Source organism: Mytilus trossulus, chromosome 9 (genome assembly GCF_036588685.1).
Source record: "Mytilus trossulus isolate FHL-02 chromosome 9, PNRI_Mtr1.1.1.hap1, whole genome shotgun sequence".
In the NCBI taxonomy this organism is placed as follows: domain Eukaryota; kingdom Metazoa; phylum Mollusca; class Bivalvia; order Mytilida; family Mytilidae; genus Mytilus; species Mytilus trossulus.
The window spans coordinates 64,074,129-64,214,826 of record NC_086381.1 but is presented as its reverse complement, the minus strand read 5'-3'; the positions used below and the strand labels follow the sequence as shown (position 1 = coordinate 64,214,826).

The following is a 140,698-nucleotide window of genomic DNA, read 5'->3' as shown; positions in this document are numbered from 1 at the left end:
GCCTAAAAGCAAAATCAAATGATACAAACTTTAATTTTAAATTTTAAAGTTAAGGTAAAACTCCATATGATATCATGCATATGGAGGTGCTCCTAATTCAAGAGGCTTATACTAAGAAGAATCATTTACATTTGGTTTCCTTCCCCTTACTTATTTTCCCCTAGTCAATGGCTGCCAGCATGTTCAAATACGTTCAATCAGAGACATAATATACAAGTTTATATGTCTCTGATTCAATCAATGAATATTTATTTCATTTTGTATGATCAATAAAACAATCATTCATATTTTTAGGAATGTATAAGTCTTGAATTTGATCTGACATCGATTTTTTCACTTGTCCCATCGGACAAGTAGTATGATGAATCTACTTGCCCGACACCTATTTCCACTTGTCCCGGACAATCGGACAAACGGTAATGTCGAGCCCTGCCGATGAACGCAGGCAGATTTAAGATCAACAACATTAATGCAGCAGATATAGGTAGCGTCGTTGTCATACAATTAAATCGGCCTGCATGTTCAATAAACTGAGAGGCAACTTTGAGATAAAAGATTCTTCAAAAAGCTTTAACTAGGACAGAACTCCATGAATCAGTTTAAAAAACTGTTTTGTAGACATACAAAGGTGGTTAAACCAATGAAAAATATTTGACACCATAAAATTCTTAAGGTTTTATATCTTCTGCAAACAACCCAGTGAAATTTAAAAAAAATAGAATGGATACTTTTAGTCGGAAAAGCATTAGTTAAGGAACAAAATGAGCTATTAAAAACAAAGTTTATGGAGCTTCGAAATATTTATTTTTTCTAAAACTAGGACTTTTACCTTATATTTGCATTGGTATTATTTGGGGTCTCAAATCGGAAGAAAAAAACCCTAGAATCTGCTCAAATTTTGGTAAATGACCTTTTATGAGCTATTGAAGTCTACTATGAAAATAGAATTGGGCGGCGTAGAGCAATTGTTTTATTCTGTATCGCAGGAAAAAAAACCTAAGGAGTCCGAACATCTGACACAAATTCCTAAACCTGACCTAAGTTCTTCCTTAATTGCATAAAGATATACAGAACAGACTTGGGGTCAATTACATTAATTGGAATGTAATTAATTAAATTACACATTACAATGCTAAAATGATCAATTACACTAATTACACATTACACAGTTTTTGAAATGTAATTAATTAAATTACAATTACTTCAGTAAAGTAATTAATTAAATTACACATTACATTTCATCATAATATTTTTAAAAAATACATAATTACATTCAATTACATGGAAAATTGTAATGCATTACACTTAATTACCATTACATTTTCAATTACCCTATCCCTGATACAGAATGTTCAATGCACCATGGTTGATATATTGATTCAAATGAACTCGCACGTTTTGATTAAGTTTTGCGAGATTTATGAATCAATCTACATTTACTTTTTCTTTTTTTATATCCTACTGAAGACAACTTTGGATTATTCTGAATAGATTGTAATCTTTGAAATTTGCGGACATCTCTTTCTTCAATATGGCGTTGTGCTGCTTCATAATCGGACAGGTTGTAGTTGAGATTTTTTGGTTTATTAAGTAACTTCTGACATGTTCCTACGAACGATTCCCGTTCTTGGTCTCTTTCAGGAGCTCTAGAATCAGTTGGGAAATGAAAAGTTATGTTATTTATTTCTTTAAGAAATTGTTTGAGCATTTCTGGCATATCTATTGTAGGCATCTTGCCAGTAAATACAACAATCACATTTTGTAGCACATGAGTACCAAAGTTTCCTTTTATCCTATCTAGAACTGATTCGTCTTCTTTCGTAAATCGAACTCCATCTTGAATACAAAGGACTAAAATCAGAGGGAATAAGTGCCTATTCGTTTTCAGATATTCTGTAATCATTTCTTGGACCTTACAATTGTTTATTTCTAGATTAAACAATCCCGGAGTGTCGACTATGTTAATCAGAACATTCTTAATGCTAACCTTTGCTTCCTGACATTTTGTTGTAACCAGTTGTGCAGTTGGAGCTACTTTAAAGTTTACTCCTCCAGAAATTATATTCCCTACTGTGCTTTTTCCACTTCCAGCTTTTCCAATAAGAAGGATATTTATACACCCTGCAATGCTGCCATAAAAAAATTGGCATTAGTACAACATATCATAGCTTATCCAAATACCTGTTATAAAAGTTTATAAAATACGAACCATAAATCATTGGGGCAAGTAAGGACATAACATTTGAAGCAGGATCTGCTTACCCTTCCAGAACACCTGAGATCACCCCTAGGTTTTGGTGGGGTTCATGTTGCTCAGTCTTCAGTTTTCTATGTTGTTTCTATGTTGTTTCTTTTGTACTATTATTTGTCTGTTTTTTCATTTTTAGGTATGGCGTTGTCAGTTTATTTTCGATATATGAGTTTGACTGTTCTTCTGCATGGTATCTTTTGCCTCTCTTTCGAGCTTCATATATACATCCCTTAATTTGAATTGTGATTAAATATTTGACACAGCATAAGTGTCTGACACATAATGAATCAAAATACATGTTTCGATCACAGAACCCCAAAAATTTAATTTTTCATGAAATCAAACAGAGTTCAGTTTGGACCCCGATAAAAAGACTGGACAAAAATGTTTGAACACAAAGTCTTATTTAAACATGCAGCAGAATGTGCTGACTTAAAACAAAATCATTCATAAAGTAAACCTTTCTCCAATGCAAACCAGACGTCGTCCTTACCTCAAAATGCAATCTGTAATTGGTGTATAAGTTCCATTGGATTGATTTATAACTTCTGCATTTTCATCACAATATGCATTTTGACTGCAAAATAAATATAAATTTAAAATAAAAAGAAATGGCGAACATATACTGAAGAAAGATGTTTGGAGTGGTTAACTTAAATATGCAAAACTTCAACAAGAGGCTGTCACAACGACAGCAAACCGGATTTATTAAAATTTATTTGTGTCCTGGCAATATCACAAGAACCATTACTGATGATTGGTGAAAATGAAAATCGTCAATATCAAATTTGACCTCTATTTTGTCATCAGTATCAACATATTAAAATTTGAAAAGCTTAGATTGAATGGTTCATGAGTAATTGCACGGACACGACTGGAAACACCATTTTTCAATCTTTCAAGAACCATAACTCCTGAACGGTAAAAGTCAAAATCATCATTATTGAACTTGACCTCCATTTAGTCATCAGTAACAACATATTAAAATTTGGGAAGCTTTGGTAGAACAGTTCATGCATAAATGCACGGACACGACTGGAAACGCCATTTTACGATCTTTCAAGAACCATAACTACTGAACAGTAAAAGTCAAAATCATCATTATTGAACTTGACCTCCATTTTGTCATCAGTAACAACATATTAGAATTTGAAAAGCTTTGGTTGAATGGTTCATGAGAAAATGCACGGACAAGACTGGAAACACCATTTTTCAATCTTTCAAGAACCATAACTCCTGAACAGTAAAAGTCAAAATTGTCATTATTGAACTTGACCTCCATTTTGTCACCAGTAACAATATATTAAAATTTGGGAAGCTTTGGTAGAACAGTTCATGCGTAAATGCACGGACATGACTGGAAACGCCATTTTTCAAATGGTTTATACTTCAACTTCAACAATAGTTTACCTTTTTTTACCTTGTTTATGACATTAAAAATTCATTTTCGTAATATCAAGAGGTTGAATCATGATTATATTGGAATTCTTCATCTTAGCAACTTCTTGCCTCTAACAATGAACTGCAAAAGCATTTGCAAGTACTGTACTGTTTAAAGAGTCACTCACAGAAGACTGAATCGTTTACCCGAAATTATAGTAAAATTTTTGTGAAATTGTCATGTATTTTACAATTTTATCTAAGTTTCCACTATAATATTTAAAGACGAATTTTATCAATTCTTAGTATGTTCACAATCCATGGTTCATGGGTTCTTGATGAAAGGTCAATCCTCAAAAGTGTTTCGGACGCATATATATAACTTTTAAAGAATTACTTTCATTAGCAACAGCTAGTTAAAATAACGATATCTAGGCGTTTTCAGATTAATCTGCTGTGAATAATTATGTCAAACATACATTTCAAAATACTTTCTAAAATATAATACAGAGAAACAAAGTCATTGTATTACTCAATGATAACTCAATTTTCTTTTAATTTCACCTTTCGGTATATTAATGATGTACTCTCTCTTAATATAAATAATATATTCAGTGATCACTTACATTTAATATAGCCAAGTGAACTTGAAATTAAAGATACTACCGACACAGAGAAATCTGCTTCATATTTAGACCTTTTTCTCGAAATGACTACTGATGGTAGATCGAATACCAAAATTTATGACAAACGCGATGATTTTAATTTTCCTATAGTCAACTTTCCATTTCTGTGTAGCAACATCCCAGCAGCACCAGCATATGGAGTATATGTGTCTCAATTGATATGTTACTCTAGAGCTAGCTCAAAGTACGTTGATTTTGTTGAAAGAGGAATACTGTTTTCTCGAAAGTTGCTAAGACAGGGCTATGAATCTATCAAATTAGGCCAATTTAAGGTCATCACTCAAGCAATTTTACGGTCGCCATCATGAGCTGATTGGTCATTATGACATAAGTGTGTCAGAAATCATATCTGATGTTCTTCCTCAGTCATAATAACCTTCCATCATTACCGAACTGAACAAAGAAATAACACGAAGGGTGTTGTATACCCTGCAGGAAATGCTTACTTTTCCGGAGCACCTGATTTCACTTCCGGAATTTTAGTGGAGTTCATGTTGTTTCTTAACTATTATTCATAACTGTTGATGTAAATGTCCTTTGGTTTTGTGAGTCTTTGTTTACTACTTGGTTTTGATTGTTATTGTCTTGAATGTAATAAAATAATGTCGGTTTATACCAGATTCAGTATTATGAAGCCTTAATGAAATAAGCTGGAGACAATGTAGTGATTTATAAAAAATTCTTTAGGAAGTGAGTTTGTAAACCAATTTTTCAATAATCTCAAGACCGAGTAGTATCGAAGCCGTTGTACTAATCTGATATTTTCATGCATATTTCGTCTTGTCGGTCCCGGTTTGGTTTGTACAAAAGAATCACTTGGCAGATTTTCATCTTCAGGTTTTACAGCGTAACTGACAAGTCCTAAGTAGACACAACGCGCGTCTGACATATTTTAAAAAGGATAAGCCTGGTACCTTTGATAACTATATACACTTAAAACTAAATTTTGATTGAAATGGATCATGTGAGAATATTTTGTATATAGGCCCGGTATTAACCAGTGTTTTTCACCATTAATTACCTGCTCGGACAATAAAAAAGAGGTCTATACTGGCAAATACTGGTCGATTAAAAATTGTGATGGTTATTTTTACTACTCATTGAAGTAAGAACTTGTTGAAAAGTCAAATATTTTTGATTTGGTATAATTACAAAAAAAATAAAAAAATAGAGTTGAGTATGGTAAAGGAATAGAAACAGAGACTAGGAATATACAAATATAGCCTTTGTATGAGGTCGATAAAAGAATATATTGACATGAAAGATGTATATTGACTGAGGACGTAGTCTGAGGTCCATATACTTCTTTGGGTCGATATATACTGTTTTGACCTCATACAAAGGCTTAGATTTTGTTATATTACTAATCTGACCATATTTGTATCATATTGCCTCCTTGACAATAACAAAATATTAGTTGTTATTTCAATTGCTTTTATTTGTTTGTTTGTCATCTTATGTATTTTTTGAAGATTGTTTTCGTCAAATAATCGATCACAGATATCATTTGTTTCAAAACGTTTAAGATCCAATATCCTGAAATTCATTACATAACGTCATATCAGATTATTACATGGCATTTTTCATATCCCATGTATCATCAGCCCAAGGTTCAATATCAGCCCAAGAGCCGCATGGCTCAAGGGCTGATATTGAATGAGGGCTGATGATACATGCGATATGAAAAATGACATGTTATGATCTTTTTATCATATGCTTCAACAGTGGAGAAAAATAACAGATTCAGATATTTATCCTTTTATGTGGTTCCCGAAAAGAAGTTCAAAAAGTAAAAAGTCCACGGATGTCGGACCCAAAATTTGATACATTCAATATGAAATTTTTGTATCATATGCCTCAAGCGAGAAAAAAAAACAACATTTTAATATGGACGAATCGACAAAAAAATAATTCAACAATATACATAATGAACATAGTTTGGAAAAGTCAACTTTTTAAAAGTAACTTTCTAAATTATGTTTCAGAAAAACTTTTAAAAAATGCATTTATTTAATAATTTGTTTGTGTTTTTTTTTTAATTTTATTATTTTACACAATTTACTTTCCAGTATTCAGATAATTGTTTTGTACACTACTTTGTAATGTTTTCACTAAAAACGTAGCATTGAGGTGTATTTTCCGGAATTTGCAGAGTATCACCGGAATGCCATGTGATAACATTACGGAAAGGCATGTGATAACAATCGAAGCATGTGATAAACTTTTCATATCAGCCCGCTAAGCACTCATTCAAAAAATATGGAATATACTTTAATTTAACGCTATTGTCATACAGTAAAAATCATATGTTATTTAGTCTTAGTATATGATAATAAAGTATATCGGTCTTCAGATATTAGAGATATTAGATATTCTAAAAATAACTGTGCAATATGCTTTTTGCTGTGCAATATACTTTTTGCTATCTGTCGTTTTTTCTCTACCTTCCAAAATAAAGTTTAACATGTGACTATCCCTAAATGAATCAAATTTGTTACAATATACGAATTAACAATATTAAGTTATTAAACCCAAATGTAAAGCACTGCGCAAATTCAAACTATATCTTTTCATTTATCCCTACAAGAACTTCGCAGTAACCTAAAACATCTGGGCCACAAAAGAAAAGACATCAATAAAGGTTTCTCTCGCGCTAGCAACATCAGCCGAGTTGTACTTTTATAATATGGAGACAAAAGGGTGCCTTTTGTGTTGACTTACCATTCAGAATTTGACAACTTATCACACCTAATCTGTGAGTATTGGAAAGAAATCGAAAAACATTCTAAACTATCCAAGATTTTCCCTGAGTCACCTGTACTGGCTTTTTGTAGGCCCAAAAGCCTTAAAGACTTACTGGTGAGATATGATTTATCCTTTAAAGCAGGCTTTTCGGCTGTGGGCTCTTGTAAGAATTGCGGAAACAAACGATGTCTTACTTGCAAACAAATATTAAATACCCATGAGTCTTTAAACAGAATACACCATATTTTGCAATGTTAATTGCAAGACAACAAATGCTGTGTATCTTATAGGTTGCACTTTATAAATACAGCTGTTTCTCAAACCACGCCTCTTTTGGGGAGATACATCTATATTCATAGATAATTTGATTTGTTGACATGCTGGTTCCTAGATATGATCCCTATTATGTTTCATCTAATAGAGACATAAATTGGGACTGCATGTTACCAGTATTAAAACATATTATTGCGGTGAAAAATTAATTCTGAAGTAGGGAAATAGTAGAAAAAGATAGGAGTATTATATAATTGTATGCTTAGTTTAAACTCTAACAAGTTCAGGGCATATAAAATTTGAAAATATGCCACACAGCCCTGTGATTTGACCTTTGAATAAAATAGAAGTGCATATCAACTTTCCATTCTAGGATATAATTTTTCACCAAACGTCATAATTAAAGTATGGGAAATTGCATTGTCTATATTTACTGAAATGCCATCTTAGCAACTACCTGCAACCAATACAAGCCAGACCTCCCTCTCAGTCGACTTTTGAGATCCCCTGCTCACACTAAGGCAGATCTCAATCGACTGTCCATTACAATTTTTGACCACAACACTGCTTGGTCTACAGAGGATAAACTCAATCTTGAAAGATTTTGGATAAGAAAATTAAAAACTTTGGCACCACATTGGACATATGAAAAGATGTAGTTCATATTGCGCAATATTTTAGGTCATATGACAGTTTTTGTTTCTATTTCTTTACCTTATTAATTTTTTTTGGTTATTATACCAGTTTAAATTGCTTTGTTCAATTCATTTAGAGGGATGTAAAGTACAAAGTCACGTTCAACTACTTAACAGTAGTCAAAATTTATTATTATATTTTTTAAAGGGGACCTTTAAATACACAACCTCTGTTGTAATTACTATACCGTCGTCAGGGCTGTTTTTTGTATAATGAAGCAATCTTTCTTGGACATCGTAACTGTCCTTACCTTTTAAATTTTAGATTTGTGCCAGTTCATATCGCACATTACTATTTTTGTTTGAAGCATATCTTTGCAGTCTCTGTTGTAAATAGCTATATAACCTATGCCATGTTTAAAAATTTTGAACTGTACAATTGTCTTAACTATGGATGTTCGGTTTTAACTATTTATTGTATAAATTTCAAGATTGTTATAGTTTAATCAAATTAGATTGATATGATTCATTTTACATCATAGTCATACTGATGAAGGATATCGGTTATCCGAAATATTTATAAATAATTTAATTTATAGTTTTCTTTTTTGTTATTGGTGTTGTATTGTAAACACCTGGCCACCGAAAGCTTTATAATTGTGAAGCCTAGGTGGTCGTCTGGTATTGAGCGTCGGATATGGTGCAAGGCAATTTGGTGTCACGATATCTCAGTATCCCTGCGAGGGAGGAACAAAAATTTACCTGCATGTTTAATAAAACGATTGTTTTAATTACAAACGAAAGTGAACCAACGCCTGGTAAGTCTGTAGTGAGTTAGAGTCCCTGAAGTGGATACCTCGGGTATGCAGGGTCGTTATGATAAAACACAAAAATGTAGAAAGTCTTATAACAACAACACTTGAGGGACTGCTGCATAAAATTTATTGATCGACATGTTTCGGTGCCTAGGACACCGTCATCAGGATACAAATAATACATTGAACATGCTTAAGTATACAATCGGGTTGTCTTTTGACTACTATAACAACTACTATACTATGACGTTGTCAAAAGACAACCCGATTGTATACTTAAGCATGTTCAATGTATTATTTGTATCCTGATTGTTTTAATTGTATACACACATATCGATGAGCTTTCTTTTTGTGTCTGTGCATCTTCAGGGATGTACATATGTTACACATTGAGGAGGCCCCTCATGGGGGGGGGTCCTAGTAATCACATAATCACCATTTTTTTGCCAATATAATCACATAGTCATTAAATATTTGCTTATTTTTAGTAATCAAATAATCATAAACTAAAAATACAGTCCTAGGTAATCAAATAATCATGAAATATTTGGCTTAATAATCAAATAATCATTAAAAAAACGGCCAAGTAATCACATAATCAAAAACCCCATGAGGGCCCTCATTGAGGTATTTGAAAGCTTGAAATGTGTTGCTTGCAATATGGGTACATACTTACGCAATATTAGGATCTTGAGATTCATACAACAACCTGTCGTCTTCACTTACAACATCACTATATTTGCTGAAAAAAAAAGATTTATTTTTTAATTAAGGAATGACTGTAATATTTTTTCTGTCTATGAAGAAATAACATAAAAAATGTGGTACACACTGAATAACCCGCGTAGCACCACATTTTTTTATGTCATTTCGAATTCCGAAGACAGAAAAAATATTACAGTAATTTCTTAAAATTTAAAAATTAATTCAAAATTCCATTTTAAAACGTGGTAAACCATGATATAATAACTGATATGTGACGAAAAATACGATTGGAAGCAGTATAAATATAGTCCCTGAATGTGCATATGATGAATCAATCGACCGACGTTTAACTTGCTTTTACAAAAAGGCTCTAGCTTCAAATACTGATAAACATGATATATGAGGCAAAAAAGAAAAAAGAAAAAAAAAGAAAACTAATCACCAAAATGCATAGAGCTCCGTCAAATCAAACGCAACTTATTGTGAATACTTACTCTTCGTCCGAAACTGGTTTCAACAATTCTTCTTCCTCGCTGTCGCTAATGACTGGCAAACTGAAATTTTATCAATAGACTTAGAGCTTATTTATTTTGGAAGCAATGTTCTTCTTTTACCTATTCAATAAAAGGATTATGCAAAATCATACCCCCATACTTCAATCATTGAAAACAGTCTTTCGAACAAAAGAGCTATTAAACAACATTGAAACACATATTCATAAAACAAAATGTTAAGCTCTATTAATTTTTGTGGTAAACAGTTTTGACACAATCTCACAAATTGTACATGCTTTATAAAATTCGTAAGTTGATCCTGTTTCATTTAATTTATGCATGACAATCTCTACAAATTATAGACATTGAAAAAGTGTAACATCTGAATGAATCATTGTGTGTGAATTGTATTATGTAAGGCCACGTGCAGAGGTGGATCCAGCCATTCGAAAAAAGGAGAGGGGGGGGGGGTCCCAACCCAGAGTAAAGGGGGGTTCCAACTATATGCTCTCAATTAAATGCATTAATGATCGGCCAAACAAAAGGGGGTTCTGACCGCCGGAACCCCCCTGGATCCGCCAATGACGCGTCTTTCAAAAATTTCAAGCTTCTCCCAATTTTTTCTTTTTTGTGTCTTAATTCTGAACTAGTATTTGTCTGTTTGTCTTTTTATTTTTAGCCATTGCGTTGTCAGTTTATTTTCAATCTATAAGTTTGACTGTCCCTCTAATATCTATCGTCTTCCTTTCATTACATATAACCTTTCTTTTAAGGTAAATAGTCATGTTTGATTTTAAAACTATAATTTAATGGAGAACATTCCCTTGAAAAATAAAGACAATGTACCTGTTTTCCATATTTTCAGTGAGAGTTGTGTCAGGTGCTAATGGAATCTCCGTTTCGTCATACCACGTCGTTTTATTTTGATGCAGATGCAGTCGCTGAAATAAAGCAGCCTTTAATTCAGTTGTTGTCTTTTGTCATTGTGTTTTTCGTTCATTATTTTGTACATAAGTTAGGTCGTTAGTTTTCTGTTTGAATATTTTTACATTTGTCATTAATAACATAATATGTGGTTGTTGAAGGCCATACGGTGATATATAGTTAATTTCGTGTCATTTGATCTCTTGTGGAGGGTTGTCTCATTGGCATCCTATACCACATCTTCTTGTTTTTATATATTAAAAGCCACACTAAATCGGCAATAAAACTAAACTGAAAAATAATATATATATGTAGGAATCTAAAGTACGATAAGGATGCTAAAGTACGATGGTCATGCTAAAGTGCGATGGTCTACGCTAAAGTCAGATGCCTCCATACGCTAAAGTGAGATGGTCCGCAAAAGTATAGGCGTATGAAACGTAGTTGGATTATGAAGTTAACAGTAGTTTATACAAACCAAAAATGAACATGCCAGAAGATGAAATAAATAATGGAAGCGAACAGATTAATGATAAATGTTTACGTTTACGTTAAAATATTGTCGATTTTATTGCAGAGTATAAGGCCAAAATAAATAAATAGTGTGTTTCCTATTTCACCCTGAAAAAAATTAGGTAGGGTAGGTAGGTAAAACATTTTATTTTATGAAAACTTTTTATTTTTTTCTGTCGATGATAGCAGATAAAGATTCAAATTAAATCATTTGATGAGCCTGCATGCGTCTTTGATATTCATAATAGTACTTAATTAAATCTGTATATATTTTCATTAATAATAAAAATTTCCTTTCAATTTAATGTTTTTGTATCTGCAGAAGCTAAACAGAACTTAAAGTTAAGGTAGACATGTGGGAACAGATTCCTACCCTTCCCTACCCCCCTTTTGTTTTAGTAGTAGAAACACTGTAAATTGGTGCTAAGCAGCAGCCTGTGATTTTTTGAGGGGCAATGCTCTTGCACCCCCTTTATTCAATAAACAGATGTTTTTTTTATGTTTGACAGAATTTAATCTTTAGGAGTGGGGTTCTGACAATATTTAAATTTCAGGTTTTGAGAAAAGTGAGAATCTTTTGTCTTTATATTAAATATATGGAAAAATAATGTAGATTTATTTTCCATCTCTGGTCATGCTGGTATAAACTGTTCTGGGACCAGCCAGAGAAAATTTAAAAGAATAAAAGTAGACATGGTGCAGGGGCAGATTCATTTATAAATTAACATGAATCATCCACCATGTCTGCCTACTGGGGAAAGCTTTCTATTTCTTGTTACACATTGAGCATATTTTACAACAAAAGCTGGATTGATTTTAGCAGTAAATTGATCTCATTTTACTCTTAAAATTATTTGTCAATTATGGTCTTGTCAAAAGTTTTCGTATGTCATAAAACTTTTTTTTTTGCCCATCATGTTATTCTTAAAAAAGATTCATCATATTGTAATAATCAAGAATTGATGCCATTATATTTTGCAAACATGTGATCACGTTTTGCATATTTGACAGCTAATAAATAGCTGCAGCCATGCTTGTTTATTTAAAATCTTGGTCTATGAAATGCTTGACATATTTATATTGGTCATTGCTATCAAACGTTTTGAAGATTTATAGTTTTCTAAACAAAAAGTCGGATCCGGACAGACCAAAAAATCCGGATTTTTTTTTTTTTTTTTTATTTTTGTCAATAAAATGTTTAGGGTCGGCGTCAGAAAGGAGGTAGGGTCGGGAAACCGGAAACACACTATTAATTTATTTTGGCCCAAACATCGGTAAAATAAAGGAACACGTTTTCAAGCGTAAATCATAAATTGTCCATTAAAACCCCAGTCAGGGGATGTGTTTACATTAATAGGCTGTTACATCAATTACCCAATATGCCCCTTGTCCTGAACATTCATGAAATATTTGCCACTGGACGTTCAGCAACCAACAAGCAATTCAATAGGCCTGAATTGTTAAAAATGCACTTAAAGGAAATATAGTATATTGTGACCCCTAAATAACCTTTTTAGCAGTTATTACCAGGTCAGTCTTTTAAATTTAGAAACAGTAACAGTAATATAATTAACCGGTAAAGTAAAAGCCTATGGCATTATAGTTTATATCATAGTAAACTAGATTTTGCAAAGAGACTTTTTTTTAACATAAACCAGCAACCATTTATGGTCACACTAAAGTATGATTGTGTGTATCGCTAAAGTACGATGGATCTTTGTTTGCTAAAGTGCGATGGTATATAGCACTCTAAAGTGCAAAGGAACAAAAGAGAAAGGTTTAAGGGCACTTAGGCAGCAACCATTTGATTTTCTGGGGAGGGCTATGGGGTTTTTTTCTGGACAAATTTTTTTTTCCGCCTGCGTCGAAAAAAAATCTATTTTTTTCGCGACAAGTCGCAAACATTTTTTTTCTTTCAATTTTAGCATTATTACATATAGTAGCAGCTGAGGGTGAAACAAACATTTTTTTTTCTTCTCAGAATCAAAAACAAATTATTTTTTTCTCCAAAAACTGGAAACAAACTTTTTTTTCCAAAAAAAACCATAGCCCCCCCCCCCAGAAAATCAAATGGTTGCTGCCTAAGTGCCCTTAAACCTTTCTCTTTTGTTCCATTGCACTTTAGAGTGCTATACCATTGCACTTTAGCAAACAAAGATCCATCGTACTTTAGCGTTACACACAATCGTACTTTAGTGTGACCATCGCACTTTAGAGTACCATCGCACTTTAGAGTCCTACATATATATATACAGTATATATATAAACGAGTCTAAATTGAAAACTACGTTCAAACCTATGATGTCGTTGGATAAAAACCGCAATTTTTATACGTGTGCAGGTAAAACAAATTATCGTAATGTGAATTTTCACTCAAAAATAAGAGAAAACAAACGACACAACGTTATATTGTAATACACACAGAAACGAACTATAATATAACAATGGCCATATTCCTGACTTGGTACAGGGCATTTTTAAAGGAAAACATGGTGGGTTGAACCTGGTTTTGTGGCATGCCAAACCTCGCACTTTTATGGCCATGTGAAATATAACATCAAAATGACAGCACAGTACTACAATATAAATAAATTGGAGAACACAATTGACAAAGAATCACACGAACAACAGCCAACAAAAGGCAACAAGTTCAAAATTTTAATACGCCAGATTGAGAAGTGCATTTTGTCCACACAAGACCATATGTGTGACGCCCAGATACAAAAGTTTGAAAGCCGAAACGAGTACAAAGTTGAACAGCATCGAGGACCAAAAGATCAAAAAAGTTGTGCCAAAAACGGCAAGGGTTTTCTGTTAGTTACCAGACAGGGGTTTATCTGGGTATTTGGGGAAAAAGGACCCTGGCCAGTTTTGGGAATTTTTTAACATGGTTTTCAATGAGATTGGGAAAAACAACCAATATACCAGATGTTAGTTTGAGTGTGTTTAATTCACTAAACAATTTTTTGTTGGTGAAAATAAAGTAAAGACTACACCTTTGTTTTTAAATATAACAACATGACATTTGAGTATCAAAATAATGAGTTCTAACTTCTTGAGGATTGTTACATTTTTTTGATTTTGACATGAAAATTTGTGAACTGAAATATTTTGAGTTCTGTAAAATATATCCTGTTTCAATTTTCTTTTTTTATATATCTTTTAGTTTTCAATTTTAGTGTTGCTAAGTTAGCTGTCACATGTTTGGTTTTTTTAATTTTTTTATTTACTGTTTTTGATTGACAAACCCGGAATTATATACTTGTCCGTTTCTGGATTTGATCTGGTTTTAGTATTTTCCCACACTTCCTGTTTATTTATGGCAGCCATTGTTTGTCAATGTTGTTTGTCTAAAAATGTTCAATATGTTTCAACTTGGATTTACACATTACTTGTTGGCGATTTTTGACATAAAGCTAGCGGTTGAATAAAATAAACATCTCTGTCATTAATAATAAAGATGGAAATGAATTTTGTGATCATTTGGGAATTTTGATCCCAAAATTGGAAAAATGTAGGGTTTTTGCAGTTGGGAATGGGTCCGAAAACCTGACCCTGTGGAATGCTAGAAAAATCCATGCGGCAGAACATCCCTATTATTTAGAATAATTTATACTTTTGCAAACAGTAAATTTTATAAAATGAATATTCAAAAGATGTATACATGATAAAACTGAAGTATTAACTAATTACAGGAAACAACTGAAAAACATTTACATAGCCAGACATTCAGACATTTGAAACACAAAAGTAGACACATCCGAATAAGTTTAAACCTCAACGCCAAGTGACGTCCTATTTGAAACTGAAAAATGACAAAAAAATGACGTCATTTGAATTTGTAAAACAGATCATCAAAAAATGAAAAATGACGTCACATAAGAATAAATAAGATAGAATTAGGATTGATTTAAGATTATATATTTGAACTAAATACTCATGATATTGCATTTAATAACAAAGCACATTTTAATACTTATTAATATCAAACTAAGGTAGCAATTAACTATATTATAAAACTATGTCCGGTTTGTTTTGAATCAAACTTCAAACGTAAAATATCGTACTGATTATGTTGAACGAAATCAAATCTAATAAATGAAGGCGGTGATTAATTTTCTTTACCATAACACATAAATATAATAAAAAAGACGTCAACATATTTGACAAAATCCGATGAGAATTACAAATATAACATTAAACATTCAAACTAAATACATGAATTTGGGATAGACAAGTACCGTACCACGTCTTATAGTAATGCGAGTTCACACTCGGCAAAACATACGATTGCAAATGTTTAGTTTGTGTTAAGTTAATATCATTTTTCCAGTGGTAAGAAATGTTGGTTTAGTTGTGTCAATAACAGATGCAAAATAGCCAGATATGATATTTGAATATATAGAAACATGGAGTTGTTGACACAGTTAGTAAAAATTATTAAAAAATTATTAAAAAAATATGTCATATGAACATTAGTTAGAAAATATAAAAAAAATTATGAATGAATAAGTTAATTGAAGATATACATTTAACAAATTACAGATCAGGAACTGATTAAGTAATATAAATTTTACTGTTCACCGCACCGCCAAATATGTGACGAATAATAACAGCCTATATTTAGATCACCGTTAACGTTACAAAAAAAAGATTAAAAAAGAAACAAGTATTTACTCTTGATCTTCTTTATACTACTGATACATTTTGATTTAGACATACCTGTTAAAATGCTGCATCACTTCTGTTTGTTATTTCTAAAGGCATCCATTTTTGTGTCAACAAACCAGGAAGAAAATTATCGAATCCGGGTCCGTCCGCCCTGATTCTGGTTCGCCCTAGTTTCTGTTCGCCCTAACACCTGTTCGCCCAGAGTCCGTTCGCCCTGATTTTATTTTTAAGTATAGTGTTGCGTTGAGTGTTGAAGTCAGTCTACAATTTCGCCGAATATTTACGATGTATCATGTTACCTTATCTAAAGCTAGCTGCTACTAGGTTATAAGTTTCTGTGAATTTCAGCACTACACATTCTCATTAAAATCCGATGTTCTGATACGCTTAGCTACGCTCCACAACAGATTTTAATGAGATTGAGCACAGTCTACATTGTATTTTTAAATGTAAAACAACTAAAGACTAAGGTATTATGACGTCTTGCTGCCACGACAGTCAATCAACAGTAATTAAAAGTAATTCATAAAATAAAGTGTAACAATGTAGCCATAATTTTATTTAATTACTTAATATAAATTTGGCAAATATTCTGTACAAATGTATTTAACTTTAAGTTTTAATAGATAAACAAGCATTTTAATATTATATTTATATATATTTCGTTCATTGATGTAACATATATACCTATCATAAATGAATATAGGGCGAACGAACCCAGGGCGAACGGACTATCAGGGCGAACAAACTCAGTGCGAATGAACCTAGGGCGAACATGTAATCAGGGCGAACCACCCCGATACCAAAATTATCGGTCTCACTAATTAGCGACAACAAGCGTCAACAAGCGACAACAAAAATTATTTTAGCGACAACAAGCGACAAGAAACTATTTTAGCGACAAGAAAACATATTTTTTTTTAATTAAAATTATTTATTGCAATAAATATTAAAAGAATATGCAAAAGAAAATAATTTTAGCGACAAGAAAGTTAAAATTGATAGAAAAAAATGAAACATTATTTACATATTTATTTTATCATCTATAATGTATAACAGCCAGTATTACGTTTAATTATTGTATTATGATATTACGTGTTTTTAAGCCCGGGATTTCGGGATGAGGACCCCTCCTAATCTCTTTCTTCTTCACAAATGTTAATTTCTTCATCTAACAATATACTAATATAAACTTCACAATATCTTTCTTCCTCACAAATGTTTCATTTCTTCGTCTATCTATATAATAAAACATTTTAATAAGACATATCTGCTCTTAAATTAAATAAAAACAACATTACATTCAAATTTCTTTATATCTAATAAAAAAAAAATGTTTTCTTGTCGCTAAATAGTCTTCTTGTCGCTTGTTGTCGCTAAAATAAGTCTTGTTGTCGCTTGTTGTCGCTAAAATAAGTCTTGTTGTCGCTTGTTGTCGCTTCTTGACGCTTGTTGTTGCTTCTTGACGCTTGTTGTCGCTAATTAGTGAGACCCAAAATTATTATTTGATAGTGAGTTATCGTTCCTTAAAAATGTCAAACGAAAAGATAACATAATGTGTTACACACAGGACATCAAAACAATTAAATTATTCATAGTAAGATAAAATTGATTTACATTATATCTATGATATTGCACTTTTACTAAATATCACACCTCAAGCAAAGGTAGTTTATGAAATGTTATCAGGTAGTTTATGAAATGTTAACCGGAAGTGGGTTGATGTTGTTAAAAAAAGTTTGTGGACATGGAAGAATTAATCTTAGCTAGTTTGCGTCTAGCATCGGTATGAGCTTTATGAATCTGAGTCAACAAACTGTGCAATAGAAACATTTCCCACTTTCATTTTCACTTCTTCAAAGCACCTGTGTTTTACATCCTGGTCAAGCGGCCAGTGGTTTTTCACTTTTGTCATTTTTATAATTTGAAACAAATGGGCTGGGGCCGATGTGACTGTACAGTAATTTAACCAGTTAACAGTTAGCTAATATAATGAACTCAGTTCTTATATTACTCTAAAGTACTCTTACATATGGAATTTCAGAGACGTTTTGGGTTTAATTTATTTAATTTGAAGCTTGCTGAATTTGACTTTGTCCAATTTGGTTACATGTACATCATGTACATGCAAGTTTAACTAAAGTGTTTGCACTCCAGTTAAAGATTTTTAAAGAAAATTGCAATATACTATTTGTACATTATAACAAACACTTTATCTTTCCATGTTTTATGAAAGTGTCTGTGCAAACATTATTGCTGTCTCATTGACACACCTCCTTTAAATTTTTAACGCTTTGCATGACCATTTGTAGACTTGGTACAAAAATTTCTGAGGAACTCCCTAATAATTATATGAACCAGAGAATCAATATATACATGTATTAATCAAAAACTCAACATTTTTGGTGAAAATTGTAATACTGCTTTTATTGATATTTAAAAAATTGTGACTATTAAATTTGAGATTTGTCATATTTACTTAATAAAAGTACAATCTTAGTTTAGGAATTAGCTATGTGTGTCTTATAAGCAAGTTCCTTGTAGGAAAATATGGCTGACATGCATGATATGGTTCATGTAGAAAATAATTAGCTAACTTTTGAAAAATTATGATAATTTTTCAAAAGTTAGCTAATTATTTTCTACATGAACCATATCATGCATGTTGTGAATTGATATGAACTCTAAATAATAATTTGAATAATGTTATATTTGTTATAATTAGAATAGTTTAAAACTACAAAGGTGGCCTTCTGAGGTACGGGCATACCTTTAATATGAAGTCTGCGTTCAAGTTTGGATAATTAAATCTGCCAATGCATAAAATATACACACAAAACAAATTTAGAATGTTAAAATATTTGTATTGCAGATATTTAATTATGTGTACTGTTATCAGGTTATTCTTTTGATTGAGAAAAAATCAGATTCTAATTTATAAGAAAGAAATGATGACTTCTGGAATTAGTTCATAGAATCTTGATGCAACCCAGAATTCATGTTTAAAAATCATTTTGAGGAATTACTAAACCGTTTCATTGACATGACTGATAGCCACCCTGCTGAGAAGATGGCTTCCTTGCAATTGGCTATTATGACACAAGTGAGAGATTTTCATATTAGATCCTATTTTTCTAACCTGTAACGGCAAAAGTTTGAAAACTTAAATGACACTGAACAGTGTTCATTCCAGGTGTTATTGTACATATTATAACAGCATGAACCGACTTTTTTTATGAAAAAAAGTACTAGTCTGGCTTCAATTCTTCCAAATTCTTTGAATCAAATTACCCTGGTTTACAACAATCAGAAACTTCATTTTCACACTTTCATCTGGGTATTAAACATATAAAAAGTTATTTTGTGTTTGCAATATTTTTCAGCACCAAATTTTAAAGAGGTAATTTTATCGGGTTAAGATGGACTCATCATCAGCTGTCCTAAGTGTGAATCCGTGTAAACAAGGATTTGTGGGCAAAAGAGTTTTACATTGAAAAAAAAGGGAAAGCTGAAAGATACAGCAGTAATAATCATGATATTCGTTGTCATATCATGCTATTGATTTATGAAAAGTTTTAAATGTTTTATGATATTTTTTTTTATTACAGACAGATGAAAAAGATTAGATGATAAGATCTTGAAAAATGGCATTTACAAGTTCCCAAGGGATGGACGGAAAATCCCTCAACTACCAACAGAGGGGTACAAATAATTCCCCAGTGCCACAATTAAACCCTCCACCACCAATACCTCAAAGATCGCGAAGGTCAGATCCGCCTTCAATGGGATGGAATATTCCCGATTCTACAGTGAATCAAAATTTCATGAATCCAGCATCAGACCCATTTGGAGATTCATTCCAAAATAATTTTACAGGAAATTTTTCAATGCAAAATAATACAAGTTCCTCAGGAACTAGCATACCTAGAAACAATAGCCCGTTACAATTGACGATGCCTAATCCAAATCCTAATCCTTCTTCAAAAGACAGAGACTCTTTGATAGCTCTGTCACCTGACCAACCCACAGTTACACATCAAAAGGACTTTAGTCATACTAAATACAGCATGGATTTACAAGGGCTATCTTTTGACAATTCAGGAAGTAACGAAAATGTTAATAAGATATCATCAAGTTCGTCATCTGAAAATTTGTCTTCCAATCCAAACAACCCGGCATATCCTGATATTAGTCATGCATTTAGAGAAGTGAGAAGAGAACCATCAAGAAACGATTTTGGTGCTAGATTACCAACCCCCTGGCAGACATCTGGACAAACTGGAAATTATGGTTGGAACCAAGAACTTTTTAATCCAAACTTTAATAATGCATCTAATGATCCTTGGGCTGTGAGTAGTGCTACAAATGTGACTGCTTCTGGACCCCCATTACCTCCTAGAAAAAGTCTTTCAAATGCTCCAAACATTTATCCTACAAATTTACAAATTGGACATGGACTGGTTCAGGTGCTTCCTATGCATCCACCAGCTCCAAATTTACAACAAACTGGAAATCAGGCTGTCATGGCTGGTAAATTTCAACATCAGTTTTCTCAACCACATCCTTATAATCCTACACCAAACATTAGTTCTACAATTAATGCCAACAGGCCGTCTAGTATGCATGGTACTGATGCATGGTTGACACACAGACTTAATGTGCCTCAAGTAGGTATTCATAGAACTTCTAGTGCTAGTGAATTTGACAACATAAGGGGAAATAAAAAACAAACAGATTCTGAAGTTTTTCAGGACAATTTTCATAATCGTGATTTTGTGGATGACACGCTACCACGAAGTCGTAAAGGAAGTGATTTGATTGAATTGTCTGATGAAGAAAGGGATGAGGTTGAAAAAGAATATTTATCTTTAGAATCATTTGATCCATTGTATAGACGGCAAAGAAGCGAGTCTGTCTGTTCAAGAGAAGGTGTTTTGGCGGGATCACCAAAAGGTGGATTTCCCTCTTTTGTGTTCGCAGAGGCAACAGATGTGCAACCTGTTCACAGAGGTAATAAGGACAGTGGATATAGTTCATCATTATATCCACAAATTCCAGATGAGGATGATGAGCAGGGAGTTTGTCCAATGGCCAACCATGATGAGCTTGAGATGTTTCTGAAGAGTGCAATACCAGTTGATGAACCTGAACAAGCAGCACCACCTCGTCCACCCCCTCCTAAATCACAGGTATGACTAAAATTATGTGAGTTTAAAACTTACATGAAAGTTTTTTTTTCATCAGATCACAGATCATTAAACATTTTGCATTTTGTTCCCAAGGTCATGAAAGTATTTTTTATCCTTAAGAACATGATGCATACAAGGAGAGAATGGATATAAGTTCACATTAATGAGGCAGCAATCACAGAACCAAAAGACTTCTTGAGGTCAATTTACAGTCTATAACAATAAGACTGTTTACATGGTTGACACAAGCTACACAAGTTCAAATCTTTAAAATACCAAAGAAAATAAGCTGTAAGCTGTGAAACATCAGTTTAGTTTAGTAAGATTTTCAGTTTATACAGTGGTTGCAGCACGTTCAGATAATTATGAAAGATTATGTAATTGAAAAGTCTTTTTTTTCAGAATTGATTTTAAAATATGTTTTTGTTACATATAAAACTTTTTAATGACATGGCAATAGATAATCATATGTTTCCAAATCTATCTGATACACAAAAACTAGTAATCCTACTAAATCCTTCTAATATAAACCAAGTGAAAAAAACAGGTTCCTTTATAAAACAGTCTTTAGAGCTGAGGACAGGGGACTCTTAGTTAGATTTACTTGTATATATATAGACATGTGTGTGTTCCACTCAGTTATTTTATTGTTGTTGTTACTTTTGTTTATGTCACAAGTATAATGTTACTTATATGACAAATAAAGATTATTAATATATTATTAAATCATGTATTATATTAGATATTTATGCTTGTTAAATGTCAATTTCAGGATAAATCGTTTGAGAGGCTGAGGCAGCACATGTTTGTTGATGATGAGTCCAATGCATTCTGTCAGATGGTAGTGGAGTATGTGTTAATCCTTAGTTGTGAAATAATTAGAACTTGTGAATTTAATAGCGTTTAAATATATATAGATTCTACCACTTCTTCGAGTGTAATAGGATATTTATCCACTCTTGACAGTTAGATTTTGAATGGCAAAAAGATGTGTTCTTTCTATGTGACATCATCAGGCATGGTCGCCTTTTTATACGACCGCAAATTTTGAAAAAATTTTCGTCGTATATTGCTATCACGTTGGCGTCGTCGTCGTCGTCGTCGTCGTCGTCCAAATACTTTTAGTTTTCGCACTCTAACTTTAGTAAAAGTGAATAGAAATCTATGAAATTTTAAGACAAGGTTTATGACCATAAAAGGAAGGTTGGTATTGATTTTGGGAGTTTTGGTCCCAACATTTTAGGAATTAGGGGCCAAAAAGGGCCCAAATAAGCATTTTCTTGGTTTTCGCACTATAACTTTAGTTTAAGTTAATAGAAATCTATGAAATTTTGACACAAGGTTGATGACCACAAAAGAAAGGTTGGGATTGATTTTGGGAGTTTGGGTTTTAACAGTTTAGGAATTAGGGGCCAAAAAAGGGCCCAAATAAGCATTATTCTGGGTTTTCGCACAATAACTTTAGTTTAAGTAAATAGAAATCAATGAAACTTAAAGATAATGTTTATGACCACAAAAGGAAGATTGGTATTGATTTTGGGAGTTTAGGTCCCAACAGTTTAGGCATAAGGGGCCAAAAAGGGACCCAAATAAGCATTTTTCTTGGTTTTCGCACCATAACGTTAGTATCAGTAAATAGAAATCTATGAAATTTAAACACAAGGTTAATGACCATAAAAGGAAAGTTGGTATTGATTTTGGGAGTTTAGGTCCCAACAGTTTAGGAAAAAGGGGCCCAAAGGGTCCAAAATTAAACTTTGTTTGATTTCATCAAAATTGAATAATTGGGGTTCTTTGATATGCCGAATCTAACTGTGTATGTAGATTCTTAACTTTTGGTCCCGTTTTCAAATTGGTCTACATTAAGGTCCAAAGGGTCCAAAATTAAACTTAGTTTGATTTTAACAAAAATTGAATCCTTGGGGTTCTTTGATATGCTAAATCTAAAAATGAACTTAGATTTTTTATTTTTGGCCCAGTTTTCAAGTTGGCCCAAATCGGGGTCCAAAATTAAACTTTTTTGATTTCATCAAAAATTGAATAAATGGGGTTCTTTGATATGCCAAATCTAACTGTGTATGTAGATTCTTCATTTTTGGTCCCGTTTTCAAATTGGCCTACATTAAGGTCCAAAGAGTCCAAAATTAAACTAAGTTTGATTTTAACAAAAATTAAATTCTTGGGCCTCTTTGATATGCTGAATCTAAACATGTACTTAGATTTTTGATTATGGGCCCAGTTTTCAAGTTGGTCCAAATCAGGATCTAAAATTATTATATTAAGTATTGTGGAATAGCAAGTCTTTTCAATTGCACAGTATTGTGCAATGGCAAGAAATATCTAATTTCACAATATTGTGAAATAGCAAATTTTTTTTTAGTTAGAGTTATCTTTCTTTGTCCAAAATAGTAAGCAAGAAATATCTTATTGCAAGAATTTTTTTTAATTGGAGTTATCTTTCTTTGTCCAGAATCAACTTAAATCTTTGTTATATACAATATACAATGTATATTCACTTTTTACTACCAACTGATAAATTTAAATGATCTTTACCATTCAGTGATAACAAGCAGTTTTTTTACATTTTATTTACATTTTATTTTATGATGTATTTAAATGAGTAGTTATTGTTGCCAACTCCATTAGAATATTTTAATTGAGATTAGTTTTGGAATAAGGGAAAGGGGGATGTGATTAAAAAATTGGGTTCAATTTTTCTCATTTGAAATTTCATAAATAAAAAGAAAATTTCTTCAAACATTTTTTTGAGAGGATTAATATTGAACAGCATAGTGAATTGCTCTAAGAGAAAACAAAAATTTTAAGTTCATTAGAACACATTTATTCTGTGTCAGAAACCTATGCTGTGTCAACTATTTAATCACAATCCAAATTTAGAGCTGAATCCAGCTTGAATGTTGTGTCCATACTTGCCCCAACCGTTCAGGGTTCAACCTCTGCGGTCGTATAAAGCTACGCCCTGCGAAGCATCTGGTTTCATGCTGTCACAATAGGAAATTCAGAGGAAAGCAAGAAAATTTGACGTCATAATCGGATTTTAACCAATGAAGTACTGAGATCAAATGAACCACACGTTGATTAAATTTTTTTCATACAATGGGTGCAGAAAGGGATAAATTGACGAAGAATTAGAGAAATATTTTTATAATTTATATAATTGTTATATAGTTCATGTACAAGATGTAGTTTAAACCGAAACACAAAACTGAAACTTGTTGCACAATAATGCACATGATAGGTTAAACATAAACATATCATAAGTCAACCTTAAGCTTGCTCACACCTACAAAAATTGAAGCATGCATTTTGAAAAACTCAAAACTCTTCATTCATAATAAAATCAAAAAGACAGTAACAATCTATGTTGAAAATGGATGTCAGGAATATTGATATTTCATGTTGATACATAAAACTTATTATTTAAGTTTGTTTCTATCAACTTCATTTTATCTTCAGTTCAAAAGTAATTATATAGAAAACAAAAGCTAGGTTGATTTTATTTAAACCATGACTACTGTTTAACCTTTTCTTTGTTTTATTTTACAGGTTGAAATCCCGGTACAAGTCAACAGATACAAAGACCAACCTAGGATTCATAGTCAGTCCGTTGTGTACCAAACAACAGTGCTCCATGTCTGTTAAAATTATTGTATACTCTGACTTTATTACTGAGCCTATAGTGTTTACATGTGAAGGTAAGGGAGTAGACCAGTTTACAAATTATACTTCCATCTTAGAGCCACCTAATGGGGTTTTTGATTACGTGATTACTCATGCATAGAGGACAGTATATAATAATATAACATGTTTCTCATCTTCAATTTTATCATTGCACACAAAGCAAACTCTTTCATTTACCATTTTTAAAGTGATTATTTGATAACTAGACTAAATATTTCCTGATTATTTGAATATTTGATAATGTAGGACTGTATTTATGATTATTTGATTATCTTGTTTAAAAATGATAATTAATGTTTATATGATTATATTTGACAAAAAATTACGATTATGTGAATACTTAGACACCACCACGAGAGGCCTCATCTTAGTTTAGTATGTTGCATTAGTATCATTATATATGAGGTTTGGACTAAACTGAAGTTCAATATAAATAAGAAGATGTGGTATGAGTGCCAATGAGACAACTCTCCATCCAAGTCACAATGTATAAGAGTTGTATGTCAAAATAGGGTCTTCTACACAGAGCCTTGCGGTTGGCTCATATTGAACAGCAAGCTATAAAGGGCCCAAAATGACTAGTGTAAAACAATTCAAACAGGAAAACCATATGTCTAATTTATATTGAAAACAAAAAACAAGAAACACTTAATGAACCACAGCAACAAACTGCAAGCACTGAATACTGTATGTCATATATCTAAACTTGAAAATACTTCTGAGAAGTTGTATACCTTGTTCTAAAAAAAAATCAGAAAGAGCATCACCATAATGTATTAATTGTGTTGTTTTCGTTTTTAGTTGAAAATCCAACAGAAATGGTGATCAGCCATGTATTATATAGTTCTTTAGGAGCATCACAGAAGGATTTAAACACATCAGACTTTTTACTAAAGGTTTATGACAGATCAGAATATCTTCTCAAGTAAGTTACCTGAATATGGAGTATCACCTTATTTAAAGCCTTTGTTCAGATGATATTGATCGATTCCATTATTGACAATAGAACCAAACGTTACATATAATTCAAGGGGCTTGAGTAGCCAAATGGTCTAAGTAGTCAAACTTCTAACTTTTATATCACTAGCATGTCAACACTGAGGTTTTGAGTTTGAATCCCGCACAGGGTAGTTACACTCAACTCCAATCTTTATTGACTAGGATTGTCAGTTTTCCTACTGAAGGTCGGTGGTTCTCTCCAGGCACTCCAGCTTCCTCCACAAATAAAACCAGACTGATTGAAATAGCACAAAAGTGTTGAAAGTGGCGTTAAACACCAGTCAATCAATATAATTCACTAGTTTTAAGAATGTTGATTTGTAATAGCCATCTGTTTTGATCTTTAGTAACCTTCAAAACTGAACAAAAGTTTGTTAATAGTTATCAAAGGTACCAGGATTATAATTTAGTACGCCAGACGCGCGTTTCGTCTACATAAGACTCATTAGTGACGCTCATATCAAAATATTTATAAAGCAAAACGAGTAAAAAGTTGAAGAGCATTGAGGATCCAAAATTCCAAAAAGTTATGCCAAATACGGCTAAGGTAATCTATGCCTGGGATAAGAAAATCCTTAGTTTTTCGAAAAATTCAATGTTTTGTAAACTGGAAATTTATAAAAAAAAGGCCACATTATTGATATTCATGTCAACACCGAAGTGTTGACTACTGGGCTGGTGATACCCTCAGGGACGAAACGTCCACCAGCAGTGGCATCGACCCAGTGATGTTAATAGTTATCAAAGGTACCAGGATTATACCCATTGATCATATTCTGTTTTAGACATTTTTACATCAACCATAAATTCAAGTACACATGAAACTTTTGAAATAATTTGTTGCAGCAAGTTTCCATTGTGTCGATATGAATATGTCCATAACTGCTTAAAGCTTGATGAAGATATAAAGTTTACCCTTATGAGGAGGCAGGAAGTCTTATTACCATTTCTTAGAACTGTAAGTTTTGAATAGATATAAACAATGTGATGCACAGCAGCTGAAGTCTGCTTTTTTACTTCCCTTAGAGAGGGCAGAAGATAGACCACACTGATTTGCTCTTTAATCCTAGCAACTATCTATAGTTTTCTGGGCTTTTTCTCTTTTTTTTTGTCGTGTGGCCTGAAGAAACAACATATTCTTATGCAGAAAAAAAATTGAAGTTAATATTTTACAAAAAAGAGATACAATTTAAAAAAAAACAAAAAACATATAAGAACAAACTGGGAAAATTGCTTGACTTATCATATTGGTACAGGACATAGGCGAATAAAAGGGGGGCCCGGACCCCCCCCCCCCCTTTTGTGGGAAAAATTTGGTTGATTATATAGGGAATCACTGAAGCATGACTGGAGCACACACCCCCCCCCCCCCCCCCCCCTTTTAGGTCAGTCAGCGGGCTCCCCCTTAGGTCAAGTTCTGGATCAGCCACTGCAGGACACAAACATCAATGAACATTAAGACAAATGACACAAAGTATATTTCTTAAAGTTTTTGCAGTTACAGAAAATTAATAAGTATTGAAGTGAAAGTAAATGTCTTTTTTTTAGATTGATGATGATAGCCAATGCTTGTACTTTCCTAAAGATTATGTAAAAACAGATGAAATGATTGCCAACAAGTATGTATTGACTATTTAATATCTGTACAAAAAGTATTTGAGTTGTGCTAAAGAGATAGACATATACCATACATAGAAGTAATCAAACGTTATTTTAGTAACAAGTGAAAAGATATTTTTTTCATGACCCACTCCATATATGTTTTATTGCAAGTACGGTAAAAAAAGTTCTGAGCTTTTATCATTTTATAAACTGATGCCAGTTTATTTACTTATTTTCAATAACTGTTTTAAAAAGCAAGGAATTATTTGAATTTTGAATAATATTGAATTAGAAATGTATGATGAAAACTAACCCATCTAAATAGGTTGTGCATGGCTATAGTTAATTTTACTTTCACTGATATTTCAGTATGATCTATTTAGTTGAGTTGGTTTTTCAACTCATATTTCTTAAAAGTTTTCCAGAATTCAAAATTATTCCACATTCAAATGATTCATTGTTAAAAGAATTCATGTTTAAAAAATCAAGCAAAATAATCTTGACAAATAGGTTGTGATTTATTTACATGATTTCAAGTGCCAAACTTTTTGTTATGTCTTTGATTTTAATCTTTGAAATTGAAAATCATTTAAAATTAATACTGATATGAACAAAAAATACTCATTGAACAAAATTCCTATTTTGTACTAGTTCAGCTTTTACTGAATCACAAATCACAACTTTGTTTTATTAAAAGAATTCTGAATGGAATATTTATGTTTACTCCAGGGAACAGATGGAGATTTTGCTAAATGCGTTTTACGTTGAAGTGGAGAAATTAAGAGACCATATTTTAAAGGTACTGTATAAAATTTGAAATTAATAAAGTTTATTTGTAGGTTTGTCAGTTCAATTATTTAAAAGACCAATTTTGAATAAAAAAAAAAGACAGAAAATGATATAGAGGTTACAAAGCTTCAAACATTTTACACTAAAAAAATTACATTAAGCAATAGATTTAAAAGTTTTCCTTAATTCTTTTATAATTTTTCAGAATGAGACAGCCCTGATCAGATCTCAGCAGCTAAGTCAGGCTGTGAAGGCCATATGTTTGACTTTGTGTAAGATAGAAACGATGGACATAACAAAAACTCTACAGAGAGTGGAAAACATTGTAGCACAGCTCACAGTAAGTTCAAAAATTTTGGTCACAGTATGAAAATATAAGGAGATGCAGCATGTTTTTCAATTAGATGACAGTCCAACAGAGTCCAAATAGTATGGATGTAAACACTTGTGTAAGGCCTTCAGCAATGAGCAATGTTGAGTAAAACTGATAACTGAATAGTCAGCTTTAAAAGACCCTGACATTGCCAAAAACAACAACAATTCAAATGACAAAACCAACAATAAAACAAATATAACTTTCAGCAGCCTACAACAATAATTGATTTACAAGTGAATCTGCCTTATGTAAAATACTGTGGATTCATTATTATTCGATCAAAAACATTTTTTGTGGATTCGGTTGGTTTCGCGAAACCACAAAGTATGACTTTAACACATTACAAATATTAAATAGGTATATATGCTAACAACTTAAGCAAAACGTTAAGATCAGTCCAACAGAGTCCAAATAGTATGGATGTAAACACTTGTGTAAGGCCTTCAGCAATGAGCAATGTTGAGTAAAACTGATAACTGAATAGTCAGCTTTAAAAGACCCTGACATTGCCAAAAACAACAACAATTCAAATGACAAAACCAACAATAAAACAAATATAACTTTCAGCAGCCTACAACAATAATTGATTTACAAGTGAATCTGCCTTATGTAAAATACTGTGGATTCATTATTATTCGATCAAAAACATTTTTTGTGGATTCGGTTGGTTTCGCGAAACCACAAAGTATGACTTTAACACATTACAAATATTAAATATGTATATATGCTAACAACTTAAGCAAAACAGTAAGATCAAACATCTACCAAATGTAAGTTCTCTTCAATCCAAGAATACTGAAACCCACAAAATTAAATGAATCCACAGCATGTAAAACATTTGACTTTTTGTAGAGCCAGGAGAGTCAAGTTTTGTCTAAAGATACAGAAGACTATGCCACACAACAAGCTATTGGGTGAGTTTAAAATGATGATCGTTTTGGAGAGGATTTTTTCAGAACAATATCATAATTTATATTTAGAAATGTATTTAACAAAATATAAAGTGTATACTTTAAGAGCTTTAGTAATAATGGATTCAAAATCCATAACATGTTACCAAATAGGGCAAATCTGTTTGAGGAATGTTCCTGTAATAAATGTATGGCAGGGCAGAAGGCACTTTTTATTGTATGTCCCCCCCCCCTGCTTATAATTTGATTATTTTTTTCCAGTCCCTATTCAAGCTTACTTTCTAAAATATAGTCCACCCATTGAATTGGAGTGCCTTCCATCCAATCCCAATGCAATTAATTCTGGAACAGTCTAGAACACAAATCTATCATACAAAGCTTTAAACTACAAATTTTAAGACCATTGACCATTTCAATGTATATTTTGGAAATAACTTTTCCCTTTCACAATTGTTCTATCATATTTTTTTTGTAGATTTCTTTAATGTTGTAGTTCACATTTTAGTTTCTTATTTTACCTGTTTTTGTTCAGTTTTGATTATTTTATGTTTTGCTTATAGGTGTATCGATTTGCCAGATAATACTTATATTTACTATTTGATGCCTATATCATTTGTGTAAGGGTCCCTATTCTTTAAACATGTTAAAAGATGAAGAAAAAAAGCAAATGAAACAAAACATATATAGTAAATCAAATTTTGAAAACAATTCCATAATTTTGTGAGTTTTGGCGAATCGTTACACTTACTATTTTACATGTATGTAAAAATGACTCATTTCATCCTTAAGGTATCTTAAACATGGGTAATTATGTTTCCTGTTTTGAAATATATCCTGATATGATGAGGGTCTTTACTCCTATCATGCATTAAGCTTTTAGAATCTTTTCAGGGTTTTATTTTCTCTAAATTCTTGATATTAATATATAAAAGCTATTTATTTCTTATAGAAATGTTGATTATTCAAAATATAGATTCTCATTTTCTTTTTCAAAGGTTAATTTTTCTGATAGTTACTTTCATATAATGTCCAATCAAGGCAGTTTGGTTAGATCAGCTTTCGTTGGTGTTCAGTGTTATACTACAATACGAAAGGGGGTGAAAACTGTTAATTTTAGGTAACAACAATTTGGCATAAGACATGCAAATGACATTTCCATAAATAAATGATAAAGAAATGCTGTAAAAATTTTCATTGAGCATGTCTAACTTTAACATTGAAATCATGTATGAAAATAACCTTTGGATGTTGATTATTTTATTATATTGTATTGTAAGACTAAGAATTGGAAAGGAGAATCTACTTACACAGTGTTTAAAAATAGCATTGAAAGCTTATTATCTTGTTATAGATCAACATTTGTGGTTGTATGTTTTTTTCAGTAATTCATAGGTCCAGAATCTGTGATATATATAAAATTTCAAAAGTGGACTCCAAAACCAATTGATTGGCTAATAATATCTTAAACAATGCATAATTGTCTAAGAAGTAATATTATTTTTATTTTGGTGTACAAACAATAAAATTACCAATAACCCTTTAGATTCTGAATCATCAAATTTAAATTAAAAGTGTAAAATTTAATATTGAAATTAGTCAATCAGTTACAGCAATAGAACTTGTTCAATCTTACCATGAGAACAAATAGCAAAGAGGCAAATCTACTTCTGTTGATGTTTATTAGACAATGAGCTTTAATCAGTATTTTAAAACTCATTTCATAATTATATGAACTTGAGCTGTTGGGTTGCTGTCTCATTGACATATACATCATGTACATTGTTCTATTAATATAATCTGTTTCTTGTTAACATTTCTTTAGTTTGGTAGTAGTCAACCCTTTGTTTATATTCAACCTATCTAGTAAGCAGAATTATATGGAATGGTAAAATTTTAGCCGTTATTTTGGTCACAGCTTTTTGGTACTGCAGCTTTTTTTTCATTGGTTAAAATCTGAATTTCTAAAAGCAGGCTTGGATCTCATAAAAAAAGGAGTTTTGCTAAAATGTCCCAGTATGATATAGCTTTAAATCATTTTACACTTGAAAGCAAGTTTTAAGTATCTTTTGAGTACATTTGCCTCAAACTTTTGTAAGATAACTGTACGTTAACCAATCCATCATTAATTGGTGAATTTGGCCATTTATCATGTTTATGATAAAAGAAGGTATTTTTTATCATTTGTTTTAAATGTGTTTAATAAGGTAACTTTTGAAGGAATAATATCTTCCTACCCAGAAACATCATTGTAACTTATAGATGATATATTTATCTATCCTAGGATCAGACAAAATATCACATGCATTTGAAACAAGCAGTCTACCTTGAGACCACCAAGGCAGTATTTCCTTGAAATAAAAAGAGCTTTAATAAGCTTCTCTTGGTTTTTTTATCTAAAACCTGCTCACAAATTTATAGGTCCCCTTTTTAGAAGAAAACTCTTTACAATAGTATGCCATGCTTTTAAAAAGAAGTCCAAGCCTGTTTACATTTAATATAGTTTCTTCAAACTAAGCTTTTCTGTGTATAAAATGGTCATAACATGTAAATATTGAAGTAACAAAACTAACATTATTAGAAAAATGGTTCAATGTATAAATGAATAGATTTTTATTATGAAATATAATTCTGCTTGGCAGTTTTAACTGCAAAAAATTAACAAAAGTATAAAAATCGGTACAATATGTTAAAGGAGTTTTATTATCTTATAGATACTAAATATACAATGTAGAATAGTCTTACGGTTTTGGGTTGCTTTGAAGAACACTTGCTAATCTTATTACTTAGTATTGTATTCAACTCTGTTGCTATAATATTTCTTCCAAGCAGTTGAGTTTTGTAAATTATGTTTTGTTATTTTATTTTTTATGGTAAAATTTATAGATCTGTTAACCAATATTCTCACATTATAAACAAAATGTCAACTGTATTAAGTGTATGGAATTATTGTAATACATGTCTGTCTGACATGGGTTGTCGTCCCTTGTCCTTATTTTCTTAAATCGTTTATAGTGTAATGTTAAGTGAAACAGTATTATCTGCAATCAGTTAACTTTTCACCCTGATTTTTGTGAATTTTACTTCAAAAATGTATTTGAAACTTTCACAACAAGCACAATATAACTGAATACAAATAGTAATTATTTATAGTAATTATTTTTAGAAGCTTGGCCTGTTTCGTAGTGTTATTATGATAATATTACTTGATATGATGCTCTCTTATTAAAAACAGGGGTGATTTAAGTACAAAGGTTTTTGAAGGACCCTGTTCTCCATTTAAATTAGTTTTCAATATCACCAAATAAAGATTTCAAGATTTGTTTATGAATTTTACATATTCACAAAACTGCATGGAAAAAGATTTGATATACACTTACGCATACAAAGTACAAGAAACATAGCAAAGGGTTAAAAAGACGCCAATGTTATAAAGTTAAACAGAAATTGATTTATGTACATGAACAAGACACTGTGGATTTGTTATCATTCACAACATACTAATTTTGTTGGATTTTTTTAGGTACTGTAGATTCATTTATTTTCGTGGATTGAGGAAAACTTATATGTTCGTGGATATTTAATTTTGTGGTTTTGGAGAAATCTGCATACAAGCATATAGAAAATTGGGTATTTGTTGAACTTTTAATTTCGTGGTTCGTCTGTTCCCACAAAATCCACGAAAATAGGTATCCAACGAATAATAATTAATCCACAGTATAAGTGAACCACATGCTCATTATCATATATTTCAGTATGGCAATTAAATGTTCATTGATAGAAGAAATGGAAGAGGCTTTAGAACAGCTTCTGAAGGCTGTGAAAGAATTCATAAGAATGTACTGCATAACATTCCATACAGATTTTCTGATTGGTTCCACTGTCAAAGCAGACTGGGGTAAGTAGATGTAACAGGATTTCTGATTGGTTTTTCAGTCAAGGCAGACTGGGGTAAGAAGTAAGTTGTGTAACAGACTTTCTGATTGGTTTTCTGTCAAGGCAGATTGGGGTAGGTAGATGTAACAAACTTGTTGATTGGTTCTATTGTTAAGAAAGACTGGAGTAAGTAGTTATAACATATTTTGATTGGTTCTACAGTCAAGGCTGATTGGGGTAGGTAGATGTAACAAACTTGTTGATTGGTTCTATTGTTAAGGCAGATTGGGGTAAGTAGTTAGGTGTAACAGACTTTCTGATTGGTTCTACAGTCAAGGCAGATTGGGGTAGGTAGCTGTAACAAACTTGTTGATTGGTTCTATTGTCAAGAGACCCTGGAGTAAGTAGATGTAACCGATTTTCTGATTGGTTCTTCAGTCAAGGCAGACTGGGGTTAGTAGATGCAACCAACTTTCTTATTGGTGATGACAAAGATGAAACAAGAGGTATATGTACCAACTGTCAAATTGGCTCTTGTGAATTGGAAGGGAAGATTAAATGTAAAAAAAATCTAAAAGGTTTTACTTGTAATGTACTTATGTTTTGACTGACTTAAACTTATAGTTGTTAATTCCTGTGTCATTTGATCTCTTATGAAGAGTTGTCTTATTGGCAATCATGCCACATCTTCTTTATGTCTTATTTGCAATCATACCACATCTTCTTTAAATATTAATTAAACTTTATTTTCCAGGCATTCTTGATGGTTTCATGTTAAAAACTTTTCTGTCGATTCAATTGTCACGGTTGTAGTGCATGGATATGCCAGCAGCAAGCAAAATTTTACTTTTCTCTAATTAATTTGATGGCGTATTGCTTAGCTCTTTTACAGACTTCAAATTGTATTTTTATTTTCAGGCAGCAAATCAGTAACCACTGTTGAAGATAATTTTATATTACATATAGCAACAGTACACAGAATTCCTCCGTACTGGTCTACTAAGTAAGTACTGTATTTTGTCTTGTATAATACGCCAAAAAGTTGAAAGTTAATTTGGTCCACAAAAGTATTAAGTAGAGAGTAAAAGATTTTAAAAAGGAAAGTTGATAGTAAATTAAGTCCACAAAGTATGTATAAAGTACATAGCGTAATAGATTTTGAAAAGAAAAGCTGATAGTTTTTATTGTCATTTATTAAATATTGTAAACCAACTTATTTTGTGGATTCTTTATTCCGTGTTTTACCCTTTCTTGGCCACTCCGCGGCTATTTAATTTCGTGATTTTCTGATTTACTTGATGAAGTTTAATAAGGAAAGATCCAAGGTTTACATATTTGCGATGATTTGTATATTCCTGTTATTTTTCTACTCGCGAAAGTCGCGGAAAAAAAAATTGCTCACAAAAATAAGTTGGATTACAGTACTTCAATTTAACCATGTTTAGTATTAGTTTTGTATATGAATAAATTACTTCACAATACTGTAAACATGACAGACTTCAGAATTTTAAAAGTGGGTCTCATTGGGGTCTAAGCGTGATGCGGGATTGCCGGTTTTTTATAAGCGTGACACGTGAAAGTCAAATTATTGTGTCGTGAAAACAAGAAATGCGGGACCCGGGAAATGACAAAATAATAAGAAATGCTTACGTATATAGTGTAAGTGGGATACGAGATTCTGACAAACAGTAAGCGGGATCCGGGATCGGAACCCCCCAATAAGACCCCCTTAAAAGAGAGACATAAGATACAAGAGGGACATTCAAATTAGCCATGGCTAACAGAGAACAAAACTAAAGATTTGTTATTTTTATGTTTATAATATGAAGTTCATAATCTGTAAAATAAAATGCATACATGTTTTTTAGAAATAGCTTTAAAAAACATTGTTAGAGTTTATGCAATTTTAAGTTTACTCTTAGAATGAAAATACTGGTGTAATTAACTATGCTGATGAAAAGCTATTTGCACCATTTACTGCAATGGCTAAACATAAATAATTTTCTGGTAGAGGGGTGTGGTGGTCTTAGAAATCCAAGTATCCCCTTTCTGAAATATATTTTATATCTAATAGCTCTAATCTAATTTCAGATATGATGAATATAAAGTTGTATGTTCTTTGTACTATGCTAACAAGAAGATAGAGCTGGACAGAATGACAAGTTTTAAAGCCATCAATAATACTGGCCTGTGTGATAGGATACTATGGGACGAATGGTAAAGTAGTCAGATCAGATGTTATAAAATTTATGGAATTTGTAAAAAAAAGTAAAATTGCAATGTTTTTATTGGTCACATAAAGTTAATAAGTTATTTTTTTACAGTTTGCTAATATATAAGTGGGATTGAAATTTTGAATAATAAAAATTTCACTTTAATAATTCTTTTTGATTTTGAGTGAAAAAAAATCACTCACCTTTCTTCTACTCAATTCTAAAAATGCAAAAAAAAAAATTTAGATTGCACAATTTTTCAATAATTATGAAAGCTCATCAAAGGTTTCAAAGCTGTTATTGAAGCTATTACAATATAGTTCATTTGAAAGAATAAAAACCTAGCTATATAAGGTTCTAAAAAGTACAGGAGATATTTTTAAATAGCAGTGATATTAAAGAGTCTTAAAAATTGTTTCACAATCTTTTATTTTCAGGATTAATTTTGAAAAAGTGATATTAATGGCCTTGCCAAGGGAGACAAGGCTGTGTCTGACTTTGTATGGTCAGAAATCAGTAGCTACTGGAAACAACAGTCCTGCTATTGCTACTGATAAATTACAGACTGTTCTGGGTGGAGTCACTATACAGCTTTACTCACAGAAAGAGTAAGTATTGGTACCAGTTGTGACTGGTTTCAAAATTGAATTGTTGAAATGTGATTTATAGTGAAATTAGTCCTGTAAAAATAGATGTGGTATAAAAGATTATTGAGATGTTGTATGATTTCAAATGAGACAACTATCCCCAAGTTCAAAGTAGATGTAAGCAATTATAGGCAACCATGCCTTCAACAATGAGAAAAACCCATACCCTATAGTTTGCTTTAAAAGGACATCAAAAATATGAAACTTAGAAAACTTAGAAAACTTATTACCTGATTATTACAAAACAATTTGTGCAAAAATCAAGTGTAATGAAAGCCCAAATTTGTGCCAAACCTAAATTTTCAAAAAACAGCTGATATTTTCTTGTTTTAAATCCTTGCAGCATTTTTATGCAAATCTTTCACTAATACTATGATAACCACTCAGAGATAAACAAAATCTTAGTCTTAGGGCTGTAAGGTTTTGTCAAATTCTAACACTTTTTCGAGAAGAGAGATTAATTCTAACAAGATTAAGAAAATATTAACATAAAAGTAAAGGATATTCAAATGTTTTTTGTAGAGAGTTGATACGAGGAAGTCACTTAGTTCCATTAAGGATGCATGCTGCAGCTGATCCATTATTACCTATTGGTTCTGTTATACAGAATGATACTGTGTTAATGCAGGTAAAGACAATTATAAGATATGAAAACAAAGTACATACAAAACTTAAAATTAAGAATAAAACATTTAGTAGGGCATGCATATTGGAGGAAATTTTTAAAAACATGACAACCTGTAAAGTAAAAATTTTCATTCAACTTATAATTCTTAAAAAGTTCTAAGGGAAATTCAACTTCACAAATTTAATTATTTGAGTGGTGGCTATCTACCTACCTTATAAATTTTGGAATAGCTTTTTTAATTTTTATCCATAAAAAGTAATATAATAAAAGTATTTGGTAAAACCCAAATTATACACATTCTGCAATCATGTCATTTTACATTGTTTTCAATAGAAGTGTTACAATACTTTTTTCCAGGTGTATATATTGAATGTATTTAAATGCTTTGACTTTACAACTGATGGGTATAATTTTTTTGTTTTTCCAGATAAATTTTCCAGATTTTGGTTGTCATGTTGAGTTCCCAACAGTTATGACATCTAAAATTTCGTAAGTTGGATATTTCAAAATTTTGAAAAGAGGGTGATAATACGAAATTCAATATGGCCATCTTCTTCATAAAATAACAGATATAAACAAAATAAAAATAATAGCTCTACCATAATTTGTTTTGCAGTAAAATTTAGTTTTTCTTCTAAGCATTTTAGTGCGCTTGGAATATAACAGTACTCAGTCTTCACAAGATATGATAGAGTTATTTTGAATATACAATATATATTATCAATTTTAGTGTTAATAAAAGTCAATCGACTGAAGACCAAGTAATTTTTTCCATTGATTTAATTTGTTGACTTTGACAAGAAGAAAAATATTTCAAATATAAATCATGCTGCCAAAATAAGTTGGATCACAGTAAACAAAAAGAGACATGGGGCAGATATCTGTGACACAGAAACTAAGATATCAATTCAAAATATCTGCAAGACAATTAAAAGATGAATAAAGTTTTTGCTATATAATTTGATTACTATTTTTTGTAGACAAAAAAAAAGTTTTAATTCATTACTACCAGAAATCCAAGAAGTTATTAAAACTGTGATGGAGAAAGATTGTATTTCATCGTAAGTAATCAAATGTAAAAGATAATGATTAACTGTTTCGTAACATTATTACAATGTCTTGTTTTTATGTGGAGACTAATGATCAGTGGCACATCCAGGGGGGTTTCTGGGGGTTGGAACCTCCCCTTTTTTGGACCATCAATGCATTTGAATAGGGACATGTAGTTGGAACCCCTCCCCCATTTGTCCTGGGTTATCCCCCCCTCCCCGCCACCTTTTTAAAATGGCTGTATCTGCCCATAAGAATCTGTGCATCTTGAACTATTGACGTCATACAACAACCCTTGTTCCATTAATGTTGTGGCCACAGTTATTTTCTATAGTGATGTCAAAATTTAACAGGAACCTTTGTGAAGTTAAGTAATGGCTGATGAATAGAATAAGGTGTATACTAGGGGCCAACTTGATATTGCTTTATATGTGCTCGTACTTATCACAAATAATAAAAGCCAATTAGTACTCTCCCTTTAACCCTTTCCTCCATAATGACGCCTTTTTACGCCACCCCCTTTACTCCATAATGACGCCTTTTGACGCCTGTGTATTACCTCAGTTGAAACACTTCGACTACAAAGTGTCTGCAGTTGACTAAATAAAGTTTGTATCCAATATGAAAAGGAATATCATAGGAATATCTGACTTAAATTTATTTAATGAAATAGTTGTTTTTCACAATGCTTTAATACTTCAAATCATAAGTTCAGCATTTTATCCAAAAAATCCTATGCGAATCAAGTAGGCAAAAAAAAAATTTCAATGGAGGAAAGGGTTAAGATATAAAGTTGTTTATATTTTTATGCCCCATTTATGGGCATCATGTTTTCTGGTCTGTGCTTCCGTCTGTTCGTTCGATTTGGGTCAAGGTAGTGTTTGCTGAAGTTGATGTTCAATCAACTTGAAACTTAGTACATATGTTCTCTATGATACGATCTTTCTAATTTTAATGCCAAAATAGAGTTTTTACCCAATTATCACAGTTCACTGAACATGCTGAACATAGAAAATGACAGTGCGGATGTACCTGGGACACATTCTTGTTTTTCATTAGATTGTTATCAAATATAATTTCACCCCAAATTTTTCCTTTTTCATGCTGTAATTATTGCAAAACATGAGGATGGAAATTAAGACATCAGAATTGATGTTTACCCATGAAAATTTGAGAAGAGGCAGTTATTAAAAAATAAAAAAAATGATAATGTTAAGTTTTATTCTGCGTAAAATTTGATGAATATAAAAATATTGATCTCAAGTAAAAAACTTTTTTTTTCAAATTTACTAGATTTATTATTGAAAGGTGAGAAATAACTTGGTAAGACTTTTTTTGTCCAACTGGAATTTTCTTGGTACATGTATTTGTACTACTTATTGTATATCTGACTTGTGATTGCATTGAAAGGACTTGAATTTACTTCATATTAAAGAATGTGTTTACTCCTTTACAATATATATAATCTTTGAACTATTTTGAGTGTAAACAAATGAATAGATCTGCAGGAAAGTTTATGGGGAATGTGTTACTTAGTTCATAAAAGTTGCTATCATTATTCTCTAAGGTTCTATAAGTTTCTGATAATTCAGATATATTTACTACTACATAATATACTTGCTTGTTTTTATCAACATTAGCTAGGAAATGCATTCAATATCTAAAAGGCATATTATTTTGATCAGGGGTAGGAAAAAATAGAAAAAAGAAATATACATGTTATTGATTATATAAAATTTAAAATGAGAAAAGTTGACAAGTATAAATGGAAGAAAATGTGTGATGTTCTATTACATCTTGAATGGAAATTTTAGATTTTTCTAACTGAAATTCTTGGCTTATCTAATTTGTCAAAATGGCCTTCAACTTATCAATACAATGCTTTAATATATAGTTTAAATCTTCGCCTTTCATATACAATATATACAAAATTCTAGGATATGTGGCCATTATTTTCAGTGGCTTTTTAACAAAAAAAATAGATTAAATGGTATGTACTTACAAGTTTATTTTACAAAATGTTTTAGAAGAATAAACAATGGTAATATTAAAAGGCTCAGTTCTATTATGTTATTCTCCGGAATCTGAAGGGCTGTCTTATATTGTACTCTCTTTTGCTTTTACCTGATCTTGCTGCCTAGTTTTATGATATGTTCTTATGATTCAGACATTAGTATTTATATGGTAAGTCAATATTTAACAAAGCTACTGTTGTGGTAGTTAAGGATCAATTGTCCTAATGGAATACAATAACAGGAAAAAAGTTTTATATCACACTTATTATCTGTTCATCTGTAACCATTACCAATAATGAATCAATCTATAGAATGACAAAATGGCAGACAACTTGATAATAGTGTTTTTGTAGAGAGTTTTAGAGCCAACCATTAGTTTGTTAATATTTTACATAGACTAGTACAGTACTAGAAGTAGTACTTGTGGATTCATTATTGTTCAATGGGTACAAATTTTTGTGGGTTTCGTTGGTACAGAAGAACCACAATTTCAAATGTTCAACGAATTGCATTTTCTATATAGGCATTGTATGCAGAGATCAGCAAAACCATGAAATCAAATTTCATTGAAAATGCAATTTTTCCTCAATCCACGAAAAATGATACCATGAAAGTAAATGAATTCACAGTATGTAGACTTTGGTAAATCAACAAAATAAAATATAAAAAAAATATACAATTTTCCCACAATCCATTAGAATTGTTACCCACGAAAATAAATGAATCCAAAGTAGACATTGTAAATACATTCCAACACACAAAATAAAATAAACAAAATACTAAGGAAATATTCATGTTTGATATATACTGTTAATTATGTATTTACAGGTGCCAAGCAGATGAATTAGGAATATTGTGGCAATATAGACATTATTTATATGACTATTCAAATCTGTTACCATGGATACTACAGGGACAGATAAACTGGGATTTTTCACATTTATCAGAAATATATGATTTGTTAGGACTCTGGAAGAAGTTGGATCCCATGCAGTCATTAGAATTACTGCTTCCTCAGTATGTTTTTTAAAAATCTTTACTTTTCAGAAATGAATTAAAATTTTCTACATTTGAAAATGCCTGTACCTAGTCAGGAATATGGCAGTTGTTTTCCATTCGTTTCAGATTATGATTTTGCCATTTGATAAAGGACTTTTTGTTTAAAATTTTTATCAGAGTTCGTTATTTATGTTTATAATTTTTTTTGTGTTGTTTAAAATTTTAAAATGAGAAAAATAGTATACATGTAGTTGATAAACTGCATAGAAAGATTACATGTTACATTTCAAAAGTAAATAAAAAAATAGTGAACCGGTTGTGAATAAATGTGATGTTATAACATATATAAGGAAGTTATGAAATTCACTTGTTAAAAGGTTAAATTTACAAGAGGCTTAAAATTTAATTACCATTATCAGTGTCTCGTTGACAATGTAATGGAATTTGATGTGACTATCATACAAGTGAGAGGTTTAGCTAGCTATAAAACCAGGTTCAATCCACCATTTTCTACATTAGAAAATGCCTATACCAAGTCAGGAATATGACAGTTGTTATCCATTCGTTTGATGTATTTGGACTTTTGATTTTGCCTTTCGATTTTAGACTTTCCTTTTTGAATTTTCCTCGAAGTTCAGTATTTTTGTCTTTTTACTTTTTTCTGTAAGATGATTTGTTGACTTGTATCTTTTTGTTTACAGACATTCAGACACACACGTGAGAGAGTTTGCATGTAGATGTTTACAGGATATGCCAACTGATGAACTCATTGATTTTCTTCCTCAGCTCATACAGGTATGAAATTGTACTTGATTTTTAAGTAGTATTTGACGTCCTTATACCTATCAAAATAAGGAGATGTGGAGTTAAAAAAAGTGGGGATAAAAGAAATAATCAGTCACATTCCAACCTTCAACAATGAGAATTGAATCTTGCTGTATAGCCTGCAATAATAGGCCCAAACACAAATAGATGGAAAACAATTGAAAGGAGAAAACAACTAGGATAATTTATCATGTTTACAACAATTTGTTTTTACAAAAAAAAATATGACAAACATGAACCAAGGACAGCCTTACACTTGTTTTAATACTTAAATACATTAAATAAATGAATAAATAAATAGTTTTATAAAATCATAACTATGAAAAGAATTATAATGGGAAAGGACCTTACCTAATGAAAGATTTTCTTTAAAATAAACAAAGGGACATACAAGATCACATCTGGAGACAAAATGTTATGCTATTGGCTTAAAATTAAATATTGTGAGAGATAAAAGAAATTATTATTCTTTTCAGGCATTGAAGTTTGAAAGTTACCATGGATCAGCATTAGCTAAACTGCTACTGGAGCAAGCTTGTAAAAGTATCAGATTTGCTCATCAGTTATTTTGGTAAGAATAGAAAATTGCAGGTAACTTTAGGTGGTACACTAAAATTAATTGGGCTCGTTTAATTTTGATAAAATTTTGACAAAGTATTTACTTTGACCCTTTAACAAAAACATAAAATTTCTAAAATTTTGAACCAACCTTTTTGTCGGAAAAATTACACTGGTTATATATCAGTTTGACAAACACCAATTTTGATCTTTGAGAAGCTAATTATTCCCTTTACAACACAACGTAATTAAAACGTTTAGCTGACTTTACAGAGTTATCTCTCTGTAGTGTTAGGTACCACCTTAAAAGTAGACTCAAGGTCAAAATGGAGAAAACCTATACCTATAAATAAACAGGTTCAAACCAAATCTGAACGAACAAAGAACTTCCTATGGTTTATGAGTTAGTAAAACCAGTTTTAAACCTGAACTTTCTTTTATAAGAGTCTTTAATGTTCTGTTCAATGTTGGAAACTGAATATGGCACTGGTATTTATTATTTGATACAGTTAATTTAAAAAAAAATGTTTTCATCATATTAAGAAACGTGTATATTTTGTTTTATTAAAAAAAGTAAGAAAATGTGTTATTATTGCCAATAGGACAACCATTCATGAAGACTTAAGGACATAGATAGAAGAAAAAAATCATCTAATGGTACATGGTTCAATATTGAGCATAACACTTAATGCATATTATAAACTAACATTTTACTGAATGACAAAACGTGAAGAAATTGAGCAGAGAAAACAAACAGCTTTATTTAAGCTACATGTACAATGAAATAACAAAAATCAATATGGTAGAGAACAATTACATAAACTGTACCAATTTGTGCATTTTTGTCAGATAATGTATCCTCAGTGATGACTAAGGCCACAATATTTGAAAATTCAAAGCTTAATACAGGACTTAATAAAACTAAAAAGGACCCTTGGCATAGCAAAATTCAGATTAGGAGTCGGATCTAAGCTTTGCTTAAAGAAGATATTTCCCTTAATTTGAAATGATTTACAACTTATGACAACCACTAGATTGCAGGTGCATTGATATATCATTCAATACTTTCCAATTGATGTTTTATCGTTTGTTTTTCTATGTTGTGATGTTATGCTATTGGTTCAGAAAAAGGGAGAAGGTTTGGTACCATTAAAACGTTTAATCCCGCAGCAAATGTTTGCACCTGTCCTAAGTAAGGAATCTGATGTACAGAAGTTGTCCTTTGTTTATTTAATTTAAATGTGTTTCTTGTTTCTTGTTTTTTTATACAGATTAGACAGTTGGTTTTCCGGTTTGAATGGTTTTACACCAGTGATTTTGGGGCCCTTTATAGCTTGTTGTTCGGTGTGAGCCAAGGCTCCACGTTGAAGGTTGTACATTGACCTATAATGGTTTACTTTTTTAAATTGTTATTTAGATGGAGAGTTGTCTCATTGGCACTCACACCACATCTTCCTATATCTAATTATAGGTTGTTAAAAGGTGCGGCTCAAGACCAGGGGTATAAAAGAAGATACGAGTTAATGTTTGTGGCACTGGTCAGTGTGGCTGGGGATGCTCTATACCAAGAGTTTAAAAAACAGGAGGAAATGGTCAAATGTCTGACACAAACTTCAGAAAGAGTGCAAGTGGCTAAAGACAAAGATGTAAGTAAATCCCTTGTTTGCAGGAGGGATGATATGTTGGGGGTGGGGGTAGGAGGGGTCCTGATCCTGAAATCCTGGGCTTAAAAACACGAAATTTAGATCCTGACATCATGAAAATCAGAAAAAGAATTCTCAGATCCAGAAAGGATCAATCCTGAACTTAAAAACACCCAATCCCCGAATCCCGATCAATGTCCTATCCCCCTTCATTATATAAAAGAGGGACGAAAGATACCAAAGGGAGAGTCAAACTCATAAATCTAAAACAAACTGACAACGCCAAGGCTAAAAATAAAAACAAAAAAACAGAAAAACAATAGTGCACACGACACAACATAGAAAACTAAAGAATAAACAACACAAACCCCACCAAAAACTAGGGGTGATGCCAGGTGCTCTGGAAGGGTAAGCAGATCCTGCTCCACATGTGGCACCCGTTGTGTTGTTTATGTGATTACAAATCCGGTAAATAGTCTAATTTGGTAGGTCACATTCATGAAAGGGAAGGGGATTGTAGTTACGACGTAAGGAACATATCCGATATCATTTGTGAAATGGTTATTCCATAACGGTCAACCAACTCGTGATGGCGTCCGTAAAGTTTACGAAGGGATGATTTCAACTTCACCATTTGGAACTCTTGGTTTAATAGCTTCCTTGTGAGCAGTAACCCCTATCAAGAAAATCATGATAGGAAATGCAAGCACGGGAATATCGTATCAATTGGGAGATATATACCCCGTATGCAGGTGCTATATAAGTTGAGGGTTGATACAGTTTGTGATATTGAAAATTTAAAGGCCATAGCATATACACTTTACTATATAAATGACAATTATTTTGTGCCTCAATGTTTTTCATGTCACATAACATAATACATATTAGGGGTTTAATAAAACCTTTGTAACCATGACTCATACTGATTACATATTAGTGGATATCATATAGCTTTTTCAATTTCTATGTATACCATTACATTATAAACTGATATTGATACCATAAACTTATACATTATTATTATTCTAAATTTTCATAAATTTAGTTAAAACACACAATCACCTATATAAGATATATGTGTATACATGGTATATGCACGCACGAACTACTGTAAAAGATAATTATCTGATGAAACGGTATGGTGGTCTCTCAAATCAAGAGCTTCTTCAATATACATACAAATAGATATTAATTCTTTTTCAGACATAGGATTTAATATTTTGGTAAAATTTTCATCCAAATTATTTGAATTCATATCATTAATTTTATATTTATATCATATCATTATGGACAAAGCAGGATTGTCATTGATTGTATTACATATACAATTTACTACTAGGTATATAATACCATATTTCGTAAGTTTTTAATTTTTATTTCAGAATACCATATAAGATATTTCGTAAGTTTTTAATTTTTATTTCAGAATACTCTAAAGAGAGAATTACAAACAGTTTATGAGTTATTCCATGACAAAGGAGACGTTTTGATGCCTTACAACCCTGGTATATCAGTTTGTGGCCTTGACCTGAAAGTAAGTATCGGAGAACAAATTCAGGGGAGATAATCTTTACCTGTAGAATACAAATCAAATTCTTTGCAATAGCTTTTGAGAAATACAGTTTCAGTATACAGTAAGAAATGATAATGTTAAAGTCTGTTTTGTAATAAAAATATCTGCAAAATGGGGTAATTTTGAAGCCTAAACTATTTCTATGCAAATTACTTATCAGTTTGAATATATTTTTTTTACTTATGAGTTTGACTATACCTTTGGTATCTTTTACCTCTCTTATACCAGTATGTATATTAATATATTTATGTTGCCACATTTGAACAATTTATTATGCAATTAGTCATTTGTTTTCTTAAACAGAAATAATGAATTTCATACTCTTTTTTTTCATTTCAGTCGTGTTCATATTTCACATCAAATGCTGTTCCATTAAAACTTGTGTTTAAGAATTCCAAGGAGCATGCTGATCCTGTTTACTCTATGTTTAAGGTATGATTAGTGTTTATGAATATAAAGATATATCGGATATATTTTAATGAGACACCTGTTGCAAATCCAGAAATTGGTCACAGCATTTCGTAAAGTTTTTGGTTAGGGTAGATAAGTTATGATGAGAGAGTTTCAAATTTCTTTTTTTTTTAATGAAAATATAAGATAGGAAATGTGGTATTATTGCCAACAAGACTGTAATGATTTTATGGGGTTATGTGTATGCGTTATATTACCTAAATATAACAATCCTATGCTTGAGTCATTAGTCCTCTAATAGGCCGCTCATCAATGTGGGGACGTCTGATCTGGATAACAACTAGGGTAATGACTGCCAAATATACTATGGGAAACCCCGGAATTCCTTGATATGACGTAGTCGTCTTCCGAATGTACATTGGTAGTAATTAACCCAAGTCTGTGTAGTTCCGAGTAAACTGGTGTTATCCCATACTCATAACAAGACTACTACTACTATCTTCCAGAGACCAAATGGCCAAAAAAACATTTATTGTTGATAAAAAAAATTCAGCAAACAATACATCCCTGCTGGAGTATTCTTTTCACTGCTTTGATGCAGTACTGATTTAAAAAAAAACAAAAAAAAACCCAGATATATATAAATTCTACCACGCAGCAAGTGTAATATGATAATTATCCATTCGAGACAGTTAAACTTCAAGTTTAAAACAAGAGGCTCGCCAAGTGTTTTAAATATTTAATTTCTAACTGTCGAATGTGAATGAATATCGTATTGCACGATATTTTGTGGTGGAATCTATTTTTCTAATGAATTTTGGATGATATGAAGAATATCATAATTAAATGATCTGCAAAAATAACGTGTTCTTTTTATGTAACTTCAACAGCCTTTTTTCATGACTTCATAATGGGAATTTCAGAGGAAAGCAAGAAAATTAGCCGTCATAATGGAATTTTCAACAATGTCAAACTGAGATCAAATGAACAACACATTGAAACAAAAATAATCAACAGGTCAGGAAAAGTATTAATTGAGTAGGAATTAGAGAAATCTTAATTTCGGTTAATTATGGCACTTAATTATTTTTTTATTTTTTTGTAGGTTGGTGATGATTTACGACAGGACATGTTAACCCTACAGATGATAAGGATTATGGACAGATTGTGGTTAAAACAAGGACTAGATCTGAAAATGATTACTTTTTCTTGTCTTGCTACTGGACCTAAAAAGGGTAATAAAATAGTAAAATCGAGCATGAAAATTGGGATGTGTCAAATAGCAGTCTAGGCCAGAAATGGGTCTTCAACTCAGTGAGAAAAAATATTACACCCAAAGGCAGGCTTCAGCTGGCCCCTTAACACAAATGTGTACTAATACAGTGAAAATGCCCCCCCTCCCCTTTGTGGTAAATTTTTTGTTGATCATATAGGGAATCACCGAAGCATGACTGGAACGCCTGCTTAGGTCAGTCAAGTGGACTCCCTTTATGTAAAGTTCTGGATCCTCCAATGACTACTTTAGTGTGTATTAAGTTCATAATTTTTTTTAAGTGAACCATTAATTTTTTAAACAGTAGTCTATTCCAAATTGATGTTAAAATCATATTTGTTATAGTTTATATTACATAGTCTGATCCAGGGGCCTGGGAGGGAATAATTTGGTTGGTTATATAGGGAATCACTGAAGCATGACTGGAATGAGGCCCCTTTATTAAAAGTTCTGGATCCGCCACTGTATTATAAGTTTGTTTTTATTTCTTCTAAAACTAATATACATTTATATATGTTGATTATGTTAAAGAAATTATATAAATATTATTACTTGACTTATTTTTAATTTAATACCTTTGCTTTTGATATGAATAAAATTTAAAAGCTGTTGAAAGAGGTCCCAATTTAGGAATCATAGATTTATTCTAATAAGGAAGCTCATGGCATGTTCGGAGGATGCTAAGAGCTTTTTAAGTAGGCTCTTACTTACACAATTTATGTTTCTACAAACCTTCCTTAAAATTCAGTTTGATGATTTATTTCCAGGTATGGTAGAAATAGTAACAGAATCAGACACGTTACGTAAAATACAAGTATCATCTGGGGTCACAGGGTCATTTAAAGATCGACCAATTAAAGAGTGGTTACAGAAACATAATCCAACAGAACTGGAATATCAGAAGGTAAGCTGTTTTCAGAGTAAATTGAAAACTTAATCAATCATTTAAACATAGAAAAAACTCTGATGGGTTTTGTTATTTCACATTCCCCCCATGGGCAGCTCATTCCTGTCCAGTCATTGCCTTATATCATGTACAAACATATATATAACAGGCAGTAGAAATTAAATATTTATTGGCACTTTTTATGCCCCACCTACGATAGTAGAGTGGCATTATATTTTCTGGTCGGTGCGCTTGTCTGTGTGTCCGTTCGTCCATATGTCCCACTTCAAGTTAAAGTTTTTGGTCTAGTTAGTTTTTGATGAAGTTGTAGTCCAATCAACTTGAAACTTAGTACACATGTTCCCTATGGAATGATCTTTCTGATTTTAATGCCAAATTTGATTTTATACCCAATTTCACGGTCATTGAACATGGAAAATTATAGTGTGAGTAGGGCGTCCAAGTACTTTGGTCACATTCTTCTTTTCCACTAAAAAAAGACTAAATGTTTATAGTCGCTGTCAGCTGAAATGTGAGCGGTAATTGGTATAGATAATCTAAACTATCAATCGTGTTCACTCGAAATATAGTTTTTCAAATTCCATTCATAAATCGCGAAAAGAAAAATAACTTCTGACCTACCTTTTAAGTGATTGCTCTGTAATAATCCTGACCTTTAAATTTTCCAGAATGTTTTCCATTGTAGTTCCGCCATTTTTCCACCTATGTTTACATATGACACATCACTTTCCAAGTTTCCTGTAATGTTCTTTTCATTGATGTGATAAAGTTTCCTGTGCTTTATGCAAATTTTATGAAATTGAATTATGTAATGTGAAGGTCAGGATTATTACAGTGTGATCACTTAAAAGGTAGGTCAGTAGTGGTTTTTGTCGAGCCTTCGACTTTAGTTGAAAAAGCGAGACTAAGCGATCCTACATTCCGCCGTCTTCGTCAGTGGCGTCCACAAAAATTCACTCTGTGGTTAAAGTTTTTGAAATCTTAATTACTTTCTTAAACTTTACTGGATTTCTACCAAACTTGGACAGAAGCTTGTTTACAGTCATAAGATAGTATCCAGAAGTAAATTTTGTAAAAATAAAATTCCATTTTTTTCATATTTTACTTGTAAATGGACTTAGTTTGTTCTGCAGGGAAACATAACATTCACTCTGTGGTTAAAGTTTTTAGAATTTTTAATAACTTTCTTAAACTATCCTTGGTTTGTACCAATCTTGGACAGAAGCTTGTTTATGATTATAAGAAAGCATCCAGAAGTAAATATTGTAAAAAAAAAAATCTATTTTTTTTCTGTATTTTACTTTCAAACGGACTTAGTTTTTCTGTGGGGAAACATTACATTCACTCTGTGGTTAAAGTTTTTTAAATTTTAATAACTTTCTTAAACTATCCTAGGTTTGTACAAAACTAGGACAGAAGCTTATTTATGATCATAAGATAGTATCAAGAAGTAAATTTTGTAAAAAGATAACTCCATTTTTTCTGTATTTTACTTTTAAATGGACTTAGATTTTCTTCCAGTTAACATTACATACAGTCTGCAGTTAAAGTTTTCGAAACATTTATTAGATTCATTAACTATCCTAGATTTTTACCAAACTTGGACAGAAGCTTCTTACAATAATTAAGACAGTATCAAGAGGAATATTTTTATTGATTTTTTTCCTCATTTTTGTTGAGCCTGCGATTTACAGCAAAAGTAAGCGAGACACTGGGTTCCGCAGAACCCTTACAAATTTTTCTTTTGGCGATTTATGAACGGAATGTGAAAAACTATATCTCAAGTAAATGTGATTGTCAGATAGTTAAGATTATTTTTACCGATTACTGCTACGAATTTTAGCTGACCACGACTTTAGATAAAAGCTCAAATATATATCATTAGAAAACATTGATTTGAGGTTCACAACAAGATATCACAATAAGCAAAAACAAACTGTGGAAATTTTAATAAAAATGGAATTTCATATAAACAAAAATAGTTTGCAGACGTGTAAGCACAGAACAATTTCTTATATAAACTAAATTAAGTAAATAAAAGTTCAAGTCTTGCAGAATTGTTAATAACCATTACCAATAGATCTATAGTAATATTGTATTTTAATTTTCTTATTTCAGGCGGTAGAAAATTTCACCAGATCCTGTGCTGGCTACTGTGTAGCTACTTATGTACTTGGAATCTGTGATCGACACAATGACAATATTATGTTAAAACAGTCGGGTCACATGTTCCATATAGACTTCAACAAATTCCTGGGTGATGCTCAAATGTTTGGAAATATCAAAAGGTATGAGCAAGTTCATTTTCTGTAAATATTTGTTTGCTGATATTCTCAATTATAGCAGTTTGTCAGAAGGAATTAGATCACTTTGGTGTTATTATAGTAGGGGCTATTTTGCAATCACCTGTTGCAACCAAATAGCCACCAAAGTGCATTCATTTTTCATTTCACTAAAAATTTTGCCTATCAAAATTGATGAATTCACACTTTTATTTAGGGAAAATGATATTGTTATAAACAGATTTCTTAAACATCTTAAAGAAGTTGTAGACAGTATGTACAGGCATCTTATTTTATCTGTACATTTTGACATGATTTAGCAGAGTAAAAATTATGATTTTTCATGATTGAATATGTTTGCTCCATTAGTGTTCTGTTGGTTAATCTGGAACATGTATTTTAATGTATAACCAAATACATATTTTATCGCATAGGCTGTATGTATAAAAATTAGACGACGTGGTATGATTGCCAATAAGGCAACTCTCCTCAAGTGATCAAATGACACAGAAATTAACAATTAAAGGTCGTCCCTATGACCTTCAACAATAAGCAAAACCCATACTGCACAGTCACTTATAATAGGACTTTGAAAGGACAAATGTAAAACAATTCAAATGAGAAACTAGCGGGCAAATTTATTTACAAATAAATTTAGGATAACAAATATGTAACAAAGCAACAAAAGACAACCACTGAATTAAAAGCTCCGAGACTTTGGACAGTAACTTGCAGTATGTGCAGACTCGTCAAAACCACAAAATCATATACTGATTAAGATTCAATTTTAAAACAAAATTGTAAAAAAAAATATTGTGTCATAGTTTAAAGCAATTTTATGTTTTATTTCCAGAGATCGAGTTCCATTTGTTCTGACATCTGATATGGCCTATGTTATCAACAATGGTGAAAAACAGAACAATAAGTTCCAGGAGTTTGTTGATATGTGTTGTCAAGCCTTCAATATCCTTAGAAAGAATACTAATCTGTTTCTTAACTTATTTGCTCTTGTAAGTACATAAAAGACTCACATAAATTTCTTCATTTATAAATAAATTGTTTGTATTTTAAGTATTCATTGTCTGAAAAATTATTGATTTCAACAAATATTCAATTTTTATTACATTGTATGAAATTTGAATTACTTAAGGTGGTACCTAACACCTTCAATAAATTTAATTTGGCTCGTTCAATTTTCAGAAAATTTTGGCAAAGTATTTACTTTGACCCTTTGACAAAAATATAAAAATTTCAAAAAAATTGAAACCAAGCATTTTATCAGAAAAATTACACTGGTTATATAGCAGTTTGACAAACACCAATTTTGATTATTGAGAAGCTTAATATTCCCTTAACAACACAATGTCATTAAAACGTAAAGGTGATTTTACTGAGTTATCTCCCTGTAGTGTTAGGTACCACCTTAAAAGAACATTGATTGTAATGTAAAAGTTGTAGCTGTAAAATTGAATGTCTTCACCACTGTTACCATGGTTACAAACTTTGACCTTTCAGTTATCCAAGTCTGGTATCCCAGGTATCCATAAAGATGCAGCTAGATATATACAGAGAGTACTATTACCCGGTCAGACATCAGTTCAGGCCTCAGCTATATTTACAAGGTATATACTTAGCATTCAAACTATGCAAATGCATTAATAAGGTCCTTGTATAAGATTAGACAAAAAGGATTCTTTACCATAATTAAAACTTTTATATTCATAATATTGTCACCAGATGAAGTCTTAGTTCAAAACTAGGCTATTATAGTCAACTTTTGAATTCATGCGCTTTTCAGAAAATTTCATATGTCACAACGCTTATATATGTCATTACGTTACAGTAAGATTAGAACTGATTGTTTGATGATGTGTTGATACTGATTGACCTCAGGTCAACCAGTGTAACTAATTAAAAAAAAAAACTCAAGATTGTAATCATTTTAAATTTTGTATGTACTGTAAAGGGTATTAATTTCATAAGTTTCATGTAAAAAAGAAAGAAAAAAAACCTATCATATTAAAAGAAAAATTTATGTCTTAATCATTATCACATACTTAATTCAAAGTCACCTTGTGAGACCTTAGTTCAGATCTCATCTATTTATCTACGAAACATCTGATAAACACGATTCCCATATACGTTATATATTCATATATTTGATGCAGATTCAGAACTTTTTAACCAAATGTTATGAAATAATGACATGAACTTTTTCTTTCAGAATGATAGAAGAGAGTCTGAAGTCTGTGTTTGTCCAGTTTAATTTCTTTATACATAACCTAGCTCAGCTCAAGTTTTCCAGCCACCAGGAAGGTGCTCTATTATCATTTGTACCTAAAACTTACAGGTTAGTCAAATGTCATCATACAATTTTATTTCTTTTTACAAAAATAAAGAACTTGTCACAGGTACAACCATCAAATGTAAAAGGTGAAATCATCAAATTTTCTAACCAAAAAAAATTTACACAAACAAAGCTTAATGCCAGAAAATGGCAGCTTAATATAAACACCTCAAAGGTCTCTGTAAAAGGATGTTAACCCTTTCACCAATAGCTGCCCAGACAGAAGCTACTCTGAGATGATGGCTTCCCTGGCTACTATTACTCAAGGGCTTTATAATAAATGTCAATAATTCTTATATGATTTGCATATTAGGAGATACATTGATATGATACGTGTGCACTCTTGTTAACCCAAAACAGCAAAATTTTGAAATTTTTTAATGAGGCTGTACTTATTCCTTATACTGGTCGATGTCCATTCCAAGTGGTTTGTACATGAAACGACATTTAATGTAAAAAAAGTATACAAGTTTGGCTTCAATTCTTCCATATTCTTTCGAAAGAAATGTGCCCTCATTTGAAATTCTTGTAAACTCTGTGAATTTCCTCTGATTTTGACACGGTTTTCAAAAAGCTGAAGCGCAATGTTCACACTTTCATCTAGGTATTCAACAAAGAAAGATAACTCATGTTTGCACTGTTTAAGCAGGAAGTATAAAAGAGGTTTTCCTATCCCAGTAAAACGGGACTCATCGTCATCGGCAAAGGTTTAAAAGAAAAAAAAATCCAGATTAAATGATTACAGAAGGAAAGTGGCTATGAAATGTACATCATGTCTAGTTTAGTCCAGATACATTTCAATGAGAGCCAGGTTGCAATAGTTAAAAATCATTGTATTAAAATTGATTTGATAATTTCTAGATTTGTTTAAGTAATATAATAATGTATGATATTTCCTACAACTGTAGTTTTCAGAAAGAAGTAACAACAATATCTCCAAGCAGGTATCAGGGAAATTGTTTTTTCTTAGCATGGACAATCCTTTGTCTTATAAAGCTTTAATTAAGGAATGATACACTGTACTTTCTAACTTATACTGTTTTGCAGAATTTATTCTTTTTTAAATAAAAGAAAAAAATTGTTGACCCCTTATGCATTGTTTTCTTTTTTAATGCATCTGACAGAATAGAAATAAGAGTACCATATTTGAATAGTTCCCATATTGTCAGAAGAGGATTTGAAACTCTCAAATATACATTTTACTGGCTGTGATTTACATTGCCAGTAAAATCAAATCCCCAATTGATGGCAACAAGACTTCAGCCAGAGTACTTTTATTCCTTAAATTTGATGTATTTTCTAATCAAAGATTTCTACATTTATGGATCATGAACAGATACAAATAAAATCTACATACCTTATTAGCATTAACCACTAATATGAACTTATTTTCTACAAGGGGTCTATTGTTTTGTTCATTGATGGAAGCCTTGTATAAAACAGTTGTTGAATGAAAGAGTTGAATTCAGATAACTTTCCTTACTTTACACCTAGGACTCAAGCTATTTAGAATTCCAATGTTTTGTACGCATTCATGTATTTTTGTCTTTATGCTCTGCTGTTCCTCAATGTTAAGGATCTTTTTCTCTGTGAAATTTGAATTACCAGTAAAATTTTAAACTTATTTCTTGGTGATTGTCTTGCCTAGGTTGCTGTTTCTGGTATTGGAGCTGCAATTTAAGTTATCTGATATAAATGCAGATTTTGTATTTCTTTTCTTACAAGGATCAAACTACACTTTCTTTTCTCTTTGTTTTAATGACCTTTGTGGAATACTTTGATTTTGATGTAATGTTCCACACTTTCATGAATTTGGAGGAATAAATTTCATTGGTTGACATAATAATTGTCGGAACAGAAAAATGAAAAGAGGGATGTCACAAGATCTATATTTTAAATTGAATGAATTTAAGCAAGTCACAAAAAATCACATAATATCATTATGAGGAAAATTTTGAATGTGAAAAAGTTCTGTAAATATTATGGACTTTAGGAGGAATGAGAAAATGAACAAAGTCCCAACAAACATTTTTTTTCAGGGAACTGCATAATATGTGGTGAAAACTTAGTGCCAACCTGTCATATCTTTAATCTTATAATAATACTTCTAAGAAGCTTATTATTATATCATTGCTATAACTTCATTGTTTAAGGCAAGTGAATTTAAGTGTGGTGATTTTAAGTGTAATTGATAAATCCTTATATTACAGTTTAAACACAGATGGTAAAATAAGTAAAGTTGAAGTCCATAGTTACCAAAAACGATATACTCCAGAAAGACACTATGTAAGTACAATAATCTTGATAGATAATTATAAAGAAGATACAGTGAAAGTGTGCATTGAATTTTAAATGTACATATTGTTATGCGTTTACTTTTCTTCATTGGTTAGAGGTATAGGGGGAGGGTTGAGATCTCTTACACATATTTAACCCCGCCGCATTTTTGCACCTGTCCCAAGTCAGGAGCCTCTGGTCTTTGTTAGTCTTGTATTATTTTAAGTTTAGTTTCTTGTGTACAATTTGGAAATTATTATGGCGTTCATTATCACTGAACTAGTATATATTTGTTTAGGGGCCAGCTGAAGGAAGCCTCCGGGTGAGGGAATTTCTCGTTACATTGAAGACCTGTTGGTGACCTTCTGCTGTAGTTTTTTCTATGGTTGGGTTGTTGTCTCTTTGATACATTCCCCATTTCCATTCTAAATTTTATGGTACAAAACACCAAGACATAATCATATTAAGCTCTACTGAGTTTTATTTATACAACATATTCACTGTGCTTAAACAGCCGTGGGTAACTTAAGTTACCCACAGCCCATGATGGCGGACTCTAAACTCGTTGAGATTATAATTGATACGAAATCTACTTTTTGCAACGTTTTTCATGATCAATGTAAATATTGATAGGAGTTTTGAATAAAGAAACCACTTACCATCACTACAAATTTGTTAACTTTGACTTCACTTTAGCGCAAGGCCAACTTTTAAAAAATGCATAAGATGTCCGTAACTTATAAGTCAAAAATAATCAGACTGTCCGTAACTTTATTTTCGGATGTGGGTAACTTTTTTTCAAAATTGTAAGATTAACAATTTCAACACTTAAAGGACAATAAGCACTATCAAACTCCTTAACTATTACATAGATTTATACAATAACGAGATGCTTCAAACTAAACAAGAGAAAAGGCAAGCCAGAGTGTCACGAATTTCTGTTTAATTTTTAAGAATTATTCCCGGGATAAAACAGGATCTTACGGTATGGCAAAAATTATCTAACATTCTTGTGGTGATGCCTTGGAAAACAATGATATATGATATCCTTTCCTTTAAATAATTTCTGAATTGTTAGCCAAACTGAAATGTATGGTCTCTTCACTATATCTAGTGTGGTGTGTTGTTGATTGTGAGAATAAAAATATGCAAATATCTAGGAGTAGATGAAAGGCTATAGTGTTGAACAGGTGTCAGTTTATCATACATGTAACGACAAAAGTTAATTTAAAATCTTCTAAAAGTTTCATTGACCTCAGGGATTCAATAAGATCGGGTATCAAATCACATATTCGTTAGAGGTTTGGACTGATTCATCTATGTATTTATGCTAAGGATCGACATCCGAACTTGTTCTCCTAAGGTGATGTTCATATGTTCACAATTAATGTAATTTCTAGAGTTGGAAATGGTGAGATTTATAACCTGCATGTCATGACTCGTCATCTAAAACTTAAGCAGTTAACAATCTATAAAGCAAGTAGAATGCCGGTGAGATACGTTAATTTTGCCGTACAATTTTCTACATAAGAAAATGCCTGTACCATGTCAGGAAAATGACAGTTGTTATCGATTCGTTTGAGCTTTGGATTTTTCCATTTGATAAGGAACTTTCCTTTCTGAATTTTCTTCAGAGTTCAGTATTTTTGTAATTTTACTTTTTAATGCCTGTACCAAGGCAGGAATATGACTGTTGTTTTCCATTCGTTTTGGTGTGTTAAATTGAGCTTTTGGCTTTGCCATTCCATAAAGGACTTCCCGTTTGAATTTTCCTATGAGTTCGGTATTTCTGTTATTTATCATTTCTTTTTTTTTATAATTACATCTACGAATAGAAATTCGTTGAAAGCTACTGACATCATGCTAAAGTTACGGACATCCCTATTTATATAAGGAAAAAAGTTACGGACAAGTTGTTTTGAAGTTACGGACATCATAAGTGTTTTGGAAAATCGTGCTGTAATCGTTTATTTTGTAGTAACAAATCACGTTTTACATTGCAGAGTTTCCCTAAAAGATTTATATAACTTTTTAATTACTGAACATTTCCTTTGTATTCATGGTATTGTCATTATATAGGAGCAAACTTCCTAATCGATGCCAGGCGGCTCCATCTTGGGCTGTGGGTAACTTAAGTTACCCACGGCCGTTTAAGCACAGTGATATTGGTCAAAATGAAAAACATGTCACAGGTCAAAGTGGCCGTTTGGTCTAATTAGTCAAAATACTAAATCACTAGCCTGTCAACACCGAGGTTCTGAGTTTGAATCCCACAGGTGCTCTCGGTTCTAATCTTGATAGGGCTCTCCACGGTTAGTTCGGCCATATTGGATAGGGGGCAGATTTTTTTTAAAGAGGTAGAAATAGTATGAAAGTTTGGGAAACCCTATGCATGTTTCTAAGCAACTGCTCTGTTTGAATGATGTGTTCCCGTATTTTTCACACCATTTTTACCTCCATTATGAAAATCTGCCCCCTATTCAATATGGCTGATTTACAATAAAGAGCCCTATTGACTAGGATTGTCAGTTTTCCTACCATAGACTGTTGGTTCTCTCCTGACACTCCAGCTTCAAATTCCTCCATAAAAAAAAATGATCTCCACGAAATACCAAAATTGTTGTGCTAAAAATGTTATTAAACACGAAACAATCAATCAATCTAAAGTTTACTTAAAATATGCGAAATTATTCTAGAATCTAATTACAGTTTATTTTCCCACATTTGAAGATTTACATCTCTTGAAGTTAAATCCTATTTGAAAAGTTTGTAATAAAACAAGCATGAACATTCTGTGTCTTTACCTATTGAAAGTTAGGTGATTATTTAGCCATTGTTTCAATGTAAACTTAAGGTAAAAAGTTCATGTGTAGTGTAAAATTATTCACATGTTGTAATTGCTTACAGATATTTATCCTGAGAGTTGAGAGGGACAACCAGAAAGTGCCTAGCTATGTCTTCCGTCATTTTTCAGAATTTGTTGAATTTAGAAATAAATTGATGGAGATGTTTCCGTTAATACCATGGCCACACCTGTCTAGCAAGTAAGATCATAGAATGTTAAAAAAATGTCAATTCAGAATTTGCAGAGATATTTTTTTATTATTTTCTTGATTGGGGCAGGATATGTTTGCAATATTCTTAATCATAAAGTCTATATTGTATTTGATGTTATCATATTATTACCCTATTGTGGAAATAACACCCAAAAATATAAAAAATACCAATATAAAAGAAAGGAGATGTGGTATGACTGCCAATGAGTCAACTTTCTACTAAAGTTTAAATATTAATAATATGGATATTAGCAATTATAGCGAACCATACAGCCTTCAACAATGAGAAAAACCAATACGGTAGGGTCGGCTTCAAAAGGCCCCAACATGAAAAATATGAAACAATTCAATCGAGAAAACCAACAGCGTAATTTATAACAAAACAATTAACGAAAACAACCACTGAACTACAGGCTTCTGTTATATTTATTTATTTTATTGTAATTATTTATTTACAGAGTAGTTTGGGGACGTTCTCACATTAAAGCTGTAGCAGATATAAGGAAAAAAGAAATAGAAAACTTTTTACAAGATTTATGGACAAAGGCTGCAGAAATATCTGAGGTTGTTATAAATTATTCTAGTTTATAATACTATGTTTAATATATAATGCAAAAATTGTCACCAGAAAAACATCGCAATGATTTAAACTCTTGTTTAAACTTTTACTTGGAAAACTCACCTTTAAGGTGTAAACATATTATGATATGTAACCTGGTTTGTTGTCAACATATTTTGAGTTTAAAACTTTACATATTGATTTGCATAATTAATTCTGAAATTAAATTCACGATAAATTTTAACCTTATACTATTTTATTCATTGAATACACAGTGTAATGTTTTGCATTGTTAAATGCCTTTCATGAACAAAGTGAATATTTTCCAATATATTATTGAGATACGAAAGAATATTGCTCAATTAAACATCTATAATCTGAACAAGAACTATTAAAACTCATTGAATATTGCCTAAAAATCAAGCAGCAAAAATTGAACCCCCTCCCCCATATACACTTTTATTTTTTGATATGAATAAACTTAGTACACTAAACAGTTAAGTATTTTTGAATGCAGTGTAAGTAAGGCACCCAAGTAGCAAAACATTTATAAACATGACACATTTACTTTTTTAGAGTGATATTGTTTATACATTCTTCCATCCTTTGCTGAGAGATGAACAAGAGGCTCAGAAAGAGAATCTGGGGATTCAGAAATTCAGAGGTATAAAAATTAACATGATAAATTGTGGAGAATTTATTGATTTGTAAAATTTGAGATATTTTATTGCATGAAGATAGTACATTATTTGGAAGTCATTATAGCTTTAGTTTACAGATGAAATTGATTTGTTTTATTTTTTCTAATTTGGAAAGTACTTTATTGTTTCGCAGAATTTTTGTCTTGCTTTCATTTATTTTATTTTTTTCCTTTAGATGCTGAATCTGGTTTTAAAAGTACATGTATTTGCTTCTTTATTTAAAATAATAAAGCAAAACTATGCTTCTTAATTTGTTTAATTTTTGCATTTTAATTTTAAAACATCAATTTTTCTTTGCAAGCAAAACAGCATCTGGCTTTTTCTTTGGCAATATACAAAAAAATTGACAAATTCTTTGGTCAAATGTGTATTGTGAATACATTGTTAAGATAAGTAAAAAAATACTTGGATTCGGGCAGGCAAAATATCAATATAAAAATATAAAAAAACATCTAACAGTAGTTATATTTTTGTTCCTGTTAAAATTATGAATCTTCATAACATATCCATTATGCAAGATCACAGCATTTAACACTCATCAATGAATCAATCAAATTTTAAACATGCTTTTTACAACATGCAAACATAACAACAAATTGCATATATACATTTTGTGGATATATGTTTGTAGAGCTACCTTCACCGAAAGGTAATTTATGATCATTATTGAGCCAGGTCCATCCAACAGCAGCTTTACTTTCACTGTTTACATATGCACTTTTGTCATGCAGGCTATTGTAATGAATTTTAAGGCTATTCTGAAGAATGCTGTGATTTTACAATGTTTCATTGCTTTCTTAGAACTTGTATAATATAAACTGATTCTAAACTGAATAGTGCTATGCTGCATTTTTGAAGTGCATGATTTACAATCATGATAATGTGTGCTAGGAACGTCTCGCTAATTCTTTTTTTTTTCTTTCATAGTTTGTCTATTTTCAGCGGATTGTTATGAAATGTTTTTAAATTTGTAATTGACTTAGTGCAAATGATTTCATCATATATTTTCCTATGCTCATGACAGAAATATATCCCTTAGCATGACTATGAATGTAAAATCAGTTCAAAAATTTATTGAATAACATTTGTATACCCATAATTATTAAAGTTTCTCAGCATGTTTGATTTTTTACTGTATTAAAAATTATTAAAAAAAATATCTTTTTACTAATTTTCTGAAAGTCTCCCAAATATGAGGAAGTAAATAGTTAATAAATGTCTGTAAGTGGTCACTTTGCATTTTAAAACTTTACACAAACCTGGATTGTCCATACACATTGCTCCAACGGTTGCACAATAAATTTATAAAGTTTTATACACGCTCACACATTACATGATATACACATATACCTGTACACCTACCAATAGTCTAAATCTCATCCTTATTTTGTTTTGTTTTGGTTTTTTCTTTGGTTATTGAATGTGCTAGAATTTGAATCAGTAAGTGAGTGAGTCAAGTTAACACATCAATACATTCCTTCAATATAAACCTCAGAACTCCTCTGTTTGTATTATACAACCAAACAATTAGGGAATGGTAATCTCTAAATTACTAATTACTTCACAGAACATTTTGTGGTCTATATTGTTTTCAACAGTTGTTAAAAACTACTACAATGTATTATCAGCTCAATGATAAATAGCAAGATAAAAACAATATTCATGCAGTTAATGATAATATCAAAGTATCAAAATATATGTATTTTTACTCACTACGAAACAGGTGAAAAGCTTGGAGTTTCTTGCTTTTCAATCTGTTTCTTTAGCTACATTGTACAAATATTTTTTTTAATTTCCTCCCCTGTACATGCTGTATGAATATTGTATATATAATTCCAAATAATTACACTGAAAAATATGTCCAGATGAAATATTTCATGACATCTTACAGAACTATTTTTTCTTGTGTAGTTATTTATTCGTGTGTTATCAAGAAACAGGAGTAGTCTAGTTCTACAGACAGATATATTTGTTATCTTTTGGACTTGTCTACTCTTAAAGGATACCTAAAAATGACATCATGGTTCAGCTAGCAAGCAAGCTAGTCAAACATGTTACCTTTACCTACACACTCAATGCATTCTGATGTAAAGTTATCCATATCATTATATTCGAATTGGTATTTTTAATTTTCTGTAAAAATTCAAGTCTCAAGTGTTCTGATTACAGAAAATTCTGATTACAGGAAATGGAGACGACATTCTATTATTATATCATGTCAGTATATCATAGCATTTATGAATTTAATTTCAGAAAGTCAAGTCCAGTTAGTCCCTCAAGGTTCCCCATTTGGCCAAGTGAAGTTGTCACTTGAATACAAGAAGAGCACTTTAATGATAATGGTCATGCATGCAAAAGATTTGGTGAGTAACTTGCTTTTTTGTCATGGCTATGATGGCATGATATCTGAAAGATTAATTGTACTCTTGAGGTATTTGACAAGAATTTATAAGTAATTGGCTGTTTCAGAATATAAAACATCATGGGTAATTTCATTGTTTGTACCCCAAAAGGAAAATAACGTCATGTCATTGGTTAAAATTCCAATGTTTATGACATTTTTAACCAATCAGGACGTTTTGGTGATCTTTTGAAAATATTTCCCAGGATGCATTAGATTCTGAAACGGTGAATTAAGTATGACCCATCCTATCTTCATTATTGTGATTTAGTTTTACCATCTGAAAAAAATCAATTTTTGTCATGAATGATTTTTATGGAATTTCACAATAAATATAGTATTGATTCTGTTATTTATAATATTTATTTAATTCAAACTTTTTTCAAGTATCTCGTGTTTTAAGATTTTGCTGAAACCAATGAAAAGGAAAAGTTTTTAACAAAAACTCATACTTATTGTGTGTGCATATTTCATGTATGATTTTAAAATTAGAATATTCTATGAATATGCAAATTTATCTATTACAGCCTGGTGGTTCTACCTTACCTAGTCCCTATGTGAAAATTTACCTTTTACCAGATCCAGATAAACAAACTAAAAGGAAAACTAAAATTGTAAAAGACTCAACACATCCAACTTATAATGAAGTTGTAAGTTTCATGTCATTTTTGCAGGACCAGTAGATTTGGAGCCGGACCAGTAGATTTTAAGTCCACTGGTCCAGCTGACCAGTAAACAAATAAGCTTAAATTCGACCCCTGGTTTCATACATGTGATACTGAAGATTCATTTATTGCAGTGGGTACCAATTTTCTTGGAAAGAGGAACACATGTGTTTTTATGAATATCTGATTGCAAGGTTTTGCCAAAGTGTGCATACAACCTTATATGAAAATTTGTAGTTTGTTGAACATTTATCCAACAAAAAAAATCTGGTTGATTTTGTTTTTAGCTGCACCCATTACCATTGAGTGATAGCATTAACTATTTGAAGAACGTTTTATATTTTAAATAGTATTAGAATCTGTCATATACTCAATTTGTCCGTTAGTTTATGATAAAATGATAGAAACTGGTTCAGTCTAATCATGGGAATAAATTGAAAATAGTGAAACCACCCACATAAAGAGATAAATGAAATCTCAATGGTATTAATATGATGTCAATAGATAAAAAGATTTTGATGGTATTTTTAAACATTTTGTATGAACTAACTATTGATCTCTATTTACAGATTGAATATAAAATGTCTGATACCGATATGCGTATGAAGACTTTACAAGTTAGTGTATGGGACCATGATATGTTGGGAGAAAACAATTTAATAGGTGCTGTCTACATCAAGTTACGGAACATTAACCTAGAGGGCGATAATGTGCAATGGTATAATTTAGACAGAATACAGATAACTGATGCTTCCATGTTGGCATGACAACAGTACATCCTGATCTTTGTAATGTTTTGGTTGGCATGACAACAGTTCATCTAGATCTTTAAAATGTTTTGTTGCAGAATTAAGACGATGATTTAAGTCTACTTTATTGATAATCTTGATTTATAAACATATTCTGAGGGACTATGGGTAACTTCATGCTTTTGAAAATATTACCCAAAATGCATTAGATTCTGAAACAGTGAATTGGCTACCGGTATATTTATGTATTATGGACAAGAAAAGTCATATCTAAGAATTTACAGATGTAAATCAAATAACAGATTTAATAATTAGAAAAAAAACAATGAAAAACAAATGGTGCTACCATATTTCCATGACAACATCTCATCTGGATCAGTCATAATTTGTTAATCTTTTTGAATTAGAATTAATTTCATTTTAAATCAATTTCTGGAATGTTATTGACGAGAAAAAATTTCCAGGTAATTTATTAAACTTTGGGATTTTAAATAAATTTAAAGAGAAGAGGAAAAAAATTAAGAATTTTTAGTATCTTGGTATACAAAAATATCATATCTTTTTTGTTGCACATGTATTTCTGTGATATTTATAGTCTACAAAAAGTTCAAATGGCAAGTTATTTGTATGAAATATTTACAAGGTTTAAAAATGGAACTTTTTTTTATTTTTCTTGTAAAACTTTTCATATTTTAAGGCCAAAAATATTTTTTTCTCGCCTCAGTAAAATAATTTTAAAATTCAGTTTTAATGACATATTTGTCTGCATTGAAGCTGATGGAAAATGTGTACTTCGTTAAACATTTAAATTCTCAGATCACCTATAGATATAGGAAGATGTGGTGTGAGTGCCAATGAGACAACTCTCCATCCAAATAACAATTTAAAAATTAAACCATTATAGGTTAAAGTACGGCCTTCAACACGGAGCCTTGGCTCACACCGAACAACAAGCTATAAAGGGCCCCAAAACTACTAGTGTAAAACCATTCAAACGGGAAAACCAACGGTCTAATCTATATAAACAAAACGAGAAACGAGAAACACGTATATATTACATAAACAAACGACAACTACTGTACATCAGATTCCTGACTTAGGACAGGTGCAAACATTTGCAGCGGGATTAAACGTTTTAATGGGCCCAAACCTTCTCCCTTTTTCTGAAACAATAGCATAACATCACAACATATAAAAACATACGATAAAATATCAATTAGCAGACTTAACTCAATCAAAAAACGTATGATTACACAAAGAACGAATAAATTTGATCTGCGATATCTGAATACAAATGCACAGTTAATTAAATATTAGAGACAAACAGTCATGACCAAAAGGCTATCAAACAAATTCAAACACACTGAGAAATATTTAACCAATCAATGTTCACTTTAGAAAAAAAACGGTTTTTTATAATCTTGAAATTTATACAAATGTTGTAAGAATAAGTGAAAAATTGAAGATATTACAAATAATCAAAGCTGGTATACAGCCAAGATCCATATAAATAAAAAATGACAAAAAAGCATTATAAACAGTATCAACAGGTCGAATTAACAAGAAAATACGATTTGAGAGTACTCGCAGTTACTGACAGCTAGTTAAAAGCCAAAACCAATTAATAGTAAAAAATCATGCATCAGAGACTAAAATCGACTAAAACACATCACAGGGATTTAGTATTTTAACGTCATTAATAGTCAAAGAAGACATGACTTGTGCAATGCCAAAAATAAATGTATCGACAGGTAGTAGTATAGTGAAGAGCGACTTCTATAGAAATAAAAGTTATACCCACTACATTCACAAAAAGTGGTATTCCCACAATTAATAACAGCATATGATACTTCATATTGCTGCAAACAATGTGCTATGTTTAATGGTATTTTAATTAGATTATTTTATAAGCATTTATATGTGGACATATCTCAATTTTCTTTTGAATAATGCTTTTGTGAAATTAACATATTTATATCACATTTTACATAGTTTTTAAAGTTGTTCTTTTCTCAAGTAAGATTTTGTCATTTCTTTAAAAAAAAAAGTATTTTTTTTATTAATATATATTAAAATTGAATTGAGTGTTATAAACTTTATAATGTTTGTTTCATTGCATTGGCAATATAGTATTGAGAATCAGTAATTAAATGTATTTTTTTATAGAAAACATTTTTACCTGAATTTCTTATAAATTAAAATTCTTGTTAATGTATAAGTTTTGAATAAAGTTAGGTTTAACAAGATTAATAATATTTGACCAATTGGCATGATAACGTTTTTGTCTGCAACGTAAAAAAAAAATTCAAATGTATAAAAAAAATCCAAACCAATGCACAGGGACGTCTATATAAGTCCTTGCAATGCATGATAAAACAGCCACAAAACATGATGGAGTTTATTTTAGAACCAAGATGGTTTCAGCAGGGCCCTTTTGGGATATTGTTGCTGCTTAAACAAACGAATTAAAAAAAAATGATAATGTTTCTCCAGTTATAACCATTTAGGGCTAGTAAGGTGTTACTAACTGACATATACAATGTCTTCCTATCCACTATATAATTTGATACTGTAGCTATTTGTATAGATATCAATAGTTTTGTCAATTGAGAATTAATTTTATATTCATGAATACTATAGATTTTATAAATTTTGTATACTCCTATTAAATAATTGTATTCTATTTAAACTTTTGATTCAACTTTATCTTAGTTATCCATAGAAAATAGTATCTCAAGAATTAGTACTGTAAATTCAGAAAACATTGCACTCATATTTTCATTGTTATTTTCCCTCGAAATGGAAAATAATTGGTGATTAGTGGTTTCAATACATGAAAACTTGCAGACAGATATATGTATTAGATATAAAAATGTGAGGTCTTATTATCGCTATACTCACCAAATTTATATTCTTCAACATAACTTTATTGACATTAATAAATTCCCTGTAATAATTTCTGAATTTACAGTTATTAAGATATTTTGATTATTTTTGTCTTTTGTATTGAATTGATATCTAACCTAGTCAAGTATTATGTGATTATATATTGTGCAATATTTAGTCTGTAAATACTAAATATATATTTTTGTACAGATTTGCAGAAAAAACATTGCTTCTGTTGAGCAGATTGAGCCATTTTTTCTGACATCACATATATGAGAATTGTTGAATGTAATTTTTTATCGTACTGTTTTTTTAATTGATTTTTTTGACTTTTGTGGTTGCAGAAGCCAATTGGCCTTGCTGTCATAAATATTACAAGCATGATTATTGTACACAAGACTTTTAAAAAGTCAACCAATCAGAAAACTAGACTCTGAAATTAACCAATCAAAATTGTATTCGGAGTATTGAAATATTGGATGTATTTTAAGGATCTTAGTCCCATAAGGGCTTTAGTAATATGAAATATATTTCTGTTTTTAGTGCAGTTTTTTATTATTTTTCTATTTTGATGTTGGGAATTTTAACCGACTGTCAGCCAATATTAAGAAAAGAGTTGATTTAAAGTTAAAGAAAATTAAAAATTATTATTTGCATTTATATTCACGATAATTGTAATTGTTTTAATAAAAAAAACAAAATAGATCAAAATGCTTAAAATTATGTTCAAAGAATTTTGCATAAAAGAAGTAGTACTGTTTGAATTGAGTCAGTAACTTACGAAAGAATTTGTTGTAAGGTTTCTTGTAAAAGGCTGACTTTGAGTGGAAGGTAGCATTAGAAGACATTCATAAAATAACAAAATGGTAACATATAGGCAAAATATATACATACTAATTCCAGTTTCTTTATCATTAGGATTATTCCATTAAAACTGATAAGGATTGGTTAGGAAGGGACATAGAAAAAAAAATATTTCAAAAATCCTAACTGAGAAATTTGCAAACAACTAATGAACATACTCGTGTATGGTGGACAATGGTCTCATTGTAAATAATACCACATCTCCCTCTTATATATACAATCTCAACTGACCAACAACCCTTCAATGGAACTTTCCATACGACCTTGTCCTCTCTCTATTTTAATGGAATAGTCCTTACACACTTGTAAATACTAGATGTTTACTTCTTATATTATGTGATTTTAATTTTAAAACTTTTCAAATCTATTTTAACTGTGATATGTGAATATGGATGTTTATATTATATTATTATCATAATAAATATGATCTTATGAAAAAATTCTTGTTTTACTCTCATGTTTCATAATCCTCCCTAACTGACAGAGATTTGATTTGATTCGATCTATGATACCAGGATCATTTTTCACAAAAAATGTTTGACATTCAAATAAGGTTATACATAAAAATTAATATTGTTCTTCTCAGTGTAGAGGGAGGGAGGGTAGGAGAGGTCCTGATCCCGAAATCCTGAGCTTAAAAACACGAATTCATGGGCTTAAAAAACCTGAGTTCTCGAAATTCGAAAAAAGAATTCCCAGATCACAAAAGGGTCAATCCAGAAATCCCCAGCTTAAAAACACCTGATCCTGGAGTCCCGATAAAGGTCCTACCCCCCTCAGTATAGATAACAAATAAACCCATCATAGATACCAGGATTTAAATTTTGTATTTACGCCACACGCATGTTTCGTCTACATAAGTGATGCACAAAAAAAAAAGTTAAAAAGCCCCAAAACTGTATAAAGTTGAAGAGAAATGGGGACCAAAACTTCCTTATTAAAGATTGCCAAACACAGCTAAAGTAATCTATTCAAGAGGTAGAAAATATTTCAGAAAAGCCTTAGTATTTCATAAACTCAAAAGGATATTCTTCAGTAAGGATAATTGTAATAGTATTATTTCAAGAAAGATTTGTGTGACAATAATGACAGCCCTCCTTGATGTCGGCTATATTAATGTAATCAATAACATCCTTTATTTTTGTTTCTATCAGAGTTACCTTGAATACAACCGTTGTATGAAAAAATAAGCTAATTTTCAGAAAGATATTTACATATTCTTTTTAACAACTTAAGGATGATATCAACACAGCTAGTGTAAACAGGTTTCTAATATGGCTGGTTTATACAGAAATCACAAAAAAAACTAAGTGAGAACCCTGACAGAAGCCATAATATTTTCAGAAGGAAATCCCTGTGAATTATTGAATCATTGCATACTGTAAATTCAGAAATTATTGCGTGCATTTATTATTGCGATTTTGTCATTTTTGACTTAAATGCGATTTTAATTTTTATGATTTAGAGAAAAGTCATGTTTAATTAACATAAAATATTTTAAAATGCGAGTTGAAATTATTGTGTTTACAACTCTGTTGCATTTTTTCGCAATAATAAAAACCTCGCAATAATTTCTGAATTTACAGTATTGTCTTAAAGCTGACACATTAAGAGATGATGAGATATTTAAAACAAACAGAGTTTGGACAGCAGTGTGTTAAGAATAACTGCTTTATACTTCTATTCCCTTAAAGTGTTATTTCATTTTATTTTTGCAGAAAAAATTAAATAACTAAAATACTGAACTACAAGGAAAATTCTAAAAGGAAAATTCCTAAGCCAATGGTAAAATCAAAAGCCCAAACACATAAATTAAATGGATAACAACTGTCATATTCCTGACTTAGTACAGGCATTTTCTTAGGAAAATGATGGTGGATTAAACCTGGTTTTATAGCTAGCTAAACCTCCTACTTGTATGAGTCACAATTCTTTAAATAAAGGAAATTGGAAATAGAATTGTGATGCAGAAAGACATTCTAGTATTTATGAATGTGAAAAATGATGCTTGTTTAATTATCCTAATAAGCATGATGTTATTGAGAGAACAGCAAGATTACTGTCTATAAATCTCAGTTTTTTGACCATGTTGAAGGTCCTGCTAACAAGTTCTTGATTCAGTAACTGAATTAATTAGTATACAGACTGTTTGTCAGATTGTCTTTTTTCTGAATGTTATGCTGACATTCTAGGCATATTAATTCTCTGTCAGCATTTTTTTGTACCCATTAGGTTAAATCTTACATTTCATATCTTCTTCTATGGAGACAAAATCTTCATCCTGTGATCCCCCCCCTTTAAATCATCATATCATCCTGCAACTCAGTGAGATATTTGCCACTGGATGTATAGCAATCCGCTATCAATCATCACATATTACAATTTATAGCAAAGTTGAAGACATCCAGAACAAAATGATTTTCATAACATTAATATACATGATATATAAGCTAATTTCAAAACTGGTAAACAAGAGCCTGAATCCCTCACATGTTTATATACATCGACTGATTGATTTTGCTGTTAAAAGTTTCTTTCTCGTTATTATTTTTTTTTCAAATTAAAGGCATACAATCGAAAATTATTTAAAAAGATCCTATCAGCCAGTTAAGCTTAAAACCTTTGGTTAAATTTCAGTTATTCAATGCCTGAAAATGTGCTTGAAACTTGGTTTCATGGATAAATTATGTAAAAAAACTGCCCATGATTCTGTGGATTGTGTTAAAAAATTGAAGTTACAGTTCCGCTTTGCACTATCTCGTTATGCTTGTCTGCTGCTGAGGTACTTTTTATCTTCTTTGAAAATTTGCAGAGACTGCATGTTTTTGAATGATTGAATAAAGCAGTGACTCTACATGACTAAAAGTGTTAACTGGAATGGCAATGGCCAATATCTGTTGAACCATGTTGAGGGTTAAAAAAATTGTCCTGCCACCAGGTACCTACCGAAACCAGGGACGGGTCAAGCCATTTTCAAAAGGGGTGTCCTTATCCAGTGTAAATAAATGTCCTGAAACAGATGCAATGATCGTCAAAAAGTGGGTTCAAACCCCTGGAACCACCTAGATCCGCCAAAGGGTACAAATACGTCTTTGATATTGGTATGTATTATCATGTGCTACGGTCCTTGCACTTAAAATTCTACTGTTGATGCCGAAAAACTTTCAGACGGATAGGACGATACTTTATACAATGTATTTGTATAATTATAAGTATGATGACCAACCTGTGGACACTTAATTCAACTTAATCGTTTTCCCACTGCATCACCCTTACCAAGTATCTCTCTTTTTTTTCGTAAATTTATTTCCCGATTTCACAATATCAACCATCCGTTATTTTCCATTTTCTAGAACTCCCTTTATATAGACATACAATACACAGTGTTAAAATTGTTCGCTAATCGTGTCAGGAATATATATATCATGAAATATTTACAGCTAGTGTCTGAGGCAACAAATATAAGATAACCTTCTGAATTTCAATGAACTAATGTGATGCAAAATGTACAACCAGCTTGTACTAGGTCATTATTCTGTCGGTGTTTGGTTTGGAGCATAAAATCGGCTGTTAATGTCAGTTCCAAGATTTTTAAAAGGGAACATTGTTTTACAAACATTTTTTTTTAAAATACACAAAAGAAGGGAACCGATCTATAGTTTTTTGTGATTATGATAACGGCCCTCTCAAACTAAAAGTACCATCGCTATGCATATATAATTGATTATTCGGGATTATTTCTTTAATTTTTTCTACATTGGTTAGAGGTATGGAGGAAGGGTTGAGATCTCACAAACATGTTTAACCCCGCCTCATTTTTGCGCCTGTTCCAAGTCAGGAGCCTTTGGCCGGCCTTTGTTGGTCTTGGATCTTCTTTCTTTCATTTTTGTTCCTTTATATGTTTTAAGTTGTGTGACGTCCATTTGCACTGATCTAGTACACAATTTTTTAGGATGCGCGATTTTCTCGCTGCGTTGAAGACCCATAGTTGGCCTTTGGCTGTTGTTTGTTCTATGGTCGGGTTGTTGTCTCTTTGACATATTCCCCATTTCCATATATATACTAAATTTTATCATGTACCTTTATTTACCAAATAAATATATGTGTATATAATAAAACAATGAAATTGACATTTATTTCAAATGTTAATTAGTTTATTGTAAAATGAAGCTGTGCAATGTCGTCCATTCCAGTAAATCTGGCAAAACTATTTCTCAAACTACATCATAGTTCGACGGTCAACATCATCAACATTAATATTTTTTTTCGTAATCCTCCTTGACTTTTCATATACTTAGAGATCTTCTGTCAAACAACTTGGCCCTTGCATATCGACCTCCAAATCAATGATAGTCTTTGTCTTGTTTTGCTCCTCAAAACAACTTCTGATTGGTTCACGGTTACTGGCATAATTATCGTTTCTTCAAGAAATGTTCCAGATTAAAATGCATTTATACATTTTAAACTTACAGATGATTGATGCGTGTGTACTCCAATCAGACTCATTGTGCATTTACTGTGCAAAAGTTTGTGTAATCTGTAAAATGGATGTCTGGTGCATAATTTAATGCGTGTTTCAGATTGTTAGGAATCTGTAGACTGTCGATGGTATCTTTGGGTATCGTTTTCCGTAAAACCTGTAGACATCTGATCCATAAAGGATACACTGAAACAATTATAGTATATTAATAAGGGTTTTTCATGATTTTGGGTACTAAATTTTTTATTTAAAATGAAATATATTTTAAATATCATATAAGATATGATGTAATTACCAATGAGGCAATTATCCTCCTGAGACCAAAATGAATAGTATATGTAATAGTACAACCTTCAACAATGAGCAAAACCAATACCGCATTTAACAATTTATAAATGACCTTGGCCTACATGAAAACAAAGTTTTACTAAAGGGCCAGTCATGTTAGTAGGATTTCATAACCGTTACGGCTTTTTGACATTTTTACCTAAATATAACAGCTGTTTCTTTTGCTCACACTTGTTGTCAATATGATAACGTTCGGTGCGACAGTCATACAAGTTAGAGGTTTAGCTAGTTATTAAACCAGGTTAAATTACAATTTTCTGTATACACAAGAAAATGTCTGTACCAAGAATACAACTTTTGTTCTATATTCGTTGGATGTGTTTAAGCTCATGCTGTTGCCATCTGATAAAGGACTCTCTGATTTGAATTTTCCTTGAAAGTCGGTATTTCGTTATTTTACTGTTTTCTTTTTCATTTTTTTTGTATTGTCTTGATAAACGTGATAAAAGTGACGTCAATCATTGCATGCAATGATATATTTTTTTATCCTTGATGTACTACCCATCTAATAAGTATAAAACTCTTTGATAAATGTAATGAAAGATGTAAATTGGGTGCACAATATGCCTGTGCGGTGGTCAGGCTGTAATCAACTTTCGTAAAGGAAATTATAGAGACAAAAAAGGGGGTGTTCAATTTTATAAAGGGAAGAGATCGTCTTACACTAGCCTCAAACAGAGTTTGTTCAAACTATCGTTTCCATAATATAATGTCAATGTCATGAATGTATAAAGTTCGAGATGGGGTTACAAAGCAGAGAACAATAGATATATACGTCAGAAAAAAACTTGGTAAAAAAATAAAGATTAGAGAAAAATAAACCAAAAAACTAAGGAGCTATTGAGAATATTGTGGCTCTGAAATAAATACAGAACCGACGCCCCCCCCCCCCCTTTTTTTTTTTTATCTCTCTCTTAATAATATATATAATTTGTATATTCTTACCAGGAAGGTCAATGCAAATTCTCTCATAGTTTGATCCTTGTTCTTCCCCTTGCGATCGGGGATAAAACACGAAATTATTATCGACTAAAAGTCTGTCGCCACTTTCACTATCTGATACGGACCACGGATGTGTTACATAAGTGTTCATCCGGTGTACACCCTCTGGTTCAATAATGGCGTATCGTATTAAATTTCCTTCATAATTATGCCAAAACAATGTAGCTCTGCGACAAGATCGGTTTTTAAAAGCTACATGCGATCGCTCATCATGATTTAAAGATTTTATTTCACTCTTTGTCGCCATATTAGTTTGTTTTAAATATAAGTATATTGATCTCAATGTTTGTTTATTTATATATCTCTAACGTAAAATTATATTGTATGGTGTGCCAATCTGTCCATTAATATTTTTCACCCTGTACATAAGTTATAACATCTTTTCAGTAACGGTGTTAAATGATTTCGCTTAAATGCTTTACAATGTAAACTATAAGAGAGAATCTCATCGATGAAATATATATTCACTATAATTTAAGGTAAAAAACTTTAAGGAGGGGCGGAAGAATGTCAATCGGTAATTGGTATCTAGTCGTATAAATCGATTGTTGAAAAGCCAGTTATTTTATCGGGAATTCGCAATGGAACAGTTCAACCGCGAGAATTCGGAAATATATAGCCAATTATTACGTTATAATTCTGGATTTAATTCTATCGTGATACAAAAACGGACACATCATGCTGTACCAAGTCAAAAATATGGCAGTTGTTATCCATTCGTTTGGGCGTAAGCAGCTGTTGAGAATTTTTAAAAACTATTTGCTGTTATGACTGGATGAGGACATTGTGTACATGAAATAAGCGGTTTATAGTTACATTTGGTAAAGTTCATTGATTGAATAACGCTCGGGACTTCATTAAACCGTGTTATTTTCTTAGGCGCTAACGTATGTATAAAAAAAAACAAGCCAGTATTCTGTAAGTATTGCATAGCAATACATAGTCCACTGCCGGTTAAAAGTCATTGTACTAGAACGAAATTCTAACTTGATCTATAACTTTTCATGGTGTAACTTGAACTACATAAAATAGCAAACAAACCTACCACTTAATTCTAAAGAAAAGGAAAATAATCCAAATGTCATTTATTGAAAGGGGAAGGGGTGCAGGATCTATTTCTGGAGGTCGGGATTGGGTGTTTTTAAGATCGGAATTTCGGGATTGATCCTTTCGTGATCCGGGAATTCTTTTTTCGAATTTCGGGATGTCGAGATTTAAGTTTCTTTAAATTCGTGACCTCAGGATTTCATGTTTTTATAAGCAGAGGCTTTCGGGATCAGGACCCCGCCGATCCCCCTCATTGGATATGTACCACTAAAAAACTTGGAACTTAACGAATTATATATAAAAAGAAACGATTAAAATTTGACTCTGTAACTTATGTATATTATTTATTTATCAAACATTTGTGTCCAATGTTACAACGAATTCCATTATATTTTTAATCGTCAATCCAATACTCCTGTGTGGAATGACGTCATACCCGTTTTACAATGTTTCTCAATGATATCATCAATGTAGTCTAAACCCATAGACTACGTTATGATTATGCACCAGACAAATGTTTTTAAACCCTTGACAAATCCAGGACTGTGGCTAGTCAAATTTACATACGAAAGAAACAAATCCATTTCGTTTATTTCATTCTGTCGTCGAACTGCATATTTTCCCGCCATATTTCTTTACCCATCGATGATCACCGATAAAATCGCATATCTTTCAAATTTACGATTGATCATGATCAATAATAGAAAATCGTTCATATGTGGAGCACTTGAGGTCTGGAACATATTTAAGAGCATGTTTGAGATTATCCGGAATATGAAGTCTATCCATTTCATGTTTAGGTATTTTCTTTCTTATTTCTTGTAGACATCTTATTAAAAGAGGGTACACTGAAAAAAAAATAAAAAAAATAAACATTTTTTTTTTACATATACAAGTTTACAACTGTAGATAAGTATTTTTTTTGGGGGGAGGGGCTCTTCTGAAATTAACGTGACTGAGTCTTTGGGCCCGCCCATTAAAAGATCTTACAATGTTTGTATCGCAAACTTCTGTAACTGTGACAAGTTTTAACTTTTTTAAGGCGTAATTTCAATCTGTCACTGTACGTTTTATTTAAGGAAGTATGATGCTGTATGAACAGGTGGCGTGCATGCTGTGATATTCAGATACCTTGGAAAATGTGTCTATAATTATATTGTTTCTTAAGTTTTCGTTAAAAAAAGTATTTATTAATTAATTAGTTAACGATCGTTATCGATGTCAAAGTTTACATTGCCGCTGTTCAGGTGGTTGCTTCTCATTATTGATCATTATTGTCTTACATATTTTGTATTATTATTAGGATCTTAATAAACTATAGATGAACAGAAAATTCAATGATTATAAAATATCAGTGAAAACATGGAAAATGTGTGCACTATTTTATAGGCGTAAATGATTATAAGACGGAAGAAATCAGTTTTGTTAAAGAAATTGCAAATGGAGTTCTAAATCCGAACACTCACTGAATTATTTAACATGTTTAATGGAATGACAAAAAATAATAATTACACTTCGCGTTTTCCCGCAATAATTGAAAACAAGCTTTCAGTGGTATTTCTAAATTCAGTATATCTAACATAAACAATAAATGCAACTTTTGTACCTGGTAAATCAATGAAAAATCTATCATATCGTGGTTCGTCACCTTCTTGTGGTTGAACTTTAGGGAAGAAAACAAACTGATTATCTACGAACAATCTATCTCCAGTTTTACTGTCGGAAACTGACCAAGGATGTGTCACAAAAGTATCTATACTGTAAATCCCTCCTGATTTTATTACGGCGTACCGTACACGTTTTCCTGAATAGTCATACCAATAAAGTGTCACGTTCCGTGGAGATCTGTTTTGAAATGCTACATATACTGTTTCATCACTTTTCAAAGATTTAATTTCCTTCTTATCCGTCGCCATTACTTATTTTATCGATTTGTTGTTTTTATGAAATACACAGATGTTTATGCTGAGAGCTGTCACGTACAACTGTACAACATTGTACGACGCGCCTGTTTTACAAATATATGTATATATACATAGACTTCATTTTGTATTATTTATCCTCGGGTTAACATGTACACGTCTAGTTAGTAACTTATTCACATTTTAATTGGGACTATAATTACATGGTCCGTATATTTCTTCCCTCTTCATGTTTTTTTTTTTTTTATTAATTAATGAATCACAATCCGATTCATTGAATATCTATGCATATCAGGGCGTTTTTCAATAAAAGCGTGAATTTCAGACCTAAAAAAAATGGAAAATCATCTTGTCTAAAATTTTATTTCAAAAGTTATTGAGAATACCTCTTATAGACCTGTTTGTAAACAAAAAGTGCAATCTTAAATACTCTTTAAAATAGTTCGGCCGATTGGTGCAGATATAGAGCAGAATTGCTCACTTGATGAGGAAAGCATGAAACTTTGCACAGTAGTTCATGTTTAAATATACCCTTTGATTTCAGCTATGGACCCACTCTGAAAAATCCAATATGGCTGCCATTTTCAAAATGGCGGAAAAAATATCAATATTGTCCTACTGAATGTATTCTATATAATTTCGGAAATTTAAGTAATGATTCTTTAAAAATGTACTTCATGTTCTTGAATTTGTTATACATTAATTTTAAAATATAAAAAAAAATTAGATTGGTTGTTTCTATAACATATACATTTGCAAATTTGTGTTCTTTAAACGCTTTAAGTTTTGATAGTTGGAATGAAATAGGTTAAAACGAGTCGATTGAACGTTAATATAGGTCGGTTAAATATATTGTAACTCATCTGAACTTTGAGGCAGTGCCGAGGTCACCTTAAGCTTGTCTATTATCTCTTCAATGCCACGTCTTACTTCATTTATCGCTTTTTCATCTGCCGTACCCACTACATCGACAAATTATTATATGTTATCAATAGGTGCAACTTTCGTCAGGCTGAATAGACGATTGCCATCATTTAAAATGGTTAAAGGACAACTATTTCCTTTAACAACTATGTGCGAAACCCATTTTCAACTATTCAATGAGCATGGTCCTAAAATGCACTCCTTGTTTGTACTTTTATTAGTTTTAATTGTTACAGTAATTTCTGAGTTTGGCGGAACTGTGATGGTTCGTTTTATGCAAACTTGCTGAGTTGAAATCTTGTTTCCACTGCCGCAGATATCACTTTATTGTTGATGGTAAATGTGGGAGTACTCAGGTTTATCACTGATCCTCTTTCTTGTGGAAGCGCTGCTCCACTGCTTTGTTAAGGCCTTGGGATCATCATCTGTTTTAACCTTTCGAGCGTACTCAAAGCCAACATCGGCCTAGCAATCTTGGGCCTACACAAAATTTTCCTGTTTTCCCATTGTCATCTACCGGCAATTCGTTCAAATTGCTAAATGAACGCCTCCTAATTCAAGGATTCCTTTCAATTGAGTTTTTGCCTTTTTGGCAGCTGTGGGCTTCGGTTCCAGTCCCTCGCACCAAGATTTTCTTGCCAGCGGTTATATTTTCTCTCCAAAATGGAGTCTGAGGAAGAGCTGTTGCCTCACTGTTTTGGTTTCCTCTGCACTTTCCTGGATCGGTCAGTGGAGTCAGATTGCTGTTATGGAAAGCCTGTTACAGGTCCAGGGGCTGACGATGTTGTCATAATTGTGATAAATGTGGGATTTGCCATTGACTCGACGGGGATGATACCGTAAGTGAGTACTGCATTCAGCACTGGAGAAACTTGATAGGATCCAAGCCTGTTAGAGCTCCAGGATAAGGCATTTGCTGGTACTAGAGGTTTATAGTATGTTTTTAAATGGAGATTGTTGTTGAATTATTTGAACTGTCTCATGCAGGGTCGATAGCCCTAATATAGGACTTTTTACTTCAGGTGAAGACACAATCAACAGAGTTGGCGCGGTCGATGATTCATGCGAACTACAATTGGGGAAAGACCCAAGGCATGGATTTGTTGTGTACTTTTGGTAAACTTGCGTTGTACTGGCTAAGGTCAAATTTTGGCTTAGATGATGTGTCCATTGCAGAAATTTTAACTTCTTTATTTCGATTGTCCATCAATTCATTTACAACATATACTAGTACCCTGCTGTCCAAATGCACTTTTAAATTGAACTGTGTGTCTCCTTCCTCAGTTGTTGTCAGCTTGTCCACCCGTCTCACCACAACATTGAATATCTTATTGGTCTGACCATCAATTCCGTAAAGTAATTACCCCTAATCTTGTGGTCTATCCTGTCTTCAGACTGCTGAAATTGCTGAAATATTACTCCCATCTGTTCTTTATTAATATGCATTGCTTCTTTCTGTTAAGCTTGAATCGTAATGAGACCAACACATATTTTAGCAAGTCGTGGTTCGCTCTGTTATATATTGCAGTAATTCTCACATGTTCTTTGAGCATAAGATTTTCCATCTGCTAAATTCACATGTTTACCCCCCGCCCCAACAAACACTATATTGCAATAGTAACAAGACTGATGGTATTCATCAAAGCATGTATAAAGCTGTACACTGATATTTTTTTTCATAATTCTAAATCCAGATACTGAATCCGTTTTGTAGTTGACATTAACAACAATACGGTATCACTCTGGTCCATTTGATGTGCTCAATTTTTCTTACCAACAATTTAACTGCCGTTAAAAAAGCATCACTTCTGTTGTAAGACCCTAATATTTATATCTCTTGCAAACGCAATTACATTGATTTTATAAAACTGTTTATTAGCAAAGGAGTAGGTCCGGTAAGGGCCGATTTTGGTCTCAAATTGCAGGTTCATCTAACGAAATAATTTTGACACTTTTTAAACACTTAAGTGTCTATTTCAATTGATTCAATTAGTTTATGTGATTTTAACTGATTAAGTCATTAAAAACGCTATGATTCAAACTTTAATATGAAAAATCTATCAAATATGCCAAAAAACGTCACTTTTCAGATGTTTTTTTTGTCAAAAATGAAAGTGGCCGCATCCGTGTTCATCCTCAACCTTTATATATATATGGCCTTTGTTAGTCTTGTATTTTTTAAATTTTAGTTTCTTGTGTACAATTTGGAAATTAGTATGGCGTTCATTATCACTGAACTAGTATATATTTGTTTAGGGGCCAGCTGAAGGACGCCTCCGGGTGCGGGAATTTCTCGCTACATTGAAGACCTGTTGGTGACCTACTGCTGTTGTGTTTTTTTTTATTTTGGTCGGGTTGTGGTCTCTTTGACACATTCCCCATTTCCATTCTCAATTTTATATGTTATGTATTCTCCTCAAATACGGAAACCGTCTAAAATTTAACTAAAATGCTAAAATTGTGAAGATTTCAGTAATTTCGCATGACTTAAGGGACGACATCAAAAGATCGATGTAGGATAACATACTTAGCTCTTAAAAGATTACATTTTCACAATTTTGTAGAACTGCTATATTTTGGGGCCAAAAAGGGGTCCTACTGAATCTACTCCTTTTAATGACTTCATTTCGTAGTGGACATTTTGGCAGAGACACACCGTCTGAAATTAAAAATCCTTTGTTAAAAGCTGTTTATTAAAATATGTTGGCTCTAAATATACTTTTGTATTATCAAAGAACTTATATTAAGGAAAAATAACATTTATTTCTACATTTTTTACGATATTTTAGAGTATGAATGTTGAATAGGCGGTCTAGTATGGTGGCCGGTTAAGGCCATTTCGCATTTTCGCGTTGTCGCCTTTCATATTCTATAGGGCGAAAATCGTTTTCGCGTTTTCGATTTTGCCTTTTTGCTTATTTGACATCGCCTTTTCGCATTTTCGCGTTTTCGACTTCGCGTTTTCGCGTTTTCGACTTCGCGATTTCGCGTTTTCGCCCTATAGAATATGAAAAAAAACCGGCCACCATAGTCTAGGGACATGCCATTTTGGTTGTTTTGGACCATTCAGGAATCAATATCTTATCAATCCCTCTAAAAAAAAAAATAGACTCAGTCTGTTTCTTTGCTTAAAAATGTTAAATCTAATTCAATGTATTGACTGCACAAAAAATTACTTGCAAAGATCAAACACATTTTTTTTTAAAGTAGCTGTGACAAGAAGAATTTACGTTTTTATTGAAAAATGCCCATATACTAATTCGCATAAATATTTATAAATTACTATTTCATTAAAAACCCAACGAAACACAGTTAGATAAATATTTGTTATAATACCCGTATATATTTAGACGATGAAAATGGTCTTAATTATCACCGTAAAGATACCGCTTGTATAATTAGGCATTGTTTTTAAGTGTACACCCGAACTTTTGAGATGCGCCTAGTAACCGCAACATATCCTAACGTGTCATTGGCAGAGCTAGTGTACATGGGTTCCATGCTAATTCTAACCAGTTACTGTAAAACATGTTTTCCTATGCCAATGTTTAATTAATCTAATTTTAAAAGTGAATCTCTGCATAAAAATAACCGATTAAAAGGGCGATTTCTCGTTCACTATTGTTATTTTTTTTATTTTCATGCCCCACCTCCGATAGTAGAGGGGCATTATGTTTTCTGGTCTGTGCCTCCGTTCGTTCGTCCGTTCGTTCGTCCCGCTTCAGGTTAAAGTTTTTGGTCGAGGTAGTTTTTGATGAAGTTGAAGTCCAATCAATTTGAAACTTAGTACACATGTTCCCTATGATATGATCTTTCTTATTTTATGTCAAATTAAAGAATTTACCCCAATATCATGGTCCACTGAACAAAGAAAAAGACAGTGTGAAGCTCAGGTTAATGTTTTTGGTCAAGGTTGTTTTTGATGAAGTTGAAGTCCAATCAACTTAAAACTTAGTACACATGTTAACTATGATATGATCTTTCTAATTTTAATGCCAAATTAAAGTATTGACCCCAATTTCACGTTCCAGTGAACATGTAAAATGATAGTGCGAGTGGGACATCCGTGTACTATGGACACATTCTTGTTTTTGTGATGTTGCGGAACTCCGTACATTTATGTTGATAAGACCCAAGAGTTGTAGGTAGTCTATACATAAAAGATGGACTGGAAATACCACATTTTATTCAATTTCTTTGAGTGGACATTTTAAATATTCCTTTGAATTTTTGAATTTCTAGTAAATATTAGAAATACACATATATATACATAAATTATGTAATTGCTTTGAACTCCTGTTTATTTATCATGACTATTTAATGGAAATTGCTATTAAATTAAACAAATAATAAAACAGTAAATAAAGCTGACAAAATCGGAATTATGAAAACTATCGATTTATAATTGCAAAGCCAAATTGAAGTCAATCTAAACAGCAATAGAAATAAAATTCCCCAAATTGTGCATGTAGTGCCGGATCTTGCAAATTCATCTAGCAAATGATTTTGTTTTGCTACATTGCCTATCTTATTTCAGAAAGTGTCGCATCAAATATATTTACAAATAAAATTCGTATTTTACCACATTTAGCAATGGAAAAGAACGATAACTCAAATCATTATCAATCGATTATGTAAACAACGTACGTGTGTCACATGCCATACTTCCTTGTTACGACAGGTAAGGTTTGTTTTCTTGTGTTTTCTTTTTATAACATTAATTATACAGACCCTTGATAAGTGAAAACGGTTGAGTCATTAGCTTGAGAGTTTTCACTCGTATGACGTCATGCGCTTCGCCGTGATATTTTTTACTACTGATGACATTTCGTGGAATTTTACTAAGTTCCAGGTGAACACAACACACATTTTCAGTCTCACGCGTCCCAATTGCCATTATGACGTGTTTTTTTTGTCACCCGCTGATGCCATCATGAAGGTTTTTATGCCCCCTCTGAAGCAAAGGGGGCATTAAGTTTTACACTTATCCGTCTATACGGATAACGGGTCCGTTCGCCATGACTGCATGTTCTCCCTGGGTCCTAACGCCCCGAGTTCGTTCGCCCATTGAGAACGTGTGCCCTAGATTCGTTCTACCAACTGGTATGTTATGAGACTTACACACACTGCTTATTTCCGCAAAACACGAATCAAGTTTGAATTTTGGTGTATCCCTTATACTGTTCTAAAGTTACACCCCTTTACGAATGGAAAATGGCTGATTTTTTCGTTTGTTCTCTTACTTTAGTTTGCCCCAAACAAATGTTATTAAACTTATGAAAAAAATGTTGAAATTTTGGTTTCTGTTCACTTCCTTTAGTTTGACACAACCAATTTTTATGAAATGTGTACACAATGCTTGTTAACACAAATATCAGATCAAGTACACATTAGGGTAAACTTTTACAGTTATGAAATATGTCCCTTTATAACGTTACAGGCAAGCGGGGGCGTTATCTGTGTCCCATAGACACCATTCGCTATCTATTTTTATTTTGTGTAAGTCGCGAGCTGGAATATAACGGTTTAACATCAATAAAACATTGATAACTTGTTTGTTACAAATTTTGTACAAGACATTCTCATTTTCATATCGATTAAGCATTGTCAACATTTATGAACAAATTATTTTGGAACGACATATTCAAATTATTACACTTTAAAATTCAAATATAATATCCTTATTGAAAAGTAACAACATTTGTATGAGGTCAGTATCGTATTCGGAAAACAAAGCAAATTACACGTTTGATATCAAAATTCTTCTGATTATTATATCAAATTAAATGACGAAAATAAAGATCATATGTTTTTTTAAATAGTTTACCAGTGAGACCAACCATCAATGTCTACCAATACATCATTGTGTGCGATATGTGATCTTCGACATCTTACCGCAGCGTCCACGCACTGGTGTCCAGAATGTGAGGAATCACTTTGCAATAACTGTAAGGAACATCACAGCTTTTCGAAATCATCACGAGGCCATCAAGTCATACATATATCAGAGTACAACAATTTACCTTCGATTATCACCAATATTAACTCATTCTGCCCTTATCACAATGAGAAGTACACACAATACTGTGTAAAGCACGAAGTTCCTATTTGTTTTAAATGTATCAAAGAACATGGCAACTGCAGTGATCTGGCTCTTCTAGAAGATCTTGCACGAGACATAAAATCATCAGAGTTGTTCCGAGATATGGAACAAAGCTTGAATGATCTGAAGGTCAATTTCAATAAAATTCGAGAAAACAGAGAGTACAATATTTTAACTATTAAAGACAAGAAGAAGCAAATCGTCGAAGATGTAAGTTGTTTTAAAAAGCAGATAAACTTGCATATTGATAAGCTGCAAGAGGACTTTTTGAAGGAACTTGACAAAGTAGAAACTGAATGTTGCGAAAAGATCTATTCAACTGTTTCTTCTATCAATGACCAATATACTGAAATAATTCAGTACAACGTAGAAATCGAAAACATAAATAAATATGCTTCCGATCTACAAGCCTTCCTGGGCATGAGAGAAATCCAGAAGAATATAAACACAAGCGAGCACTGCATTCAGTCTATGGTTCAAAAAAAGAATTTAGAAAGAGTCGGGTTAGATTTTGATATCGATACTAAGTTACGAGAGTTTTTGACTAATGTTCGAAAATTTGGTTCCATCTTAGTTGATAGCTGCCAAACTGATAACATCGAATTAGTTAGGAAGAAAGACAGACAAGCTCAGATATTGGCAACAGAGGAACAGTCTATAAACAATATAAAATTAAATTTCAAGCGGAAACTAAGAACGTCATGCAACATAACAAAGGGATGTTGCGTTACTGCGAAATGTGAATACCTTTTCACAGATTATAATGAATGTAATGAGAAACTTGTGGTATTGAACTCAAATGGTAAGGCTGTATATACCATCGATCTTTCAGAGCCATATAGCGCATTCGATTTAGTATGTATAGACGACAATATAGTAGCTGTAAGTACAGGATATTCAAATGGAAATACTGGTGTGATTATTATTGATTTGACCACTAGAAAAGTAAAAAGGTTCGTTAAATTACCTTGTACACCCTATGGTATTACTTTCGATGGTGAATCTGTGATTTGCTGCTCTGACGGAAATGACATACATATTTCAATGAAAGATTTTTGCTGTACAGATATCCCAAGCCCGTGTATGTCTCAAGACTCGTACATTGCAAAGCAAGGTGACAATACTGTCTATAGCGTACCAGATGCGAATAAAGTATTTTGTTTAGATGAAGGAACATTAGTTTGGGAGTTCAAGAATGATAGTGTTTTAAAGAATCAAGGAGGGATTACTGTAGACGATAAAGGAAATGTTTTTGTCGTTGGGATGAGTTCTAAAAATATCGTTGTGATTTCTCCTGATGGTAAACAACACAAAGAGATACAAATAAAGGAATGTGGTCTCACTGAACCCAGTACAATATGTTTTGACAAAATAAACAAACAAATGCTCGTCACGAACGTATGTAATTTCGCACATCTTTATGACATTTCCTATTGTTGAATTTAGTCTTATGACTGATGCACCCGATGATCAAATTATCATCTGGCTACTTGTGTAGTCATATGACATGTTTATGTAGCGCGCATGCCAAATGACTGTTATGTTTATTTCTTTAACCTATATTTGGCACAGATGTTTTTTTCATAATTTAGTTTTAGGTATTTGTAATAAAATTTTCTTGATATTTTCAGCTCATGATCATGTTTTTAATATGTTATCACTATTACTTACACGATTTTGCATTTAAAGAATTTAAAAATTGACCTCTCTTTACAACTTGGTAATATTCGATCTCGTCTTGGTCACTATTTGATAAACATTTTGTCAAGAATTGGTTCTAATTGGTTGCGATTTTAAACCAATGATTTATTTATTATGTGATTTTCATCTTTTTAAGATAAATCAATTTGGATAACTTTATTTCTTTTTTATTATTATTAGTTTTAAAAAGAAGATGTGGTATGATTGCCAATGAGATAACTGTCCACAAGAGACCAAAAGGGCACACAAATTAACAACTATAGGTCACCGTACGGCCTTCATCAATGAACAAAGCCCATACTGCATAGTCAGCTATAAAAGGCCCCGATATGACAATGTTAAACAATTCAAACGAGAAAGCTAACGGCCTTATTTATATAGAAAAATGTGGTTGTATATACCTTTCGTAATTAATGAGTATTTGGATTTTGGATTTAGCCTTTGCTATTTCCCGAAAATGTCATATTTCAAACTGCATGTCAAAATTTTATTTGTGATTTTCTTAATAGAATATTTTAATTTACACAAGATTCACAAACACTCATTAATCTTTGAACGATGAATAAATTGGCATGGCTAAAAACGAAAAGATCAAAAAGAAAAACAATGGTGCACAAAAGTGCTCAAAAACAACATAGAGCACAGACTGTATGGTCATTGAATATTATCTTTATCGGTTGCAGAATTCATTTTGTAAATATGTATGGATAACAGTTATTAAACTCTTATAATCTTACATCCTGTCGATTCTTGTATATATTATGTTATTCCACAAATCGTGTTTTTCTCGGACTATTGATGGCGGGTTACCTCAAATCTATTGAATTTAGATTTTGTCTTATCTTGTAAACTATAGTTATTACCTTCAACGATCACATATTATTACATCTTTTAGAAAAGTATAAAATCATTCTTCAATATCCTGGAACGTCAATGATATATTAATTGATAAGAAGTAGATGACGTTTAACATGTAAGAAGAATAGTCAGAGGTATACAACTACATAGATATAGGAAGATGTGGTGTGAGTGCAACTGTCCATCCAAATAACAATTAAAAAAAAGTAAACCATTATAGGTTAATGTACGGCCTTCAACACGGAGCCTTGTCTCACACCGAACAACAAGCTATAAAGGGCCCCAAAATTACTAGTGTAAAACCATTCAAACGGGAAAACCAACAGTCTAATCTATATATAAAAAAACGAGAAACGAGAAACACGTATAAATTACATAAACAAACGGCAACTACTGTACATCAGATTCCTGACTTAGGACAGATGCAGTACCTGTTAGCATACTACCGGTTGTGTCAAAGTTCTTTGAAAGGACAGGTAGAGGTGTAAACTGTGGCAATTTACGCTTAGCTATGTACACACGTCTGTTCAGTCATAAATTTTAATAACAACTAAAAAGAGCCCATAGTGACGTCACTGATGTCGACATGGCCATATACCAGCAGTTTATAGACTATTTTTGTAGGAATTTTCATTCTTCCTTGTCACAAAACACTACTATCAACGAAAATTGCAGATTACAATACATTGTCACACTCATTAGCTGATCAAACGGATTATAAGTTATATATTAGCATTTGGAAAGTTTTGATTTTATGGTTTGTTATTACAAAACTTAGAACTAATCCAGAAATATTTCAGGTCATCACCATTGGTAACAAATCAAACAGTTGCGCTATTAAATTCAATTGGATTGGAATTAATTTGTATAATTATGGGGTGAAGTTCCTCGAGATGACACCAAATTATTAACTGAAGTAAAGTAAAGGCGACAGTAGTATACCGCTGTTCGAAAAACATAAATCGATTGAGAAAAAACAAATCCGGGTTACAAACTAAAACTGAGGTAAACACATCAACTATAAGATGAAAATAACGAAACAACAGAAACACTGAAGTGCAACAAAAAAACCAAAACAACAATGCAAAACACACAGAAACGAATTACAAGATAACAACTACAATTTTCCTGACTTGATACAAAAGAAAACTGGTGGGTTGAACCTATTTTTATGGCTAGCCAAACCTCGCACTTTTATGGCAATGTTGAATATAACACTAAAATGACAACATTGCATGCCGGGACTACAATACAAATAAATGCAAGAACATTCAAGACAGAGAAATACTCAAATAAACAATACAATAGTACATTTTGACATGCTAATAGTTATCAAAGATACTAGGCCAAAAATTTATAAAATTTAATCTGATATATATGTCAATACCGAAGTGCTGAATGCATGGCTGATACTCTCTAGGTCGATAAATGAGCTTTCATTATTCGTCTTTAGTTAGTGACTGATATTCAGATTTTAGAATTATTTTATTATCGTTTAAGTTTATGTACATCTAGTATAATCTTCGCCGAAAATTTCATTGAGACATAAGAAATTTAGCCATCTAAAAATGCTGTTAATTAGTTTATGAGATTTTTTCTCAACATTATTGAACTATCATTTAAACAAAGGTTTCAATTTGCTGTTTTTCGTTCCTTCTGGCATGTTATATAAATTTTTTCGTTTGCCATTTTCTTTCCATCTTTGGAATAATAGCATTTTCAGAAACAACTCTTTTATTCTCAGGAACATATGCAAATGACATAGTATGATCTGTTCAAATGCATAAATTAATCATGGTTATGCTGAAAATACCCTCTAGGATGTATGAGCAGATGTCTTTGAAGTATGTCAAACTCACAAATCGAAAACAAACTGACAACGCCTTGGCTAATAAAATAAAAAGACAAACAGACAAATAATAGTACAAAAGACACAAAAAAGAAAACTAAAGTCTTAGCAACACAAACCCCATCAAAAACTTGGGGTGATCTCAGGTGCTGAAATGTAAGAAATTGTTCAACAATTTCACAGGTCTAAACAACAAGAAGTTCAGAGATTCCCCGGCGTCACATGTAATGCTGATGGTGAACATAGCTTTAGTTTCACATGAAAGTGAGCCATACATAATTCTGTGTCTACAACGATAATATTGACAGTTCTACCAATCGTGATGACGTGGGTATTCTTTTTTTTTACATCTGACAATAAATATCGCACATATGCAGAAGAAAGTGAAATCTGGCATGAATTTAGTGCATTCATCTGCGATTGCACCTGAATCGTATGGGAGAGCTTTCGCCGTGATGTGTTAGTTTGATCTTTAATATAGCTAGTCAAAAAATTAAATTAATGTACCCAGTTTAAAATATATTGATGGCTGATTAATGCATAGTTTCACAGCTGTTTTCAATCCTGTTATCCCAGTAAATCTTATTCCGTGGAACATATACCTGAAAGATAGACCGGTATCGTCTTTGAAATATTCTCGACATGATGTTTGGCGTCTGGCTGTGCATCATATCAAACCTTTGGTTTTGGGAACTGAATCGATTATTGAAAGAAGGCATCTCACCAGGGACTAAGCATTCCACGTTTATAAGTGTAAGCTAAATTTGGTTGCCTTTTTGATTACTTTTTGTATTAAAAAGAAATTCATTTGTATTTCAATTGTTTCGTCAGTTTGCATGTCGATAATGTGTGTTTACCCAGTTTGGGCTCCTGGATGCTGATAATAAGCAATTAATAAGGCTATTTTGGGATGCTCAACTTATTATTTACATGATAGAAAATGGAACAATAAATAACTGGCATACAAGTGGGAGGTTTAACTAGCTTTAAAACCAGGTTTAACAACGATAGTATCAAATTACACCCAATACACTAGTCCATTTGCTCAAATTTGAATGTGATTGGGTCAATAGTTTGAGCAATGAACTGTTGATTCAATAAGTTTATGTAGCTCAGAGTTAAAATGAAAACACTTAAATCCTGGTTGAAAATGTATCTTATATATGAATATAAAAATAATCAGAACGAGAGCTCATTCCGAATTGTGTTTTCTGAAGTTGAAGGTTGGTTGAGTAAAGAATAAGTCCAGAATTTAAATCTTACTACTGAGCAGTCATTCATTGTAGAAATATTTTCATTGCGTAACTGCATTAACACTTTAATATATTATTATTTTGCAGATATGATATGTTACCAGTTTGAAATTATGCAATACAATTTATTTTCTTTACTGCCTTTGTTTAAAGTAGAAGCTGCCATAAGAAATACGAATTTATTGGGAAATAAGGTTTCTTTTGTGAATTGTACAGGATAAACCAATTTAATCATTGTTAAAGGTTCGATATGAATATTATAAAATAACCTAGATAGATGCAATTTAAAATAATTCCATGGTGATGACATTCAATCATACTTGTAGTAGCAATATCTGGCTAAAATTACATTTCTAAATTGATGGAATTTACTAACTAATGCATGTATTTTCACATTTATTACAACGGCCAGAAGTACATCAATGCCAGTAACCCGTAAAATTATGAAACCACACAATTTAGGGAAATCAACACACATGCACTAAATGACAAATTATGGTATACAAGTCTGGATTTAAATATCATATTTTAAATCGTCCTTTTATTTTACGCTTAGTACTGACAATTCAATATAACATGATAACAAATAAACAAGAATTGCAAGACAGAATAAATAGGTAATTGATCTCGTGATCTTTGATCATGAACAGTAAAATCGTTTAAGTTCTATGATCATTGCCATATATTACATGCGCATTCAGATCACATTTAACATGTAACATATAAAAATGAGAATGGAAATGGGGAATGTGCTAAAGAGACAACAACCCGACCATAGAAAAAACAACAGCAGAAGGTCACCAACAGGTCTTCAATGTAGCGAGAAATTCCCGCACCCGGAAGCGTCAATTTACTTTTAGAATAAAGCTTCTGTCATCATGTTGACCCTCGATGTTGTGTGAAGTAAATGCACCGTACTATTAATATATTCAATATTAAACTTTGTATAAATACTTATATTTATTTATTTTTGAAATTCCCTTAATAATTTATTCTTCCTGTCCGTTAGTTCATTTTACTTGGTAATCTTACATTATTATGATCATTTGTTTGATAAACAAAGTATATGACACGTAGATTTTATTTTCATTGATTTTTCTAAGTATGTTTCAGTATCGGTTTGACTAAACTTTATCTTCCTGCTCTTCATATAAGATGCATGGCTACCAAATGAGTGTTGACTGAAAAGATGTTTTAAATAACAAGCCGTTATTGTAATAGCTACATAAGCATGATAAGGTAAATGTACATTTGTATTTGTTTAAGTTTAGAACACTCGTGTAAAGCGATACGATGCTAATTTGTGATCATTTGGATTGAGTCTTTTCTTTTAGATATATATGTATATATAACTTAACGAACTTCTTGATTATAATTGCGCCTCGGTTTGACTAAACTTTATCTTCCTGCTCTTTACTCAAGATGCAAGGCTTTAAACTGAGAGTTGAAAAAATGTTTTCAAACAGCAGGACGTAATTGGTATAGCTGTATAAGGTAAACGTTCATTTGTATTTGTTTTAGTCTAGAACATTCGTGTAAAGAGATTCTATACTAATCTTTGCTCATTCTGATGAATTCATTTTTTTTTAAAATATATATGTATATATAAATTCACGAACTTCCTGATTATGATTGCGCCTCGGTTTGACTAAACTTTATCTTCATGCTCTTTGTTCAAGATGCAAGGATTTAAACTGAGAGTTGAAAAAATGTTTTCAAACAGCAGGACGTAATTGGAATAGCTGTATACGGTAAATGTTCATTTGTATTTGTTTTAGTCTAGAACACTCATGTAAAGAGATACTATAATAATCTGTGTTCATTCTAATTGATTCATTTCCTTTTAAATATATATGAATATATAAATTAACGAACTCCCTGTTACTATATAGCTAGTATTAATTGCTTCTGTTTGACCAAACTTTATCTTTCTGCTCTTCATATAAGATGCATGTCTATCAACTGAGAGTTGACAAAATTATTTTAAACAGCAAGACGTAATTGGGATAGCTTTATAAGGTAAATTTACATTTGTATTTGTTTTATTCTAGAACAGTCGTGAAAAGAGATACTCTACTAATTTGTGCTTATTCTGATGGATTAGTTTTCTTTTAAATATATATGAACATATAATATAAATTAACGAACTTCCTGATTATAATTGCGCCTCGGTTTGACTAAACTTTATCTTCCTGCTCTTCACATATTAAGATGACTATCAACCGAAAATCGATAAACAAAATGTATTTAAACAGCAAGACGTTATTGGAATAGCTATACAACATACAAAGTAAATGTACATTTGTATTTGTTTTAATCTAGAACACATATGTAAAGCTACTCTGTACTAATTTGTGCTCATTTTCATGGATTCATTTCCTTTTAAATATATATGTATATATAAATTAACGAACTTCCTGTTTATATTAATTGCGCCTCGGATTGACTAATAAACTTTATCTTCCTCCTCTTCAGACAAGATGCATGTCTATCAACTGAGAGTTGAAAAAATGTTTTTAAACAGCAAGACGTAATTGGAAATGCTATATAAGGCAGATATATACATTTGTATTTGTTCAAGTCTAGAACAGTCGTGTAAAGAGATACTATACTAATCAGTGCATTTTCTAATAGATTCATTTTCTTTTAAATATACATATATGTGGAAACAAATTATCGAACTTCCTGTTTTTAATTGCCTCGGTTGCCTCAACTTTATCTTCCTGCTCTTTATTCTAGATGCATGTCTATCAACTGAGAGTTTTTAAACAGCAAGACGTAATTGGAATAGCTATTTAAGGTAAATTTAGATTTGTATTTGTTTGAGTCTAGTGTACACTCGTGTAATGAGATACCATACTAATTTGTCTCCCTTTCTGAATCCATTGTATAAACAACTTAATCAAAGTGTGGTTCGTTTGATCTCAGTTCTGCATTTGTTAAAATCCGATCATGACGTCGAATTTCCTGATTTCCTCTGAATTTCCTGTTGTGACGTTATGAAAATAGGCGACCATGCCTGATGACGTCACATATAAGAAAGCACATCTGTTTGCAGATCATTAAAAAGAAGGAATAAGTTTGCCTGCATATTATTTGAAAATCATTAGATAAACAGATGTATTTTTGAAAAACTTTTCTACCTCAGGAATAGATTATCTTAGCTGTATTTGGTAAAACGTAGGAATGTTTGGTCCTCAATGCTTATCAACTTCGTACTTTATTTGGCCTTTAAAACATTTTTTTATTCTAGCGTCACTGATGAGTCTTATGTAGACAAAACGCGCGTCTGGCGTAAATATAAAATTTTAATCCTGGTATCTATAATGAGTTTACTTGCCTTACAAACATATTATAAGATAGCTCATATACCTTATATGATATCTTACATGTCTTATTAAGTAACGAAGATATCTTACATTGTATATAATATATTTAAACGTGTTTTATATATCTTATAAATTATATAAGATATCTTATATATTAATAAAATCAACGGCACCAATTTTGTTGCTCCAGATGCGCATTTTGACAAAACATGTCTCTTCAGTGATGCTCGTGGCCAAAATATTTGAAATCCAAAGCTTATATAAAAGATGGAAGAGCTAGAATCCAAAAGGTCCAAAAAGTATAGTCAAATTCGTAAAAGGAATCAGAGCTTTGCACGAGGGAGATACATTCCTTAATTTAAAATAATTTCTAATATTTTGTAACAGCAAATTTTAATAACACAATAAATCCGTATTTTCATGCCAGTACCGAAGTACTGGCTACTGGGCTGGTGATACCCTCGGGGACTAATAGTCCACCAGCAGAGGCATCGACCCAGTGGTAGTAATAAAATCAACGGTACCAATTTTATTGCACCAGATGCGCATTTCGACAAAACATGTCTCTTCAGTGATGCTCGTGGCCAAAATATTTGAAATCCAAAGCTTATATAAAAGATGGAAGAGCTAGAATCCAAAAGGTCCAAAAAGTATAGTAAAATTCGTAAAAGGAATCAGAGCTTTGCATGAAGGAGATACATTCCTTAATTTGAAATAATTTCTAATATTTTGTAACAGCAAATTTTAATAACACAATAAATCCGTATTTTCAAGCCAGTACCGAAGTACTGGCTACTGGGCTGGTGATACCCTCGGGGACTAATAGTCCACCAGCAGAGGCATCGACCCAGTGGTAGTAATAAAATCAACGGTACCAATTTTGTTGCACCAGATGCGCATTTCGACAAAACATGTCTCTTCAGTGATGCTCGTGGCCAAAATATTTGAAATCCAAAGCTTATATAAAAGATGGAAGAGCTAGAATCCAAAAGGTCCAAAAAGTATAGTCAAATTCGTAAAAGGAATCAGAGCTTTGCATGAGGGAGATACATTCCTTAATTTAAAATAATTTCTAATATTTTGTAACAGCAAATTTTAATAACACAATAAATCCGTATTTTCAAGCCAGTACCGAAGTACTGGCTACTGGGCTGGTGATACCCTCGGGGACTAATAGTCCACCAGCAGAGGCATCGACCCAGTGGTAGTAATAAAATCAACGGTACCAATTGTGTTGCACCAGATGCGCATTTCGACAAAACATGTCTCGTCAGTGATGCTCGTGGCCAAAATATTTGAAATCCAAAGCTTATATAAAAGATGGAAGAGCTAGAATCCAAAAGGTCCAAAAAGTATAGTCAAATTCGTAAAAGGAATCAGAGCTTTGCATGAGGGAGATACATTCCTTAATTTAAAATAATTTCTAATATTATGTAACAGCAAATTTTAATAACACAATAAATCCGTATTTGCATGACAGTACCGAAGTACTGGCTACTGGGCTGGTGATACCCTCGGGGACTAATAGTCCACCAGCAGAGGCATCGACCCAGTGGTAGTAATAAAATCAACGGTTACAATTTTGTTGCACCAGATGCGCATTTCGACAAAACATGTCTCTTCAGTGATGCTCGTGGCCAAAATATTTGAAATCCAAAGCTTATATAAAAGATGGAAGAGCTAGAATCCAAACGGTCAAAAATAATCTTAAATTATAAGATATCTTATATATTAAATTATAAGATATATTATATATTAAATTAGACATCTAATATATTTTATAAGATATATTATATATCAGATGAGTTATCTTATATATTATATGAGTTATCTCATATTTTAAATGAGATATCTTGAAATTCGAATAAATTATAAAACCGAATGACGTTTACCACAGGTCCTTGATTCGTCAATCTGAAAAAAAACATAAGCTAAGGGAATAAAAAAATTCATGAACTAGTAATTTAAAAAAAGTCCTTATTTTTTGTTATTTTTTTCGCACTTACTACTGACAATATAGCATCAACAGTAATAAAATAAACATGTGTAGGCAAGAAGGAATATGTGATTTTATCTTTAGTAATGAAAAAGTCGTCGTTTACGCTCCATAAATAGTGGCAAATACAACATGCAAGTTCAGAATAAAGTAAACATGCATCACTTTATTTTTCAAATAACATATATATCATCATGTTGGTCCTCAGTACCTAAAGCGCTTATTTGAAAAAAAATATCTAATTTTTGTTTTAAAAATTATGAAATATAATGGTGATAAGTTAAGCTTATAAATAAAGGCAACAGTAGTATACCTATTGTTATAAGTTCATCAATACATTGGAAAAACTGAGTAAATCAATATATTAGAGTGACAAGTTTTGTTTACAAACATGTTAAAAAAAATCTTTTGTAGGATATAATGGCAAGTCGATCTAAGGTAAGATTTTCTGCTTAACAGTCAGTTATCAATTGATGCCTATAAACGGTATAGCATAATACTAGTTTTTTTTATATGCATGTATTCCACTTACATATTTTGAGTCAGACTGATTTTCATTCAATACTTCAATGAAGTCTGAATCCATGCATCTTTCTTTAACTTATTGTAATCAAAACAATATTTTTCATTAATTTCTATGCATTTGAACGCTTTTGACGCATGAAATTTATTACTTTTCGGTTCCGTATACTGTGGATTCATTATTGTTCGTTGGATACCAATTTTCGTTGATTTCATGGGTACAGGTAAACCACGAAATTAAATGTTCAAAGAATGACAAATTTTCTATAGACTTGTATGCAGACCTGGGCAAAATCACGAAATTAGAAATCCGCGAACATACAAGTTTGCCTTTATGCACGAAAATTGGTACCCACGAAAATAAATGAATCTACAGTATCACAGAACTGGGTTGTTATCTCTGCTGCTGCACTATCAGTCCCCGAGGGTATCATCATGTTCAGTGGCCATACTTCAGTACTGATGTGGTTTATAAGACAATAACAATCAAAACCAAAGAGTAAACAAAGACTCATAAAACCAAAGGACATTTACATCAACAGTTACAAGATTGATCGTTTATATAAATATACAGCGTTAATTTCCATTGTTTAACGCGAGCGTACATTTTAAATGAACAAATTGAATGAAAACTACGGTTCCTAATTTGTACATTGTGATTAAAAGTTCGTATGTATAATTACTTTCATTTGTATCTTACTTTGTCTTGAATTGGTCTCGTCGTACTATTGCAAATATTCAATTTCATGACTGCATCAAGTGTTTCTATCAGTTTACCATAGTGCTATCACATGGTAAGGTTAGAAATTAATGGTAAACCCTAGTTTTAAGTGTTTTAATGTCTTATCTTATCGTTTTAATTTATTGACATTACTGCACGATCCGATTTTCAATGAACAGTGGTAAGGTAATCGTTGCAAGAAATCCCGCTCAAACTTTTATGAAAGACGGTTTTAACTTTGAATTGTTGCGAGAGTTTATGTTCTATGTTGAAGGCACTTGTATATAGTGACCTGAAATACAAGTACTGTTCCATTGAGTTTAGGTACATGTCTTCTGTTTCTGTCCCTGACCCATGTTTTCTGTATTCGGCATGTTTAATGCATCATGCCATGATACATTGTTACGTGTACCGTGATGAACTTTCGTGAAGGACTGCTTTATGGTGTTTTTTTTACATGGAACTCCTGAGCAGACTATAACTTTTTGACTCTTGGCCTATGCATGCACTTTTGGTGTGTCATCATGATACAGTGTGTTCCTTTGTATATTACCCTGACCTAGAAGTATAATTCTAAATTGACCTTGCTTCTGAATATGTAGCAAGAAGATGTATTGTCATAAAATGGTGAGTTTTATGGCACGAGAAACCTTATATGATCTTGACCTTTCCCCTCATTGTACAACTTGTATATTTTGTTTGAAGTATATGGAGAATCGTCTGATTGCACTCATATCCTTTATTCTTATATCTATAATAAATATATAGTATCTATATTAAATATATAGTATCTATATTAAATATATAGATATATTTGAATGTTTTTAATTGTAAGATCGGTTTTATATATTGGAGTTTGAACTAGTACACATTTTGTTAAGGGGCCATCTGAAGTCCGCCGCCGGGCGAGGGATTTTCTCACTTTGTTAAAAACCCATTGGTGACCTTTGACTGGATTTTTTTGTCATGTTACTGTCTCTTAAACACATTTCAGATTTCCATTCTCAATTTTTGATATGAAGAATGTTTTGATCAAATGAAAACTAAATCTTTTAATTGCCGTGAAAAATTAGAAAGAACATTTACTTCTCTAGTAGCACCATGTGCTGCCAGTTGTGATAGCTAGATAATTTTAAATGGTTCAATCATTTTACCTTGGATTTTATTTCATGGACATGTTGATATGGATAGTCTGTTAAAGCATCTTAAAAATCACATGAAGGTATACGCATAGCAATAAACTGAACTCATTGCGAAGAACCTTTAAAAAGTACACTTATACAAAAGAGCTCAATCTAGTGAAACACTTTTTTATGCTGGTCACTGTCTGTTATCAAACTGCACCGCCATCCTTAAAAAAATATGCAAGTTAGTTCTAATAGAAGTAGAAGCCAAAGGAAGTAAATAAACCGTTTACTGAAATAAATGTACAATATGTCTATGGACCCCAGCTGGCCCTGCTTGTGAAAAGTTAACTTTCACATACAGAAACAGGATTCACGTAATTTTGACTGTTTAGTGACCATAAGCATTGTGTTTAAGTTTCTAAACATTTGGTTGAGGCAACTAAAGTTAAAGAACAGAAACAACAGATTAAGCATATTTCCTATCTTTAGTCTACGTGTTGATATTTGTATCATTAGTACTAGTACCAACTTCATACATCTAATAATTCTTGACCAGTAATACCACCCAATATCGAACTTGATAGAGCTGTGTTCTAAGGTAAAAAGCATTACGTATAAGGTTAATAAAATTTGATTGAGTCAAACTTATTTAAAAGAACGAAAACGCAAATTCGATATTTTCTATGTTTTTAAAGGAACATGATAACTCTTGAACGGTAAAGTGACGCTACCAAATTTCAAATTCAGTGTTTTGTATGTGGAAATAACCATTGGCCCAGGTTAGGGAGATGTGAAGACCCCATTAACATGTTCAACCCCGCCCTATTCAGTATGCATGTGCCAGTCGCAAGTCAGTGGCCTAGATACATTTGTTCGTTTCTTTCCTCGTTTGGATTTCGTTTTATCGTGGTGTTTTCTATGTTGTGATGTTATAATATTGTTTCATCCGGCTGCAAATGTTTGCACCTGTCCTAAGTCAGGAATCTGATGTACAGTAGTAATCGTTTGTTTGTGGAATTTATACGCTTTTCTCGTTCCTCGTTTTTTTTATTTAGATTAGACCGTTGGTTTTCTCGATCGAATTGTTTTACACTAGTAATTTTGGGGCCCTTTATAGCTTGTGGTTCGGTAAGAGCCAAGGCTCCGTGTTGAAGGCCTTACATTGACCTATAATGGTTTACTTTTATAAATTGACATTTGGATAGAGATTTGTCTCATTGGCACTCATACATCTTCTATACCTATCTGCTCATTGTTGAAGGCCGTATGGTGACATGTAGTTGTTAATTTCTATGTTACTTGGTCTCTTGTGGAGAGTTCTTCTTTGCCACATAATGTGAAGGGTGGGGATCCTGATAGCATGTTTAATCCGCCACATTCTGTTTGTATGTACCTGTCCAAAGTCAGGAGACTGTAATTTATGAATTGTCGTTTGTTTAAGTGTGGCATATTTGTTTTTGTTCATTTTTTGAATAATGATTTGTCCGTTTCTTTTCTCGTTTGAAATGATTTACATTGTCATTTCGGTGCTTTTTATAGCTGACTATGCGGTACGGACTTTGCTCATTGTTGAATGCCGTAGGATCATGACTTATAGCTGTTAATTTCTGTGTCATTTAGTCTTTTGTGGAGTGTTCTTATTGGCACTCATGTCATGTCTTCTTTTTTATTTTGTGTATAAATTTTGCAGTATTTGGTTGAGGCAACTAAAGTTAAAAGAACGGAATCCTTGTTTTTTGGACGTTCGGGACGAACGAACTAGAGTAACTCAGTAGTTTATATGCCCCTTTTCTATGGCACCAACACAGAAGTTCTGACAAGTGTGCTGATGCTACTCATTCCACCAGCACTGTCATTAACACACACACATACACCAAAACACACACTCAAATACACACACACACACAATTTTATTATAAAAATATTCAATCTTCATTTTGATTTGATTCTTTTTGGCCTATAATGATTATATGCATGCCTTAATTTAACAAGTAGTATCAAATTTGACAAATTTATGGTACATATACATTTTTGTTATATTTTATAACTTATTTTTCAATGAAACTTAAATTGATCATCAATTTCTTTTTATATGTCTTTTAAGATTCCGTTTTGAACAACACGATTTGTTACATATAATACTTCACACGTATTTCTATCAAATCAGACATTATTAAAAAGCAGCTAATAAATAAAATGCATTCGAACTTTAAATGTGCATTTAAATATATATGCAAGTCAACTGGTCAAGTGGCTAGATGCATATATCGTTGGCCAATTGAACGACAGGTATCCAAATTTTGGTGTTTTAAAACGTCTAGAAATATTAACGGAAATAAATAAAGACAGAACGACTGAATTAAATAAAATAATGTTCGATATAATGTACCATTTCGATTTATTTTTAAAATCTAAACGATGCTTTATTTTTATCTAGTTTCCAAATCATTAGAATGAGAAAATAAATACCTTACAGCTTCTTTAACCGTCGATCCTGAAATGTTTAATGTTATAAAACAATTTTAGCGTCTTTGACCTACTTTACATTTTTATTCGGATACTTGTGGTTATCTTCTCCAAGTTCAACGGGAACATTAGAATAATCTAGAATAGAACCCAGATGGAACCAGGAATTCGGGTTGCTATAACCAAACAACCCGGATGTTGAACCAGTTACCATGGTTTCGAACCAAAGAACCAAGGTTCAGAACCAAACAACCCAGATGGAACCAAGGTTTAGAACCAGAGTGCCCGGATAGAACCTTATTGCATTCGGAATTCTCATGACTTTTTATACCTTCAACGTATTTTCCAAATCATTTATTTATTTAGTATATTTATATATAATTAATAATAAATAAGAAACAACACGAACTCCACTTAAAACAGGAAGTGAAATCATGTGCTCCGGAACGGTAAGCATTTCCTGCACCGTATACGGCACCAGTAAAAAATATAAATTTTGAAATTATAAAGAAACTCAGTTTTCATCTCACTCAGTTAAAGTTTAACAATACAGCTGTTTCACAAACCATGCCTGGCTAAAAAGAATAGGAATTCCTATGCTAAATATTTACAATTGCAACATCTCAAGTCGAAATGGTTGTCAAATGAGGTTGTACCATTTTTCATTTTTATTGTTCGTAAGAAGTATGCACCTTGATTGCTTGGCGACTTTCTGTTTTTCGTATATAATACGCAACTATGTTTAATGTATATAATGTTTGTAAGTCGTACATGTACATTTAAGTATAATCTAACATAGATCTCATTTTCATGGATCATTGGTCAACGATTTTTTGTGTTTTGGTGTGTTTTTTAATTACCTTACAATAAGCAAAAGTAGATGTCTGCCTGACAGGATTTATGTGACCTTGGTCTCATAATCTTGAATCTTAAAACAAGTTAAGTCAATGTGATACTTGTCGATAAATCTTTATCTTTGAAACTTTCAAAATACAAATGAATTTTCCTTAAGCAGGCGATTCATATAAACGTGTGCACTCTTGCTAAGAACTATCAGGTTAACTCGCTTTGTAATAATTGAAAGGTTTAAGGTAAACCATGGTTTCAATTTGAGTATACCATAATGTCAACAGCAATGATTAAAATGTTTTTCGTTAAAATAATAACTCTAAAATGTCTTGTTTTTTATTTTCAGGGTAAAAAGTCAAGTTCGGATGAGGTAATACTTATCTTGTCATGTGATATACTGTTGTCTTTACTTTGTAAAGAAAGTTAATTTGTTTGTAAATGCAAATAACATATCTTGAGACAGACATGTCGGTCGGTAGTGGTCCAATATTCAATATTTTAATAAACATGATACTGTGGATTTATTTATTTTTGTGGGTCCAGTTTTCGTGGATTAAGCAGAACTTGTATAGTTGTGGATTTTTCAAAAATCTTCATAAATTCCTATACAAAATTTGTATTCATTGGAAATTTGAATACGCGATTCCTAGCATACCACGAAATCCACGAAAATTGGTATCCAACGAAAAATAATGAATCTACAGTAACGTTTAAGTTTATATTGTTTTTTCTTTTCCTGATATCAAAACCGTAGCTTGCATTTCTATTCATTTGTTTAATGACATATAGAGAGAAATGTTATGACGATATCTTATTAGTTTTATATTTAAAACACTGGTGAAGATAAGTAAAATAAAAAAAGAATAAGATGTATTGTTACTCAGCCCATCAGCTGGTTGATCACCCTTCACCCTACATTTGTTTAGATCACCGGAATACATCCGTTTTTTTCGGGTGGTATTTGTTTTGTCTAATATCAGTTTTCTTTGACAAGTTTAATTCAATCTTCATTTAAAAGAGGGTCGGACATAGAGGGACAGTCAAACTCATAAATAGAAAATAAACTGATAACGTCATGGCTAAAAAAGAAAAGACAAACAGACAAATAATAGTACACAAGTCACAACATAGAAAACTAAAACCTGAGCACACGGGTCCAACCAAAAACTGGGGGTGATCACACAAGTGCTCAGGAAGGGTAGACAGACCCTGCTCCATATGTGACACCTGCCGTGTTTTTCATGTTATTACAAAATCGGTAAATAGTCTAATTTGGTAGGTCACATTCGTCAACCGGGAACGAGATTGACGAAACGTTTTTCTGAACAATAGTTCTGGTCCTGTTGTATTTAAATAGCTCTCTGTGACGTTTAGTTGTAATAACTTGCGGACCATTCAGTCAATCCTCTATAAAAGTACATTCTCAATTACAAATGGTGATCAAATGTGTCTCAGCATCTTTCCACTCATACTGTTCAGAAGATTTGACCTTAGATTGCCTTTATAAAGACAGTTGAACAATTGTGAGTAAAATATTGATTGCTGTCATTTGAACATCGTCTTGTTAAATCGGAAAAACGAAGTCTCTTATTTTTGTAAAACTATGAAATTAGTATGTGCTCAGACAAGATAATAATGAAGAAACCACAGTTTAAAAAAAAGAGTTTCACAACTTTAACATTGAAAGTTTTGGAATACTAAGTAATCTTGATGTGATATTTTGACTGCAATAATGAAAAAAACACACATTTAACAATTGCATTCGTCCGGAACACTTTTCTGGATTTACCTTCTTCAGGAACGCTCAAATACAAACATTTAAATCTGACGGATGTATAAGTACCGAAACAGATGAAGAGCTATATGACAAAATTACCTTAAACAAATAGATAAATTCATCTAAGACCAACTTTGCTTGAGGGAGTTGAAACCTTAGTTTCTTTATAATTTCAAAATTTATAAACAGACAATTTTAGAAAGGTTTGTTATAAATTATATAAGTACCGAAGTCCTGACTACTGAGCTGATTATACCCTCGACCCAGTGATGTAAAAATTGAAAACAACTCTTTTAATAATTTCATGCGTCCGAAGCGCTTTATTTGAATTAACCTTCATCAGGAACGCTCAAAGCAAAACATTAGAATATTCATCGTAGAAATAGCAACTACTGTTTATAAACATAATGAAATGTTTTCTTTTTCTTTTGCAGGATTCAAAGAATAGTTCCGATGAAGTAAGTGTTTTCTCCTTTAAATCATTTAATGTATTGTTGTCTATAATTTGTAAACAAAAATTATTTAAAAAAAACAATTTAGTAATCTTGTTTTGAAATGCACATTATCTTGTTCAAGATTAGGCTACCCTTTTTGGACTTTTAAAACTTTGTATAAGGGATGGATAATTATTTATTTTTAACTCGATCATCACCGGAGAGCAAATGACTGTCGAAATGCGTATCTAGTGTATTTAAATTAGTATCGTTTATGTTATTTTTTTCCACTCAGCCAATGCCTCTGATGACAGACTGACTGATCGTATCAATAACCAAGTAGCCTTAACTACAATACTGACATGAAAATATGGTCGGTAGAAGTTAAACAATTCTTTTTTTTTTATTTCAGCCTCAGTTAGTATACTTTCTTCGAACAAATTTCGTACAAAACGATAGATTACATTTCTATTCATACATTATATTGAGTAAAATAACGAGTGTCTATTATGATGAATAAATTTAAACAATGAAAACGATAGACATGTTATATGGAATTACTAAATAAATGTTATTTCAATCGATCGGGCAGATTTTACGTTTTAATTTGTATATGGACAGTCTATTTGAAGACATGCGTGATAAGAATGATGGCCGTTATAATTGTAACTGATTTCTAATCACATATCAGTGTCACAAACCGGATATGAAAATGAACTGAGTGTATGATTTTGGACGAATAACTAGACACTTCTTTAATGAGTTTACCCCGACACATTTGCGTTCAGATGGACTGGTCTTAAATAAACGAACTGATTAAACTCCGCTCAGTCAAGTGAAATAATTACAGTAATATCTGTTCGCTAAATCTTTTATCAAACGCCATTTTTCGAGAACGCTTGGATATATCCTATTTTTAATGATAATCGTAAAGCTTAATCTTAGCTTTCTTTAACTTCTGAGATTTTCACTGTAATATTTACTTTTATTATGTTTATTAATAATCTTGTTGTTATTGTTTATTGCATGTTTATTGTTATGTCGTGTCACATACTATAAATATGTTGTTGTTATAGCAATAAAGATTGAAATGAATTGTATTGACATTGTATACCAATATGATCATTTGATTTCTTTTTTGCAGGATAATAGTAAAAGGAGGAATTTGGTAAGATTTCTTTTCGAAAGTGAATTGTCATGTGATGCATTGTTAATAATGAACTGTAACGAAAGATATATTGAAATGAACATGGCATATTTGAGTTGAACTGATTTTCATAAATGGAACATCATATACTTTAATAAAGCCATAATAATACAACATAAACTCATCATAGATACCAGGATTAATTTTTTGATTACGCTAAACGCGCGTGTCGTCTAAAAAAGACTGATCAGTGATTCTCGAATCCAATTAAGTTAAAAAGGCTAAATAAAGCACAAAGTTGAAGAGTTGAATTTAATTAATATTGTTACACAAAAACAATAGATTGCATTTTTTTCTCATTTGTTGTTCTTAAAGGAAAGTCATGACCCGTACTAACTCATTTAATATTAAAAAAAACTTGAAAAGACAAGACATATATACTATCTGTTCTTCCTCTATCCTTCCTTCTGTAAATTGATCAAACTACTATTTTTCCAGTGTACCTGAGTATATCCGAGTATTGAGGGACTTTGTATTGCCTTATCTTAGTTTTCTTCAACTTTGATTTTCCTATCTCCCTTTTTGGGATGAAGAGTTATGTTCCACGTTTGATTGAAAAGTATTTCATATATCTTTTTGTGGATAACTTAGTAAACATTCAATTATTTTTTGTCAATTTCCCAAATCTAAATGAAGGTAAAATGGAACTGTGCCAATTTTACTTCTTGACTTAAAAAGGAGTTATGATTTATTAATGTTATACAATTAAAAATAAAATTTTAGCAACGATTTGGTTGTTTTCATTTCAACAGAGTCGTATATATTAAAAAATATATATATTTAGTCGTTAAAAAAATTCCCAATATATTTGGTATGTGATAATCAAGGCTATTGGTTAACCATAATTTGGTGAAAGTAGAGATGCGTTCTTTACAAAAGAGGGGTGAAAGATACCAGAGGGACAGTCAACCTCATGGCTAAAAATAAAAAGACAAACAGACAAATAATAGCGCACAAGACACAACATAGACAACTAAAGACCAAGCAACACGAACCCCGCCAAAAACCGGCGGAGATCATCTAAAGAATTAGAACAATCCAAATATGACACCATGCTGATTGATGATTTTAAAATGACAGCTCCTGCATTCAAACATAATGATGCTAAAATGTCTTCTTTTTATTTTTCAGGATATAGCAGCAAGTGTGTTTGATGTAAGTTGTTCTTCACTCAATAGTTTGGTTTTATGTTCTGTATACAAATCGCCGTTTCAGAATCTAATGCATTCTGGGTAATATGTTCAAAAGCGTACACCAGCACGTTGAGATTGGATCAATACGTTCTAAACAATGAAAATCCATCCAATGACATAACTCTATTTTCATTTTGGTGTACAGACAATGAAATTACCCACAGTCCTTTCGATTTTTAAAAGGTGAATTATATGGTATAGGTTGTCTTAAATTCACATAACATCTTTAGAGCCCTGCAGATTTCTATTAGTCGGTCTGTATCGGTCAAACAATCAAACAATCATTTATCCATTAGTTAATATATATTTTTCTAAACTACTGATTTCTCAACAAAACAACAATTTCAATTGATTTGTTATGTAGTGTGAAACATAATGGCAATATATTATCGTATTTATCTTAAATGGCAAAAACTGACATAATGATTTGTATAAAATTCTCATATTTCACAAATAACATACTTAAATGTAGATCCAGAGTTCAAAATGATTAAATTGAACTATAAACAATACATCGACTCAATAAATGTTTTCAAACATGACGTTAATCAATGTCTTCATGTTCATTTTCAGGATATGGCGAGTTTGTTTGATGTAAGAATTTCTACTAAAAAGTTAAATATTATTATGTCATGTATTCTTGACTTTAGATGAACAAAAAGATACAGGTCTAAGTATTAATATTCTGCAAAGCACCTAACAAGTTTTGAGTTAGTTCTATTTCTTGAAGTCGGCCTGTATAGGCCAATCAATCTTCTCTGATAAAGACTTTAGGAAAAAAGAAGTATCCTGAACTAATTTCAAACAAAACTTTAACTGTTACTGTATTTCTTATATATATTTTTTTATTTTTAGAAACATAACCACAATATAGTATCATAATTATTTCAAAACACTGATAACGGATGCACATACGTATGGTATCTGTTGTTCAATTTTAATGTGTATTTTTTCTATAAATTCTATTGAAAGACATTAGCGTATAATATTCTTGTTTTACAAATTACATCGCCTGTTTACAGGCTTATACAATTTCATGACTGGTCAGTAGATGTCAGACCTTTACTGTTCTGATTAAAATAGATACTTATTTACTAACAATATTTCAAACAAAACTATAGATTGGATCTGTGTTCATTTTTTATTTTGAGATTATGGTAATGACAAATAATTTCACAATTACAATAAAATACTGACAATGGATGGACATGCTAAATGGTATCTGCTGTTTCTTCCGTCTTTCTGCCTTTCTTTATAGAAAATCAATCTATGCTTAGGAGAGAAAAAACTTCAATCTAGTCTTAGAGAGATAAAATATTCATCAACTTTTAAAAGTATTTGGAACAAATTATAATCGTTTAAATAACAAATCATATAAACATAATAAACAAGCATGATAAATTATCATATGATGTATTGCTGTCCATAATTTTTAGAGAAAATTCAAGGTCTTTGAGATGAAGAACAGCAAGGAAAGTGCTTTTCCTCTCCTAATTTATTGTATTGATGTGCATGTTAGGAATTTTTGTCATAGATGCATACCCAATATCTTTTTATATTTCTATTAACATCACGATAGACATGTTCATCGTAAAATTAAAACTCACGTTTACAAACTCGAGATTAGTTTTGTTTTATTTTGCAGGATAAAAAAGCAGTGCAGAAAATAGTAAGATTTTTTAACGAAATTTAAATGACATGTGATGTATGGTTGTCTATGTAAAGAAATATACAATGTTCATATAGAAGTTACAATTTATGAAAGAAAATCCATTATAGGTCAAAGTACGGTCTTCAACAGGAAGCTTGGCTTACACAGAACGGTAAGATCTAAACGGCCCCCCAACAAACTAGTGTAAAACTATTCAAACGGTAAAACCTGCGGTCTAATCTATATTGAAAAAACAAGAGAATCACTTATGAACATCATCAACAAACGACAACCACTGAAGATCACTTAAATTGCAAACAAATGCATCGGGTATGAACGTTTCAATAGGAATTGACCTTCTTCCTTACCAGGAACAATAGAATAACAGATTTGTATATGAAGTTTTATAAATCATAATCAAGGTAAAACGTAATTATGCAGAATTTCACTGTTTCTGCACACTATTGATGAACTTTGCATGGATTGACCATAACCTAAAAAAGTCAGTAACATTTCGTAAGGGGTCATTATTACAAAGTTTTAATATATCAAATATAATATATATGTGACAAATAAAGGTTAATATTGGCATAACATTCTAGAAATTTTTGATCCTCAATGCTCTTCAACTTCGTACTTTATTTGGCCTTTTAAACATTTTTTGATTCGAGCGTCACTGATGAGTCTTTTTTAGACGAAACAAGCGTCTTGGGTAAATATACAATTTTGGTTCTGGTATCTATGATGATTTTATGTGTTAGTAATAATTTAGAAAAAGGATCACTTTGTATTAACTTTCAATATCTAAAGAAACGTAATTTAACATCATGGCTTCAACAATGATGACAATATTCAACGTAAAATCAGAACTTTTGTTTTCTGACATAATGATGCTAAAATTACTTTTTCGGAATAAACCAACTTTGGACGAGATAAGATTTTTATTTTAAAAGAGAATTTTCTTGTGAAATATTTGCTAATATTTCAAACAATATTTGCAAATTTTTTAATATAGTTTCTCAAATCGAAATGGAGGTTAAATGTAATTGTGCGTATTGTCACAAATGCTGTTAATGATTTATGAATCTTGATGGCTCTACCAAGGGTACTAAAAATTTAAACAACCTATAATTTTGTGTCATTTAAACAGTATCTTGTTATATTCAAAAGCAGTTTATCTTGTTATATTCCAAAATCAATTTAATATCATTTAAACATTACCAAATATAGTTTGTATTTAAGAGGTCAAGGTTATAGGTTGGTCATTATATGCAGAAAACACAGACCTAACACTTTTAATCAACTTCAAAATTTAAAGATACTAGAACAATCTAAATATGACATCATATATAATCTAAATATGACATCATATATATAACAATGATGCATATATAAGTAAATAGCAATCTTTGTATTCAAAACTAATTGTTTGTCCTGTTTTTCAGAATAACGATTCAAAACGGTTATCGGTAAGATTTTTTTCTTTAGAGTAATTGTCTGTCGATTTAAACTTGTCCAAAAACTGTATCGAAGAATGTACGTGTATAGTTTTATTGTCTATAACCTGTATGAATAGGTACATTTCTTTAGTATTGATGATATTAAATGAAGATCAAATTTTGTTAAAATGCGGCGAATGATACCAGAGGGACAGTCAAATTCACAGATCGAAAATAAACTGACAATGCCATGGCTAAAAATAAAACAAAAAGACAAACAGACAAATAACAGTACACAAGACACAACATAGAAACATAAAGACTAAGCACACGAACCCCAACAAAAATTGGAGGTGATCTCAGGTGCTCCGGAAGGGTGAGCAGATCCTGCTCCACGTGTGGCACTCGTCGTTTTAAGTGTCGTCATTAAATATTACAATTGAGTCGGATGTTCATCAAGAGTTAGTATTCTTGTTTTCTTTAACACTGAAAAATGTAAGCAATAATTGGTTTTCAGTCATATTTACAAATGCTTATTATCTTAAAAAAAGAATCTGATATTGTTTTAAAACTCCATAAAAGTATCGTTTTTATAAGGCTTTCTGTAGCATGTTCATCGTAAAAATACAACTACTCTATTCAAATGATGAGGCATCTTCTTTTTTCTTTTGCAGGATGTACTACTTCAAAGTGTGTATGAGGTAAATATTTTTCTTAAAAACTTGAATTGTAATGTGAAGTGTTGCTTTCTAAAAAATATACAGTATTATTATTCCGAAAAACACATTACATATCTTGAATCCGACGTCAAAGAATCGACCTTTTGATAAATCATTAAGTCGTTTATTAATACTGAAGTTATTTCATACAAAGCAATAACTCTGCATAAATTACCGTATAGCTGGTTATTTTCGCTTATATTCGCGGATAGAAATTTAAAAGTTCGCATGCAAAGGTATTGATAAAGGATTTAAATTTCACAATATAATAACCGCCAAAATATTTCGTATATCTTATTCAATGAAAATCGCGAAATTTTACACCCGCGAAATTAACTTCCCGTGCAATATATCAAAATGAAAGTAATGACAATGTAGCGTCATTAATATATCTAAGCACTGTAGCGTATTATTTGGAATGTGATGTTCTTCTACCCATCCATCTGATAGTTGATCACACTCTTTTGTATTCCAGATCACCCAAATATATATCTGTTTTTTTGTGAAATCCGTATGGCCTAATGCTTTATTCAAGTATTCTTTAAAAGTTATTTTCTGTCCGCTCTCCTGGATGATTGGAAATGTCGCTTTACAACGTTTCCGTGTACTAACTTACGAAACAAATTGAGTAAACAATTTTATTTATTCCATATTGATAAAATATTAGTAGATTTTTCTATATGAATGGGATTTTGAATAAATAAGCATATTCACCTGCGGAAAAAGGATATTCACTGCGCAAAACGTCGCGTGCTTTTACGTGTATAATTTTGGTAAAAAACGTTTGAGGAACAATTGGTTTTGGTAAATATTTTCCATTACATTAATTTATCTCGGAATATGGAATAAAACATTTACTGTCTTTTGTTTCAGTAAATATGTGGTTTTATTGACTTTTGAAAAACTGATATTCACTTCGGCCGTTGGCCTCAGTGAATATCAGTTTTTCAAAAGTCAATAAAACCACACATTTACCTCACCAAAAGACAGTAATTGTATAATATTGTTTCACAAATCAAATTAGAGGTCTTTTCACTAAGAAATTCCCAAAATAATTGCAACCAATGTAATACATTGTGGTTTATATTTACCAATATTTCAAAATATAATAGTACAGTTAAAAGTTTACAAATATGAAACAATCTCCTCTTTTTTGTAGGATAACAAACCAAGACGGCGTGGGGTAAGATTTCTCATGAAAAGTCATATGTCAAGTGATGTTTTATTGTTTATAGAAAGATATAAGCGTATGCTATTTTTGTTTTGAAATGCACTTAGCCTATATTTAATCTGATTGATTCTCATATGACAGTCGGTAGAAGTCAGACAGTCAATATATCAATTACATATTTTTATATAATATATTTAACTAATTGAAACAAAACTGTAGCTTATTTTTATATTAATCTGTTATATTAAGTGAAAAATAATGAATTTTATAATGTGTTGTCATCATTTTAGATAGGTTAATAACGAAAATATAATACCATTATTCACTTTTTAAAAATCATTGGTAAAAGATTGACATATGAATACCTCTCTGTTATTCCCCTGTCCATTCTATTATTAGATGATCTCCCTTTTTTTTAAAGGATATAATCATATCCGGTTTTGATTGATATTTGTATTGCCTTTTTTCATATTTTTTATTTTGAGGGTCCTTTTAGTTTTCCCGATGTATAGTTATTCCCTTGGTGATGGAAATTACTGTTAAGAGAAACAACTTGCGAACCATTTCATTAGTTTTATTCAGGGTTCAGAATGTACTGTCTCAAATCTAAACTTAGACTGAAAGTGATAGAGCATATCAATATTGAGTCCATTCCAAAATAATAAAAAAAAATCCATTCATTTAGTCCACTCCCTCAAATGTCTCAATAACAAAGGTCATCGGCAATAAATGTGTAGTTTTTAATTAAATTTTTTAAACACAAATGAAAGTATTAAGAAAAATGAAGAATTGTTAAATCCTTTCCGGCATTTTAGACCTTTACCTTTGTAAAAGACACTATCAAAGTTCAATTAAGTACTGCATTTACACCAAAGGCTATGCAATGGTCATATTGGACTCAGAAAATCATAATTTTAATATATTTGATATCTTTACAAAAGTCACTTTATTTATTTGGAAACTGTACAAACTGAACGACATCAAGGGGGAAAGTCATGTAGAGACATATAGTCGAGCTAATAAGTATAGATTTGGTTGAATATTAACAATGCCCAAGTCTGTTAGAGATTGAAAAGTTGTTACATTTGGTATGCGTGTTATATGATGTCAAAATAGCACAACCCTGAATACAAACATGATAAAATATCCTATTTCTTTTATTACAGAATTACAAGGCAAGGCAAAGTTTGGTAAGATTTTTACTTAAATATAAGGTTATGGCTTGTCTGAAAGTGGCCAATCATAAAGTGTCCGTTTTATAGCTTGCAAAGCATTTAGGCAATTTTATTTCAAACTTTATATAAACTTTCTTATAAAAGAGATCACATATGATTGTTTCGATTTAAACGTATGTTGCTTATCAGTTGTGATATTTCATTGCTTTGATAATGACACTAACAATATAAAAGAAATTTTGTTTGTTGAAATTTATACAGAAACTTGTTAAAAAAAAGGTTTAATGTTGTTTTGAAAATTTAAAAAAATACGATTTGTATAAATTGAAGGAAAAAACATGACAACGCCATGGCTAAATATAAAAAGATAAAAAGACAAATCAGCCTGCCAATTGATAATTTATCGTGTGTTTTTCTATTTTTGTGATGTTATGCTATTGTTTCAGAAAAAGGGAGAAAGTTTAGTACCATTAAAACGTTAAATCCCGTTGCAAATGTTTGCACCTGTTTCCTGTTTTGTCCTAGGTCAGGAATCTGATGTACAGTAGTTGTCGTTTGTTTATGTTATTTATACGTGTTTCTCGTTTCTCGTTTTTTTATATAGCTTAGACCGTTGGTTTTCCCGTTTGAATGGTTGTACACTAGTTATTTTGGGTCCCCTTATAGCTTGTTGAACGGTGTGAGCCAAGGCTCCGTGTTGAAGGCCGTACATTGACCTATAATAATTTACTTTTATAAATAGTTATTTGGATGGAGAGTTGTCTCATTGGCACTAACACCACATCTTCCTATATCTAAATAATAGTAAAACAACATAGAAAACTACAGACTAAGCAACACGAACCCAACCAAAAACTTGGGGTGATCTCAGATGCTCCGGAAGGGTAAGCAGATCCTGCTCCACATGTGCTATCCGTCGTGTTGCTTATGTTATTACAAAACCGGTAAATAGTCTATGAATATAAATATGACATCATACTGACAACTGTTCATGAATATACATCGCTTGTTTACAAACAATATAGCATATCTTCTTTTTCTTCTGCAGGATTTAAACAGAAGTTTAAAAAAGGTAAGACTTTTGTTTGAAACGTGAATTGTCATTTTGTTTAGCATGTTTAGAGATTACATAAAAAGATACGAGTGTATAGTTTTCTCGTTTTGAAATGCACGTGACTTATTTTGAGTCGGACGAATTTACTTTATTCCGAAGATATATGTGAAACATTCATTTGTTTAATCAAGCACAACTTAGTATAGTTTTCTTGAATCAAATCTATAGCGCCTGTTATTTGGTGTTATTTTAGGTTGCATTCAATATTTAAATCACACCTAATTTTCGTGCACATATTTTAGGCAAAACAACACCTTGCAATTCTATTTATTCGTTATATCAAGAGTAACTTCCTGTTTACAAAACATTGTAATTTTCGAAACACTAAGGATTTTCTTATCCCAGGCAAAGATTACCTTAGCCGTATTTGGCACTACTTTTTTTGCATTTTGGATCTTCATTACGCTTCAACTTTGTACTTGTTTGACTTTATAAATATTTTGATATGAGCGTCACTGATGAGTCCTATGTAGACGAAACGCGCGTCTGGCGTACTAAATTATAATCCTGGTACCTTTGATAACTATTAGTGACAAAATATAATCAGCATTGTATCAAATTACTGGTAAAGGATAACCATTTTATTAGGTGTATGGATTGCTGTCATTTTAAAATCTTCCGGTAATATATATTAAAAAAACAAAAACAAAAAACTTTCAAGTTGTTTTGGTTATTATAAACTATAATTAGTATTTGTAATCAAGGTTAAAGTGTTTATTATTGTAAGGAGAACAATAAGATGTATTCACTCTCCATATTTATAGATATAGGAAAAATCAAGATATGAAATAACTCCTGCAACAACGATGAATATTGTTTTCATTATAAACAGCTTCATCCTAAACCTTTAAAAAGAAGAATCTGATTAGATTGAAAAATTATCAAATACAAATTACAATTGATAATTTCACGCTATAGCTTAATTTTAGTTTTGTAGTTTTAGAAGTAAAAAAAATCTAAATTACTTCTATACGTAAAGTGTTTTGACCAATTTATAAATGTCATGATGTCTATAACAAGCTCCTGTAAACACACATGTTACAATAACTTTTTTGGCGGGGTTTAGAGAAATGCTCGGATCAGGTAGGATTTTCTTTTCAAAATTCAATTGTTATGTGAAGTATCACTGTCCATTTTTTATAGATAAAATACATTCGACTTTGGGATAAATATCAGCAATGAAAGCGGCGTTTCTTTCCCATTTTGTGTTTTTTAGTGTTCATTTACTGATTTGTTTGTTGTCATGGATTGATACCTACATATCATTTTCTGTTTTATTACAACAACAATGGGCATACTCGTTCTTAAAATGCCAGTCCTGTTAACAAACTTAGTAATAAATTAACATCTGTTTTTATTTGGACAATAAGGCAAAGCAGCACTCTATTAGATTTGGTCGAAGAAGTCAAATGGTATGTGATGTATGGTTTGAATACATGTTTTCAAAAATAATAATCGTAAACTATTTTATTTCTTTTATTTTTGCAGGATTCGCCAAGTTCGGATGAGGTAAGATTTTCTTATTAAAGGTGAACTTTTATGCGTAGTATTTCTTAACCTTAGAAATCCACTGACAATTTTTAAATGTAATTGTGTCATATTTCACTTATGCTGTAAATGAATATAGCTTAACCTATGGCACTAAACTATAAGCATCATATGGCTTGGTGTCATTTCCACATCGTATAGTTATATTTAAATAGCAGTTTAAACTTGCACAAATACAAATGGCATTAAATAGATCAGGTTAATAGGTAAATCATTATTTGTAGAAAATATAGCCTGGATACGTTTGATCAGCTTCAAAAGTTAAATATATTAGAACAATCTAAACACGACACCATCTCCATAACAATGATGAATAATATTGAAATTGGAAATGGAGAATATGTCAAAGAGACAACAACCCAACCGAAGAGTAGACAACAGCCGAAGACCACCAATAGGTTTTCAATGCAGCGAGAGACTCACGCATTTGGAGTCGTGCTTCAGATGACCCCTAAAAATGAATACTAGTTACGTGATAATAAACGTTATACTAAACTCTGAATAATACACAAAAAACTCAAATTAAAAATCATTCAAGACTAATTAAGGTCAGATGCATAAAAAATAACAATGTATCTTTTTTAGTATCCAAACCTGATAAATTGTCTTTATTTTTGCAGGATAAGGATACAAGGCGAATTGTGGTAAGAATAACAAAATACACTATTCGCCATTGTAGTCTCCATTAAAAAGAATCTTATTTTGTTTGAAAGTTACTAAAAAAGTTTAAAATGTAATACACTCGTTAATCAAGATTTAGAGGAAATTCACTTTAAATATTTAAAGATATTCGAATAATCTCAATATGACATTACGCATACAACAATGATACTTCAAATATGACGACCAAAATATCGAAAACCCGCATAATCAAAGTGTATATGATTTTAGAGCAAACACATCAATATACAAAATTGGCTCTTCCGGGTAGCGCGTATCTTATTTATTCGACCATGTAGGCCAAGCTTCATATACCACACAGTTATCGCTATTGTAAAATAAGCAAATCAGATCATTTAAGATATGGTTTTATGTAATATTTCATAAAACGAAAATTCTGCAAAATGATGATATCGCCTTTGCAACTTAATATTATAACGTTATATATAAGCTCTCGGGTTGCGAGTATAAATACTAGGCCAAAATGCTTTTCGGGCTTCAAACTGTAATATAAGTTTATTAAAATGGACTGTTAAGGATAAAAATGTGAGATATTTTGCGATTTATTATTTAATGATAAAATAAGTTCATTATCATTATTATTATTCTAGTTTTGTTTCAATGATATTTTTATGATAGTTTTCGTTTTTTTCTGTCCACTTTTCTAGTCACGAGTTAATTCCCTTTCTTGGTTGTAAATGACGCATTATGACATTTCGGTGTAGAAAATTTGCAAACAATCTAATGTTTGAAATATACTGTTTTCAAATTCAAAATAGAGGTCAAAAGAGATATTCCTATTCTCATATATGATGTTCAGAAGATATGATCCTAAATAGCTATAAGTATACTATAAATATGTATGCAACTGTGATTTGATGTTGCAACCAGCTTCTGGTAGTAATTTAAAACGAGTCTTGCTTAATTTTGTAAATTTTATTTTAACTCTTGTGTTGTTGTTTTTTTGCAGGATAGAAATACAAAGAAGCATGTGGTAAGATTTTTTATCAAAAGTAAATTGATGAATTGCTGTTATTAAACTGTACAAAAACTTATTCTTATTTTTCATGTTTTTGAAGGCAAATAACCTATTTTGGTCAGACCGGTTTTCATACGTCGGTTGAAGGAGTTTAGAAATATAATGCTTTAATTGAGCGAGCATTTGTTCTAATATATCTTTTTATACTTAATTCATCTAGTATTGTAGCTTGTATTTCTTTTCATTAAATAATAACAATATTTAATCATAGATACTTAAAATAAAAACCTGTGAAAGGCGAGACATAATATGCATGGTTTGTTTTGTTCCTCCGTCCATCCCGTTGATTGCTCACAATATAATTTTCCTGAACACCGGAATAAATTCGGCTTTGGTGGTATTTGGGTTGACTTATCTTTTTCTTCAACTTCGATTTTCTGTTTTTCGATTACTGTGGACTCATTTTTTTCTTCGTGTGTATTTCTTTTCGTGGATTGAAAAAAAAATACATTTTTGTTGATATTTGATTTCGTGAATTGGCCAATCTCTGCATGCAAAACCTATAGAAAATTTTCATTTCGTTGAACATTTGAATTAGTTATTCAATTGTACTCTCGAAACCCACGAAAATTGGTATCCAATGTAAAATAATGAATCGACAGTACTATGCTAATGTTAATTGAAAATAAGTCTTTATAACATGTCTGTGTAATAACTTGCGAACCGGTGGATCACTTATTGGGTCCTCAATGCTCTTCAACTTTGTACTTATTTTGCTTTTATAACTATTTTGTACTGAGCATCACTGATGTGTCTTATATATATTATTATTGATTGCTTCACTAGTGACATTAAACATGTAAATCTGGATTGCAGAAGTGTTTATAGATTTTGATAATATTTTAACAGGAGTCTCGTATGATTATAGAAATATATTAACATAATTGAAATACGTTAAAGTCAAGGTTGTGGGTTGTTCATTAATTAAATATAATGTATTAAAATATTGCAACAATATAAAAACGACAAAATGCCGGATCGTAAAATTACAACTACTGTTTACAAACTTATTGTCTTCATTTTTGCAGGATAATAGATCAAGGCGGCATGTGGTAAGATTTTCTCTGAAAATTCAATTAAGAATAAAATGATTTTTTTGCAAATTTATTGGGATGTAAAAGCATTGACCGAATTACATTTTGTATGAAGCGCTTCATTCTTAAATATGAGAACGGTCAACGCTTTCACAACCATATTAAATCACAAAAAGAATCATTCAATTCTTATAGATTGCATTTTGAAACTACAGCTATTTCTCAAACCACGAATCTTTTGGGAAGACATATATGTGTTAAGAGAGAGCCATATCTCTTGCACGTTAAAGACACCCTTGTAGATTTCGAAAAAGAGTAAGCTAATGCCGCTACAAGGCAGCACTCGCACCCGCAAAGTGGAAAGGGATTAATATAAGTTGTAAAACTTGTTTCCCAATCCACTATAAATAAATATGTTTAAACTACTATTCCTAGATATGTTAATTTGTTAACGTATTGGTGCCCAGATATGATATCCATGTTTTATCTCATAGAGACATAACATAGAAATTTTACAAGTATAAAAACATACTATGGCGGTGTAAACTGAATTCTGAAGTAGGCAAAAAGTAAATTTAGGGGTTGTACATTATTTTAGAAAAAATTTAAACTTTAACAAGTGTAGGGCGTATAAATGTTGAAAATATACCGCACAGCCCTATGTTTTGACCTTTGAATAAAATAATAGTGCATATCAGCTTTCCATTTTAAAACATCACTTTATAAGGAGAGTTTATAGTAAAAAGTGTCACCGTTTTAGCCACAAAGGCAGTTTCTATGAAAATTACATTAATTTGTTTTTATTTACAGAATTGCAATCTATAATTACATTTTTGCTAGTATTATGAAAACATGTGTTCTATCAAGTTATTCAACTGTGCACTATATATAGGAAGCGTATGTCATCATGCTTGTTACATTTCATAAATGAAGGTTAATTTTATAAAATGACGCGATATTGCTGTTGGCCAATCACACTAACGTTTTATAATGAAACATACACGCAATGTATTTCTTTGTCAAGTGAAGCATTTTTGTCTATAAACTGTATGGAAAGAAACAAGTGTTTATCATTTTTGTTTTGCAATGCTCATACGAAATTTTCAAACTTATTTACTAGTATTAATTTCATATGACGGTTGATAGAATATAGACTTTCGGAATCTTAATTAAGCCTAATTTTATATATTTTGTTTGAATTTTTTTTCAAACTATAGCTTGCATTTCTATTCATCTGTTATTTTGTAAAATAATGACAATGTAAGTGAATAAATTTAAATACCGGTACATTTTATCTTTCTTCTTCAATCAATAAATTTGTTAGTTGATGCCACTCTTTTGATAAAAAATTATGCCACTTGTTTGGTGGCATATTGCTTTCAATGACGTTTGTCGTGTAACTGACCTTCAAACCCTATAATCAAATTTGAATATATATTGTTTCTAATAAAAAGATGGTGGCTATTGTAACGTATGCTATTTATGAGTTATGACCTCCGATACTTTATCAATGCAAATATGTAAGTAGGCAACATATGATGTGCTGTAGAGCGTCTATGATATTAAAAAAAGAATGATATGTAGTTCGAAAGATTTTCAAGAAAGATGTGTATGTGACAATTCAAGCTGATGAGTTAATCATAATTTAAAGTTATTATAAGAATCTAAATCTGACATTATTTCTACAACATTTTCATCGTAAAAATACAAAAATACTAAAGGTCTTCATTTTTTGCAGCTTAACAGATCAAAGCGGAGTTCGGTAAGATTTAAATTCGAAGTAAATTTCCTGGCTTGTATGGAAGTGTCCAATCCTAAAGGTTCGAGAATATAAACATGTGTACAATTCATTTTGTTTTCCCCCAAATCATATACATTCAAGTATAGATCAAATGGGATTGTCACTGATGCTGTTTAAGGGTTATGACCCTTGATTGAGTTTACAATGACTATAAACAATCTAAGCACAATCTGTTATATGTTTTTTTTTTGTATTACTTGATTTATTTGATGGCGTATAAAATTATAATCCTGGTACTTTTGATAACTTTTTACACCACTGGGTCGATGCCACTGCTGGTGGACGTTTCGTCCCCGAGGGTATCACCAGCCCAGTAGTCAGCACTTCGGTGTTGACATGAATATCAATTATAAGGTATTTTTTTTTATAAATTTTCTGTTTACAAAACTTTGAATTTTTCGAAATACTAAGGATTTTCTTACCCCAGGAGTAGATTACCTTAGCCGTATTTGGCACAACTTTTTGGAATTTTGGATCCTCAATGCTTTTCAACTTTGTATTTATTTGGCCTTTTCAACTATTTTGATCTGAGCGTCACTGATGAGTCTTATGTAGACGAAACGCGCGTCTGGCGTATAAAATTATAATCCTGGTACTTTTGATAACTTTTTACACCACTGGGTCGATGCCACTGCTGGTGGACGTTTCGTCCCCGAGGGTATCACCAGCCCAGTAGTCAGCACTTCGGTGTTGACATGAATATCAATTATATGGTCTTTTTTTTTTTTTTATAAATTTTCTGTTTACAAAACTTTGAATTTTTCGAAATACTAAGGATTTTCTTACCCCAGGAGTAGATTACCTTAGCCGTATTTGGCACAACTTTTTTTAATTTTGGGTCCTCAATGCTCTTCAACTTTGTATTTATTTGGCTTTTTCAACTATTTTGATCTGAGAGTCACTGATGAGTCTTATGTAGACGAAACGCGCGTCTGGCGTATAAAATTATAATCCTGGTACTTTTGATAATTTTTTATCTAAATAAATAATTCAACATTGTTTTAAAAATTTATCAAATATGTCACTGATAATGGAAATGGGGAATGTGTGAAAGAGATAGAAAAGCAACCCGACCAACTAGCAGCAATGGGTGTTCAACGCAACAAGAAAATATGCACCCTAAGGCGGGATTTAGCTATCCACTAAACAAGAATGTGTATTTCTTTGAAAAGTGCGTCACACTTTTGGAGTTACTCAAAACATATAAATGAACTAAAACACAATATTTAAAGTCGGACACATTAACCCACAAAGGTCATAGGCTCCTGACGTTGGACAGATACAAAAATACGGCTAGTTTAAACATGATTTTGGAGATATCAACCCTCCCCTATACCTCTAGTTAAAATTATTTGCATGGGACAAGTCAAGGTTATTTGTTAATCCTAATTTTGAGATAATCAGATTTATAAATGCAAATCTAAATATGATGCCAATAGATATAAAACAAAGTTGCTTGAGTGCCAATGAGACAACTCTGCATCTAAGTCACAACTTGTCAAATTAAACTATCATATCTCAAAATACGGTCTTCAACACGGAGCCTTGGCTCACATTGAACAGCAAGCTATACAGGTCTTACAAAATGATTATTAAAAAACATCGAAACAGGAAAACTATCGGTCTAATATAAAAATATAACGAAAAACGAAAAACGAAAAAACATTCTTACGAACTCTTATGTATAACATCAACAAACGACAGCCACTGAACATCAAGTCTTCAACAATGATTTGAATGATAATCGTAATATGAGCAAAGGTTTTCTTTTTTTTTACAGGATTTACTAAAAAGTTTCGATGAGGTAAGAATTTGATTTGAAAAGCTTAATGTCCATGTGATTTATGTTTATTAATTGCTGGAAAGATATAAGTATATAGTATACTTTCATTTAAAGCACGTAATTTTTTTTTTGAGTCGGACGAATTTCTTTTGTCCGTCGATAGATGTCAAACATCCAATAATTTATTCAAGTCTGATTTAATATAGTTTTCTTGAACACATTTCTCCAAAAAGTTAGTTTGCATTTCTATTCATTTTTTATATCGCGAGGAAAATTATGACAATATATATTTCATGAATATTTACAAAGAAAACACTGGTGAAGGAGAGACATAATTAGATGGAATCAATTGTTGTTCCTTCCTGCCTCCATCCGTTTATTTGTCATAGTACATTTTTTGTAGAGCGCTTAGATATTTACAATTTATTGGCATTCAATATTTAAATCAAGCCTGATTTTGATTTTATTTATTTTTTGAACGAATTTCAGACAAAAAGAAAGCTTGCGTTTCATTTATTATATACAGAGAAACATAATGAAAATATATAACCATAATAAAATTCAAAACACTGGTAAAGGATAAACATATTATATGGTTTTATGTTTTTCCTCCTGATACAAGGCTTTTCGGCGTGTGAATTATTTTGAGAAAAAGAATCAGATATCGTACCCCGAAAATTACCACCTAAATGAAATTCTAATGCAATAAGTTTGTAACGATAATTTTTATTGGACGTTGACAAATATTTCGAGGGATGATATTCCAGGTTCTACCAGTCTGTAACTAAAAAAGCCATCATTTTGAATTCCGATTTTTTTTGGGGTAAGTAATTTCTCCAAAAAAAACCCCAAGATAGTCACATTCTGAGCCTCAAAATCTTCTGTTTGTCTATATTGAAACCATTCTGAAGCGTACTAAAAGTAAAAATACGTTTAGTATTTATGTTTGTCATCCAGAGTATACATATGATGTCACATTGTTTAGATGCTATAGACGATGCAACAGTTTCGCGGATTTTTTCATTTATTAGATATAGGAAGATGTGGTGTGAGTGCCAATGAGACAACTCTCCATCCAAATAACAATTTAAAAAAGTAAACCATTATAGGTCAATGTACGGCCTTCAACACAGAGCCTTGGCTTACAACGAACAACAAGCTATAAAGGGCCCCAAAATTACAAGTGTAAAATCATTCAAACGGGAAAACCAACGGTCTAATTTATATAAAAAAACGAGAAACAAGAAACACGTATAAATTACATAAACAAACGACAACTACTGTACATCATATTCTTGACTAAGGATAAGTGTAAACATTTGCAGCGGGATTAAATTGCATTAAAATTGCAAATATCCGTTTACCTATCTCCGCCCCGCGTCGCTAGGTAAAATCAGCGACATTAAAATCTACGTTTTACGAAGGCCAAGCTTAAAAAACAATACAGTAATCTCCTAAATTGTCTGTCCATTGAAATGAGTCGGTTTGCTTATAAAAGTTTACGATATGGACAGATAAATTGTGGAATAGGCTACCGTGTTCGCCTTACCAAAATACATTGCGCATCTTGATTCAGATGTGACTTATGATTGTTTTTAACAAAGACATCTGAATATGTAAGCATAATCTGGTTTGCTGTGATTTTTTGTTCAACCTTCTGGCATTATTTGTATGAGTGTGACATTTTTTTGGAAATTATAAAAAAAATATAACTTATATGTAATAATTTTAGGTTTAAAGTTTAAACTATTTTAAACTATTGTGCAAAACAGATTCAATCACCATCTATATTTAAAAATATTGGGAAACTTTGAATTCGACATTATGCCTACAAAAAGGATGAGCATTGTCATGGTAAACTGAAACTCATGTATACAAACTTGAATGATACATGTCAATTGTCTTCTTTCTATTGTAGGATAAAAGGGCAAGTTGGCGCTTGGTAAGTTGCTTCTTAAACGTAATTTTCAATTGATGTTATATTCATGTTATTGTCTGTTTACCTGTACATAAAGAAACAAGTGTATAGTATTCTTGTTTAACAATGCACATATCATATTTTGAATTTGATCGATTTTTATGGAACGGTCAGTAGAAATCAACCGCCAATTTCAATTGAAACTACCACATTTCTTAAACATGCCTTCAACAATGATTTAAATTTGTTGTAAAATTTAAAGCTTTAAAAATATAAAATATTTTTCTTTTTCTTTTGTAGGATAAAATGATAAGTTGGAATAAGGTAAAATGTTCTTTAAAAATGTCAATGATCATGTGGACATATTGTTGTCTATAAACTGAAAACAAAGATGCACGTATGTATTATTCTGAGTGGGAAAAAAATCTGTAATTCGAAGAAATTCAATATTGAAAATTCTAGTGGAGAAAGAGGCTGAAGATGCCATAGGCACAATTAAACCTTTTTATGTCGAAATAAAACTGACAGCACCATGGTAAAAAAAGGAAAAAAACACGAAAAAACAAAAAAAAATCTACAAAATCCTCCATAGAAAACCAACAATTAAATTACACGAAACTAACGCAAAACTAGGGCCATATCAAAACTGATACAAAATACATGTCTTTAGTTTTTTCTAAATAAACATTTGAAACTAAAGACAGCAATTTCACTTCCTCTTAATAGTCACTTTATTTGATATAAGCTTTTGAAACTATAAATATGTAGCTTATTTTTTTACAATAATAATACATTCGTATGTTCAAGTAAGAAATGTAAAAGCTATTATTTTCTTTTAGAAACTTCTTACAGCTGCTACGGATGGAAACTTAAGAGATGTAGAATTATGCGTTAAGAATGGCGCTAGTTTGGAATGTACAGATGATGTTAGTGAAGTAGAAATATTTAAAATATATTAATTTCTGGTACAATACACACAAGGTATAACAGATAAAAAAAATATCATCCTTGTCCTTGTCAATGATAACCAGAGTGAATATTGATAATTGCAGGTACTGCTGTATTCAACACATATGTATACAAATCATGTCATGTTTCCCAATTGTACTTAAGCGAAGTAAGTTGATTAAAGACCAAGGTAGCAAAATCAAAAGATTAGTATAAAATTGACAAAAACGGTCGGCTGGAAACAAAGATTTACGACGAGGGAGATAATTCTAACTTCCCAGATGTCCGTTTTCCATTTATGAAGCATAATTCCAGCAGCGTCTTACATACGGAGCATATATCTCCCAAGGTGAAAAAAAAACTAGGAAAATTGGGGCTAACATGGAAGCTGTAGACTCAGTTTACTTGCTTTGACTAAATTTCTTGATATGATCACTGTTTAGGATTTTTCATTTGACAGTTCTGATGAAAGTCCGAACATTTTACAACATACATGTTAACATTATGTATGCTTTCATGTTTATTTTCAGTTTATTTTCGATCTTTTAGTTTGACTGTCACTGTGGTATCTTTCGCCCCTCCTTTATGAAAGATACATACAAACGGGATTGGGTGTTTTATACAGCTTTAACCACAATTTCGTGTGATATATATGTTTTATTCATATTTATCACTCAACATTGTCCAGTTTATTAGAAAAAAAATGATGTATGTTAAATGGTGATATATTATAGTTTGGTAAGACGCCATTAATGCATGCTGCCTACAAAGGGCACATGGAGATCATTCGCAAGCTTGCAACACATGGCTGTAATTTAGAGGCAACAGACATGGTAAGAATAGTCTCCTCAGTCTGATCATACCCCTCTTTTTATCTGAAATATCAAACATATTTGCTGTGTATCAAGCAGATCGTGAAGACAACAAAAATAAATTATATTAATTTAATATAATTAATTACAATAAGTCGGGTTTTATAATTCATCGCAACGTAAAACTGAAGCAAATAGTAATGGTCTTATTGCTTTTCCTTGCGAAAAATCATTTGCTTAGATCTGATTATTATGAGAGCAAGTTCTGAGACAATTTTATGCAGACAAAATAAAGTATACAGTTTACAGGTGAAGCATCTGAATGACAAATACCTGTAAAAAGTGAATCCACAAACATACTGAACTCTTAAGAAAATTCAAAACGGAAACTGGTAATGAAAACGCAAAATCAAAAGCTCAAACACAACAATCTAATAGTTAACAACTGTTCTATTCCTGACTTGGTTCTGACATTGTCTTATGTAAAAAATGGTGGATTAAAACCTGGTATTATAGGTAGATAAGCCTCTCCCACCTTTGATAACTATTGTATGACAGTCGGATACAATTCCATTATTGACATCGTTGGGTAACAGACATCAAAGGTTGAAATGTCAAAAATAGGGGTACAGTAGTTAACATTGTGTGATTATCTTAATCACTAAAAAAAACCAGCAAATATCTAAACAAACATTGGCATAATAACACAATGACGGGATTTATAAGTACAGAACCACGTCATATGTAAAACATACCAAAAGTGGGTAGGTATTTGTTTCCACGTATCTTCGTTTATTGTGCCAAATCTCAAAATATAACTCGTTTTTATGTTTCCTGAAAACAGATGTCTTTTTAATCATTATAAGAATCAATTCAAAATCATTTTCTACTTGTATGAACAACAAACACTTTCGAGACCAATGCAAAGTCTGAACTTATTTTGCATGTCATGTTGAACTAATCAGAATTTTTTTTGTATGAAATAAGATTGAAGATTTTTCCATAAAGATAATTTTTTTTTTCACTTTGCAATGTATTTAATCTTCCTTATATATTCCACGATTTTTGACAAATGAATCATTTTATACTGCAACTACCTGTGTTTATTCCCTAAACATAGTAACATAGCTATATTTTGTATAATATCAATTTCATCATGAAACACTTCCTCCACAATCAGAGGTTTATTAAGGGATGAAAATAACTTAGTTTTACATGTGTGGTAAAATTAAAAAAAGCTATGAATGTATTAATTTAAAGTTGCAGTATCAAAATAACATAGGTCATATACACTTTTTTGTACTCGGTGTATGGTAGAACCTCGTCCTTCCCTAGTTTCTCAGCCTCTTACAAAAAAGTTAATACTTTACTGACATTGACCTAATATTGTATATATACCTCATGATAATAGCTTATTTATTTTCATAGGATGGAGCAAGAGCATTACATCATGCTGCTGAAAATGGACAGATAGAAGTAGCAAAGTGGTTGATAGGACATGGATGCAGTCCTTGGGTGAAAACACAAAAGGTAAAATTCAGTCTTAGATATTATGCACGGTAAGTATTTACCTAATTATGATTTTTTTTCCACGCGCCATCGTGTGTGCCCTTTTTAATTGATATTATTAGTTGTATTCATATTATACAATAGTAAACATAAGTCATATCAACCCAAATTGATTTCGTTTTTCACACACAGATAACTATTCAAATATTGATCATACATTGACAACAAATCAAAACTTGAAAACCCACAAACAACCATTCAAATATTGATGAAATATTTAAAGACACTCAAATGTTTCTAACACACTGACAGTCAACCAAACGTAACATACTTCCAACAAATATACTGTTCCCAACCTTCTCACCATAATAAAAATACAGTTCACCCTCTTTCAGTCAAACAATAATTGAAAAACTGAAATCAGCACGAACTACTAAATAACAACCGACGGCTATAAATGCCTGCAAACACGACAAACAGTCGTACTAATTACAACTACATACCTCCAATTATACACCATAAAGAAACCGTACTACCACTACAATGTGCTAGTGAAAAACAATCTCTTCCTATAGTTCATTTCAAATGTTTAGAGAAAAAAAAATTAAATGTGGAACCGGGACCCAATTATGTTCTCCATTGAAACACACTGAACATATAGTAAATAAATGGGGTGCTGTTCAATAAACAATTTTGATAGCCACTTTGGGACTTATGTTTCATGTGAAGTATTTGTTTTGAAGTTCTAAGTACAATATCAGTGCCCCATGACCGGCATTCCGTTGCACAATTTTGTTTTGAATGACAACAGGTTCACTATGTCTACCTCCGGGGAAGAATAAAGGCTAGAAGTAAGGCAATTTATTTTCTGTTCAGACGCCAGATAATTTAAATCAGTCATTTTTTGTTTACAGAAGTTCAAACTAGATAGCCTACCCTTTCAAATAAATCTGCATTAAGTTACATTACTTGTGTTATAACAACACTACACAATTTTAAATATGAAAAGTTATATGCTATAACTGGGATTCTTTTACATGTTAAAAGGTTATTGATTGTATTTCAGGGTCAAACTCCCTATGGTTTGGTGACAATAAAAACTAATGACTCTAAAGAGAAAAAAAGAAAGAAGAAAATAGTGAAGGACTTCCTTGAGGTAGATTTTTTGTTTGACTTACAATCAAATATTTACATATACATCACATGTAAATAAAGATAATAAACAGTTGTAGTTATGTCATTAGAACATTTTTGTTAATTAATAGTATTGATTGACAAATCGAACTTTGTTTCTCAATATTGATGATGGTATATGATAGAAACAATCATTGAAACCAGTATGCTCATCTGTTAAATGTCTTATGGCTTTTGTATTTCCATTGACCGATATCTTCTTAGTATAAACATCACCTCTTCTTTCCGTTTTACAAAACATAACACATTGTAAACATCAAGTCAAAAGTCGATTTTTGTGTATGTAAAACTGTGTTAAACGTATATACGAAGGCGAACCTTTTAATTTTCGCCAATATGTGTGCAAATTGAGTGAACTAGGTACGATTAACTTTAATCGTTTCAGATTTAATATCCAAACAATTACATCACTATCATATATAACAAATCGCTTAATTTACTCATGAAGGCTTTTGCATAGAAAATATTCAATTCAGTATATCCGTAGTATATAAATGCGCGTATGGTGTATTAAATTATAATTCTGGTACCTTAGTAAACGGCAATAAAAGTTGACACCTCACTTAATTTTTTCTAGCTTGACATGTGACCCCAATTTTTGTATTCTTATTAATTTGTCGACTCTAAATTTAAAAATACAAAAAGAAAGTTACATTGTATGCAGTAGTTTATCTTTATACTTTTCTTTTTGCGTTATAGTCCTTGAATTTTGGAAGTTTTTAACAAAAGTGTTGGCAGTTATCGTGACATATATTGTAAATAGGTTAGAAAGGTAGTTGCAAAAATGATCAGAACGACAACAAGATCTATTTACCCAGGATATGTAAGACTAACCTATAAATCTATGTTTAAGTAGAGGCTCTTAATTTCCAATTGGTTTGCAGTGCTTCGCTGTTTCGTGGAAACAAGTATAGAACCTATTTGTAAAAATAGAAAATTGCAAAAAAAGCAACCAAACTCAATCTACTCACTCTGAAAATATAGCATTACTTTCATTCTTACCCCTGAAATGCTTTTTTCAGTTTTGGTGCTGTTTCAAAAGATATATGTGCTTATTTATATAATTTCTGTAAATAATAAAAATGGTTTGAAAAACAGAACAGCTAGTATGTGCATATAAAAGTCCCGAAGATCAAACATGCTATTCAAAATGGCCTATTTTGTCCATTTGTCTTATAGGAGCGTCTTGTTATGTTTAGCATTTTCTTGCAAGTAAACAATGTTCTGACAGTTCATACGTTGACTTGCTATTTCCATGGAGTAAACATCACATCCCTTTTACATTTTAGTTACTTGATAATAATGGTTATTCATCTTATAACGTAAACACGATCCTCATGTGTTATAATTTGTTAAATGAAATAAACACTCAAATCAATCTCTGATTCCGATTAACAATTTGACAAAAATTCGATAACGACGAAATATAATGACACTTTACAGAATTCATTATTTGGAGACCCTCTAAATTCCTGTTTTAATATGTATGGGTTGGCATGTTCATTCTCTTTTCGTTTCAATTTGGGCAATTTAACCCAAATCTGGAAGGAATGACGGACGGAAGAACATGCACAGTGTACACAATTTCTATTCTCAGAAGGAGGATCAATTTATAAATGAAATTGATTGATTATATTTTAATTACGTTTTGAGAATTTTAGTTTATGGCCTCTAAATCAGCTTTAATGCCAAAATAGGCCCAGAAATTGATTTTTCCCTACTCTAGAATGCTGCTTCAACTTTTAAGCAATTTGTTATAAGGCAAATGCTAAAATGTCATATATTCTTTTTTTTAAGACTACCATGATAGCGACACCAGAAGGTAAGCCCGTTTATCCTTGAAGTTCTATCATTGACTTATATATGCATGATATAATTGCTAGCTAAAAAAAAAAAGAGTGAAAATCTCCAGATCTGTGAACAATGAAAATATAACAAATGATAAAACTGAGGTGTGTATTAATGATGATATATATACATTTCATTGCTGTGAAAAAAAACTATATCTTTGGTGTTTCAAAGCAACTTTCTTATTTATTTCGTGTTTCTATAGAATATTTTAGAAACATGAGGGGACATGGTTACTAAAGCTTGTACAGCGGAAAACAGGGATTGAAATTTGATTGCTTTACTTTCAGTAATGGTTATTATCTTATATGCAGTGAAATATTGTCCGTTCAATTGGACATGATAATAACACGTTACTCCTTTTGAATATTTCCATATTTGGAAGAAAAATTAATACTGCAAAATTTGTGAAAAATGCTTTGAGCGTACTTTGTTTTCTTGGATTTTTTTCACACAAAATATATTTTTTAAGGAAAAAATATTTTAATGATTTCTACAGATAATTTCCATATGCTTAATCGTTTAACGGGCAAAGGCACATACGAATCATATGAAATGCGATGCATGGTAACTGGTCAATTTGCAGTCGGAAAATCTACTCTAGTAAAGCTGCTAGTTGGTGATAGCATACCGGAAGGGAGACATCCTACAGACGGAATCTCTCTCCTCGAAGGACGATGTGGTATTGATATAGAGACAAAGCAATGGATACTGATTGATCCAGGTGAGGGGCAACATAAACAAAATTAGCAACTAGAATTAGGAACCTAAATTCAGTTAACATGTAGTTCTTTTAAACAAAAGAAAGAAAACCATTTGTACAAATCTATATTCTTCAAGTCATCATTTTGATTTACTTTTTAAACTTTATAAAAATAAGGAGATGTGGTATTATTGCCAATGAGACAACTGTCTTCAAAAGTTCAAATACAGCAGATTTAAACATTATTACAGGCACTCGTACGGACCTTTACAATGAGCTAATGGCCTAATATTTACGAAAATCAAATTTGACGGACATAATCCAACGACAACTACCGAACTTCATGCTCCTGAATTTGAACAGACGCATATAGAACGTGGAGGGGTAACACTTGTTTGCTAGCAAAAAAGTTCTACCCTTTCCTTCGACATAGTTAACAGTACAACATGATAAAAAACTGTAAAAATCATTTATAAGGATTCACCCATCAGATTGATCAAAAGTAGAAAACATCTGACGAAAAAACAGACCAGACGTGGCAGCATAAATATACATCCTGCAACTAGAAAGACACTAAGTAAAGATCATAGAATCCTCGCAGGAACTGACAGCTTGTTCAAAGTCTATAGCAACTATTAAAACTGTATGTATGCTAATATACATATTACTTGTATCTATATCAATGAAGATGTAAATTTATTATTACATAAGTTTATATCTTGACATCTCGTTTTCAATATCTATTTTGCCTTATAATATCAAAAATACATACAGACGATAAATTCATGATATTGCTGTATATCAGTTATTCGAGTATATTTAGCGGAAAGAGGTTATTGTTGTTTTATTTAAGTGGCTTAATTTTAATGTTTTATGTATTACGTACATGAGAATAAATCATGTAAATACCATGATTTCTTTTTTATTATTAAATACATATATCAGATAACTTCTATGTAGTGATGTGTTTTATTTCGTTCAGAAACTTATGATCCCCGTGATGTTGTATACCAAAAGGTATTAATGACGCCAGAAGAAAGAGATGCAAGTAAACCAACAGATCATTTAGAAAAATCACAAACATCACGTGATTGCCCTTATATAAATAAAAATGATAACCTGAATAATCCAGATGTTCTCCTACAGCAATCACAAGCTATGTCATTGACTCCCCCTTCAGATGATATCTCAAATATATATCCAGCAGCCCTTTCTATGTCACCTCAGACGGCATTCCACAGATATTGTTTGTTGCTACTCACAAAGACAAAATCCCAAGAGTAAGTGACCTACTGTAAAAGGAATTATATACTTAGTAAGTGTTTCAATAAATTTATTTTGTATCTGGCGAAATATGTTGATTCAGATAATCTTATCGTATATCAATTTATTAACATGTAAACATGAACTTGTACAAAAAGCAAAATTGAATGCATACCTTATGTCTATAAGTGTCAATTGCTTAAACACCACATCTGATAATTTAGTACCTTTTTATAGGAGATAATTGAGACACAGCGTGAATCTTTATACGTTGGAATAGAGGAGTTATTTAACGACCACGAAGGACGAAGTCATCTGGTACTTGAAAAGCGAATATTCATCAATGCAACAGACAAATCTGACCCTGAAATTGAAGTTTTGAAGAAAACAATTACTGACTTAACGTTTGAACATCCATGTTGGGGAGAGAGAATGCCTAATGCTTGTGTTCCCCTTGAGCTTGAGATTGCTGAATTGGTGGCCGAAGGACAGCAAATATTGTCTCTGACCGAAGTCGAAAAACTAAATGCTATCAGCTCGGTGTCCGTCTTGTCCTATGAACAACTAATCAGTTTTCTTCATTTCCAACACTCACTTGGAAAGATTGTTTATTTTGATACTCCACAGTTGAGAGATTATGTTATCATCAAACCGCTACTTCTGGTGGAAGTAATGAGATCCTTTGTTACAGGTATTTTATTCTGTTACTTCAACTTTGATACCATTCACATTAAATAATATGCACAAACTTACTGGTTAAATTATATGAAACTATTTGTTAAATGGTAAGAACTACTTTTTTGCAGGAGGCGGAATTGTGTAAACAGATATATCATATTTTTCGTTAAAGAGTACTCATGGATTCATTTGTAAAATTTACCTTTGTAGAAAACATGAATTATTTTAATAGGTGGTTTGCATTTTAGTGTAAGGTTTAAACTTGACAACAGCATAGAAGTACACCATATGGATAAGCAATACAACCGATTTTCTTTGTTTATGGTAAACTTGTCAGTGATTGTCACTACATTTAGTGTTAAAAGGTCTTTTGTCGTAAATTATATGACGTAATATGATAGTATAGAACTGATTGTTTAAACTTTCTTGCTTATTTATATTGTTTACTCTATTCTACAGATGTTGCCTTTTGGCCAAAGGACGGGTCAATAAGAAATACCTTTGAAATGATGTCAGGAAGTGGAATAATTCAAAGAAAGGCCCTGTATTTGATTTGGGAACAAGAACACTTTGAGAAAATATTACCCTATAAACAGTTCATATTCGATATGCTCATCCATCTTGATATTCTAACAGAGCAGCGTAGATATGATACTCATAAAGGAAGTCGGCTTCAAGTGGAGAACTTCTTTGTTCCTTGTATGCTCACACAAAGAAATGAAACGGATTTCATGACACATGAATGCACACCAGAGAAGGCTATCAGTATTGCATTCGTTTTCAAAGGGACAATTATACCGCCTGCCTTCCCAAACCGTCTTATCGGCGCCTGTCTAAGTATGTGGACCACAAAGATATATAAAGGAAGAAAACTAATGTTTTCAGGTTTTATTGGGTTATCGTTTGATAAGGTACATGACATTGTAGTATGTGTTGAAGGTAACAAGATTCTGCTTTACATAGTCCATAAAACCTCTAATGGACTGATTGTACCAGATATTGCCACTGGTATCAAGGAATGCATGTTCAATACATTGGAGAGAATATCAGAATTCTACAAGTCTACGGTAAATGGCAGCCCCAGCAGCCACAAACTACCCTTTCACATTGAATATGGCTGCTCCAAGTTAGGATGTTACATTAGAGAAGAGACAGCTTTGACAACAGATGGTTGGATCTGTGATAAACATATGATTGTACATACTAGAGAAATATGGAATGTTTGGAATCAAGATCAGGTAATTATTGATTGTGTACTTCAATATAGATAAAATCACAACTATCTCATTGAAAACACGATTAAATAGCCATTAAACCAAAAAATGAGATGGAGATGTTACGATATATAAGAGCAAGACTGACTGACAAAGAAAAAAAGTGAATTATGCCTTGAACCAGCAAGTGTGCTGTCAGGGTGTTAAATACGGGATTGTTCTATAGTAAGCGAAGGTAACCAAGGCCTTATAAAGGTTGTGTAATAAAGAGTTCAGGGTTTGTAAAACATAAAGGTCTTGTTGAGAAGAAAAATAAAAAATGCCCTTGTCTGGCCTTTGTGATCTTCAGGTATAAAGGAGAGATAAAAACGTGACTGTTCTGTTAAAAAAAGATCAAACAGGCCCTACATCAGCTTATAATGTACATACCAGCATAGAGAAAAGTATGCCTACAACGGTATGTAAAATACTCATCTTCACCTTGTTATATCAGAAAGGTGAAAGTATCCCTAAATCAACACATGTTATTTAATTTCCAATGTAGGTAAAATGCAACTGTTGTTAAAACAAAAGACAAAAGAAGTTCTTAACTTGCACATGTGTGCAATCATTCATATGTTGAGCTAAAATATTCAACCTGCACTTTTGATTAAAAGAAGTACTATTAATCAATGTATTTGATTTCACAGAAGCATGATTCTAGAATGGATTTACCAACGAATATTTTCCATATACAGAATACCTGCTAACTGAACAGTTTTTGGTCTTCCTATGAACTTTTACTATGCATCTTTCTGTCAAAGGATCAATTCATATGACATACACATTTTTCATGTTTTTAGCTTTACGCAAAGTTACTTTATCGAAATTATATTTATTGAAAATATTCCAGTTAATCATGAAATATGACAACGCAAATATAAGAAATAATTCATAGAATCCTTCTAAATTTAAAACAATCTTTAGCCTCCATGAATTATTTCGATTCTTATAAACATTTAAGGTCATTCAAAAACTGAAGCGAGGGTGGGTCTGCTGTGTGTGTGGCTGATTTATTTTTAATCCCTGATAGATAAAGCTCAAACATTCTAATAAATCTGTAGCTTGCATGGATTATTTCGTTTGTTATCGCCAGAAAAAAGCTGCTTAATTATTTTAATTCTCAAACTCAACATTTGCCATATTTAATTACAGTTTTTACTCGTAAGCTACCGCCAAATCCCAAGTTTGTATTTCGTAATTTATGAGCAACCATGTTGACTTGCTGCAATCAGTAAATATACAAATTATGCAATATAATAGAAAATAAACAAAACCCACCTCAAAAATCAATTTTGATACAATATTATACGAATTTTGATGGTTCGCGTAACGGAAAACTTTCAACTCTGACTTTATTTTTTTTCAAATGACTAAAGTGCGCCATTAATTGACTTTAGCGGAATATAATTTATTTATATTTTGTTGATTTTTCCGAGCTCTTGTGCATTACTTATTTTTCATGATGCATCCGAATAAGAATAACAGTTTTCTTTTATATTGCAATTTTTAAAACAATAAAATCGGCAAAGTGTTTGCAAATAGGTTCATATACATATGGATTTACCAGGGAAGTACACGGCGCTGCTTACAAAGCGAAAGAAACACGTCATATTAGAATAACCTACACCTATAAAGAACAGCATCTAAATACAGTTCTGTTTAGAGTTTTATTTTATTTATAGCAATATTTTGTTTCAGACTAAAGAACAATGTAAAGACAACTGTCCAGGTAAAAAGTATACTTCAAACTGTTTATTATACTTGTTTAATTCAATATTTATGAATTATTTAGTCTGTATCTATCATATATTCTATCATACACACTATTTGGTTTCAATTAGAATATAAGATCTAAACTACTTATATTTATATACAATTTATCGTTCATAGATATGAAAAAGGGAAAGGGATTAATATAAGTTGTAAAACTTGTTTCCCAATCCACTATAAATAAATATGTTTAAACTAAACATATGTGGGTTTTCTCTACTATTATCCTCTAAAAATAAATGTAATGTTTTCTCTACCTATCCTCTAAAAATAAATGTAATGTTTTCTCTACCTATCCTCTGAAAATAAACGTCATGTTTTCTCTACCTATCCTCTGAAAATAATTGTCATGTTTTCTCTACCTATCCTCTGAAAATAAACGTCATGTTTTCTCTATCTATCCTCTTAAAATAAATGTAATGTTTTCTCTACCTATCCTCTGAAAATAAACGTCATGTTTTCTCTACCTATCCTCTGAAAATAAACGTCATGTTTCTCTATCTATCCTCTTAAAATAGACGTCGTGTTTAATCTACCTATCCTCTGCATCCCGAGTGGGACATAAGACCAAAACTGCTACAACAAACGTCACGTTTGAAAATCTGTTATCATTAATGTTATCATGTATCATTTGTACACCTTTAGGTTTACAAGCAGGTGCATTGATTCAGACACCGAGTGATATTGAACTTCAACGACTAGTTTCACGATGTGATGATACCACAATACGAGAGTTGGCAATATATCTTGGTATGTCTTTTCAAGAATATGAAGATCTTAGATGTGATTATGATCAGATTATGATTGTTAGATTGAAAATTATGGTCAACTGGAGAGACAAATATAAAGGACGGTTTGGCGACATTGAAAAAGCTTTAATAAATATGAAACTTACTACCCATATACTTTGTCAGGTAAGAATTTTGATATATTGTATTAAATTTTGTTGATTACATCATATTTCTTTAATAATCAAATCAACATATAAATATTTGAAAAGTCAATAATATTCTTTCTCTAATTCTATGGAAATTTATCACTTTCCGAACCCATTGTATAAAAAAATTTAATCATCGTGTGGTTGCTGGTATATCTCAAAAGATCATTGGATGATTTTAAGGGTCATGACCTTTTTAGTTAACTGGATGAATCAAAATATGCTAACAAATGTTAATGAAATTGACAACTCCGTGCAACGTGAAAGGCACTCGAAGAGGATTTCCGGTTAACAAAAAAAAGAAAACGTATTATTAATCATTAGAGAAACAGATTCTTACATAGTTATTCGTGGATTATCGGATTTATTCAATCTTGATAGTTAAATTATAAATTTTAAAGTCCAAAGCCGCCTCACTGGTATCAATGTAAGAATCTATTTATAATTATTTTTTTGAAAGTTTTTGGAATGATTTTAATTGTAAATCGAAATTGATAATTCACTGATAGAATGTCCATATCATATCTTCTATAATATCAGCGTGAAGATTGACAACATATGTTTTTACTTTTCGTGTCTTGTTCATAAAAATATTTTGATAGCATATCCGTGCAAATTCACCACAATCATTTAGAATTATGTAGAAAAAGTTTATTTTTGTTTGATGCCTAATGATATTTGGTAAGTGTTTAAAGATAACATACATGGCAAATCACATGAACATATTAAACTACATACTATGTCATTAAGTTAACTATTTGCTGTAAGAATATCTGTTATTATTAGCATTGTATCAAACATATTTAATCCAAATTTATATGATGGACATATGTAACATGCTTTAAATATTTTAAACATTGATTTTTGTTATTGTCTGTTGATTATTTTCGTGGGTTAGAATAATAAATTCAAAAAACATAACTCGGGGTAGAAACTAGAAATTCATCAATTGCAAACATTCAAAAATATCTGCTTGTGTTTCTTCTATTGTATTAATACAATATCAAATATTGTAGGCAAAAAGAATCAGAAAAGGACAATATGGTACGTATATTTCAATCATAACTTAACATTAGAGGCAACAATATGGTACGTATATTTCAATCATAACTTAACATTAGAGGCAACTCTGTGTTTAAATTTTATTAATCGAACATTACTGCTTTCTTTTTTTGTATGATATAGTAAAGTATAGTAGAGTACTGTGGCTTACAAAATTTAGTCCTGGTATCTATGATGAGTTTATTTACATATTGGTTGTGATCTATCTCTCATTTACACAATATTAAAATTCTTAATTTTTTCTAACTAAAATATTATAGCACATACTTATGAATTGTAAGGCAAATACTGAAGGACTTGTGAAATATACATTCAACAGTAAACTCCAATTAAAATCATCTGTGAAAACACATTTTTTGTTTGTTTTGAAGGCATGATTTGTTTAATTTCTGTTTAATTGATTAAAACTCATTTCCATGTAATAAACGAACATTGTACTTAGAATTAGAATAAAATTGTGTTTTTTTTTTCTTGAGGTACCTCCATTTCAAAACATACAAAAATCCATAATGCAAACTGATTTATGTTTATAACTATATTACATATATGTTTATCTAAAGGAAATACGAATATAAGAAAAACTTCTTTATAAGCTGACAACGCAATAACTTTAAAAGAAAGAACAAAAAGACAAATAATAGACATTGTTGAAGGCCATACGATGACCTACACAGTTGTTAATTTCTGGTTCATTTGGTCTCATTGGCAATCATACCACATCTTCCTTGTTTTATAAATAATAGTTTACAAGATACAACATCAGGAACTACAGACTGATGTGCTTAATAAGGGTAAGCAGATTCTGCTCCACATGTGGCACGGATTGCAGTTACGACATAAGGAACATATCTTTATAGCTTGATTTTCATTATTATCTTTTTTTTTAATTAGTGTTTAGTTACGAGAATGAGAAGGAAAACTCATTCTGATCATATGTTATTAAGTCCTTTACATTATCTTAGTTATATGCTTGGTATCTTTTTACAGATATTGATGAGGATAAGATGGATTTGATTCCAACAGATGAAATACTTGATGAGCTGGCACAGGTAATAGGCGTGGTATCCTTTCAACTGGGTATCGAATTAGGATTATCTATAACATCATTAGATAACATACGGTACAACAACGGAAGGAATTTAGTAGCACAGTGCAAAGAAATATTATTCAAATGGAGAAAAGATCATCAAGTCAGGTCAACAATAGCTGTTCTGGTCAATGCTCTGGTAAATGTTGGAAGAGGAACTCAATGTTTAGAAGAGATAATTAAAACTATAGGAGTATATTCTATGAGAGGAAAAACTCAATCTTTTATGTCAAAATAAATAAAACCAAAATTTTTTAGTTGGTAAACGAACGTTACAACATCTCTTTTCTTGACTATGTTAAAACAGCTCTTAAATGATTGACAATAACATTATATTATATAATAAAATCATTTTAAGTCTTTCAGTTAATTTTCGGATTCATACTCTGCCGTAAATTCAGGTATGTTTAAACAGTTTAAACAGTGCTGAACTGATGACTGGAAGCGAATTGTACGAAAAGATGTGTTTTGGCTGTTGTGTTTGATGATTGATTTTTCACCGAATGAGTTCACAGAGCTGGATAATTGAAAGTGGGAATTATGAATATCATGTTAAGATTAAGAAGGTGGCAAGTTAATAAGATTCATTAACAAGTGATTACGCTGTTTGTTTCCATGCCATATGTTTGATACATTATACCAAATACATAAAAGCATACAGTTTTGCTAAATAAGAGTTAAAAAAAAGGCACTATACATAGATATAAAAACCCGACAAAAAACACAAAACAATCGTCTACAACCAAGCAAAAAATAAAAGAACAATACGAACACAACAGAATGCAGATAATCCCAGGAGCACCGGAAGGGTTTATATAAAGAATAAAGAACATGTGCTTGACAATTTTAGAATAGAATAAAACCCTGCCAAAAATGTGTGAGAAATGTCAAAATGAAGAATACAACCCCTCCGTAATAAAGTAAACAAACTTATTTAACTTCTTAACCATGTTAACAGCGAGCGTATAAACATTGACACAAAAGATTTTAAAAAAATGGGAGGCTTTTCTTTTTCTACTATAGTATTGTACGTTTTTTTCTCTTATTTGTTCCAGAAACTAAATAAAGGGAGTTTAAAAAGAGTCACACATACGTTTACTTTCAAGTCCGATGATAGTAAAGTCTTTGGTTTTTTTATGTTGTGTCTTCTGTACTTTTATTTGTTTGTTTGCCTGTTTAGTTTTAGCCATGACGTTGTCAGTCTATTTTCGATCTTTGAGTTTGACTGTCACTTTTGTATCTTTCGTCCATCTTTTATGATTTCCACGAGCACAACACGAAATATGGAACAACAAAACAAAGTGTAATAAAATAAAACGTACGTCTGCAACATTTAACAAAAGCTTTATAACAGTTAATGATAGATGAAGAAATGAATGAACCTTTGTTCTTATAAGGCTTAATTCGAAAAAAAATTGATTTCAAAATTGGATAAGTCATAAAGGTGTGCAAATATATTTCTGTTTGTAACTAGCAACTCGGATCAGTGAGACCACAATCCTCGGTATCTGCTTGTATTGTTTACCATCAGGAGAAATCACAAAAATATTTTTTCAATGTATCCCAACGACAAAAACATTCCCTCTTTCGTCTACATTGATTCCTCCTGGGTTCTTAAAAGCATCATTCCTGAACTCCCAAACTAGTTTTCTCCCTTTTAACCAATATACCATATTTTTAAAAGGCACTGTATAGACAAGCATGTCATCCAGGGTTGCAATATATGAGTCTTGCGTCGACAATGTGTTCGGAATAATGGTACATCTGAAGTCTATACGTAATATACTCTGTATGCGCTTTCTGCTACAGCAGTAAATCAATGACACACCACCACAAGTAAATGAGTAATGCCATACGTTGCTGCTGATTTAAGGAAACGTTTTATTTCTCTGGAGGCCAAATCAATGATTGAAATACCTTCACCAGTTATTCTATATGAGGAACCAGTTGTTACAGCTACGGTGTTGTCGTCTATACATACTTAATCGTAGGTACTGTATGGCACTGAAAGTCTAATGGCCCAATACGACAAGTTTCTTATTGTTGATCATTTTATCCGTAAAAAATATTCATTCGCAGTAACATAGCATCCCGCAGTTTGAACACATGATGTTTTTAGGTGCATATGGAATTCTATATTGGTGACAGAATTTTTTTGTCATCTGTTTATACCAATATTTAAGCTTGTATGTCTATCTTGCTGACTATCGCGATGCCTTTAGAAAGGCAGCTTTCAACCATTATTGAACCTTATTTCTAGACGCTTGTTAGTAAATCCTGTATCTTAATATCAATAGCAAATCCAAGCAAATTGTTTCTATGCTCTTATCATGAACTATAGCGTGAATGCATTGCTCATATTTTATAACATTCTTCTGAACTTCTCTGATACCCAGGAACGCTTGTAAATCGGAAGCATACGTCTTTATGTGTTCGATTACACTGAATGATCTCTTTGTTTTGGTCATTGAGGGAGGATTCTTTTACACCATTCGGCTTCGATTTTGTCAAGTTCTTTCATGTAATCTTCATGCAGCTTATCAATGTGCAGAATTACCTGTCTTTTCATGCAATTCATATCATCGATGATGTGCATCTTTTTATCCCTGATAGTTTCAATTTTGTACACCCCCGCTCATTTGAACCAGTTTCACATGCGTACAAACCTTTTCCTTTTGCCTATCTTTAACGTTTGTCGTAACATTACAATTCACATAACACATGTCAAATTTGCATAGTAGATAGATTGTCATCATTACCATGGTATGAATTTGTATATTTCCAATATCACACAAACTATGATGATATGTTATGGATAAAGAACATTAAATTTTTGTTTGACCATGCTGGATTTTCAAACCTTTCTGAAATTTTTAATTCAGCTATTCTGAACACTTTTATTGCATTAATAAAAGTTTATGTTCTGCCATAAATTATCCGAACATAAATTATTTCTCATTCTATATACAGAAACAACAAAGACTTATATGACAGAAGGTACACATCAAACAGTTTTAATATAATATTTTTTTTTCAAAATAAATATATACCGTGCAATTAAATATTAAAGTCTACACATTATGCGTCATTATATTATCTATATAGTCATCGCAACTACTGTTCATTCTTATATCTACACAAAGAAAATACAAAGGGCAGGATTTATTCAAAGCAAAATATTACAATCTAAGTGTAATAGAGTTGTCGAACAAGTTTGGTGTGTGAAATCTCGATAAAATGAAAAGGGCGCGTAAAAAAGTATATAAAGTACGAAAACCAAATTACTCAGTATTCCGCAACAGGAATAGAAAGAAATCTCAAAACGAAAAGAAATACAATTAATAAGTTGACGAACTAGAACAAGCTGTGGTGCGCATCCCCTTTGGTGTCAGACCACCAATTACTCCTTCAAATTTAGAACGTATGTAAAAGTAGGCCTACTCGGGACAAAAAATAGTGCATTTGATGTCATCGTTTACTTAAACTACCCAACACATTTGCAGAAATGAAACTTTTGGTGAAAGAAAAATATATTAAGACCATTTGGAGCCCAAATTTTCTTGTCTATGAGTTGAAATTAAAAATTGAGGATTAATGCGCTCCATAGTATACTAATTTAAGATTTCAAGAAAACCAGGGGTTATTTTTAGTGGTACATCCATTCGGAAGGTCTCTCCTTTCTTATATGGCTTTAAAGGTATGTCGAAAATTGGCATGAGGAAAGGTGATACCTGTACGATTCAGGACATACCTGGTTTGTAAGAGGTTAAACTTAAGATAAAAAATTTAGAAAGCTATGAAAATTGCAAAATTTGGTTGAACAGATAGGGACTTTTAATTGGTGGTTTGACACCTAATCTCCAACAGAGTTGTTCCTGCTACACCTCATTAGTGTGTTAAACATTAAAAATTCCATAACTATGTCTGGGGTGGAATACCTTAGTAAATAATTTCACTAAAATAATTCAAAGTTTGATGACTATGTGGAACGCATCTATTCCATCGAACTAGAGATAAAGGATACTACAGATACAGTTACGTCGGCTTCATATCTTGACTTACATCTAGAAATTGACAATGAGGGTCGGTTGAAAACAAAACTTTACGACAAAAGAGATGATTTCTGCTTCCAATTGTGAATTTTCTAAAAAGCAACATTCCAGCAGTACCTGCATACGGGTATATATCTCCCAATTTATACGATATTCCCGTGCTTTGGTTTTCTATCATAATTTTCTTGAAAGGGGGTTGCTACTCACAAGGAAGCTATTGAACCAAGATTTTCAAATGGTGAAGTTGAAATCATACCTTCGTAAATTTTACGGACGCCATCACGAGTTGGTTGACCGTTATTGAATAACCGTTTCACAAATGATATCGAACACAATCCCCTTCCCTTTCATGTATGT

General features: G+C 31.6%; 5 protein-coding genes and 2 long non-coding RNA genes across 10 annotated transcripts; 3 read left to right on the top strand and 4 right to left on the bottom strand.

The window, feature by feature from the left end:
• Nucleotides 1-1,402: 1,402 nt before the first annotated feature.
• LOC134684849 (GTPase IMAP family member 4-like) lies at nt 1,403-4,810 on the bottom strand. The gene is made up of 3 exons (XM_063544159.1): nt 4,764-4,810; nt 2,745-2,828; nt 1,403-2,129 (listed from the first exon to the last, which is right to left on the bottom strand). The coding sequence occupies exons 1-3, from the start codon at nt 4,808-4,810 to the stop codon at nt 1,403-1,405; spliced, it is 858 nt and encodes a 285-aa protein (XP_063400229.1).
• Nucleotides 4,811-9,461: 4,651 nt separating this feature from the next.
• Nucleotides 9,462-10,865, bottom strand: LOC134684242 (uncharacterized). Its single transcript, XR_010101216.1, has 3 exons — nt 10,831-10,865; nt 9,985-10,044; nt 9,462-9,527 (listed from the first exon to the last, which is right to left on the bottom strand). It is a non-coding gene; the product is annotated as an uncharacterized LOC134684242 (long non-coding RNA).
• Nucleotides 10,866-19,705: 8,840 nt separating this feature from the next.
• LOC134683234 (phosphatidylinositol 4-phosphate 3-kinase C2 domain-containing subunit beta-like) lies at nt 19,706-64,132 on the top strand. Of its 3 annotated transcripts, XM_063542407.1 has the most exons (35): nt 19,706-21,281; nt 22,054-22,130; nt 24,849-24,997; nt 25,785-25,908; nt 26,829-26,940; nt 27,531-27,601; nt 28,314-28,383; nt 28,579-28,713; nt 29,602-29,663; nt 33,413-33,555; nt 34,452-34,536; nt 35,625-35,750; nt 36,184-36,354; nt 36,916-37,021; nt 37,449-37,510; nt 38,002-38,082; nt 40,915-41,103; nt 41,787-41,880; nt 42,387-42,481; nt 43,940-44,114; nt 45,538-45,645; nt 46,024-46,116; nt 47,201-47,330; nt 48,136-48,272; nt 50,394-50,563; nt 51,411-51,567; nt 52,073-52,179; nt 52,782-52,907; nt 55,115-55,190; nt 58,089-58,225; nt 58,696-58,801; nt 59,373-59,460; nt 61,751-61,860; nt 62,426-62,548; nt 63,133-64,132. In XM_063542407.1, exons 1-35 carry the CDS (start codon nt 19,737-19,739, stop codon nt 63,328-63,330), a joined length of 5,538 nt encoding a protein of 1,845 aa, XP_063398477.1. In that variant the 5' UTR covers nt 19,706-19,736; the 3' UTR covers nt 63,331-64,132. The 3 variants fall into 3 exon arrangements, with proteins under 3 accessions (XP_063398477.1, XP_063398475.1, XP_063398476.1); XM_063542405.1 differs by lacking the exons at nt 19,706-21,281; nt 22,054-22,130; nt 24,849-24,997 and adding exons at nt 30,450-30,464; nt 60,129-60,146 and having other exon boundaries at nt 25,776-25,908; XM_063542406.1 differs by lacking the exons at nt 19,706-21,281; nt 22,054-22,130; nt 24,849-24,997 and adding an exon at nt 60,129-60,146 and having other exon boundaries at nt 25,776-25,908.
• Nucleotides 64,133-71,175: 7,043 nt separating this feature from the next.
• Nucleotides 71,176-73,184, bottom strand: LOC134683233 (von Hippel-Lindau disease tumor suppressor-like). Its single transcript, XM_063542404.1, has 2 exons — nt 72,836-73,184; nt 71,176-71,728 (listed from the first exon to the last, which is right to left on the bottom strand). Exons 1-2 carry the CDS (start codon nt 73,137-73,139, stop codon nt 71,565-71,567), a joined length of 468 nt encoding a protein of 155 aa, XP_063398474.1. The 5' UTR covers nt 73,140-73,184; the 3' UTR covers nt 71,176-71,564.
• A 1,118-nt stretch (nt 73,185-74,302) lies between these two features.
• On the bottom strand, nt 74,303-75,931 carry LOC134683232 (von Hippel-Lindau disease tumor suppressor-like). Its single transcript, XM_063542403.1, has 2 exons — nt 75,546-75,931; nt 74,303-74,787 (listed from the first exon to the last, which is right to left on the bottom strand). The coding sequence occupies exons 1-2, from the start codon at nt 75,853-75,855 to the stop codon at nt 74,618-74,620; spliced, it is 480 nt and encodes a 159-aa protein (XP_063398473.1). The 5' UTR covers nt 75,856-75,931; the 3' UTR covers nt 74,303-74,617.
• Nucleotides 75,932-81,390: 5,459 nt separating this feature from the next.
• On the top strand, nt 81,391-84,614 carry LOC134684130 (uncharacterized). Of its 2 annotated transcripts, none has more exons than XM_063543411.1 (2): nt 81,391-81,466; nt 82,608-84,613. In XM_063543411.1, the coding sequence occupies exon 2, from the start codon at nt 82,631-82,633 to the stop codon at nt 84,326-84,328; it is 1,698 nt and encodes a 565-aa protein (XP_063399481.1). In that variant the 5' UTR covers nt 81,391-81,466; nt 82,608-82,630; the 3' UTR covers nt 84,329-84,613. The 2 variants fall into 2 exon arrangements, with proteins under 2 accessions (XP_063399481.1, XP_063399482.1); XM_063543412.1 differs by having other exon boundaries at nt 81,395-81,466; nt 82,616-84,614.
• Nucleotides 84,615-90,214: 5,600 nt separating this feature from the next.
• On the top strand, nt 90,215-105,839 carry LOC134684129 (uncharacterized). Its single transcript, XR_010101177.1, has 9 exons — nt 90,215-90,300; nt 91,289-91,349; nt 94,289-94,312; nt 99,906-99,929; nt 101,771-101,794; nt 102,915-102,938; nt 104,109-104,132; nt 104,744-104,764; nt 105,816-105,839. It is a non-coding gene; the product is annotated as an uncharacterized LOC134684129 (long non-coding RNA).
• Nucleotides 105,840-140,698: the final 34,859 nt, after the last annotated feature.

Excerpts from the sequence above, each read along its gene's own strand:
- LOC134684849 (XM_063544159.1), bottom strand. The coding sequence starts at position 4,810 with ATGAACTCCACTAAAATTCCGGAAGTGAAATCAGGTGCTCCGGAAAA. Across the intron at positions 2,829-4,763 it reads AAATCAGGTGCTCCGGAAAA|TCAAAATGCATATTGTGATG; the intron begins GTAAGCATTTCC and ends TTTATTTTGCAG. Across the intron at positions 2,130-2,744 it reads ATTACAGATTGCATTTTGAG|CATTGCAGGGTGTATAAATA; the intron begins GTAAGGACGACG and ends TTTTTATGGCAG.
- LOC134683234 (XM_063542407.1), top strand. The coding sequence starts at position 19,737 with ATGGCATTTACAAGTTCCCAAGGGATGGACGGAAAATCCCTCAACTAC. Across the intron at positions 38,083-40,914 it reads GAGAAAGATTGTATTTCATC|GTGCCAAGCAGATGAATTAG; the intron begins GTAAGTAATCAA and ends ATGTATTTACAG. Across the intron at positions 59,461-61,750 it reads GGGGATTCAGAAATTCAGAG|AAAGTCAAGTCCAGTTAGTC; the intron begins GTATAAAAATTA and ends ATTTAATTTCAG.
- LOC134683233 (XM_063542404.1), bottom strand. The coding sequence starts at position 73,139 with ATGGCGACAAAGAGTGAAATAAAATCTTTAAATCATGATGAGCGATCG. Across the intron at positions 71,729-72,835 it reads AATTTGCATTGACCTTCCTG|TGTATCCTTTATGGATCAGA; the intron begins GTAAGAATATAC and ends TAATTGTTTCAG.
- LOC134683232 (XM_063542403.1), bottom strand. The coding sequence starts at position 75,855 with ATGGCGACGGATAAGAAGGAAATTAAATCTTTGAAAAGTGATGAAACA. Across the intron at positions 74,788-75,545 it reads ATTTTTCATTGATTTACCAG|TGTACCCTCTTTTAATAAGA; the intron begins GTACAAAAGTTG and ends TTTTTTTTTCAG.
- LOC134684130 (XM_063543412.1), top strand. The coding sequence starts at position 82,631 with ATGTCTACCAATACATCATTGTGTGCGATATGTGATCTTCGACATCTT.